This window comes from Dasypus novemcinctus, chromosome 7, assembly GCF_030445035.2.
Source record: "Dasypus novemcinctus isolate mDasNov1 chromosome 7, mDasNov1.1.hap2, whole genome shotgun sequence".
Taxonomy (NCBI): Eukaryota; Metazoa; Chordata; class Mammalia; order Cingulata; family Dasypodidae; genus Dasypus; species Dasypus novemcinctus.
Genome location: NC_080679.1, coordinates 134,436,584 through 134,580,762, shown reverse-complemented (window position 1 = coordinate 134,580,762; position 144,179 = coordinate 134,436,584). Strand labels below are relative to the sequence as shown.

The 144,179-nt window shown below is 39.3% G+C and overlaps 1 protein-coding gene across 5 annotated transcripts; it reads right to left on the bottom strand.

Annotated features, from left to right (window-relative positions):
- Positions 1–26,872: 26,872 nt before the first annotated feature.
- On the bottom strand, positions 26,873–138,222 carry UGGT1 (UDP-glucose glycoprotein glucosyltransferase 1). Of its 5 annotated transcripts, XM_071216499.1 has the most exons (43): positions 137,997–138,215; positions 134,196–134,317; positions 128,626–128,761; positions 125,300–125,367; positions 124,490–124,572; positions 121,463–121,593; positions 116,771–116,883; positions 114,508–114,682; positions 113,339–113,435; positions 111,767–111,845; positions 109,832–109,932; positions 109,009–109,108; positions 107,442–107,502; positions 100,270–100,361; positions 98,909–99,059; positions 96,742–96,861; positions 95,238–95,323; positions 92,261–92,396; positions 88,088–88,219; positions 82,893–83,057; positions 81,353–81,473; positions 79,692–79,790; positions 78,877–78,900; positions 78,283–78,377; positions 75,425–75,631; positions 74,573–74,704; positions 73,708–73,838; positions 62,868–62,963; positions 58,985–59,087; positions 57,752–57,831; positions 56,626–56,815; positions 50,613–50,771; positions 50,002–50,087; positions 48,191–48,275; positions 47,165–47,253; positions 46,605–46,709; positions 45,308–45,392; positions 44,118–44,300; positions 42,927–43,087; positions 41,775–41,889; positions 33,852–33,968; positions 33,192–33,360; positions 26,873–31,383 (listed from the first exon to the last, which is right to left on the bottom strand). In XM_071216499.1, exons 11-43 carry the CDS (start codon positions 109,860–109,862, stop codon positions 31,358–31,360), a joined length of 3,732 nt encoding a protein of 1,243 aa, XP_071072600.1. In that variant the 5' UTR covers positions 109,863–109,932; positions 111,767–111,845; positions 113,339–113,435; positions 114,508–114,682; positions 116,771–116,883; positions 121,463–121,593; positions 124,490–124,572; positions 125,300–125,367; positions 128,626–128,761; positions 134,196–134,317; positions 137,997–138,215; the 3' UTR covers positions 26,873–31,357. The 5 variants fall into 5 exon arrangements, with proteins under 5 accessions (XP_071072600.1, XP_071072599.1, XP_004457861.1 ...); XM_071216498.1 differs by lacking the exon at positions 134,196–134,317; XM_004457804.3 differs by lacking the exon at positions 125,300–125,367 and having other exon boundaries at positions 137,997–138,196.
- Between the last annotated feature and the right edge of the window lie 5,957 nt (positions 138,223–144,179).

The following is a 144,179-nucleotide window of genomic DNA, read 5'->3' as shown; positions in this document are numbered from 1 at the left end:
GCTTTTTGGCCATTTGTATTTCCTCTTTGGAGAAATGCTTATTTAAGTCTTTTGTCCATTTTTAACTGGAGTGCTTGCTCCTTTATTGTCGAGTTGTACAATCTCTCATAGAATGAAAATGAAACCCTTATTGGATATGTGCTTCCCAAATATTTTTCTTCCATTGAGAGGGCTGTCTTTCACCTTCTTTGATGAAGTCCTTTGAATCAAAAAAGTGTTTAAGATAAATCAGGAAGCGGACTTGGCCCAATGGATAGGGCGTCTGCCTACCACATGGGAGGTCCACGGTTCAAACCCCGGGCCTCCTTGACCCGTGTGGAGCTGGCCCACGCGCAGTGCTGATGCGCGCAAGGAGTGCCCTGCCACGCAGGGGTGTCCCCCACATAGGGGAGCCCACACGCAAGGAGTGCGCCCCTTAAGGAGAGCCGCCCAGCACGAAAGAAAGTGCAGCCTGCCCAGGAATGGCACTGCACACACGGAAAGATGACGCAACAAAAAAGAAACACAGAGTCCCGGTGCCACTGATAAGGATAGAAGCGATCACAGAAGAACACAGAGCGAATGGACACAGAGAGCAGACAACCGGGGTGGGGGGCGGCGGTTAGGGGAGAGAAGTAAATAAATAAATCTTTTAAAAAAAAAGATTCTGCCTAAAAAAAAAAAAAGATAAATGGAAGTCCCATTTATCTATGTTTTCTTTCACTGCTCATGCATTTTGTGTAAGGTTTAAGAATACAATACCCATCACCAGTTGTTAGAGATGTTTTCCTGTCTTTTCTTCTAGGAGCTTTAAGGTTCTAGCTTTTCTATTTCAGTCTTTGATCTACTTTTAGTTAGTTTTTGGATAAGGTGTGAGCTAGGGATGCTGCTCTCTTTGGGCATGGCTGCCCAGTTCTCCCGGCACCGTTTGTTCAATACACTGTTCTTACCCAGCTGTGTGGGGTTGATGGGCGTGTCAAGACTCACTTGATCATAGGTGTCAGGGTCTGTTTTGGAACCATCTATTTGGTTCTGTTGGTCTACGTATCCATCTTTATGCCAGTACCGTGCTGTTTTTACCACTTTAGTTAGGTGATATGATTTAAAGTCTGGAAGTGGAAGTCCTCCAACTTTGCTTTTTAAGATGTTTCTGGCCATTTGGGGCTCCTTAGCCTTCCAACCAAATTTGATGATTGTGTTTTCCATTTGTTTAAAAATGCTTGTGGAATTTTTATCAGGATTGCATTGAACCTATGTATCAATTTGGGTAGAATTGACATCTTAATATTTAATCTTCCCATCCATGAGCATGGAATGTTCTTCCAATTATTTAGGTCTTTTTAAAATTTCTTTTAGCAATGAATTGTAGTTTTATGAATACAAGTGCTTTACATCCTTGGTTAAGTTTATTCCTAAATAGTTGATTCTTTTATTTGTATTATAAATGGAATTTTTTCCTGACTTCCGCCTCAGATTGCACATTACTAGTGTATAGAAACACCACTGATTTTTGCATATTGATCTTGTATCCTGACACTCTACTGAAATTGTTATTAGCTCTAGCAGTTTTACTGTAGATTTTTTTTAGGACTTTCTAAGTATAGGATCATATATCATCTGTGAATAGCAAAAGTTTTACTTCCTCTCTTCTGATTTGGATGCCTTTTATTTCTTTTTCTTGTCTGATTGCTCTAGCTAGAAACTCTAACACTATATTGAACAACAGTGGTGACAGGGGACATCCTTGTCTTGTCCCTGATCTCAACAGGAAAGATTTCAGTCTTTCACCATTGAGTACAATTTTAGCTGTGGGGTTTCCATATATGGCCTTTATCATGTTGAGAAAGTTTCTTTCTATTCCTATATTTTGTAGTATTTTTATCAAGAAAGGGTACTGTATTTTGTCAAATGCCTTTTCTACATCAATCCATAGGATCATGTGGGTTTTTCTTTGATTTATTAATGTGGTGTATTACACTGATTGATATTCTTGTGTTGAACCAGCCTTGCATGCCTGGAGTAAACCCACTTGGTCATGATGAATAATTCTTTTAATGTGTTGTTGGATTTGATTAGCAAGTATTTTTTGAGGATTTTTGCATACATATATATTCATTAGAGAAATGGGACTGGCTTTGATATTAGGGTGATATTGGTTTCATGGAATGAGTTTGGTAGCATTCTTTCTTGTTCATTTTTTTGGAAGAGCTTAAGTAAGATTGGTATTAAATCTTCTTTGCTTAGTAGAACTCACCTGTGAAACCATCTGGTCCTCCTGAGCTTTTCATTTTAGGTTGTTGTTTGAGGATTGTTTCAATCTCTTTACTTGTGATAGTTTATTGAGGTCTTCTATTTCTTCTAGGGTCAATGTAGGTTGTTTGTACATTCCTAGGAATTTTTCCATTTCATCTATATTGTTTAGTTTGTTGGTGTACTGTTGTTCATAGCATCCTCTTATGATCTTTTTTATTTTTGTAGGGTCAGTAGAAAATTTCGTGTTTTCATTTTTTTATTTATTTGCATCTTCTCTTTTTTTCTTTGTCAGTCTAGCTAAGGGTTTGTTGAGTTGTTAATCTTGAAGAACCAACTTTTGGTTTTGTTAATTCTGTTATTTTTTATTCTCAATTTCATTTATTTCTGCTCTGATCATTGTTATTTCATTGCTTCTACTTGCTTTGGGAATAGTTTGTTGTTCTTTTTCTAGTTCCTCCAGCTGTGTAGTTAGGTCATTGACTTTAGCTCTTCTTTTTTAATGTAAGCATTGAGGGCTATAAATTTTCCTCTCAGCATTGCCTTTGCTATGCCCCATAGGTTTTAATATGGTGTGTTCTCATATTCATTCATCTCAAGATATTTATTAATTTCTCTTGCAATTTCTTCTGTGACCCACTGATTATTTAAGAGAGTGTTGCGTAATCTCCATATATTCATGAATTTTCCCATTTTCTGCCTCTTGTTGATTTCCAACTTTATTCCATTATGATTAGAGAAAGTGCTTTGTATAATTTCAATCCTGTTGAATTTATTAAGATCTTCTTTGTGACCCAACATATGATCTATCCTGGAGAAAGATCCATGAGCACTTGATATATCCTGCTGTTTTGAGGTGCAGTGTTCTGCATATTTCTATTAGGTTTAGCCCATTTGTCATATTATTCAAGCTCTCATTTCTTCATTGATCCTCTGCCCAGATGTTCTAGCCAATGTTGAGAGTGGTGTATTGAAGTCTCCAGCTATTATTGTAGGGACATCTATTTCTCCTTTAAGCTTAGCCAGTGTTTGCCTCATGTATCTTGGGGCATCCTGGTTAGGTGCATATACATTTATGATTGTTATTTCTTCCTGTTGAAATGCCCCTTTTATTAATATATAGTGTCCTTCCTTGTCTCTAATAACAGTTTTGCTTTTAAAGTCTCTTTCATCCAATATAAATATAGCTACTCCAACTGTTTTTCTGTTTTGGTTTTGGTTACTGCATACATGGAATATGTTTTCCCAGTCTTTTACTTTCAATATATTGCTAACCTTGGGTCTAAGGTGAGTCTCTTTTAGACAGCATATAGACAGCTCATTTTCTTATCCATTCCACCAGTCTGAGTCTTTTGATTGGGAAGTTTAATCTATTAATGTTCAATGTTATTACTGTAAAGGCAGTTCTTATTTCACCTATATTGACCTTTGGGTTTTATCTGTCATATTTTATTTTCACCACTCTTTTTATACTTTTAGTTACTTTTACTGATATAATCTTTATTTCTCAACTCTCTTCAAACCTCTCTCTCCTGTCGTTTCAGTCTGCAGCATTTGCTTTAGTATTTCCCAAAAAGCTGGTCTTTTCATCACAAACTCTCTATTTCTGTTTATCTGTGAATATTCTGAACTTGCCCTCATTTTGAAAGACAATTTTGCCAGATATAAGATTCTTGGTGTGGGGGGTCCAGTGGGTCCTGGGGCCCGGCTCCCCTTCCCTAAGGGAAACTCAGACTGCAGTATGCCGCCACATGCATATCCCAGGACACGAGTTAAAATGTAACAAACCTCACAAAGAAACAATGTACAGATGGTACTGTAGGCTGTAATTTTCTCCAGGCTGTACAGTTCCTTCCTTCAGTAACATCACTACACCCCAATTATGTACTTCATGTGACCCTAGCAGAAACTGTGTTATGAAATGTCTTTGTTCTGAGACCCTCATTTCCCCACCTCTTTGTGGAGCGCTATCTTCATCTTCTGGATCACTGCCATCAGAAAGAAGCTCTCCCGTGCGTAAGTCCCAATAAACGCACCCCATGCCCCACGCTGTACTGAATTTGTCCTTCGGTCATACCGCCCTGACCTGTACCCTCCAGAAGCTGGGTTGCAGCAATTGGTGAGACATCAGGTAGGAGCAGGCATAAGCTCCTAGAAGAGAGAATCCAGGGGGGAAATCCAAGGTTGGCCTATAACATCCATGTGGGGAGGGGTGGCTGCCCTCCAGGATGAGTGGGGACTGCCGAGAGAGTAAGGGGATGCACAGAAAACTCCAGCAGGTATAATGGCTGTTCTATGGTAGGGAGCAGAACAGCTGCACTTAAATAAGAAAAAAAGGGGCCACCAGCTAGTGGCAGCTGTAGCATGGCCCCTGTTAGGAGCCTTGCAGGTAGCTACTGAGGCTGAGCAGTACAGAGGCCTCTGTGCACCGCTTAGAAGGAGAATTAAAGTTAGAAAAGGGCATGCACCTGGCACAGGCAGAGATGAAAGATTCTTTAACTGGTCACCTGAGCTGAGTTGATGGTCAGTTAGAAACCCTGGCTTGTAGATATGCTTGGGCTAGGGGCTGCAGACTGCCTCAAGTCCAGGTCTGGAGGATTTAACTACCTCCAGATGGAACCCTAAGGCATGGGTCCCTATAGATTCCTCCTCAGATGAGGAGAAAGGAAGAATGCAGAAAGGGCTAGTTGTAACAAAGTAGGGCAATGTAGGTCAGGTAATTTAAAATCATAGTTTGTCCTGTATTTCCCAGTTTAAACCTTTTAACAGCCTTAAAATGAGAGTAATTAATCCAATTACCAACTATCAGAATGTAAAGAAAAAGTCCTTGAAAACTATGGAAAGACCTTTTCTAAATTTTGATTAAAACAAATTGAACAATTATATATTCTAGAATCTGGCAGTCAGGATGCTTTTAATGTTATTCACAATTTTAGAATTTTATTTTTAAAAAAGTATTTCTTTCATGAACTATAATTGTTCCAATTTTATTTGGCGTGAGTGTAATCTCATACTAGTAAAATAAAGTAACATTACAATATTAAATCTTTAAGATAATTAAAATTGTTTAAGTTCTTGTTTAATAAAATATAGATCTATCCTAAAGTGAAATGACAAGTTTTCACAGAAAAGAATGTGGAATGTAAGACAAAACTCAAATGGATAAAAGTAAATTTCATTGGTTGCTAATTGCCAAGGGTAAAAGTAACACAGTTATAGGAAGTTTGCAAAAGTATTTTCTAAACTGAAATATTTAAATGGCTAATTCCTAGTAGCCATTATTAATTAGAAACCTAAACTGATATTATTGATAACAAAAAGTAACTTCATACCAGAGAAAACTGTCAGAGACCACCTCAATCTGCATATTAAGATGATGGTAGGGGAAAATAATCTTGATTCTATTGGGAATTTTAGGTTTTCATAAAATAATAAAGTAGGTTTTGCCTAAAATAAAATATCTGTTTATTAGTGTAATCATGGTAAAGGTGTAAAAGTAAAAAGTAAAGTACTAAAAATAGTTAAGTTCATTTAATATGTTATACTCTGCATTGGACATGTTTAGAAAGTGTATAAAAATTAACAGATATACTTCAATATTGTCAAACTCTCTTGTGCATTCAAACGAGACTTCCAGTAGTACCCTGCAAGCTGCCTCACCATTTGAGTTATTGGCTAGGTCAGTCACTATGACACTTAAAACAATAAAAGTATCTACAACATCTCTGGACAGGCTCCTGAAATGTATGTAAACTATGTTGCTGTTTCAGACTCTTGTGGCAGCCAGCAATGGCTCAATAACATTGCCTCCAGCCTGGCTGTGTTTCACAGTGCCGAAACGCGCAGTGCTCCAGGCCAGTAAGACACTGGAGCTTCCCTCCAGGGGCCAAAAGTGCTGGCTGTGTGAAGGACATACCAAGTGGAGCAATAACTACCAGAGTAATGTGAGTAGAACTTAAACACAACTGGCATTAGGGCCTGCTTCCATGAAGAGACGACATGAATAGTATTGCAAACCTGAAGCTAGCTCTATTAACTGCAGCTCAAAAAGGAACTTTTGTATTGATTAGTATTAAGTACTGTATCTATATACTTCATGAATATAATAATCTCTTCTATTTTAGATCATATGCAGAAGAATATTGAACATGTTAACAGTCTTTGTAAACCTAATTCATTTTCTAAGTTTATTTCTTCTAAAATCAGGGCTTCCAGAACAAGATAATAGTCGTATGGGGATTTCATCCAGTTCCAAGCATGGTGCTGGGCCCACCTCCCACCAGCCTCAGTGGAATAGCCAGAGCGTTTCACACCCCCTCAGGCAGGGACTGGACGACGGCCCTTGGCCAGCAGGAAGCAGGTAAAATGACCAGGACCCTTCAGCTCCGCCTCAAGAATAAGGGCGTAGACTCTCTTAGGGGAAGTTGAGGCGGGTCAGTATAGGAAACAGAGAAGGTGGCTGATCAAGCCAAGGCCTGTCAAAGTCCCTGGTCACAAGGCCCAGTTTAAAAGTCCTGGACTCAAAGAAGTCCTGGATAACTCCAAACAGAAAGGCCTCTGATTGGTTCCCTGAAAGCTGACAGGTAAAGGTAAAAAGGCAACCATCAGAACAGCAAACAGCTGAGGCCCTATGTGTGCCTCTGTGAACTCTCCTTATACCTAAACTAGTTTTTAATGACACCATAAAAAACTCAGAAAATCTACAACAAAGCCACTAGAAATAATGGAGATCAGCAAAGTGGCAGGACACAAGATTAATATGCAAAAGCCAATAGTGTTTCTGTACACTACTCATGTGAAACCTGAGGAGGAAACAAGAAAAAAAAATTGCATTTATAATAGCAACTAAAACAATTAAACATTTAGGAATAACCTTAACCAAGGATATAAAGGACCTGTATTCAGGAAACAACAAAACATTGCTAAAAGAAACCAAAGAAGACTTAAATAAATGGATGGATATTCCATGTTCATGGATTGGAAGACTAAATATCATTAATATGTCAATTATACCAAAACTGATACAAAGATTCAACACAATCCCAATAAAAATCCCAACAGCCTTTTTATTTTTTTTACAGAAATTGAAAAGTCAATAATCAAATTTATTTGGAAGGGTAAGGAGCCCTGAAATGCCAAAAATGTCTTTGAAAAGAACAAAGTTGGAGGACTCTCACTTCCTGACTTTAAAATATGTTACTTAGCTATTACTTAGTGGTAAAAACAGAATGGTACTGATATAAGGACAGACGGATTGATCAATGGAACTGAATCAAGAACTCAGAAATTGACCCTCCCATCTACAGTCAAGGGGTTTTTGACAAGGCTTAAGCCCACCCACCTGGGCCAGAACAGTCTATTCAATAAATGGAGCGGGGAGAACTGGATAGCCACAGCCACAAGAAAGAAGACCCCTACTCACACCTTATACAGACATTATCCCAAAATGTGTCAAATACCTAAACTTCAAAACAACAGCCATAAAACTCCTAGGAGAAAATGTAGGAAAACTTCTTCAAGGTCATATGGTAGGAGGTAGTTTCTTAAACCTTACACCCAAAGGGTGAGCAACAAGATAAAAATAGATAAATGGAATCGCCTCAAAATTAAACACTTTTGCACCTCCCAGGACTTTGCTGAAAGGGTGAAAAGGCAGCCGACTCAGTGGGGGAAACTATTTGGCAATCACATATCTGATAAGGTTTAATATCCATGATATATAAGAAGACCATACAACTCAACAATAAAAAGACAAACTATCTGATTAAAAAATGGACAAAAGACTTGAAAAGAAAACTGTCCAAAGAAGAAATACAAATGGCAAAGAAACACATGAAAAAATGTTCAACATCACTAGCGACTAGAGAAATGCAAATCAAAGCTACAATGAGATACCATTTCATGCCTATTAGACTGGCTGCTATTAAGAAGTCAGAAAACTGTAAATGTTGGAGAGAATGTGGAGAAATAGGAACACTTACTGTTGGTGGGAATGTAGAATGGTACAGCCACTGTAGAAGACTGGCAGTTCCTAAGGGAATGGAATATAGACATGCCATGATACCTGGCAATACCATTGCTCAGTATATATCCAGGAGTACTGAGAGCAGTGACATGAATAGACATCTGCACACTGATATTCATAGCAGCATTTTTCACGAGAGCCAAAAGTTAGGAACAACCCAGGTGTCCATAACAGAAAATGGATAAACAAATTGTGGAGTATACACATAATTGGATATTATACAGCAGTAAGAAATGAAGTCATGAAACATGACAATATGGGAAATCAGACTTGGCCCAGTGGTTAGGGCATCCGTCTACCACATGGGAGGTCCGCGGTTCAAACCCCGGGCCTCCTTGACCCTTGTGGAACTGGCCCATGCGCAGTGCTGATGCGCGCAAAGAGTGCTGTGCCACGCAGGGTGTCCCCCACGTAGGGGAGCCCCACGTGCAAGGAATGCGCCCCGTAAGGAGAGCCGCCCAGCACGAAAGAAAGTGCAGCCTGCCCAGGAATGGCACCGCACACACGGAGAGCTGATACAGCAAGATGACGCAACAAAAAGAGACACAGATTCCCGTGCTGCTGACAACAACAAAAGCGGACAAAAAAGACGCAGCAAATAGACACAGAGAACAGACAACTGGGGCGGGGGGAGAGGGGGAAGGGGAGAAAAATAAATAAAATAAATCTTTAAAAAAAAAGAAACATGACAATATGGATGAACCTGGAGGACAATATGTTGAATGAAGCAAGCCAGACACAAAAGGACATATACTTTGATTGCGCTATTACGAACTAAATATATTATGGGAAACATAAATATATTATGTGAAGTATGGGGAAAAAAATATGGAGGGGAAAAACATGTTATTGGAAATCCCCCGTAAAACCCCCTTCCTAGTACTTTATTGTCTATTAATGAAAATGTTGCTTGTATACTGTTGAACCAGCACAATCTGCTTTAAACCATAACTCCTGCAGATTGGACAGCATGGGGACACCTTGCTGGCAGGCAGAATACTATCCATCAACAACTTTAAAGCAAGACCTTCTCATTAAACAATGCTCAGTGTTGTGTGTAGATTCCTGATAATCTCATGTCTCACGAGTTTTAAATCATACACAAGCGCACATAAGTCATATTGATAGATTAGCTGTTAATCCCGTCTACCTGGTTTAGCTCCCTTTCTTGGCCCTGGCAACATGTTTTTATAAGTCTACTAGCTTTTGGTGGAAGACTCTAGTATTCTGTTGTGTGTTGTACTGTTGTGAAAGGTGGACCTAGCGTGTGTCCTGTGGATGATGCAAACGGCTGCTTACGGGTGGACTGTGAGGGTCCAGTAGGTCCTGGGAACTGACTTAGCCCACAGATCACAGCCGCCACATGCCCCAGGACACTAGTTAAAATGTAACAAACCTCACAAAGAAGCAATGTACAAATGGTACTGTAGACTGTAGTTTTCTCCACTGTACATTTCCTTCCTTCAGGAACATCCCCAGACCCCATTTATGTGCTTCACGTGACCCTGGCAGTAACTCTGTTATCAAATGCCTTTGTTCTGAGACCTTCTATATCGCCCCGCATTTTCCCACCTCTTTGGGGAACGCTATCTTCGTCCTCTGGATCGCTGCCACCAGAGAGAATCTCGCTGGTCTGTAAGTCCAATGAATAAAGCTCGTGTCTGACACTGTACTGTGCCCTTTGGTCATGCCACCATCCCACCCCATGCCTTCCAGGAGCCGGGCTGCAACACTTGCCTGGCAGTTTTCTCTAGCAGTATCTTCAATATATCATATGTTGTTGTATATATTGAAACACTGCCTTCTTGTTTCCATGGTTTCTGATGAGAAATCAGCACTTAACCTTATTGGGTATTCCTTATGGGTTAAGCATCATTTTCTCTTGCTGCTCTCAGAATTCTTTGTCTTCGACATTTTTTTTAATATTTATTTTTTATTTATTTCTCTCCCCTTCCACTCCCCACCTCCAGTTGTCTTCTCTCTGTGTCCATTTGCTGTGTGTTCTTCTGTGATCACTTCTATCCTTAGCAGCAGCACCGGGAATCTGTGTTTCTTTTTGTTGCGTCATCTTGCTGTGTCAGCTCTCCGTGTGTGCGGCGCCAGTCCTGGGCAGACTGCACTTTCTTTTCGCGCTGGGCGTCTCTCCTTACGGGGTGCACTCCTTGCGCGTGGGGCTCCCCTATGTGGGGGACACCCCTGCGTGGCACGGCACTCCTCGCGCCCATCAGCACTGCGCATGGGCCAGCTCCACACGGGTCAAGGAGGCCTGGGGTTTGAACCGCAGACCTCCCATGTGGTAGGAAGAAGCCCTGTTTCATTGGGCCAAGTCTGCTTCCCATGTCTTTGACATTTGACACTATGTGTCTCAGAGTTGATGAATTCAGATTTATTCAGATGGGAGTACATTGTGCTTCTTGACACAGATACCTATGTCCATTAATAGGGTTGGGAAATTTTCTACCATTATTTCTTCAAATATTCCTTCTGCCCCTGAATTAGTCAGTCAAGTCAGTCGCAATGCATAGTACCAGAAATCTGTTGGCTTTTTAAAGGGTATTTATTTGGGGTAGAAGTTTACAGTCTCAGGCCCTAAAGAGTCCAAATCAAGGTAATAAGAAGTATTTTCGCACCCAATGTCTGTTGCCATTGTTGAAGAAGATGGTGGCGATGTCTGCGAGGGTTCAGCCTTCCTCTTCCTCTTAAGGCTCTGTGGTCCCAGCTTCTTCTGATCACAGCTGTAGGCGGGCATAGGCCTCATCTCTCAGGGCATCTCAACTGCTCTGTTCTCTTCACGAGGTGTGCTGTAAACCGTCAGGCAAATGTCTCATGTCTCCCCAAGGCCCAGTGTCAAAACAAGGCTCTCTCCTCTGCCCTGTCTTTCACTGTGTATCTACTTCCGTGTTCTTGATGTCTTTCTGTAGCCCACCAAGGGACAGGGACTCAACCCTGCATGTCCTAATGATGTGGTCAAATCAAAGCCCCAATCTTGATTTAATGAAGTAAAAGTGAAACCTCTGAATTCAATACAAAGAGTATCATGCCCAGAGGAAAAGGCCAGTTTACAAATATAATCAATTTATCTTTTTGGAATTCATAAATAATATGAAACTGCCAGAGCCCCTCTTCCCTTCTCTTTCAGGGATGACCATGACACATATGTTTGCAAGTCTCTTGCTGTCAGTAAGTTCCCTGAGACCTTGTTCAATTCTTGCCATTATTTTTTTCGTCTGTTTTTTTGTATGTTTGCTTTTGGAGGCCATGTCTTAAAGCTCTCCCATTCTCTCCTCTGCCTCTTCAGATCTGCTGTTACATGCCTCTAGTGTATTTTTTTAGGAGGTACCAGGGATTGAGTCCAGGTCCTCATACATAGGAAGCAGGCGCTCAGCCACTGGAGCTGCATCTGCTCCCTCAGTGTATTTTTAATTTCATTTATTGTGCTTTTCATTCCCATTTTCCTATATATGCTTTCAATTCTTCTTATGCTCACCCATCATCCTCTTAATATCCTTAATCTCTTTAGCCTTCTCCTTGATGGCTAAAAGGAGCTTTGCTTGGACACCTATGATTAGTTGTCTCAATTCCTGTATGTCATCCTGAGGTTTATCCTTCTTCCATTAACTGAGCCATATCATCCTGTTCTGGGTTGGATTGTAACTTTTTGTTGGTATCTTTGCCTCTAGCTTACTAGATGTATTTATTCTGGGTGCAGTTTCCCTCTAGTTTAAGGCTTTCTTGCCCTTTTTCCCTTGCTGGTTGTGTAGTAGGAGCTGAGGGTGTAGTTGGTGCTGTACGCTGTGGAGGCTGCAGCTGCCTGCGTTGCCCCAGGGACCGATGAAGCTGCTCCCAACTTTTCTCCTCTGCTCGGGTAGGGACAGAGTTGCAGCTGTGTGTAATAATCCAAGTCATGCAAGCCAAGACCATCTATAGTTGCCTGGAGAGACTGATGATGCTTCATGCCCCTTCCTCCCCTGCCGGCAGGGATGGAGCTGCAGGTGTGGGCAACAATCCATGCTGTGCAAGTCCAAGATGATTGCAGTTGTCCAGGTAGACTGACGTAGCACAGGACCCCCTCCTCCCTTGCCAGGAGAAGGGATGGACCCTCTGGAGTGCCCAACATTCTAATCTGTGTGGGCCGAATACACCTGCACTTGCCCTGAGAGGCTAAAGGAGTGCTGTCCCTTCTGCCCATTGGGAGTTGGGGGGATGGAGCCACAGGCACCGAATAGTTCAGTCTCTATAGTCCAGAGGTGCCTCCCATTGTCTGGAGAGGTTGAGGAAACACCAGCCCACTCCTATCTTATTGGGAGGCAGGGATAGAGCCCCAGTGCCTGACTACTCAGTCTGGACTGGCCAAAAGCACCTGCAATTATCTGACAAAGCTTGTGCAGGTCCCACCAATTTCCTCTCTTCCAAAGATGGGGCTGGAGCCTAGGCTAGGGCTGTAATCCAATTGGGGTGGAAAGAAGTCAGTCCTTATTGTGACAGTTTGATATTATTTATGAACTCCAAAAGAGATATAGATTATGTTTGTAAACTGGTCTGTTCCTTTGGGCATGATAACCCTTTGATTGTGTTAGATTCAGTTGAGATGTCTGATTAAATTATGTTAAGGTTAGGGCTTTGATTCAACCACTTCATTAGAATGCGACTCCGTGTTGAGTCCCAGCCCTGTTGGTGAGCTGATAAAACAGACTCTCACACGGAAGCAGACACACGAAGAAGATACTCAGAGGATCCTGCAGCCCCAGGAAGAGATGAGCCTGATAGTCTACAGCTGACCCTGTGAAGAGACCAGAGCAGCTGAGCCCAGAAAGAAATGAGCCCCAGGAGAGAGACGAGCCCTATGCCAGTGTATAGCTGAGACAGAAAGAAACTGGGACCATGGAGCCTTGAGAGGAAAGAGGAAGGCTGAGCCCTCGCTGACATCGCCCGCCATCTTGCATCAAAACATGGCAGCAGACTTTGGGTGAGGAAGTACCTCTTACGGGACCTTGAATTAGACTTATTAGGGCCTGGTAACTGTAAGCTTTTATACTGAATAAGTACCCTTTATAAAAGCCAACAGGCTCCTGGTTCTTTGCATCAGCACCCTTTTGGCTGACTAATACACCTGCCATCGCTGTGATTTTCAGTCAGCTTCACTTCGCCTCCCGCCCGGCGCAGAGTCAAAATGGCAGTTACCGGCCTCTTTCTGACTAGGACAGATTCAAACATTACCTGCTCTTAGAATTATACTTTAGTCAGCCGAATTTACTAATCAGTAGCTGAAGTTGGTGGCCAACCATCTCCCTCCCATTTTTGGAAAATGGAGCTTCCAACCTCAGTCACAGAGCAGCTCCCAAGGCGGCTTTTGCCTCCAGTGGAGGATGGGCACTGGCCCCTGTGGCATGGAGTGCCCTACTCACAAATCTCTGCAGATGAGCAGTCTCCTCCTTCCATTCTTTCAAGGATGTTGCAGGATGCTCTTCTGGTCTCCTGGGCCTCCCAAACAGGTGCTCGAGATAGCTCTGGGTGGTTATTAACTGCCCTGTAGGATGAGCTGACTCTTGGAGCTCCTTCCTCAGCTGCCATCTCGCCCCTCCCCCTCCATTGCTTTTTAATTCTCTATTTCATTTCTCTCTGCTCTCATCTTTATTATTTCCTTCTGCTCACTTTGGGTTTCGTTTTTTCCTTCTCTAGTTCCTCCAGTTTAGAAGTTAAGTTTCTAATTTGATTTTTTTAAATTAATTTTTGATACATATTAATAAAGCATACAATTCATCTGAAGTGTACAACCAATGGTATTTGGTATAATCACACAGCTGTGTATTCATCACTTCAATCATTATCAGAGCATTCTTCATTATTTCATTAATTATAATAAAACAACAAACAAATAAGAGAACTCTTCACTTCTCAATCTATGTTTCCACTACTGTACATAATTGCTATTTCTGGATGTTCTTGCACAGTTATTTATTTATTTAGCAGTTTTACTGACATATATTCACATACCACATGATCTATCCAAAATATGTAATCATCGAGAGAAATCGTGGCTCCCAATGCATTAGGGCAGTCAAGTATGTCAAGCCCTCAACATTGTTGCAAGTATCTCTGAACATGGCCCTTCAAGCAATCGAGAGTGATTGTCACTGTGGGCCCTGAGGGGAGGGGGAAAGAGGTATTGAATAGATGGAATCAGTGTAACTGTGGGGCAATGGAAGTGTTCCATAAGATTAAGCAAGGATGGATATAGGACATGTTAAATTTCACCAAAAATGTATAGGGGCCTATAGGCTAAAATGTAAAGTGTAATGTAAAACATAAGATAACTAAAAATTTAGAAAATTGTATAGTCTAAAATATAAACCACAATGTAAACCCAAGTGTAACCTTGTTTGAAAATTACTGTCTCAATACCTGTACATCAGTTGCAGTAAATATAGTATGAACATGTAAAAAGATTATTGCTGGGGAAGAGACAAAGTGTCTGATGTTGAATATGTGGGAGTACTGTATATTGTATATATGAATTACTGTGGTCTAAAACTTTTTTGAAGACAAGCTTAATAATTAGAAAAAAAAAAAGAAAAGAAAAGGAAAGGACGAAGACCCTGAGGAAGAGATGAAAGAAGTTTCCTTGCCAATGTGCATACAGGGCAACACTTATTGCAGTGAGGGAAGGCAAAACATCAAAAACAAAGCTTTTTCATTTTTTAATTTTTTGATACCCCAATTTATTTTTAATTTTTCTACATTAGTATGTATTATGTTCTAACCTCTAAACCCATCACTACATTTCATTTTACTATTAATGGAACCTGGCAATATATTGGGCTTCATTTTCAGGGAGGTTTTGGACCACAGAGGGGTTCGATGGTGGCGGGGGAGGAATACTGGTGTGGGGTGTTATTGGTGGGGAGCACATGGTTGGGAGGGAGTTCTCCAGGGCATTTGAGTGGGGTGCATAAAAGTGTTTGGGTATTTTCATAGTGGTTACAGTAGGGAACGAAGGCTGGGGCAGTGCTGAGTTCCTGGTGGGGGGAGCTCTGTTGCATTCCCTAATGGAACAGCAACAATCCTCCGAGTGCAACGGGTAAGACCAATAAGGAAGGATGGTCCAACAATGAGCCCTTAATGCTAATGACTATGCTTGTGGGCCTGTGTTCCTGAAATAAGAACTAGGCCTAGAGCTGCAGGGTGCCTAAGAGTTACCTCCTGAGAGCCTCCATGTTGCTCAAATGTGTCCAGTCTCAAAGCCAAACGCAGCATGTAAATGCATTGCCTTCCCCCGAGCGTGGGACATGACTCCCGGGATGAGCCTCTCTGGCACCAAGGGATTACTACCAAGTACCAGCTGATGATGTGGCTGGAGAACGACCTTGAATAAAAGGGTCAACTCAGACCAGCAGAATATCTCAGCCTACATGTAATATCAGGAGTTAAAAATGCTTTTGACCCTGAATAAAAGGGGGAAATGGAAAGGATAAATGAGTTTATATGGCTATGAGTCTTCAAAAAAGAGCCGGGAGGTCATCAGAAGGGTCACCTTTACACACACCTCAGCAGAGTCCCAGAGACAGCTAACATAGATACAACCTGAGATATTGGTTCTTCTGAGGGCTACAGAGAACCACAACTTCTATGGCCATGGCAGATGGAGTTCAGTGCCATGTCAGTTGGCCCTACTTTGGAGTTTGTGTTCCTGAGTGTGATGGAGTTGGACTCAGGTGTGATTTTTGTTCACAAGCCTCTCCTGTCACTTTTACCGGACCTGTGGTTGGTGCTGGGGTTTAGTGTATACTCAGGGGACCTGAATCTCTGGACTCTCCATGTGATAGCCAGGCCCTGAGCCTCAACAGACTTGCAAGTCCTACCCTCTGGTTTATTGGACTTACCCCAGCCAGCTAACAGGGAGGTGAAGAAGGTCAGCCACCACACCAGGGAGCCAAGAGTGCCTACAACCGCAAGCAGGAGAATTGCATCCATCATCCAAGTGGAATCAAAGCACCCTCTTGATACAAAGGTGGAGTGGACATCACCATCCCATGGTCCACAGAATGGAGGAATAGAGTATAGATTAGAGTGGACTTACTGATACTCTATTCTGGAACTAATGTGATTAGTAATGGAAGTAAATGTGGCACTGAGATGGAGAAAGTGGCCATGGTACCTGCCGAGGGTGGGAATGGGAAGAAGAGATGTGATGTAGGGGCATTTTCAGGACTTGGAAGTGTCCTGGGTGGTACTGCAGGGACAGTTACTAGACATCGTATGTCCTCCCATGGCCCACTGGGTGGACTGGGGGAGAATGTAAACTGTAATGTGGACCATTGACCATGTGGTGCAGCAGTGCTCAGAGATGTATTCGCCAAGTGCAATGACCGTCCCATGATGATAGAGGAGGTTGTGGTTATGGGAAGAGTGGGGTGAGGGGGGTGGGGGGGGTATACGGGGACCTCATATTTTTTTAATGTAACATTAAAAATAATTAAAAAGAAAAAGAAAAAAAGAAAAAAAAGAAAAATATATATATAATCAGTCCTTTAGTATAATCACAGTGTTATGAATTCATCACCATACCATTTTTTAGAACCATTTCATTACTTCAAAAAGAAAAACTCCACATCTCTTAGCATGACTTCCCTAGTCCTGCATAATTTCTTTTCTTTTTTTTTTTATTATAAATCTTTTTTTTTTTAAGATTTATTTATTTATTTATTTATTTAATTCCTCCCCCCCCCTCCCCCGGTTGTCTGTTCTCTGTGTCTGTTTGCTGCGTCTTGTTTCTTTGTCTGCTTCTGTTGTCATTAGTGGCACAGGAAGTGTGGGCAACGCCATTCCTGGGCAGGCTGCACTTTCTTTCGTGCTGGGTGGCTCTCCTTACAGGGTGCACTCCTTGCGCGTGGGGCTCCCCTACACGGGGGACACCCCTGCGTGGCAGGGCACTCCTTGCGCGCATCAGCACTGCGCATGGGCCAGCTCCACACGGGTCAAGGAGGCCCGGGGTTTGAACTGTGGACCTCCTATGTGGTAGACTGATGCCCTAACCACTGGGCCAAGTCCGTTTCCTAATTTCTTTTTTTTAATGTAAGTATTTAAAACTATAAATTTCCCTCTCAGCACTGCCTGACTGCATCCCATATGTTTTGGTAAGTTGTGTTTTCATTTTCATCTGCCTCAAGGTATTTCCTAATTTCCCATGTGACTTCCTCTTTAACCCACTGGTTAAAAGTATGTTACTTAATTACAACAAATTTTTGAATTTTCCATTTCTCTCTCTGCTATTAATTTCTAGCTTCATTCCATTGTGGTCAAAGAAGGTAAATTATTTGATTTCAATAGTTTTTAATTTGTTGAGGCTTGCTTTGTGACCTAACATATGCTCTATCCTGGATAATGATCCATGTGCCCTAGAGATGAATGTGTATTCTGCTGCTGTTTTTCTATATATGCCTGTTAGGTTTATTTGTTTTGGACTACTGTTCAAGTCTTCTATTTCCTTACTGACTTCTTTCTAGTTGTTCTATCAATTATAGATAGTAGTGTATTATAATCTCTACTTCTTCCTTCAGATTTGTCAACATTTGTTTATATATTTAGGGGCTCTGGTATTAGGTACATATACATTTATAATTGTTACATCTTCATGTTGAAATATCCCCTTTATCATTATATAATGACCAACTTTGTCCCTTATAACTGTTTTTACTTAAAATCTATTTTATCTGACATTAGTATGGTTATCTCAGCTTTCTTTTGGTTACTACTTGCATGGCATATTTTTTTCCACCCTTCCACTTTCAACCTACTTGTCTTTGAATTTAAGGTGAGTCTCTTGTAGACATCATATAGTTGGGTCATGCTTTTTTTAATCCATTCTGCCAATCTTTGTCTTTTGACTGGAGAGTTTAATCCATTTACATTTAAAGACTTACTGATAAAGGCCTTCTTCTGCCTTTTTGCTCTTCAGTCTTTGAAAGTCTTATACATTTTTTGTCCTTCAGTCTCCCATTAATTCCTACTTTCATATTTATTTGATTTTTTGTATTGTACTATTTTAAGTCCATTCTCATTTCTTTCTGGAAACATTTTTCTTGTATTTCTTTGTGGTTACCATGGGGTTAAAATTTTAACATTCTCTATATATAACAATCATATTTGAGTCTGTACCAACTTGACTTCAATAGTATACACATACACTGTTCCTCCACAATTTTTGTATTTGTTTCAAATTATATCTTTGTACATTCTAAGTTCAAGATCATAGATTTATCATTACTTTTTATGCTTTTGCATTTTAGCACCTATAAGAAGTAAGACGTGGAGTTACACACCAAAAAATAATAATAATAATAATAGTACTGGCATTTATATTTACCCATATGATTACCTTTACCAGAAGTCTTTATTTCTTTATACTGCTTTGAACTACTGTCTAGTATCATTTCCTTTCAGTCTGAAGAACTTTCTTTAGCATTGCTTGTAGGGCAGGTCTAGTGGTAATGAACTCCCTCAGCTTCCATTTATCTGAGAATGTCTTAACTCTCCATTTTTTAAAAGAAAGTCTTGCTGGATATAGTCTTTGTTGGCAATTGTTTTCTTACAGCACTTTAAATATTTCATACCACTGCTGCCTTGCCTCCATGGTTTCTGATGATGGATCAACAATCTTATTGGTGCTCTCATACATAATGCATAGCTCTTCTCTTTCAGCTTTCAGAACTCTTTCCTTGTCCTTTGCATTTGACAGTTTGACTAGTATATGTCAGGACATATTTCTCTTCAAGTTTATCCTATTTGGTGTTCTCAGCTTCTTGGATGTACACATTCACATCTTTGGCTAAGTTTGGGAAGTTCTATTATTATTTCTTTGAAAATTCCTTCTGCCCCTTTCTCTCTTCTCTTTCTGAGACACTTAATAACGTATATATTGGTAAGCTTCATAGTGTCCCACAGGTATTTTAGGCTATTTTCTCTTTTTATATTTTTCTTTCTGCTCAGCCTGGCTCATTTCAGTTGTCTTCAAATTCACTGGTTCCTTCTTCTGCCATCCCCAATTTGCTGTTGAAACCCTCATGGGAATTTATCATGTCAGTTATTGTGGTATTCAACTCCAATAGATCTCTTCAGCTCCTTTTAAAAACATCTGTCTTTTTATTGATATTCTCAAATTGCTCATTCATTTTAACCCTGGTATCTTTTAGTTCTTTTTCTGTATTTTCTTTCATCTCCTTGAGCATACTGAAGATCATTTTTTAAAAGTCTTTGCTTAGCATGTCCATAGTCTGGTCTTCACTGATATTTTCTGGATGTTTAACCTTTTCCTTAATATGAGCCACCATTCCTGTTCCTTTGATTGTCTTGTAATTTTTTGTTGTACACTGTACATTTTAATATTTTAAAATGTTCTTTCTGTGATGTATTCCATGCAATGTCTGTTTCCTGAGTTTGTATCCAGTTAGTAATCACAGAGATTTTCTTGAGTGTCAGGACCTCACAAAACTATGCAAACCTCAGCAAAAATAACCTTGCATAGTCTTTGCAAATTGGCTTTGTATTGACTGGTGCTCTCCATCAGAGTTCAGCCTTCCTATCAAGAAGGTCAGCCCAAGGCATCTGCAAAGTGCAAGGCCCTTCACTGTTTTTTGTAGACCTGTGTTTTTTTCTGGGTTTGTGCTTACTAGTGGCCTTAAGAGTTCCTGTTTACATGAATTGGAATGTCCCCTCTACCTCCTAGGAAACAGACCTTCTCCTCTTACCAGGTGCTCTATAGCATGACTTGAAGCAGATAAGCCTTTGCCGCAGGCTACCAGACTTAACTGTTTCTTACTCTAATTTCCTGTCTCAAGCAGTTTTCGTCTGGAGGGTAAATTCTTGGAGGAGGGGACATGCCAGAGGGGAGTTTCCTAAGTCAGTATTTCCCAGCCAGAACAAGGCCAGGGACCCACAAAGGAGTGCTGCCTCAAAAGTGCTCTGGGGAACGGATGAGGAAGGGGCCTGAAAGGGCACCAGGAGCTTCTCCTATGGCTCCCCAAAGCTGCACTTTCATGACTTAGCATCTGCCCAGAAAATGCAGCCCTTCCACTGTCCTCTGCAGGTCTGAGGAAGCATACATCTTTAATTCTCTTTTGCCATCTTTGCCAGGGGCATGTTGAAACAATGGTCACCCTAGAGCCAGGCCCCCAGCAATCTGAAGTAGTTAATCAAAAGCAGCGATAGAACCATATATTTCTGGTTCTTGTGGAACTAGGTCTGTATGTCCCACCCTGGCATCAGCCACTGCACCAAGGGCCAGGTTTGAGGACCTCACTGCTGCCAGCTGCAGGACTGCAGAGGGATGATGGAAAATACAGTTCTCTGGTACTTACTGTAATTTACCAGCTGCTTCCTCCCATCTTCCCTGGATGCTGCACAGTGTCCTATACTGGGCTCTGGAGTTTCAGAATAATTGATTTTGACAGTTCCTGTCTGTTTAATAGTTGTTCTGGAGGAGGAATTGATTCCTGCAGATTCCCACTCCACCATCTTCCCACCTATTGGTTTTTAATTTAATTCTACTGTGGTCAGGGGATGTATTTGAAATTCTTGAGACATTTCATGGCTCAGCACATCCTTTATCTTGGTGAACATTCCATGTGCACTTGCAAAGAAAAAGTATTCTGCTGTTGATGGGTGTAATGTTCTATATTTGTCAATGAAGTAAAGTTGGTTGAGAATGCTATTCAAATCTTCAGTAACTTTACTGATATTGTGCTTCCTAGTTCTATCAGTTACTGAGAAAATGATGCTAAAATGTCCAATTATGATTATGGATTAGCCTATTTTCCTCTCAATACTATCAATTATAACTCCATATATGTGTGTGTGTATACATATATACACATATATACATACACACACATATATACATATATACTTTTTTTTTTTTTTTTTTTTTTAAGGTACTGGAGCCGGAGATTGAACCCACAGACCTTGTAAGTGGGAAGCTGGCATTCAAACCATTGAACCACATCAGCTCTCCTGAGTTAGATTTTTAATTTGTTTGCTTGCTGTTTGTTTTTGTTTATTTTTAGGAGGCACTGGGAACTGAACTTGGGCCCTCCCATGTGGGAAGCAGGCACTCAACTGAGCCACATCCTCTCCCTACTCCATATATTTTAACTTATGTGATCATATGTAAACTTTAAGCATTCCATTCTACTTCCTCTTTTGGTTTTGAGTATAAATCTGTATTTCTTTTTTTATACATGGTTGCTCTGGGGTTAACAAAATGCTTCCTTAACTTAGTTTATCTTGAATTACTGTCATACCAATTTACATATAATTATGAAACTTACAACTCCCATCCTTTGTTGCTGTAATTTGCTTGTATATATAAATTCCACAATGCATGGGTATTATTTTTGCCTTACGCAATCAACTGTCTTTTTAAGATTTTTTAAAAAGGAGAGATTTTTATTTTTTTATTATTTCTCCCCACCCCCTTGTTTGCACTTGCGGTGTCTGTCTTCCTTGTGTCTTGAGGAAGCACTGGGGAACAAACCTGGGACCTCTGATGTGAAAGGAGGAGCCTAATTGCTTGAGTCACCTCCATTCCATTTTGTTGTGTTTCTCATTGTTTTTCCTGTCTATTGTTGCGTCATCTTGTTGTTATCAGCTTTCCGTGCCAGCTCACTGTTTTCTTAAGGAGGCACTGGGAACTGAACCAGGGACCTCCCATGTGGTAGGCTGGAGCCCAATGCCTTCAGCCACATCTGCTTCCCAGAAAAGACTTTCATTTACCCACATATTACTCTTTCAAGCAGTTTTCATTTCTTTCCATAGATCTGAATTCCTCTCAGGTATATTTCTGTTTTTTATCTTCTACAGTGCGGGTATAGTGTCAATGAATTCTTTCAAATTTCAGTTACTCTAGAGCAGTTTCATTTCACTTTCAGTTTTGAAGAAAAATTTCCCTGCATAAAGAATGTTAGAGAGATTTTTTTTTTCCTTCTAGAACTTTAAGGATATTATTTTAATGTCATCTGGTCTCCATTTTTTCTTGATGAGCAGTCAGTTATTTTTATTGTTGCTCCCTGCAAATCATGTGACTTTTTGTTTTCCTGGCTAGGTTTTGAAGATTTTCTTTTCATTATAATATGTCTAGGTGTGATCTTTCTATTTATCATTTTGTGGGTTCACTGAGGTTACTGGATCCAGGAGTTTTAAATCAAATTTTGAAAAATTTTGGCTAGTATTTCTGCAAATATTTTTAAAGTTTATTTACATGCAGTCCATACCCACACCAAACATATACTTCCCTTTCCCCTTCCCCCCATTCTATGGTAACCTCTAATCTTTTTGTTTTGCAGATTTGCTATTTCCAGACATCTAAGTAGTATCATACAATATTTGTCCTTACTTTGCTTACTTTAGTTCCCTGAGCATGTTTTCAAGTTCTTCCGTGTTGCAGCATGTCTTAGAACTTCATTCTCTCTTATGAACAAAAAATATTCCATTGTTTATGTACCACACTTTTATCCATTCGCATGTTAATGGCCACTTAGGTGGGCTCCTTATCTTAGCTACTATGAATAATGCTGCTGTGAACATTGGTGTAGAAGTATCTGAGACCATTTTTACTTTCTTTGGAAAGCGGAATGGCCAGCTCATATGGCAATTCTGTATTTAACTCTTTGAGGACCTGCTATATTGCTTTCAAGAGTGACTGCACTGTTTCATAATCCCACCAACAATGCACTAGAGTTCCAGTTTTTCCACATCTTCTCCAAAACTTATCTGGTTTAAGAAAAAAAGAAGCTATCCAAGGAGGTGTGAAGTGGTATCTTATTATGGTTTTGATTTGCATTCCCCTAGCGGCTAGTGATGTTGAGTGTCTTTTCATGTATTTATTAGCCATGTGTATATCTTCTTTGGAGAAATGTACATTCAAGTCTTTTGCCCATTTTAAAAATTAGGTTGTATTTTTGTTGTTGCATTATAAAAATTCCTTATATATTATGGGTGTTAAGCCCTTATCTCATTTAAAAAAAAACATATTTCTCTATTAAATGTACTGGATACATATAATTTTTAAAAATCCTACAATATGTTACACAATATATTTGGTTCATAGTGATGCAATCATATGGCATTTGTCCTTTTGTGTCTGTTTGCTTCACTCAACATTATATCCTCCTAGTTCATCCATATTGTCATATGCTTTACAACTTAATTTCTTCTTACAGCTGCATAATATTCTACTGTGTGAATATACCACAGTTTATCCATTTATCTGTTGATGGACACCTGGATTGTTTCCACCTATCTCACATTGGCAACTATTATCTCCCATTCTGTAGGTTGTTTTTCACTTTCTTGGTAATGTCCTTTGAGGTACAAAACCTTTTAATTTTGATGAAGCCAAATCTATTTTTTTTGTTGTTGTTTATGCTTTTGCTGTCATATCCATTACTGTGCCCAGGTCATGAAGATTTGTCCCTGTGTTATCTTCTAAGAGTTTATAGTTTTAGCTCTTATATTTAGGTTGTTAACCCATTTTGTATTAAATTTTTATATGGAATGAAATAGGGATCTAACTTCATTATTTTGCATATGTATAGACAGTTTTCCCAACACCATTTATTGAAGAGACTTTTTTTCCCCATTGTTTGTACCAAGTACCCTTGTTGAAAATCATTGGTCATAGATGGAAAGGTTGATTTCTAGACTTTCAATTCTGTTTCATTGGTTGGTCTAATGTCTATCTTTATGCCAATGCCACTGTTTTGATTACTTTAGCTTTGTAGTACAATTTGAAATTAGAAAGTGTGGGTCTTCCACCTTTGTTCTTTTTTCAAAATTGTTTTGGCTATTCAGGACCTCTTGCAGTTCCATATGAATTTAAGGATTGACTTTTCCATTTCTGCAAAATAGGCTGCTGGAATTTTTATAGGGATTGCATTGAATTTGTAGACCATCTTACCACAATATTAAGCCATCCGGTCCATGAACATGGGATATCTTGACATTTAGGTCTTAACTTCTTTCAGCAGTTACCAGTGTACAAGCTTTTTATATTCTTTGTTAAATTTAATCCTAGATAATTTATTCTTTTAGATGTTGCTGTAAATAGTTTTTCATTTCTTTCCCCGAGTTTTCATTGCTAGACTATAGAAACCAATTTTTTTTTCCTGTTTGCTTGTTTTTTTTAGTGTTGATCTTATACCCTGTCACTCTGCTGAAATCAGTTATTAGCTCTAGTAGTTTTCTTGTGGAGTCCTTTGAGTTTTTCTATATATAAAATTATGTCATCTGCAAATAGTGTTTTACTACTTCCTTTCCAATTTGGATACTTTTTATTTTTGTGCCAAATTGCTCCCCAAATATATATATTTTTTCCTGCCACATTTGCTCTGCTTCTTGTACTCCACTTACACATTATACTGTTTGATATTCTCACAAGTTATTGAGTCTGTGTTCATGTATTTTTCCCATCTTTTTCCTCTCTGTACATCATTTTGTATAGTTTCTATTAACTTGTCTTCAAGTTCACTGGCCCTTTCTCTTGCAGTTTAATCTTTTAGCAAAATACATGAATATTTATTTCAGATATTGAAAAGTTCTAGGAATTTCATTAGTTCTTTTTAAAATTTCATCTCTCTCCTGAAACTCCCTCTTCTCGTCATGCTGCATATCTATTGTTTCCTATAGATTCTTTAACATATTTATAATTATTTTAAAGTTCTTATTCACTAAGAACAGTCTGTAGGTCTATTTGTTTTCTTGGTTATGGGTCACATGTTCTTGCTCTTAATTGTATACTGAACATTCTGAACGATATATTGTTGAGACTCTGGATTCAAGTGTTCCCCCCACCCCATACCCCACCCATTAAAGGTGTTGTTTTGTTCGAGTAGGCAGCTAAGTTAATAGAGAATCACCTTGATTTTTTTTAAGGTTTGATTCTAGGCTTTATTAGGGTGGTCTCTCTTAATTTTGGTTTAGTTTTGACATATGGTCCTAATCCTAAAACAGACTTTCTGCGTTTTAAATGGAAGGACTGAAATATTTGCCAAGCCCCTCTAACTTATTGGGACTTGAACCCCAAACTTCGCACTGCCCCCCTCCCTGCCCCAGCACCAAGCATCTGCTGAAAATCTCCACTCAACTTTTCAAGCTTTCCAGGTGTTTCTTTATACTGGGCCCTTGGAAAGTTGTCCTGTTCATGTACAGCTTAGGGGTCAGCCAGGATTTGAAAGGAACAAATTTTGGGGCCCTGTGACTCCCTTCATTCTGGGATTTCTTTAATTTCCAGTTTCTCAGGCAGCCCTGAACCCTGACTTAGCTCCTCAGCCTTGTAAGATGTGTTTCTCTTCTCTTAATGCTTGAATCTCCTCCAGTTTTTGCCTGTGTTTGGTCACTCTCGGTGGCTTTCAACAGTGTTTAATCATTAGCAGGAAGGCTGGTCCAATACAAGGTTCTCTGCCATTACTGGAAGCCAGCTTGTTATCAGACTTTTAAATGCTATATAAAATAAAATAAATTAAATAAATAAAATAAAATAAAATAAAATCCCACTTATTTTTATTTCTGTACCTGGGTGTTGATTACACAAGTATGTTTACTTTGTGAAACTCTATAGAGCTCAATGTTTGTATACTTTTCTACGTGTGTCATGCTTTAATTAAAAGTTTAGGGAGCAGATATAGCTCAGGTGGTCAACACCTGCTTCCCATGTACAAGGTCCCAGGTTCGATCTCTGGTACCTCATAAAAACAAACCAAATAAGCAAATTAAAACCCAACTCTCATTGGGGAGCAGATGCATCTCAGTGGTTGGGCACCTGCTTTCCATCTATGAGATCCTGGATTCAATCCCTGGTACCTCCTAAAAAAAATTATTGAAAGAAAACACACGTGTTAGCATCCATCTTTAAACACCGCAGGGACTTCCCTGGGACCTTGAGATCAAACCAAACCCCCTCTCCTACCTATGACTCTGGCCACATAAGTTCACCTGCAACTCCCTAAATGAGATACATGCTAGCTTTACCCCTTATGGGGCCACTTCCCTCCTCTTCCTCACATTCTGCCTCCCAGCATAGCTAAGTCCTCCTTACCCCTCGCCTCCTTGTAGTTTGTTCCTGACCATCAAATTCCTCCTCTCCTTCTCCCTAGGTGGCTCGCATTGTGTTGTCAGTGTTCCCCTGCCTGACCGTCACCTCAACCAGAGCACTGACCACACCAGGTGGCAGAGTCCAGCGAGTCCCTGGTGCAGGGACTTTATATCTATCCTAAGAACTAAGAAATATGCAAAATGCACAAGCGCAGGCCACCCAGCACCCGAGGGGAGGCCCGGCTGTCTCACGATGCCTTGTCTGGAGCACCTTCCAACCCCACCTGTTGTTCCTGCTGCTGGTGGGGCTGCCACCTGCCAGGTCCTGCCTGGGGCAGCGCTCGAGGGGCTGGGGACCTTGAAGACACATGGGCTCTCCTGAGACTCTTAAGATTGGCTGCAGCCTAGAACCAACCCCATCACAGGACAAGCCTTCAGGTAAATCCCTCCTTCCTCTGTCAGATGAGGGGGTTGAACTTTGAGCTCTTAATTATTTGCCCTTCCTAAGCACAAAAGGTGAGTGACCAATCAGACAGCTTTACAGAAGAGAGGAAAATGTTTATTGGGTTGAGCAGACCTTATTTTCATTACATTTATCAGGAAGTTCATTCTCAATTCAGTTCAGTCGCAGAAGATCCTGCAGACATTTAAAACCCTAATACTTGTTCCCAAGCAAGGGGCAGCACCTGGACACTAGGTTGCATTTAATGGGACAGGATTACAGTGAGATAGAATATTTATAAAGATCTCTTAAAATACATAGTTTCTTTAAAAATTTGAACATCTTCCTGTTTTGACATTTACATTACCAAGGATTGGAAAATATGGTACTTGATAATCGTTTGCTCTCAAATTACCAACCTCAGGTTAATATATTCTGCTACTTTTTTCTTTATTAAGAAAGAATTGGGGGAGGGCACATAGGTGTAGCTCATGGCTGAGTCCCTGCTTCCCATGCACAAGGTCCCAGGTTCAATCCCCAGTGCCTCAAAAAAAAACAAAGACAGAATTAGGGTATTTTCTGGAAATTAAAAGGGTAACAAGCAAGGCAATACATAAAATACGGATGGGATGAAGGCCTTAGCTCTATACCCCTGCTTATGTCCTACAAAACCTTCCACATTTGGCATCTGCATTGCTAGGTAATGGGGAAAGAGCCACAAGTTGGTCTCTTGCTTGAGAACTCTTTACCACAGAGTTTTAAGCTTTAAGGTCTCGGGATTCGTGGAGCTGCTTGAAGCTGAGTTGACTTTATAAATCGGCAGCACCTAATGACGCTGTGCAGAAGGCAAGCCTCTCTTGAACTCGCTGACCCACTGCCACTTCTGCTTCTCAGGAGGGGAGAGCTGGCCCCTGGCCTCATCCAGGCCAGTGACTAGCCATGTCTGCATTGCACAGAGAGATCACAGCGAGACCAAAGCCCAAACATGAACGAGAAATTTGTATCTCTCAGACACTTTGAAATATCAGTAACTATTAACAAAGTCTAATTTGCTTGATTTCGACCAGATAATTACCAAAGTCCTGAGTAAGATCTTTTCCTCACTGAATCAAGATGAAGAAAGCATGATTTGAATAAAAAGTGTCACCCTACCAAACCAGACACATGGCAAGCTATATTCAACTCCAAGCATCCCCCAAAATGCCCCCAAAAAATCAAGTCTGTAAGAAACTCATTATTAAAACTGCACAACAATGGAATATATATTTAAATAACTACACACAATTCATCCTCCAGTTTTCATTACCAAGAGGAAGTTTCCATCAAGTGGCTTTGCCAATACTTTCACATTTTCATGAAATTTGATATCATAGCACTAACATTTTATTCAGAAAAAATACACTAGCTATTCCCTTATAGCTCGTCTGTTTCTTTTAGTCATCTAGGCCAAGTTAGCCATGGCAATTTTAATAAAAGAACTGCTTTTAAGTACCTAAACTATTTACTCCGGGCAGGGTGAGGAAGAGTGCTTCTATGCTCACCGCTAGGGGCGGGGCCTGGCCTGTTCCAGACAATCGTGTCACTAAGGCACAGGATTTCCTTCTACCCGCTCACCCTGGCCCGTCTCTTCTGAAAATTTCACTACCGCCACTTCCCACCTCTTTCAGGCTTTTATTCAGGGACTCTGAGACCTAGCAACCACACAAAAGTTGATAATTCTGGCACCTCAACAAGGTTCATAAACATGAGGACTTAAGGACATCGGAGTAAAGTTAGCTCCATTCCTGGAAACTGTTTCTTAATTAATACACTTGAAATCTTTGCTCTCCCAAAAACTGAGAACCCAAAATGTATGGGCCAGCACAAAGCCTATGTACTCATTACACATGCAAACATTTGTGGGTTCAATTTGAAATGTGACATTTTGATAGGCAAACCTTTATCAATCATGTGAAAAACTAATATGCCATCACTCTCCATGTGGTGAGTATTCAGTACAATTTTAAGACAAAACACAGCCCGCCCCACTGCCCCATCAGCAGGCTGTGCACACAGGTTTGGATGCCAGTCAAACGCCACTGTTCATAGAACTTAAAAACAGGTTTACACTGTCTCATGTCATTCTGACATGTCCCATTACTTCATATCACTCTGCCATTTATTTAACAGACAATTTTTTTACTACAGCATGAAAGAAAAAATCCATTACATATAAATGATGGCTAAAAACTGAACCCATTGTGAACAGTTTCCATAAGCTTGAACATTCAGTGCAATCAATTCTTGCTTCTTGGAAAGAAATTTGTCTCACCTATATCATCAGTCACAATACGCTTTCTTACAGTAGAGATGTCAGATAAAGCCCACCAAGACCAAATTCCAGTTGATAGCATCATTTCCCAGGGCATCAGGTGTTTACCTGAAAGGTGCCTACGCCACATGAATCAAGAAGGAGTGGTGGGAGAAGGGGCCTGGCCACCTCAGAGCAGCTGGCTCTCACACACTTAGAGCCAGCTACCAGCAAGCCCTGCGCCAAAGCGGGGAGGACCTGGGACACGCAGAGCACAGAGAACACGCGTGCTCCAGGCCATCCTTACGTGGAATATGCACAAGAGACTTGGTAGAAAGACACACCCCAAGGAGGTAAGGATTTCCTACTTTTCCAGTATAGGCAATAAGGTGGGAAAATGCGGTTTTCCTCCTGTTTGTAGGTGGCGGCAGCGGCAGCAGTCTCTCAGGTAGCTTAATTCAATCTGCGGATGAAGCTTGGACCAACGCTCTTCACCTCGCCGATCCCCTCCACGCTGGGGCAGGGGGCTCAGGCGACAGCCTCTGCCGACAGCGGTGACCGAGAGGGACACCTGGGCCTGCGGGGTCTCCAGTCAACTCATCTGTTTCTCTTTTGAGCTTCCCGCCATCTCTGATTTTAAATGGAACTACGAAAGCAAAGTCAAAAGTTCCTTCAGATTAACTGGGAGGCTTCTAAACTAACTCTTGCATGTGAAAATGAGAAAAATAAATTACTTGATATTTGTGATGAGACTTTGATTTTTTTAAAGACTGCAAACCAGTATGTTATCTGGTTTAGAAGAGTAAGGATTTAGCTATCGATTTACACTCTCTCCCCACCTTGTATTTTTAAAAAGCAGGCAAAACATGAAAGAAAAAAAAAAACCGTGCACACTTGCAGACAGGTGAGGTCCCAGGAGCTCTTGCCGCTGTGCCCTGTAGCCCGGGGCCGCTGTGTGGGAAGGACTCCTGAGCTCTGTGTGACTCAGGATGGCAGCTCACAACAGGCTCTGCCCATTCCCCAGGAGAGCCTGGTGCAGATGGGGGCGATTCCGGGCTGTCAGAGTCAGGACGCAGAAGACTGTAGTGGAAACAGCAAGAACTAAAGGGCTACCTTTCTTTGAGATCCAACTCTGTGGAATCAGAACCAATGTGGGCTCTGGAAATTTTTGCAACCCAAAGGAAATTCAAAGCACTTAAATGAAAGAAACATAGAACAGAGTATATAAAAACATGAACTCTAAAGTCACAACCTCGCCTGGTCTTACATCTGGGAGTTATTTTGTGGAGAAGAGTCAAAGCCAGCTCTCCCCTCTGCCTGAGAAGAACCCTATGTGGGAGGAGTGAGTAAACGATCTGTGACTTCCCAGAGGGTCACAGGAGAGCCCTCCACGATAGACAGGGTGCATCTGGTAAAGAAATCACTAACAGACATTTTTTAAGAAAGTGGGGGAAAAGCAAAGCTTTCACAAATACAAAACTCGCTATAAAACTATTACCTCAAGAGTTCACTTGGAGTTGGGGGCTATAGGAATAATATTTTCATTTCAAGTTAACCACGATGGTGCTGATGGTTTATAAAAGAGAGCAGCCCATTTCAGGTCTCCTCCCCCCACCCCCAGAGCTCCCCTGCTAGCAATGTTTTACCTACCTTCACCCCAAAACCCTCCCTCCGTTCATCAAGTCCCCAAGTTAATCTAGCCTCGCCCCCGCGCTGAGCCAACCCTGAAGACACGTGACTGGTTGGTTGGGTTTTGATTAAACAATGAACCTAATATCTGGGAAGAGAACACATGAAAGGGCACAGAGAAGGTGCTGGAGTAGACCTCAAAGTCCCAGGGACCTGTGGACAAGCTGCTGCTGGCTTGAGCCCATGCTGGGTGGCATCTGCACTCTGCTGCCGGGTGAAACTGAGGTAAGGAAGAGCGCGATGGCCTGAGCTGGCCTGGCCCCCTGACAGTGCAGGGGACGTGTGCTCTTGGGGGCGGGCACTGAGGTCCAGGTTTCATTCCATGTGCTGTTGCCACTGGCTCCTCAGGTGAGAAGACAGCTCTGTAGAGTCCCGAAAGATGAGCCGCACGACTTCTTCTGAGGTGCAAATCCAGCAGAGCCTCTACACCACAGATGTGGAGCCCACTGGGGTGCAGAAGTGAAAATCAGACTCTCAAAACAAAAGGTGTGGCACGCCCGCCCAGCGGTTCATCAGCAGTTGTATAGACAGATGAGAAAACACTAGCATTTAATATAAAAACTGTTTTTCAAAAGGTGTAAAATTTCCTATCCTCCAGAGATCATAATTCTTCGTGTTTCTGAGGGCCTATGGAAAAAAGAGGACAATGGCAAGTAAAGCAGAACATCCTCCATTAAATCCTACCATCGTAATCTATTATTTGTGCCCTCACCCCCGATTTGAGCTCTCTCTTAACATTTTTCTGAGTTTGGTTTGGGGTTTTTGTGTTACATTTCGAAACCAAATACTTCAAGTTGACATTTTCATTTTTAAAAACATTGAAACTAAGCAAATCCCCAATCCAACTCAATTGTTTTCGCTAGGGCAATATTTACTTTCAGTAAATATGCACACATTTTTAGTCAGGATGCTTCTTTTTTCCCTTAGTAGCATATAAACATTTTTCCCATTTTTCCTCTCAGTGCAGTTCATTTACCATTCTCTTTTATTGGATGCTTAAATTGTTTTTAATGTTTTTGCTTTATAAATAATGATAAAACACATTTCTTTGTGAAGATAACTTTTCACTCTAAAGGAGGAATTAGTGAAGGTACAAACATTTTAATGGCTGTGATGACTGATATGACTTTTTAGAAAGGGCTGCAAGGTAAAGCCACAACAGTTTTCTCTTCTCCCCCCAAAAATGGCAATATCAATGTTTTTTTTTTCTATAACAGGTATGAAAGATAGGTTATTTTGATGACTATTTCCTTGAATTTGTTTATTACTTGTATTTTCCTCTTATGTTCATATTTTTTGCCCATTTATCAATGGAAATCTTTGAGATTTTACTGGTAAGTTTCAATCAATTATTTTTAAGGTACATATACAACCTTTTAACTGTGAGATTTGATATCATGGTAGTCTTCAGGATGTTTAGGTAAAATCACTCAGGAGCCATGGTCTGTAATTGCTCTTTTAGAATTAGCTTTGAGTTGAACATATCTTAAAAACCAAAGCCACATGAATTAATTAGCCCAGCTTATTAACTTAACAACACAATAGGTCACTTTTGTATTCTAGTTAATTACTCAAGTGGCTGCCATTTGAAATGTAAAGCAGGGAAAACAGTATATGGAAAGTCCTTTCTACTCTTGGCCTAGATTAAACATAAACACTCCACTCCTGGCCCCACCCCAATATGCCTGTTGGAAAGAATACTTTTTTTTCAATCAATACATATTTTGTCTTGATTCTAAATTAGGCCATTCACTAGAAAAACCATGGACTCTCACAAGCTCCCCAAAATAATTTCAGGTCTGGCTTATGTGTCACATAACTCATGAATCTAGGGAAGCGAATGTGGCTCAAGAGGCTGGACTCCCGTCTACCACATGGGAGGTCCAGGGTTCTATCCCCGGGACGTCCTGGTGAAGGTGAGCTGACCCGTGCAGGACTGCTGGCCCAAGAGGAAAGCTGGCGCAGCAAGATGACGCCACAAAGAGAGACAGAGAAGAAACAGTAAGAGACGCAGCAGCCCAGGGAGCTGATGTGGCACAAGCAATTGAGCACCCCTCTCACACCCCAGAAGGTCCTGCGGTTGTTTCCCCGCCTAAAGAGAAGACAAGTAAACACAGCAGAAGGCACAGTGAATGGACACAGAGGGCAGACAATTGGGGGGGGGGGGAGAATAAATAAATAAGTCTTAAAAAAAAACAACTCATGAATCTAAATAACGAAATAATCAAAATTAAAGTAACACCTCTCAAAAAAAAAAAGGTGGGGTGGGATGGGGAAGGAAAATGAAAAAAAAATACAACTGTGGTTGATGTTAGGATGGAAGAATTAGTGAGTAATTTTTCCACTCCTTTTCTTTATTTGTTGTGCTGTTTATGCAATGAAGAGAAAGGAGAAAAGCAAAGAAGTGCTTCTATAAGCCTGAGGTTTATACTCACCTTCTCGGCTGGGCTCTTTGGTCTGCCTCTCTCCGTACAGTGCTCCTGGTTCCTTCTCCTTCTGGAAGCGGGCCTGTAGCTGTTTTATCTCCTGGTCATAGTCCTGCCACTCGGGTACAATCCGCACCGCTGCATCCAGCTTGGGCTCTTTGGTCATTGGATTATTACACTGAGAAAAACAAAATAACAAACATCAGCAGAGTTTAGGAAAGGGTACATTAGGTAGAACTCGAGGGGGATTCTGTTCTTGGGTTACCAGTTCTAATGGACAAAAAGAGCAATACTGAGGAGCCAAATGACACTAGCAGAAGCAATATAAAACTGCATTACTTCTTCTGAGAAGAAGTCCTGGGCAGTTATCAGAAGTCAGGAAAGTAAGAGTCGATCTGGACAATGTACAAGGCACTGGATGACCCGGCAGCTCCAGAGCCCGTTGGCTCCCTTTAAGCAGTAAGAACAGCCACAGGGCAGCGGAGGACTGGCTTCTGTCGCCTCCTCCCAGCAGGACAAAGGAGAACTGCAGAAAGTATTTGTAAGACAGTCTACAACCCCTCGACTATTCAGCTCCGCCGGAAGACCAGGTCAGGATCTGCGTATTAATAATCGTTTAGTCAGACACATACCAGATTAAGATGCAGAAGAGAAGCACAAACAGCTTACCAAGTCGATGGTCTTTGCTCTTTTCTTGGAGGCATCATCACACCATGTCTCACACCAAAGCCATTCCTGGGGGAGTGATTTAATGGGCACCTGGTGGATCATGTTATTGGGCAAATCCTATTTGGTAAAGAAAAAGAAAACCCAAGAATTTCAAGTTCAGGGGGAAATTCAAATAAATGCATAGTAAATCACTGCTGTAAGCTTCTCATTACATGTCATGGGCCAATCACAAATATTTAGAGCTCAAAGGGCCCTTATAAAAAGCCTTAGAGGGAGTGGATACGGCTCAAGCAGTGAGGCGCCTGGTTCCCACATGGGAGGTCCTGGGGTTGGCCCCTGGTACCTCCTAAAAACAAACAACAAGCAAACAAACAAAAAAAACCAACTCAGGGAAGCCGATGTGGCTCAGTGGTTGAGTGCCGGCTTCCCACATATGAGGTCCATCCAGAGTTCAATCTCTGGCCCTGGTAACTCAAAAAAAAAAAAAAGCCTTAGAGAAGCAAAAGAGTGTATTTTTGGTGTTTTTAAAAAAATCTCTAAATTTAGAGGATCCATATAATATTTACCCATAATAAACAACTGAAAAATTTTAGCTTAAAACTCGCAAATATTTTAAAAGGAAAAACAAAAAAACCTCACAAATACCCTACACCTAGACTTCTTTCTCTACCTGACGGCCATTCTAAGAACATTAAGATCCTTAAAGAAAGTAACTGTCAGGAAGCGGATATGGCTCAAGCAGCTGGGTGCCCACCTACTATATGTGAGGTCCCAGGTTTGGTTCCCGGTGCCTCCTAAAGAACACAAGCAAGACAGCAAGCTGACGTGACGGGTTGGCTCAGTGAGCTGATGCAACCAGGTGATGCAATGAAGAAACACAACAAATGGGGAGTGGAAGTAGCTCAAGTAATTGGGTACCTCTCTCCCACACAGGAGGCCCTGGGTTGGGTTCCCGGTGCCTCCTAAAAAAGAAGATGTGCACACAATGAATGGACACAGAGAGCAGATAGTGAGCACAAACAACAGGGGGTGGGGGAGAATAAATACATAGATAAATAAAATAAATCTTAAAAAAAAGTAACTGTCAATCTGCAACTTAAAATACAGTAAAAATATCCTTCAAGAATAAAAGGAAAATAAAGATAGTTTCAGACAACAAAAATTACAATAATGTGTCACTAGTGAACTCACACTAAGGAAAACTCAGGATTATTCTTCAAGCAGAAGAAAAATGACGTTAATTAAATGTCCAGAAATGAAGAGAAGAATGCAGCTTCCCAACAAAAAGGGTAGATCTGTAAGTAAACTAAATCTAAAAAAAATAATGACTATTAAAAATAATAATGGCTTCTGGGGTTTAAAATATGAGACCTAAAATATATGGCACCAAGGCATTTAGGTTGGGATGGGGATAAATGATAGCTAACAGGTTCAAAGGTGGTGCTACTCAAAATGTGGTCTGCAGACTTACAGCTGGGAGTTTGCTAGAAATGCAGATTCTTAAGCCCAACCACCCACCTACTGAATCAGAATCTGTGGGGGTGAAGCTCAGGAATGAATACTTAACTAAGTTCTCCAGGTGATTCTCATAGTTGCTAAAATTTGAGAAGCACTATTTTTAATGTTTTTGCACTGTTTACAGTGGGTAAAATATGCCAATTAATTTTAGACTTGGAAATGTTGGGAATGCATAATGATTATCTCTAGGATAATCATTAAAAGAATTATAAACAAGTGTATAACTTAAGCAGAAAGAGGTTATCTACAAAAAAGTCTAAAACAATGAGCAGACATAGCGAGCAGGCTAAGAGCAGACAGATGAGGGAGCCACCTTGGGGTAAAAAAAAGAGCACAGTAATAAAAAGAAAAGTCTACACCAAACATCATAGTGTTGCTGAAAACTTTTTGTCTGAGCCAAAGATGTCCACTATCTATCAAAACTTCTATTCAACATATGGAAGTCCTAGCAAGTGTAGAAGGCAAGAAAAAGAAAAACTTTAAATGTTAAGACTGGAAAGGAGAAAGCAAAACTATCATTATTTATAGATGATATGATTTTGTACAAAGAAAATCCAAAAAGAATATACATATTATTAGAATTAGGTAGCTGAATATAACAATGAATAAAAATAACTTGCAGTTCTACATATCAATGACACATAGAAATGAAAAAACTTTAAATATAAGGCATCTATGAAGAGAGCTATATACAGTATTGAGAGAAATTAAAGATGACCCAAATATAAAATCCTAGCAAGTATTTTTTTCCCTCCTGAACTTGACAAGCTGATTCCAAAATGTATATGGGAAAAAAAAGGACAAAGAACACTCTTGAAGAATCAGATGGGAGGACTTGATTTACTGGGTATTAAGGCTTCACATAAAGTTACAATAATTTAGATATTGTGGTATTGGTGTGGTGATAATAGGCCAAGGGAATTAATTAGCGTGCCCAGAAACAGACCAACACAGATAATGAATATTCATTTTTGACAAAGATTGCATTAGAGAGCAATAAGTTATTTAGTTTTTTTTAAAAATCATGCTGAAATAAGTGTATATGCATATAAAAAAATGAAAGTTGAACCCTACCTCACACCATATATAAAACAAATTCCAAGTGGGCTATAGACCTAAATGTGAGAGACCAACGATAAAGCTCATATAAAAGAGCACCTTCATCAATTTAGCAGGGGTCAAAAACATTAACTGTGAAGGAAAATACTGACCAATCTATGAATATACCATTAACACAGTCAAGGCAGAAAATTTTGCAACATACATTACTAATAAAAGACTCCTATAGGTATATATAAAGAACTTCTATAAAGAAAAAAAACCCAAACAACCCAAATACTTAACAAGCATTTCACAAGAGTACCTAAGTAGCCATAAATAAAACAAATGGTACTCAACCTCATTATTAATTATGAAAATGCAAATTAAAACATAATGGAGACAGCAGTGGAGGTGGCTCAAGCCATCGGATGCCTCCCTCCCATATGGGAGGTCCTAGGTTCAGTTCCCAGTGCCTCCTACAAAGAAGACAAGAACACAACTCCCGGAAACAGAGAGCAGACAGCAAATACAAATGAGTATGTGTGGGGTAATAACCAAATAAAAATAAATCTTAAAAAAAAAAAAAACCATAATAGGGAGTGACAGCACTGAAAATGGTAGAATGAGAAACTCTTCTTCATAAAACAACCAAAAATTGGCAAAAAGAAATCTTCTACCCAGGGGTATGCTGGAATTCTCTGCATGGATTTTGTGTTATTTTTGCAACTATCCTGTAGGTTTGAATTAAAAAAAAGAAAAAGTTAAGAAACAATCAGGATGGCAGAGTGAGAAACTTCAGTCTGCAACCCCCATAGAAGCTTTGAATAACCAGCAAGAACTGGCAGAAACATCTTTCTCAAAGTTTCAGAAAACAATTAAAGGATTGCAGTAGCAGGGTGAGCACCAAATAAAGAAAGGCTACTAAAAAACAGCAGGATCTTGGGACGCTCTGGCTGGCCTTCCCTGCTGCGCCCAAGCTCATGCTCCTCGCACGGATCCCTGGTCCTGGCTCTCTTGTGCACGTACTGGGAGCAGGTACGCCTGGCCCAAACTCACTGCAGGTGGCCTGAGGGACTGAACCAGGACACTCACCGCATTCTTGCCTGCTCAGACTCGCCATGAGGGTATTCTGGGGCAAGGGATTGTTGGCCATAGGACACAAAGTGCAGTGCCTGGGACCATGGGAAAACTTTTCTGGGGAAGAAGGGATATGTGTACCTTATCAACAGAGGAATTCCTAGGGCCACACAGGCATGTCCAAGAAAAAGATGCCTGCCCAGAAAGGATCAGGGTGGCCTCTACACTTTGGCCTGGAGCTTTTCTCTAAACTCGTATGGATAAACCCTGAAAGAGAGCTCTGCACAAGTCAATCTGCAAAGACTGCGGAATGGTGTTTCATTTTCCTTTTCTTTCATTTTCTCCCCGTACATCCTGGCATTCAAGGAAAACTCTGTCATACCACTATCTGGATATAAGCTTAAGATTAAATTCTAGTGATTACACATTAAAATATCAAAATGTTGAGGTTTCAACAAAAGACTACAAAACACACAAATAAAACAGGAAGTGATGGCCCAGGCAAAGGTGAAGATTAAAGCTTTAGAAACCATCATTTAGGAGGACCAGACATAGGACATTCCAGACAAAGAGTTTTAAAACTTGGTCCTAAATATGCACAAAGAACTAAAGGAAATCAGGAAAATGAGAGATAAACACAAAGAGAATATCAATAGAGAGATGGAAATTATGAAAAAGAAATAAACAGAACTGAAGACCACAGTAACAGAAATCGAAATTTCCTAGCAGGGTTCAACAGCAGAATGAATCAGTGAGCCTGAAGATAAGACAAGTGAAATCATCCAGTCTGAGGAGGAAAAGCAGGAATGAAGAAAAGTGATTAAGATAGGCAGTGTAGGAGTCCCAGAAGGAGAAGAGAGAAGGGGGCAGAAAGAAGAGTCAAAGAAACAGCAGCTGGAAACATCCCCAGCACAACAGAAGACACTAACACACACATCCAAGAGGCTCTACCCTCTAAACAGGAAAGCCCAAATAGACCCGCATTATGACATAGTATAACCAAACTGTCAAATGCAAAAGATAGAGAGCGTTCTGAAAGCTGCAAGAGAGAAGTGACGGATCACGTACACAAGAGCCTCAGTAAGATTAACTGCTGATTTCCCATCAGAAGCCATGGAGGCAAGAAGGCAGCGGAATGACATATTTTAAGTGCTAAAAGCAAAAAATTGCCAACTAGGAATTCTATATCCGGCAAAACTGTCTTTGAAGAGTAAGGAAGGGAGTGAGACGTTCCCAGATAAACCAAAGCTGAGGGAGTTCATCACCAGCAGATGGCCCTACAAGAGCTGCTGAAGAGAATTCTGCAGGTTGAAAGAAATGGACACTAGACAACAGACGGAAGCTGCATGAAGAAACGAACTCTGGTAAGGGTAATAACCTGGGTAAAAATAAATTCCAGTACTATTGTATTTTTGGTTTGCAACTTCACTTTTTACTACCTATAGGACCTAAAAGGCAAATGTAAAAAATGTAATGATAAAGCAGTGCTTCTGGGCTCATAATATCTGTAACTCGAACTACATAAAGGCGGGGGGACGAAGGGTTACAGGAACACAGTTTGTGCGTTCCACTGAAGGTAAGTTGATATCTAAGCAAAAGAGAGTGCTATAGACTTAGGATGTTAAGTTTAAGCTTTGTGGTAACTACAAAGAAAATACTGGTAAATATGCAAACTCACAGAGACAGGAATTAGAATACAGGCTGTCAGGGATGGGGAGCAGGGGGAATGGAGAGCTCATGCATAATGGGTGTAGGTTTTACATTTGGGGAGATGGGGAAGTTTTGGTAATGTAAAGAGGTGAGGGTACCACAACACTGTAAATACAAGAAACTCCAAGAAATGGTATGCTTGGAACTGTTTGAGACTGGAGAGTTTATGTTGTATCTATGTTATATATATACACAATTAAAAAAAAACAAAAACAATGAGCAATTAAAAAGAGAACAATTAAATATAATATGTGATCTTGAATGGGATCTATCAAGGGAGGAAAAGGATCAGAGGGAAAGGCATTACAGAGACATGAAAAAACTGGAATATAGAATGTAAGTTTTTTATCAATGTTAACTTGCTTGAACTTGATCTCTGTACTTAAGATGATTAAATAAGTGAATATCCTTGTTCCTAAGAAATATACATGGCAGTATTAAGTATTCAAGAAACATAATGTATATATACCCTACATGCAAGTGTTCAGAAAATGGACTGATACATAGATGGACAGACAAGTGTACATGGATTGATAGGTAGATGGACAGACAGCATGATAAGGTAAATGTGGCAAAATATTGAAACTGGTGGATCTGAGGTACCTGATGGAATAAGCGTATGTTGAAATTTTCTGCTATGGAGATTGCATTATTTTTGTAACTGATCTCTAAGTTTTAAAATATTTCAAAATAAAAAGTTTTTAAAAAACCAACAACAGAGTTTCAAACTTTTTCAGAACTCTGGAAATAAACCAATGGCTTGCAACAACCTGAGAGCACTTAGTCAAGAAGAATGGTTAAATCTTGGAAAAACCGTTGATCTTTGTGATATCCTAATTTACCCTAGAGTCCCATCTCTACTTTCCAGCTCTGCAGCAGCCCTGAAAAATAACAGTACTGGAGTGGTCAAAACAGGGGTGGATCTCTTTCAAAGTCTTATTATTCCCAGAGAGGAAGTAATTATTTGTCCTGACAGCTGACTCCCTGGAAGACCCCATTCTTGTCATAATAAATTGAGCTCACTTCAACTTGTCCAGTGCTCAAAGCTCTCCTGAGACATCCGTAGAAATCTTAACACCATGGCTACCTGAGGTGATGGATGACATTCCAGGGAAACGACAGACTAACCAAAAATCTTTAAAGGAAAAGCTAAGGAATGAGATGCCCATGAGGGCTTTGGAAAGTTCTTACATATTCCTGAGAGCCTAAGAGGCCACATGGATGCCCAGGGCTTCTGCACATGCTCAAGACCTGAGAAGGCACCAGGCTCCCATCTCGGGCTGACCTCGAGGCTCCCTGCAAGCTATTAGGAGGCTAAGGCAGAGCTGTGCCCTGCCTAGCTGAGCACTGAAGGCCTGCCCCAACATACACACAGGTGCTCAAGGAAATCTCTGTCCAACCATTAACTGACACTAAGCTAACCAAGCAGACGAAAAACAGACTTTACAGAATTAGTTTGGAAAAGTCACTAACCAAACAACAACAACAAACTGTCGGGGAGGGGGAGAATCTGACTTCCAGAGTTGCCACATTACATTATCTGAAATGTCTGGTTTAACAAAAATGAAGAGACATGCAAAGAAACAAGAAAGTATGACCTCTACACAGAAAAAAAAAAAACAATCAATGGAAACTGGCCTAGATGTTGGACTTACTAGATTGAAACAAGATTTTCAACCAGCAATTTTAAAATACATTCAAAAAGCAAAAGGAAATCATGTCTAAAGAACTAAAGTATGAGAACAATGGCACAGATAATATCAATAGAGGCAGAAATTATAAAAGGAACCAAACAGAAAATCTGGAGTTGAAAATTACAATTATGAAATGAAAATTCACTAGAGGGGCTAAACTGGAGATTTGAGCAAACAAATAAGAAAGAAAGAAAGAAAAAAAAATCAGCAGGCAATGATAATGCAGTCAATATTATCCACCCTCAGGAAAAGAAGAAAAAAGAAAGAAGAAAAATGAACAGAGCCTCAGAGGCCTGCGGGACATCATCAAGAGTACCAACATAAGCATAATGAGAGTCCCAGGAAGGAAGGAGAAAGTATTTTGTTCACTTTTCCTTATGTGTGCAAGATAGCGCAATAAAGGTTAAATTTACGGCAGACTTAGAGCAAAATGAAAGTTACTTAAAACATGAGACTATGCCTCTAGAACATTAAACTAAATCTCACTTCTGAAAAATACCTCACTTTACTAAACAGTGATTTAGAATACTAAGCAGCTATCCTTTTTGAACAAAACTCCTGGTTTTTGACACAGAAAAAGGGAAAGAGTAATAGATTCTCAACTGTAAATTCTGAGCTAGTTAGTCCTGCAGCAGAGAACGAGTGAGTGAGATGCACGTGAGTGCAGAATTAAAGGTCAGGCAATGCGCAGAGCAGCGATGCCCTCCTTCGTCGCCCCCCCACCAGCACCAGGCCTGCGCCACTCCACCACGCTTCGGTCTTCTCCTGACGACAGATAAAAATGCCACGCACAAATCCCCTCTCCACGAAGCTCTAAGACACTGTCCAGAGAGAAGAGAATCAAGCAGCACTGACACCGCAACCCTTCGGCGCGGCTACTTACCTGGTCCAGATTCGAAAGGCTGTTCGGATCCTGACTCAGCCCTTGGTACTGCCCCCTCAGCCTGTCGCCAGCAGCTATTTTCCTAAACTTCTTCAGATCCACAACATACAATGCACTGGAAAAGGAACCCAGGTGTTACAACCAGGAACGAGGCAGAAAAACTAACCCCAGGAAAACGGAGTAGAGGAAAGCCGAAATCCTACAGGCAGGCTAGAGGTCGCTGCGTGTACTGCAAAGATGTCTAGGGAGGTCATTTCAAAGCCCATTCCCTGTCACCACTAGCTCACTTTTGTCCAGGCTTATTAGCTGCATTAAAAAAAAAAATTCTGATAAAAGAGAATTTCTAGCAAACACCAGCAAATTAGGTAACAAAAGCTACAGAAAATGACAACCACTAGTCCAGGGTATTCTGATGACATCTTAATGGTTATGGGGGAGAGCAGAAGCGCACTGCACCACAATTCTTTAGGACTAAGTAAATAAAGTATAACACTAAGATCACATACCCCAACATTTGTCTTTGTTATATTCCACGTCCTACTGGACCCCCTACCCTCTAAATCTTCCAAATCACACTTTCCCCAGAGAAGACAGTGTAGTGTTTGTGAGAAGAGCAACCAGCGTATATACTGCTTGACTTGTGAGTTCTACTGCCGGGAATTTATCCTACAGATATAATTGAAATATGCAGAATAACTTGTTTAAATAGACTATTCATTGCAACACTGTTTATCATAGCAAAAGGCTTAAAAAACCCTTAAACACTGGAATAATATACAGCTATAAAAAGGAATAAGGCCCCTCTACATATTGATATAATAAGATCTACAAGAGATATTAAATTTTAAAAAAGCAAGGTGCAAAACAGTGTAAATAGACTATTTTTTGCATAAAAATGGGATATGAAAAAGAATATACAATTGTAGTTGTTTACATAAAAAAAATATCTGGAAGGCTATATAGTAAATTAATCACGGAGGTTACCTGTTATGCCGGTGATAACTGGGTAGAAGAGGGAATGGGTCGGGAAGTTTTTTTTTCACTGTATATATTTTTGCTACTTTTTTTTTGGAACCATATTAATGTATTACCTATTTAAATTTTTAAAAATAAACAAAATTAAAGACCACCACACAACACCATTTTCCACACCTGATATGATACTTTCTCCCAGCTAAATGACTGGCCCAGTACCCTGACTTCCAGAACCTGTAGCCATCCATTTCTCTCCGGCTATCACAGAAAGGAGTGTAACCATAAGGAGCACCGTCCAAGTTGAAATCTCTTAACTCTTTAAGATCTGTTCGTACAATCTGGAGAAAAGAAGATGAAAGTCATTCGTTAAGCAATGTGCAGGTAGCCCCAGTGGAGTCTCCTTAACACCCAGAGCGCCTGAAGCAGCACAGGGAGCGGCTCGGTGGCTCCCAGCACGGCGAGGGGGCACAGGCTCCGCCACTTAGGAGCCAACTGCCCTCACTAACAGGACCGCAGCTCTGTGCTTGGCACACAGTATTCTAAGTGTTCCAAGCACAGAAATAAAACACATGCACATGACTCAGCACCTGTCCTCAGCTTCCACATCTAAATGGGGCTAATGCCTACTGGAGGAGTACACGAGTTGGTGGACGGAGAGACCTGTAACAATGCCTGGCACACAGTACGAGCTTAACAAGGATTAAATGAGGATCTATCAGAAGCAGGAAAGCATGCTTCAGGTGGAGCCAGTTATGATGTGAGTCAGATGAGGCAGGAAATTCCAAAAAGGTGGGTGAAGCCTTTGTCCAAGTGACTTCTTGCAGTCAGAGGATTAACGCAGGCTTCGGCTGGCTAGGGGAGAAGGCTGTAGGGTAGCAGGGGGTTCATGTTTTTCAAGCTTGTAGGTTCTAAAGTCACAATGAGTTCCCTTTAATTAGGCCCACTCCTGATAGCAGGAAGAATATTTGTAGACTTCCAAACCGTCAAGGCTGAGCAGCCATTTGAGCTTCAGTTCTAACGCTCATATACACAACTAACTCCTTTCCTCTGGGCAAAAATTAGAGATGATGGCAAACATTGTTAATCCTCAATTTTCTACTTTAATTTTCATTTTAAGTGAAAATAGATACAAACCGCACATATAATTTCATCACATCTATGTACAAAAGGCATAGAAAAAAGACAAAATGAAAATTTTTAAAGTGATCACATCTGGGTGATACTTTTTCATATTTTCTAAACAATATGAAATAAACATGTTTTATTTCCATAACTGGAAAAATAAAATATATTTCATTTAAAAGGAAAAAAATTTTAGAGGCAATTCCCTTTAGTACAAAGGTTAAAACCTGGCCTTCAAGGACTTACCTGATCAGCATCCACAAACAGGAATTTGTCAACAATGAGCGGGAAAAGTACATCTAGGAAGAGGATCTTGTAACCCCAAATGATGCGCTGCTTTTCAGTCTGTTGATGGAGCCACCGGGGCCATTTGTACTGAACAAGCTCATACTGGAAATTATACTCATTTGCCATGTAAGGTATAAACTCCTGATTTTAGACACAGGGAACAACAAACAATCATTTATTCTTTTAAGAAAACTGACTTCATAATGTATTCAACCATCGTGATTATGGCACAAGTAAAGCACAAAAAACAAAACAGTTATCTAGTAAAATTTTTATGCCCAATGCACTTGGGACAACATAAAAGAATATGTATAAACCATTGTCTTAATCCCAATTTCTTTATGACTTTTGGTCACATGAAATGAAAGAAGGCTTTTAGATAACTAATTTATATCTGCATGTATGCTTTTAAAGGGAAGTGAATTTTAGGCTATTTGTCTAAACTTTCAGTAAAACATTTTTTTGAGCTTGATTATAAGCTTCTCTCAGGGCTAAGTCTTGCCCAAATACTCTGGACAATTTGTTGTCATTAATGAATAAGTTCTTCAGATTCTAAATACAAGTATCTTCAGGGACTCAGAAGTGAATTACTGACCTAGCAGAGATGTTACTGAGTACATTAAAAGTTGTTTAGTAAATTCTATAGCAAAAATAAATAAATAAATAAATAAATGCAGATGACAAAAACTGACTGATACAAAGCAGAAAATTTTCTGGGTATACTTTGTTTTGCACAAATGAAGCAATTCTTACATGCATTGTTTGGTAGTTGCACAGGATAAAACAAGTCATTCTCATCACTGGAAACCAGCCCTGTGCTTTCTCTAAATGAAACCAAGACGTGCATGCATGTTGCAGGGGAGGGGTATTTTATTTCATCAAAATGTTGTTTCTAACAAAAGATACAACTATCCTCCTATCCTATCCACACTTCAAGCAGATCTAATTTTGTGTTTACTTTTATAATGACTGCTCCCACAAAACAGACCAGCCTGGAACAATAATTGACAGAAATATGCACCTGAATCAGGGTATCCTAACAAAAGGAAAATGAAAAACTAGTACAGGATAAAAACTAGTATACTAGTATTAGTATACTGGAAGTATCTCATAAGCAAGAATGCCTTCCTTTTTCCTGAGGAACGAACCTTAAACGTAGGGGACAAATAATTCTTCAAGAACCAGAATTTCACAGGAGTCTTGGTATTCTTCAGTACTGATAGCATCATTATGCTGTCAAGCAAAAGTAAATAATCATCATTTTGCAATGCTTTTCACCCCAAGCAACACAGAAGAGTCAATCAAGAGACGGTTAAACGGTCTCATGACAGAGCTAACCGCTGGTTCACTCAGGCAGAGAGACCCACAGCACCGCAAATGGAAAACTGCCCCTGTTCCTACTGAGGAAGTCACCTCTGAAAGGGGGTGGGGCAGGGTGCGTTTCTCACCTATAAAGACACACCTAACTGGTACGAGGCAAGTTGGTTTGAAATCTGTTACACCTTTAACTAAACTGCTTCATGTACTGCTATATCAATTATTGTACAGATGAATAAAATCGGGGTTGTGGTGACTGACTACCTTACACTCCACAAAAAAACCTGATAAGGCCACAGCAGCATCTGGGGCCTGAATGCCTTCCACAGCCGACGCGGGAGAACCCTGCGGGGTGAGAGCGTGGGCAGAGCTAAGGGAACGGCACGGGTTCCAGGTTCAGGCTCCCTACTTGGAAAGCAAACAAAAAACAACTTTAATTAAATTTGGTTGTTACTAACATCTATTTCAGGTGAGATTATTATTTCTTGGAAACAGGAATGAATAAAATGGCATTTGATGTTTGCCATGTAGTTGTGTAGTGGAGAGTTACAAGTAAAAAGGCCGCTGGCACTTGGGCAAGCGGCTGCCAGCTGCTCCTCCTGGTCACTGGCGCCAGGGCCCTGTGGCTTCTCCTCTGGCCACCACCGTATCACCCCACCCTGGCCCGGGGCCTCTCTGGAGCACACCTTCACTTTCGGGTCTCAGTTTCCTTTGTCTATTAAAATAGAGGTGCGTTTTCTCCATGAGAACTAAGTCTCTCCGGGCTCTAAGACTCCATGCGTCTTTGACAGTGAGGTTCACGGGGCCCTGTTCCACTTCTATTCCTGTGCCAAACACTCCATTTCTGGTCTAAGCAGTGCTGGGCGGTCAAACGTACACACAGTTAGTATCACAGTGCTACTAGAGGTTTCGAGCCTGCGACATCCACCCTGACTTTGTTACACAGGTGGCTTCACAGAGTTAACCTGATCAAAACAAACACCACTACATAGGGTCATCTATTCACCATCTTCGTGTGCTACAAATTCACCGAGATAAAATGGGCAGAATCCCACAAAACCGTTTCTCTCCAAATCAAACTACTAGGACAAATTCAATCACATATATTGAAATAATCACGAGACTAACCGAAGAAATCTTTCATACAGATGACCAGATGCAACGGAGAAAATATTAATTATGTCATCTTTATCTGGTTTTGCTTCCTCAGTCTTCTGTCCTCCTGAAAAACCCCTGTAGTAATAGAGGTGAAAACAAGAACACCTGAAAATCTGGTACAGACCCAGCCCTCTAAGGGAGAGGCAAAGAACGGCTGCTTTCCCATCCCTTCCTTCCCCAGGGGGTGGGACAGACAGAGCAGGCCTCCCCACACAGCCTCCGTACAACTGCACAGCGATGCAGTGTCAGCAGACGGAGTCACTATCGGCCAGCACTCCCTCAAGCAGGGACAAGTGAGCCCAGAGGGGAAGCCTGGAACATGGGGAGCTTCACCAGGAGGAGACGCTAGCCTACTTCAGGCAGTCAAGCAGAAGATACGCTTCAACTCTGAACACACGTGCACGATTCTGCAGCACAAAGCAGAAGCTGAGCGGCCCAGGCAGGGATACAGTATTTGAAAGAAAGAAGGGATGGTTCTTACCGTAACAGTTTTTTCTTATAAATATGACACTTTCGTGATGCTAACTCACCATCTAAAGGAGTCCCAAAATCCAGCTTCATCCTCACTCGCTCCATCACTCAGCAGGTCCTCATTCACCATGTCTGCCTTCTTCTGAACCTGCAAGCACACATGGTAACTCTTACTCACCTGGTACGTCTAAGCACTAGCAAACTGCTTCACTGGACATACTCTGTGAGTATTGTCAACAGCAGGGAATAAACTGAGTAAGAATTAATTAATTCTCCCACAAGCACGGACAATCCAGCCCAGAGTTCAGAAGTATTCGATGGACATATCTTCATTATAATGTTCACAACAGAACCTTATGTGAGGAGACAGCAACCTCTTTTAATTAGACAATACCTGTTTTCAGCTGGCAAAATAGGCAAAGAACCTCAAGTTCAACCGTGTAATGATACAGTGTGAATAGACAGGGGCACAGTTCACCAAGCTGATGCTAGCTGTAGGGAAAGAGTGCAGCCTACAGCTCTCCTGGCAGGCAGGAATCATCCCACGTCATGTCCCTTTTCCAGAATATACTAATGTGAAGACAGGATGAATCTTCTTTGTGGCACAGGACCACTATTATGCTCAGCACGTGTAGTCTGCTATAGATTTTACTATGGGTTGTAACTGTTTATTTATAACACCTTTTACTTGAATTTAAGGCTCTAAGAACATCAAAATTCTGAGATCAGACCATAGGAGTGAGAAGAAATGAAATTGGGCTACCATTTTATTACTGTTGCTGGAATTTTCACTGGCATTTTCCCAATTTTCTGAGAATGAAACAATAAATCATAATGTGAATTGTGGCTATACAAGCAACACAATATCTATGAGAATGTTTTATATAAAATGGGAATTGTATTCCTCACTGAAATTACCCAGGTGTTAAAATCTCTCAGTTAAAGAGAGCCACATATTCATATTTACCAAAAAGACATTTTGTATTTAAAGCAGCATTCCTATAAAAATACTAAAGTAGAATTGCGAAGGTAAATAAGTCTTGGATTCTTAAAAAAGAATGGCTGCCCTTGTATGCCATACTCACTTTCACTTTAATAATTTTGCTCTTGAAGTTGTTGAGTACGACGACAACTTCATCAGCATCAGGAGGAGAATCTGTACCATCATGGCTTAGAGAGGAAAGAGTAAGAAAAAGTAATGTAGATATTCCGAAACATGATTCTCAACATGTAGCAAATGGTCTGAAAACAAGCCCCCATATCTGTCCATCATTTTTATCAGAAAGGAGTTATTTTCTCACAACCAAAGGCCCTTCAAGGACTTGTTGAACTCCCTCTCCTCACACAGGGGACCTGCCCATCAGCCCAGCCAAACTTCCTGCCTGCCTCCTCCATCCAGTCCCGTGCTGTGGAGGAGTGGCTCGCCCAGCAGGGTGTGCCGGGCATCCTGGACAATCGTGGACTTGCATCAGGCCTGGACCCCAGCACGGCACGTCCTTCTGGAATTGGAAATGCTTAATTTCTACCCTTCTATCAGTTGTATCAAAACATGGCTGTTTCACAGTTCTGTAAAGGCATCTAATCCCCGCTTCTGCATGGAGGTACACAAATCAGCCAAGCCTAGGTCCTATCCACAGCCTGGTGCCTCGACTGTGTAAGGAGACCTATAATAAGCTCTACTTGCAGGCAGACGGGGCAGAGGTGGAAGAACTCAAAATAACATTTCTCTAATCACAACAGGAATGCCTAAAATTTCCAAGGTAACCCTATTTAAAGGTGCTGACTGCAGAAAGTCATAATAATATGAATTGATCAGATTTGCTATCATCCAACAGAGAGCAGGGTTCTCAGGCAAAAGTGAAACTCTGGTGTCAGAGAAACCCGAAGCCTGAAACACTCCAGAGATGGGCAATATTCACATGGGAGGCAGAGGAGGAAAGAAGCTCTGGACAGGCGGGAAGAGCGGACAGACCACATCCCAGAGGAGGGTGGAGGGGGGCAGGGAGAGAGAAAATGTGGGGCTGCAACAGACTGTCTTCCTGTGATGGCTAAAGTTCTGAAAAATTTTATTTGGGGAAAACGTTATCTGGAGAAAAACCTTCTACTATTTACAGTGAAGATGTTAATATTATGCATAACTCTTCGATTTCCTGGATAAGAAATATGCACTAGCTCCACACTGCCTTCATGAGTATTAGGTAAGATGCTACAGAGTCAAGATGAGGACATACAAGAAGAGCTTTAAAAATAAACTCTAATGGAAATTATTCTCTAAATAAATCCATACAGTCTTTTCACATTGCTTTAAATTAATTTAAAGTGTGTTAAGCAGAATTTAGAAAACACTTTTTTAAAAAGCAGGAAAATTTTTATCAGTTAAGAGTCACTGATATTAACCATAGGCAAAATCCTGGTACGGGTCATCAGGACGATGTTCTAGGAGTACCTGTGCACCACCACAGTCTGAGAGAGACAAGCCGTGGCACTGAGCTTTATGTCCAACACTTAGGTGTTCTGTTATGTGCAAATCATTCATGGTCTGAAAATAGTCTACCTAGGTTGAAAAGTTTGACGATTCTTTATTTCTTTTCTCCTTTCTTCAAATGCCTCAATTTCTTACCTAGTTTTCATCACAGTGACAGAATGACCAGCACACACAGGGGAATCACTGCAGAGAGGAACCTGACTGTACTTATTAGTATTTATACCTCTTACCATTCAATTATACCCTGATAATCTTTCCATAATTGATTTCCTAGAAAAGCACTGTTTCATCAGACATACAACTGTCAATTACATCCCTATTGCCTAGCTCACTGTCAGTATAGTATTCAATTTGAGTTGACTGGCATTTTGAAATGTTCTAGAAAAATGCACCTGCATCACTTTATCCTACCTGTAGATTCTGTAAATATCTTCAGAGCGTCCCTTTCTAAGTCTGAGAATCCAAGCTCCTGGATTGGCTTTCAATTGAAAATATCCCTAGACAAGAAGAAAAGTCAAATTTTAGTTGTCTTTAAAACATCGAAATGCTGTTTCTGAAGGACAGCTATATCTCTTTCTGTAATGTCAGTCACCTATAGTTTAACAAGATGATTAACAAATCAGTGCTACTCTTAAAAAAACTCCTGCTCATTAGAAACTCTAGCACAACACAGGGCAGCCAGGCCACGAAGCCTGCCCTTCGCTGTGCTCCAGTGGAAATCACCAACGCAAGATGGAAGTCACCTGCAAACCTCCAGGAGAGAAAAAGGCTGTTGGCTCGTGAGCAATCACTTTTTGGAGGCCGACTTGGTTACAGCAGCATGTTTTCACTTCTGAGTTGATGGGTAATTTAATTTTTATCGATGATACAAGTTAAAGTGAACTAAAGTTGTTTAGATTGACCAAATTCAGTCAATTGTGAATTTTAATCTCGCTTTGTGGTTCATGACGCCGACTGCACCATCTGTAAGCTGCCCGAATGAACACGGCTGCAGGGTCACCTCTGACAGGCCGACTACTTACCAGATTGGCCATCACAATGGTGTCAACAATGACCTGGTGGGCAGAGGTCCCCAGCGTAAACTGCAGTCCCCGAGGGGGTTGGCCAGTGGTGACATCATAGCAGTGACCCTCCAGTAGCAGGTACTCCAGCTCATACTCAGCAGCCACTATGCCGTCCACCTGCAGGAGCACAACTCAGTCATTTGAAGAACACTCAGCAGTGAAAAACAAACCACTGATGCCTGCAGCAACATGGATGCATCTCCAATGCATTACACTGTGTGAATGGAGCCAGATAGAAAGGACGACGTACTGTCAGTCACATTTAGAAAAACTCTAGCAAAGGCAAAACCACAGTGACAGGAGGAGGATCACAGGGGAGAGGGTAAGAAAATGCTGACAAAGGGGCACAGAGACCTTTCTGGAGCAATGGAAATGCTGTGTCTTGACAGTGGTGGTTATCCACTGGTGTAGGATGAGAAACACTTGTAAAGCAGTATACTTAGAATGGGTACCTTTTACTGTACGTAAATTATACCTCATAAAGACTAAAAATGAATCACTTGAACACTCCTAAATCAACACGTCTTCACTTACACAACACCTGTTCTGAATTACTTCCCAAGAAAGCTTAAAAAAGACTGATGGCTGGATTTTGTCAACAAGTAAAAAGCAACAGATAAATTTACTGATGACAAAGACACATAAGATATACTCCCTGCCCAACAAGAAGATTTATACACAAAAATAGCACAAAACAGAATGGCAACTGTCCATATAGGCAGACAAAGCAGTACCAGTGTTTCCAGTGCAGACCAAAAACTTCACAATGTGACAACGTAATAAGCGTCATGCTAAAAGTAACACTAGCAACTACCATTTGACTTCCTGTTATATACCAGCCTTTTTCTCTTATCTTCACTACATTAGAAGGGAAGTCTTTAATAGAAGAGGAAAGAGACTGGGCTAGGACAAGTAGCTGGGATGTGCTAGAGATGGGATTTGCATAGAGAATTCCCATGAATGAGGACAAGGACAAACTGTATTTGATGTTCAGTAAATCATACTCTTCATAAGTATAGACACAGAAACCCTAAAAAAATACTAGCAACCCAAATTGAGACATATAAAAAGAGTTAATCACCATGATCCAAGTGAGATTTTTCCAGGGATATAAGAATTGGTTCAACGTACAAGAAAATCAATCACTATAATATGCTCTATTAATAGATAAATGGCAGAAACCACCTGATCCTCACAGGAAATACAGAAAAAGCATTTGACAAATCCAACAATCACCCTTTTATGATAAAAACACTCAAACTCATCAACAGCAGATATAAACAACTCCAAACCTGATACAAGATTGAAAGTTTCCCTCCCTATGATCAGGAACAACAACAACAAAAAGATATCCTCCACCACTCCTATTCAACACTGTACTGAAGGTTCTAATCATGGAAATTAGGCAAGGCAAAGAAATAAGAGGCACCTAGATTGGAAAGTAAGGTGTAAAAATATTTCTATTTGCAGATGGTATGAAGTAATATAGACCTGTATACTATAAACTACACATTATTGAAAAAAATTAAGATCTAAATAAATGGGAGGACATCCCATGTATACTTAATATTGTTAAGACAGAATGACTCCCCAAACTCATCTATAGATTCAAAGCAATCATATCAAAATCCTAGCAACCTTTTCTGCAGATATTGATGAGCTCATCCTAAAATTCATATGAAAATGCAAAGGACCCAGAAGAGTCAAAACAATCTTGAAAAAGAAGAACTATTCAACAATTGGTGCTGGGAAAACTGGCTATCCATATCCAAAAGAAAGAAAGAGGACCCTATCTCGCACCTTATGCAAAAATTAACTCAATATGGATCAATGACGTAACTATAAAATATACACCCATAAAGCTCCTAGAAGAAAAACATCTTCAACACCTGGTGCTAGGTGGTGGATTCTTAAACCTTACACCAAAAGCACAGTCAAAGAAAGAAAATATGAATAAACGGGACTCCTCAAACTTAAATACTTTTGTGATTCAGAGGACTTTGTCAAGAAAGAGAAAAGGTAGCTCACTCAATGGGACAAAATATTTGGAAACCACATATCTGATAAGGGCTGGATTTCCATCCTATAAAAAGAGATCATATAACGCAACAATAAAAGTGCAAACAATCCAATTAAAACATAGAGAAAATAATTAAATAGACATTTCTCCAAAGAGGAAATACAAATGGCCATAAAGCACATGAAAGCATGTTCAATATCACTAGCTATTAGGGAAATGCAAATCAAAACAACAATGAGATAACATCTCACACCACCCAGAATGTCCATTCTTAAAAACACAGAAAGCAATAAATGCTAGAGAGGATGTGGAGAAATAGGAACATTCCTTTCCCTGTTGGTAGGAATGTAAAAATGGTGCCTCTGTGGAATAAAGTTTGGTGGTTCCTCAGGAAGCTAAATATAGAACTGCCACATGATCCAGCAATTCCTCTACTAGGAATATATCCAGAAGAACTGAAAACTGTGACACAGACAGACACCTGCACACCGATGTTCATAGCAGCATTATTCACAATTGCCAGAGATGGAAATAACCCAAGTGTCCATGAATCAGTGAATGGATAAACAAAATGTAGTATATACATACAGATGGAATACTATGCTGAAGTAAAAAGAAATGAAATTGGGACACATATGATACTATGGATGAACCTTAAAGACATTACGCTACGTGAAATAAGCCAGCCACAAAAGGACAAATATTGCATGGTCTTGCTAATACAAACTAAATACGAAGAATAAACGCATGAAGTTAAAACCTAGAGTATAGATTATTAGGAGATAAAAGGAGAGCTGAGAAGGTGTACTGATGCTTAGTGTATGTAGATGTTTTAATTAATTTGACTGTAAACATGTGGGAACGGATAGAGTTGATGGTAACACATTATAGTGAGTAGAACTAACACAGCTTGTTTATAAATGGGATTGCGGCTGAAAAAGTTAGTCTAGGGATGCATATGTCAACTGAAAGAAAGCTGGAGAATAATCTAGGGACTGAATGACACAGTGAAACCAGAGGTGGTTGAGAACTGAGGTTAACAGTACAAATACAAGAATGTCCTTCTATGAACTAGAACAAATGTGCATCACTATTGCAAGGTGGTAATAAAGTAAAGAAGCATGGGGAAAATAAATTAATGTAACCTATGGACTATAGTTAACAGCAATACTGTAATATTCTTGCATCAATGCCAAAGATGTCCTGTGCTAATAATACGTAGGGGGTATATTAGTGAGCCTAAGGGGTGCTGATACAAAATACCAGAAACGGGTTGGTTTTTAGAAAGGGTATTTATTTGGGGTAGGAGCTTACAGATACCAGGCCATAAAGCATAAGTTATTTCCCTCACCAAAGTCTATTTTCACATGCTGGAGCAAGATGGCTGTCGACATCAGAGAGGGTTCAGGCTTCCTGGGTTCCTCTCTTCCAGGGTCTTCCTTCTCTCAGGGTTTAGGGTTCCTCTCTTCCCAGGGCTTGCTTCTTCCTAGGCTCAGAGTTCCTCTCTTCCTGGGGAGGCTTCTCTGTCCTCTATGAGCTTACTTCCTAGGGCTCCAGCCTCAAACTCCAACATCAAAAGCCCTCAACTCTGTCCTCTGCCATGCCTTTTATCAGGGAGTCCTCACCCACCAAGGAGGGGGAACTCAATGCCCTAATGACGTGACCCAATCAAAGCCCTAATCATAACTTACTCATGCCCAGGTACAGACCAGATTACAAACATAATCCAATATCTATTTTGGGAATTCATACCACATCAAAATGCTACAGGGGATATGGAAAAAATATACCAAATATATGCTATAGACCATAATTAGTGGTAAAAACCTGTTATTACCTCATAATCTCTATCAAATGTTCCACAACAATGTAGTATGTTGGTGGAGGGGTATTGTATGAGAATTCCGTATCTGTGTATGATTTTTTGTAAGTTCACAACCTCTCTAATAAAAAATACATTAAAAGAACAAAATCTGAGAACTCGCATTTCCCAGTTTCAAAACTCACCACAACACTACAGTAAACAAGACTATATTTGTGGTACTGGCCCAAGAACAGACACATAGATCACAGAACAGAACTGAGAAATAAACCCTCACATTTATGGCAGACTCATCTTCAACAAAGGTGACAAAACCATTCAATGGAGAAAGAACAGTCGCTTTAACTAATGAAGCCAGGATACAGGAGAGCCACATGAAAAAGAATGAAGATGGGCCCTTACCTCACACCCTCTACTAAAAGTAACTCAAAATGAATCAAAGACTTCAGTTGAAGAGTTAAGGATATGAAACCCTTAGAAGAACACATAAGAGTAAATCTTTGTGACCACGGACTAGATCATGGTTTCTTAGATATGACACCGAAAGGACAAGCTACAAAGAAAAAAACAGTGAAAACTTCATCAAAATGAAAACCTCTTGTGCTTCAAGGGATACTATCAAGAAAGTAAAAAGACAACCTACAGAATGGGAGAAAATATTTGCAAATCATATACCTGATAAGTAACTTGTATCCAGAATAAATAAAGAACTGTTACAACTCAATAATAAAACAAATAACCCAGTAAAAATATGGGCAAAGGATTTGAATGCATCTCTCTCCAAAGATAGACAAATAGTCAATAAACACATGGAAAGAAGCTCAGCATCATTAGCCATTAGGAAAATGTATGGAAGCAGACGTGGCTCAACTGATAGAGCATCCGCCTACCATATGGAGGGTCCAGGGTTCTATACCCAGAGCCTCCTGACTTGTGTGGTGAGCTGGCCCATGCGCAGTGCTGCCGTGCGCAAGGAGTGCTATGCCACGCAGGGATGCCCCTGCATAGGGGAGCCCCACACACAAGGAGTGTGCCCCACAAGGAGAGCCGCCCCACGTGAAAAAAGTGCAGCCCGCCCAGGAGTGGCACCACACACACTGATGCAGCAAGATGATGCAACAAAAAAGAGACACAGTTTCCCAGTGCCGCCTGATAATGCAAGCAGATGCAGAAGAACACACAGCGAATGGACACAGAGAGCAGACTACAGGGAAGAAGGGGAGAGAAATAAATAAATCTTTAAAAAAAAAAAAAGAAAATGCACATCTGACCTACAGTAATATACCACTTCACACCCACCTAGATGACTATCATCAAGTGTGGGCAAGAATGTGGAGAAACTAAAACCCTCATACATTGCCAATAGTGATGTGAAAAGGTGCAGCCACTTTGGAAAATAGTTTGGCAGTTCCAACTATTTCCAACAATAAAAAACATTATGTCCCAAGAGAAGTTAAAACATATATACCAAAACTTACACATGAATATGCATGTGCACGGCAGCATTATTCATAATGGCCAAAAAATAAGAACAACTCAAAGGACTGCTGATGAATGGATAAATCAGGTGTGATATAACCATGCAAGGGAGTGCTATTTGGCAGTAAAAAGGAAGGAAGCACTGACACATGCTATAAGAATGAACCTTGAAAACAATTTGCTAAGTGAAAGAAATCAGTCACAAAAGACCACATATTGGATGATTCCATTTACATGAAATGTCAGAATATGCAGATCCATAAAGACTGAAAATAGATGAGAGGTTGCCAGGAGCTGGGTGGGGAGGGGGAGGGAGGAGGACGGGGCATGACTAGCTAATGGGTATGGGTTTTTTAGAGGGGTAATGAAATGTTCTAACATTAGATAGTAGTGAGGGTTGCAAAACTCTGAGAATATACTAAAAGCCATTGATTTGTGCACTTTAAAGGGTGGACTTAATGATACATGAATTATATCGCAATAAAGGTGTAAATTTTTTTAAAAACACAATTATACCTGAATACCGAAGTCTTTGAAACCTACCTAGACTGTGATTACTGTTCAGTCTGAGACTGCCTGGCTTTTGCACAGCAATACACCTTAAGTAGGTTTTACAAGCATTATATATTTGGAAGCAATGACATTCTTACCTCTTCTAAATAAATATTATCAAGATCATATGGTGTTCTGACAGATTCCACCATCCAACTCTCAGGTGTGTTCAAATTCAGAGTGAAGAGAGGAGACTGTGGCATATCCAAAAATTTTGCTATTGGACCCTTAGCAAAGCTATTGTCTGAAGTAAAAGAAATCTCTGGCTCTAAGACATAACGGTAAAAGCTGAAATTGAAAAAGCAAGCTGTTAGATTGTTCCCAGGCAACCTCAGTCCTTACTTTAGAAGCATTCCTACAGGTGAACACCTGGCTTAAAACAAACTTTTGGAGGGAAATCCTTCCATATTGGGAAAATCCTGTCCAAAACCCTCTTTTGGCCCAATTTTGTCTCCTGTGGTTGTAAAAACAAGAGAAGAGAAAGAGGGCGAGGATAGAGAGGGAAGACAATTCCTTCTTGTACTATTACAAGCAGCTGTTGCTGGGGCAGCAAGCACTTCTTGAGCAGTTCCCCCCTCCATGGGGGTTGTGGGGGGACTCATTTTCTTGTAATATTAAAGTCCTAAATGGTAATTGTGTTCTCAGGCTAGCCCTGAAAACACGATATGTAATCATTTAAACATCTCTCCTATAAAAGAACAATGATGAAAGCTGAGAACCCTTTTTGTTACTTTCAAACAGTTTCAGTCCAATTAGAATTAAACCATCATGAAGTCAGCAATCTCCTATAGTACCAAAATACGCTATATACTATTACTATTAACTGATTTATATTACTTTTCTCATAAATGACCATTCCAGATCTCATGATAGTATATAGCTAAGTCTGCCTTTCCAAGATACATGCAGAGGAACCTCAGCAAGCTTCCGCACATGAATATATATATTCAAACTTGAAATGATTATTTCTTTTTTTAAGCTGAAAAAGTGAAGATAAGTGTCTTTCTGCACCACAAGCATATTTTAACTATGTATGTTTAATAACTATATTGAGAAATTAAAGAAACATAAGATTCTCACGTAAGTTCTTAAAACTTTGGATTACAGCAGAAATTCGGCAACAAATGGTGTTTCCAGACATGATGCCCACCTATAAATCCATTTGATCCTTTAACACTCAATATCAGCATTAACATCCACTGTCATTTTTCTAGTTTATTTTACCTTTTTAAAGGCATGTCAGAAAGTTTTGATTGGCAGTTCATAAATACTCTTAGATTCATGTTTATCAGCTGAGTCAAAACCTAAAACAGCAAACACATGTCAAAACATAAAAATTTTTCCTATGGAGGAAGTGACTGATATTCGAGACAAAACATTTAAATTTTCTCTTCAGAGAAAGACAGAGAACATTACTTAATATCGCAAGATAATATACAAAGATAACTGTCATGAAATCTGAACTGGAGAAGTTACTATAGTATGAAAAGAAATACATATATGCACCCCTCCAAAAAAGATTAGCTGATTATAATACATGGAAATGTTAGCTTAAAAAACAAATTTTCAATTGAAAAGAAAAAAGTTGAAGCATTTCATGTTTTTGCAGACTCTTTTAAATATATCTATTTAAAACTGTAACATCGGGAAGCGGACTTGGCCCAATGGATAGGGCGTCCATCTACCACATGGGAGGTCCATGGTTCAAACCCTGGGCCTCCTTGACCCGTGTGGAGTTGGCCCATGCACAGTGCTGAAAGGTGCAAGGAGTGCAGTGCCACGGAGGGGTGTCCCCCGCGTAGGGGAGCCCCATGCACAAGGAGTGTGCCCGTAAGGAGAGCTGTCCAGAGCGAAAGAAAGTGCAGCCTGCCTAAGAATGGCGCCACACACACAGAGAGCTGACACAACAAGATGATGCAACAAAAAGAAACAGAGATTCCCGGTGCCGCTGATAAGGATAGAAGCAGTCACAGAAGACGACACAGCGAATGGACAGCAGACAACGGGGGGCGGGTGATGGGGGGGTGGGGATAAATTTTAAAAACCCTATAACATCTTATACATGTATAAAAGACATAACAGAAAAATTCATGCTAGTTATAAAAAAGGAAAATGAAAAAGCAGAATTTTTACCTTTTGCCTCGGTTACTAAAATATATTAAATTATATTAAAATACAGCATTCTTAATTCAAAGACATTTTGCTCTATATTCCTATGTTAATAAATTTACTACGTGAGGTAACCAGTCAAGTTTATGCCAACTTTCTAAAGTATTAAGTTGTTTTAGAGCCATTATCAATCTTTCTAGAGACCTCTGCTAGTCCCAAGATGCCCTGCTGCATTTGTCAATACCCTTTTGGCCATAACTAAGGGGGCCAAGCAAGCTCTAGCAGCATTACGGGGCCTGTAACTGCCACATGTGAGTACGATTTTAACAGGCTGGTTTTCGTCCCTACCAAGAGAAGCGGGGCAAGTCTCTGTGCCTCTCTGGTGACAGGGTCCACGACAGCCACAACATCAAAGTACGTCTCCCCTTCTGCTGGCCTCAGTTTTACTGCACTATAGAGACAAAGAAGATGGAACGTTAATGCAGAGGAAACAGGAAACAAAGTTAGCCTTTTTTTTTTTTTTTGCCTAACAAGCTAACAGCCCTCTTAACATTTCAAAAAAACTTAGCTTTAGAACAGCTAAGCTACAATGGTGGGCACCTATGTGATTATGTATACCCCAAGTAAAAACCCTAATGGCTCCTCAAAATGGATTGAAAGATTTGTGTGAAGATTGGAAAAACAGCTTGAATTTGTATGTAACCAAAAACTGCTAAAAACTTCTAACAGTTATAGAACATTGTGCCAATTTTTAATTTCCTGGCAAGAAGGGTATGAGGAGGGAAGGAATAAAGATTTAAAAAAGAATAATAAAAGGGACATAAAACATTACAGAAATCCTACAAAGAAAAAGGGAAAAATAATACGAAGTCTCATCATCCAACCCAACTATTTTGTTGCATGTAAGTCTTTTTTCAGATTTAGATGTCTGTATAAAAATCAGCTGCAACTAAAGAATACCAGCAATTTTACATTAATTTCCTTCTCCCTACCACCACTTAATCAAAAACCTTTTTTTTCAAGTTGTTAGACCCCAAGCATTCTGAATAGGGAATAATATATTACCAAGTGTGTCTGCCATAGTTTATTTAAGCAATTGCCTATTACTGGATATTAAGAAGGCCTTTATCTTCTGGCATTCAGCTTTTTCCAGATTTGGAAAGTTATTTAACGTCAAGTCCTAGAAGTGAGATTACTGGGTCACAGGATATGAAGATTTTTATGGCTAATATGTACTTGCCAATCAAATTTCCTGAGAACTAAACCAATTTACAAGGCCAAGAAATAAATTTCACCACATTTGTCAGCATCAGCCTAATACATATTTTGTCTGATGTTTGCACATGGAAAATGACAGCTGATTAGGTCTTGGTTTGCACTGCCAGGGTTTCTGGGAGCATGAACATTTCCAACATGTTCTCCTGCTGTCTGACCTCTGAGGTCACACTGACTAAGCGACACAGATGAGCAGGGGCCTCTGACACATTTAAAAAAGGAATGAATGTGAAAGGATTTATCTTCACTCAATTTTCCAGAAACATACATTGCTTACATCAATGCTTATCTTGGTTTGCTTTGGACAAATATTTTAATATGGTTTTGATGCTAACCATCATTCTTTTATGCAAGAACATTTACCCTGTGGAATGAAAACAAACAAACAAAACAAAACAGTAGTTAATTAAGGATACTAGGTCACAATAGTTTAGAAATGCAAATTGCCAGGCCTCAACCCACCTTGAATGAATCAGAAGCTGGGGGCAGGTCCAGCAATCTGCAGTTTAACAAGCTCTCCAGGTGATTCTGATGCCTGCTAAAATTTGAGCACCTCTGCCCTAGTATGATTTCAACCTGGGTGCTACTCTAGAATTCTGAAGTAGGAGCTCATTAGGGAAAAGCATTATATAAACTCTCACAAAGAAACCAAGAAAAAGAAGCTCCCACAGTACTTTAGATTTAGCAAGTGAGCTAGGGGATAGACCTGGCATAAAGTTCTGGGTGGAGTTAGATGTGGCATTTCATGTTCTGAGCTAGGCCCAGTGGTCCAGGTGACCCCTAACAGACGAATGCAGAAAGTGTTTCTGTGACGTCCTTTAACCACCCCCATATCTCCACTGCAAAAAAGGGACAAGACAAAAAACAAGAAGAGAATAATGGTGTGGAAATGGGGAATGATATAAACTAACAACACTAAGTTTAAATATATTCACTGTATTGGGAGAGAGAAAACCAGACTGAGGTCAAAAGTGAGAGCACAGGAACAAGATTTGGTAACTACACATATTTTATTGCACTAAGAACAGTACTTCACCAGCTGTCACGCAGCACATGAGACCACCTGGAGAGTCTTTGTTAAAATGTAGAGCCTGATATAGCAGATCTGGGGTAGAACCAGAGACTCTGATACCCTGCTACTGGACCACGGACCAAACGTTTTTTGAGGGCGAGGGTGTACATAACTGATAAGACAGACCTTTTAGTTTCCAGCATAAGTAATAAACTTCCAATTGAAATATAACACCCAATTAATTTACATAATCCCAATAAGAATTCTCCAATTACAGTTAATTCTAATACTTTTTTTAAGGTATTTTAAGGTATTTTAAGGTATTTTAAGGTATTTGAACCCAGTACCCTGTACATGGGAAGGTGTTCAACCACTTATACAACATCTGCTCCCCAATTCTTATTTTATTTTTACCATGATAGAATTTGTAAATAGAGCATTTTAATTATATAAAACAATAGACTCATGGAGAGAGCAGTACCCTGATAGGGAGAGTTCTTCAGAAGCCCAGGACTCGCTCTCTTGGCCATGCAAGGCCAACAAGATGGCAGGTCAATCAGGAAATGTTTCCTGCACTAGGTAACCAGAGAATGAATTACTTCCCAGAAGTACAGAGTTTGAGGTGATAAAACCCCTAGTGCATGTGGGCAAAATCCAGCTGGGATTAGCAAGGAGCCACAAAAGCCTCCACTTGCTGGCAACATAAAAAGAGAGTGCCAGTGCAAAGAGAGAGGGTCTCCATTCCAGGCTGGATTCATCCAACAGTCTGACCACTCAAATTTGATTCCCCCAAGGAATGGCTGTGAGAAAGCACAGTTTTAAGAAACCAAGGTCTAATATACATCGAACAAGTCAAATCAGAATCAAAGAAGGGGAGGGTCCAGGAATCTGAAGGGAAAGCCTCCCAGGTGTTCTGAGGTGTAGTTAAGATGTGTATTTGCCAGGTAAAGCCAGGGCTACACACATCAACTTCTTCCTAAGAACCACTTAGCCTGAATACAACCCAGACTGTGAGATACGCTGCAAGGCAACTTGTCTGGACCCTTCAAAAGCATCAATGCCATAAGACACAAAAAAAGCAGGATACTCTTCTATATGAAAGGAGAATAAAGAAACACAACTAACTGTACATTGTGAGCTGGACCCTCCCTTTCCCCGAAAAAAACAAAAACAAAAAAATAAGAGTTAAAAGAGGTCATTACGGGACACTGGAGAAATTTGAATGTGGACATTGTATTCCTTAATATAACTATATCAAGTTAAATTTCTTTGATATGCTAATAGGCTATGCAGGAGAAAGTTCTAGTAGTTAGGAGATATATGACAAAGAATTCAGGAGCGCGTGTCAATGCCTGCAATGTATTTTCAAACAGTTCAGGAAAAAAAACACAATGTTTATGTATGTTTGTATACATACATATCAATATACATTATCTCTACACATATGCATGTGTTTTCTCCTATACATCCCCACAAACAGCAAAGATAAAGCAAAAGTGGCATGATGTTAACAACTGGAAAATCTAAGTTAAAAATATTTGGGTATTTACTGTCACATCCTTTCAAAGAATCTCTAGGACTGAAATTTTTCAAAATAAAAATTGGAGAAGAAAAAGGCAAGGACTTCTTTATAATGCTAAACTTTGTCTTAAAGATAAAAGAGACAAGTGCTTTATCAACCTCTCTTGATTCCTGAATATCAGAAAATTACAACTGCTCTATTAAAGACTTTAAAGATTGCATTCAGAATTACTTAGGATTTACTTAGAAATAAATGTCAATTTTTATGCAACCGAGAGCTGTATATACATATATATCAGGGCTGAAAACTGCATGCAAAACAAAATGTTCAATTTTGTAAGAACTTATATATAAATTCAAAGGCGCTATTGTAAAGGCACCTTAAAAATGCAATAGTCCAGAACATGCACAAATTTACCATACCTGTGTCTGTCTTCAAAAAACTGGTATTCAATTCTTGCATCTCCTTTCGGCTGAGCTGAGAGGAGAGCATCCACCTTCATGACCAAGTCACTGGCTCTGAAAGACGGGGATAGGGAAAATTCAGCATCTCTCTGACTGAAGGTCTTTCCAATTATTGCTGAACATACTGAACACTGAAAAGATGGTTTGAAGAAAACATAAGACTTTGTGCTGACAGGCATGAGATAAAGCACTGATTTGATAACTGATGAGCTTCATGACCTTGGAGTAGTTACTTACTTTCCCCTTTGTGAATGGAGTTCTAAAACCTACTTTGCAGGGTTCCTGTAAATATTATAACTGCTCAACTAGCTTGGGGCTGGGCTATCAGTTATTTACAACTGCCCCAACTCACTTTTAAATAACTTTATTACTTTTACGATTATTAGAGTAGTAAGTCACTGGAAAACATTCAAAAAGAAAAAGTACACAGGAGAAAACTAAGATTACACACAACACTATTGGCAAGAAATAGACACTGAAAATTTAGTTCATAATTCTTCTCTACTTTTAAATACTTAAAAATAGGATTATACTATTTGGTAAGCTGCTTTTTACCTAACAATATATTATAAATAACTTTTTGCTGGTTAATAAAACAAGTGTACATCAATATTTTTAATGACTGCATAGTACTATATTCATGGATAATCATAACCTTTTTTTTTTAAGATTTATTTCTCTTTATCCCTCCCTCCCCCGCCACCTCGTTGTGTTACACTTGTCTGTGCTCAGTGTCCATTTGCTGTGGGCTCTGTGTCTGCTCGTCTCTTTAGGAGGCACTAGGAACGAAACCTGGGACCTCCCATGTTTGAGCCACCTTAGCTCCCGGTCATAATCTATTAAACCAACAGCTATCCAGTTCCACTATTAAAAACACTGGGGTAAACAACTTAGAAAAGCATTTCTGCTTTCCCCACCCCTACTAAAGTTCACTTCTAACCAAAATACTGAACTGAACCATGACACTGAAAAAAATGCTCTATTTTGAACTGAGGACTAAACCCTGAAATACTCTTATTTTCAAAACATACTTAGGAATACATGTAAACTGGAATCAAGCCTCTACAGGTTCTCACTGAACTCAAACAACGTCATGAAATTACTTCTTTTGTTTCAATTTTTCAACACCAACTCTGAATACATTTCCTGTGATGTGCCACAACATGGTCACAAGTGTTTCAAAGGACCCGTGGTTAGGTGGGCTGGGAGAGCACACAACAAACCATCTCTGGTTGGAAAGAGACAAGTCTTTGGGGCCTGGTCTTACAATTATATAGACCCCAGAGAGCCCACAGGGCTCCCCCAAGCCTCCAGAGAGGAGGTGCAGTCCAAACCTAGGCTGTGGGACAGGGCTGCTGTAAGTCGGCAGCACTCCATGGTCTAAGCAAGAGGAAGAGGTGACACTTAAGAGGCTTGGAGGCAGGAGGGACCTCTTTATCTGCTGTCACAGTATTGGCTGAGATGAAAAAAGATATTCTCTCCTATTACACAAGACTTGGCAAAGTGACTACACTGGGAGCTCTCCAAGTCAACACTTCATTGAGACATGCACGGTGAACTCTGTGACAACTGGCATGAAGAGACAAAGGAAAATAACAGAAGAACACTTGAAATTTATATTCTCCAACCACACATTCATCTGATGTTTAATGGAGAAACTACCTCTACATGACAATGGGTTCGTTACACAGCAGGTGCACGACTCAAATTATTTTCTCCCATTAAAAAAATAACTTAAGATACACTAGTTACATAATTTTATATCAAAATTAAAGTGTTGAATTTCAAAAAAAATAAGATACATTAGTTAATAACAACACTAAAATAATTAATTTAAAAACTAGCAGTAAGACTTCCAGAAAGATGGCGAATTAGAGAGACAGAGGACTCACTTCTCTCCCAGAAAGCTAGAGGATAGGGAGAAACTACCTAAAAAAAATGTTCTAGGGTTGAGAACACCAGAAGAAGGTGGACACCATTGAGAAGAGAGAGGAAAACACAGGAAAACAATCTCAACAGGAAACTGTGAGTAAAAGCTGCAGCTGCTGGGGCCCATCTCCCCACACTCAGAAAAGACAGCTTAGAATTCTCCGGTCAGAGAATTCTCACCAGAGGCCAGTGGCTACTGAAAGAGGGAGCGACAAGGGTCCACTTCCCCAGGAAAGGGGAGAGGGAGGATGAAGAGTAAGGCTGCTTCAATTACTGGCCAACAAATTTGGTTTGCTTTGTCCCTGAACCCCTTCTGGGCTGGGGCTGGGGGTACACACCATGGTTTGCCCTGGGAGCCAGAAGGGTATAAGGGACCCAGTTCTCACAAACACCCTCCCTAGTGACCAGGACTGGTAATCGAGGACAGCGATGAGGCGGGTGGAAGTATTTCCTATCCAAGAAAAGGGAGGGAGCTGCCAGAAAAGGTTGGAGAACAGCCTCTGAGAAAGTCTGATCTGCAAGGCTCTGGATAACTTCCACCGAACACACTCCAACCAGGCTTTGAACTGAGAGGGCTGTGGAAGAGCATCATCAGCTGGTAGACCAAGGAAGCACATGTGAGGAAAGTAAAAGTAAACAAGTAAAAGAGGCTTTTGGACCTTTACCACCTCCACGCAAAGTCTGCAACCCATTATTGGGTCCACGACTCAGATTTCAGCAACTGAACAGGGACAATCCTAAAGACATAAAACAGATGAACCAAACCCCAAAGAAAGGCAGTAGCACACAGCCTCCTGCCACTAACTTTCTATGAAAGAGAGACTGAGCATCTGAGGAAACTTGCCATCATAATCAGATGCCAAGACATAAGGAAAAAATTACAATCCATACTAAGAAAATGAAAGATATGGCCCAAGAAAGGAATATATCAAAGTCACACGAGACAAAGGATTTGAAACAACTATGAGGTTCATACAAATCTCCTAAATCAAATTACATGTTGAAAGAAAATATGGCTAAAGAGATAAATTACATGAAGACAATGAGCAAGCACAAAGAAGACTTTGAAATCCTAAATAGAAAAATTACGAGTTTTGATCTTACACAACAGGTAAAATCAAAAACATATTAGAGGCATACAATAGCAGACCTGAATGAGAGAAGAAAGAATAAGTAATACAGAAGACAGAACAGCTAAAATAAATAAGAGAGAAGAACAGAGAAAGCAAGTAATGAAAAAATATGAACAGGGGCTCAGAGACTTGAATTATAACATGAAGAGCAACAATATATGAGTTACAGGATTTCCAGAAGGAGAAGGGAAGGAAAAAGGGGCAGGGGGAGATATTTGAGGAAATGATAGCTGAAAATCCCCCAACTCTCATGAAAGAAATGAATTTTCATGTACAAGAAAAGCACAGGGTAATCAAATCAGAATAATTCTCAATAGACCTACTCCAAGACACATACTACTCAGAACATCAAAAGTCAAAGATAAAGAGAAAATTCTGAGAGCAGCAAGGGAGAAGCAAACGATCAAATACAAGGGACACCAAGGAAGAGAGTGAGGATTTCTCATCAGAAACCATGGAGGTGAGAAGACAGTGGTATGCTACAATTAGGATACTAAAAGAGAAAAATTGCCAGCCAACAGTTCTTCACCCAGCAAAACTGTCCTTCAAATATGAAGGTGAGTTTGAAATATTCACAAACAGAAACTAAGAGAGTTCATAAAAAAGAATCCTCTTTGCAGGAAATATCAAAGGAAGCCTTAGAGCCCAAAAGAAAAACACAAGAGAGAGAGGCTTAGAATAGAGTGTAGAAGAAAGAATAGCAGAAAGGATAACCAAAAGATGAAAATAAGCTATGACAAATGAAAATCAAAGAATAAAATGGTGGAAGTAAATAATACATTTACAGTAACATCATTGACTGAGTGGATTAAACTCCCCAAACAAAAGATACATGCTGACACCGCTATGGAAGAAAGCCTGGCAGTTCCTCAGGAAGCTAACTATAGAACTGCCATATGATCTAGTAATTTCTCCACTAGGAATGTATCCAGAAGAACTGAAATTGTGACACAAACAGACATCTGTACATTGATATTCATAGCAGCATTATTCACAATTGCCAAAAGATGGAAACAACCCAAGTGTCCATCAACTAGTGAATGGATAAACTAAATGTGCTATATATATATGGATGGAATACTATGCTGCAATAAGAAGAAATGAAATTGTGACACATACAATAATACGGATGAATCTTGAAGACATCATGCTAAGTGAAGTAAGCCAGACACAAAAGGACAAATACTGCATGGTCTCACTAATATGAACTAAATATGAAGAATAAACGTGTGGAGTTAAAACCTAGAGTACAGGTTATTAGGAGATAAGAAGAGGGCTGTGAAGAAGTACTGAGGCTTAAGCAATGTAGAAGTTTTAATTAAGTTGACTGTTGATGTCTGGAAATGGATAGAGCTGATGGTAACACATATTGAGTAGCAGTTGGTTTATAAATGGGATTGTGGCTGAAAAGGGTAGTCTAGGGATGTAAATGTTAACTGAAAGCTAGAGGATAATCTAGGGACTGAATAACACAATGAACCCATAGGTGGATGAGAATTTGGAAAATAGTACAAATGCAAGAATGTCCTATGAACTAGAACAGATGTACGTCATTAACATAGGGTGGTAGGAATGTGACAAAGCATGAGAAAAATATGATTAATGTAATCTATGGATTATAGTTAACAGCAATACTTTAATATTCTTACATCAATGCCAAAGGTGTACAGTGTAATAATAAGGAGTATGGGAAAAATATGCCAAATGAACACTATGTACCATAGTGGTAATAGTCTGATGATAACATTATCATAATCTGTAACAAATGTTGCACAACAGTGTAGTGTGTTAGTGTAGGGGTGTTGTACGGGAATTGTATACATGTGCATGATCATTCTGTAAGTTCATAACTTCTGTAATAAAAATATATTTTAAAAAAATACATAGGCTGACAAAAAGGATAAAAAAACATAAGCCATCCAATCCATATGCTGCCTACAAGAAACCAACCTTAAACCTAGGGATATAAATTGGCTGAAAGTGAAAGGTTGGGAAAAAGATACTCCATGCATACATTAACCAAAAAAGTGCAGGGGTAGCTACACTAATATTGGACAAAACAGACTTTAAAAACAAAAAATGTTGTAAGAGATAAAGAAGGTCATTATATACTAATAAAAGGGACAATCTACCAGGAAGAAATAAGTCAGAAATAGCCATGTACCATAGATATTTGCTCAAAATATATGAGGCAAACTCTGTCAGAACTGAAGGGAGAAATAGAGATCTCTACAATAATCATTGGAGATTTCAACACTCCACTCATGTCATTAGATACAACAACTAGACAGAAGATCAACAAGGAAACAGAGAACTTGAACAACAGGATAAACAAGCAGACCTAACAGACATACACAGAACGATGAATCCCAAATCAATGGGTCATACATTCTTCTCAAGTGCTGATGGATCTTTCTCCAGGATAGACCACATATTAGGTCACAAGGTAACTTTCAACAAATACAAAAAGACTGAAATTATACAAAGCACCTTCTCAGACCATAAAGGAATGAAACTGGAAATCAGATGGATGATAAAGAGGAAAATTCACAAATGTGTGGAGGCTAAACAACACACTCCTAAACAAGCAGTGGGTGAAAGAAGAAACTGTAAGAGAAAATAGTAAATATCTTGAGATGAATGAAAACGAGAACACAACTTATGGTTTATGTTCTAAAAGTTTTTGTGGTGATGAATGTACAACACTGTGATTATACTAAAATCTACTGATTGAACACTTTGGATAGATCATATGGTATGTGAAAATTCCTCAATAAAACAGCTTAATAAATAAATAATTGTGCAAGAAGAGCCAGAAATAGCAGCTATGTACAACAAGGGAAAGAGAGAGATTAAGAGGTGAAGAATTTTCATTTGTCTGCTTTTTTATTATTATTATTGAAATAATAAAAACACTCTAATAATGATTAAAGTTATGAATGCACAACTATGTGATTATACCAAATACCACTGATTGTACACTTTGGATGAACTGTATGTTTTATTAATATGTACCATAAAATTGATTCATTAAAAAAAAAACTTATAGGACACAGTGAAAGCAATGCTGAGAGGGAAAGCCCTAAATGCCTATATTAAAAAAAGAAGAAAGGACTTCTGGGGAGATGGAGGATTAGAGAGGCAGCAGGATCACTTCTATCCCAGAAAAATAGCTAGAGGACAGGCAGAGACTCTTTGGAGGGCTGCTCTGTTGCTCTGGACACCAGGGGAAGGTGAGACACCGCCAAGAAGAGAGAGGGATGAAGGAAAGGAGTCTCAGCTGGCTGCAAAAATTCTGTGAGTAAAGGGCAGCAGTAGTAGCTGTTGACCATCCCCTAACCCTTGGAGCAAACAGCAGTCAGCAGATTGCAGCAGCTGTGGGCTCAAGAAAGGGGAGAGGGAGGGACACACACTACAGAAAATTCAGATTTTGGCTAGCTGCATTGGGCTGTTGCATTGGAGGGGTCGAAGACTTCCAGGCTGGGTGTGGCCCTGACATTGTTTGCACAGGGAGCTAAAGACAATTTGCCTTCTCAAATACCTTCACTACTGCCCTGGCTAGCTGCTGAGGATGTAGGGAGAGGGAGGCCAAGGGAGAACAACTCCTGAGAAAGTTTGTTAGGGAGGCCTGGCCAGCCCTTAAGACATTGCTTCTGCACCACCCACAACAGAGTTAGCCTGAATGCATTCCCCTGTAGCGGGGTCTGAGCAGAGGGCTGCCAAAGAACACCATCTGCTGGCAGAACAGAAAAATGCATGAAATATGGGAAAAATAAAAAACAAAAGAGGAAGGCAGGTGCCTTTACTGCCCACTCTCCAACACCCTTGGAAATTGGCCTCCACCACATGACTCAGTCCTCAGACCTGATTTGAGCAGTTAAAACGGGCAATCTGAAATATCTATAACAAGTTTAATAAAGAAGTAAATAACTGGTAGCATGCAGCTACGTACCAGTAAATCCCTAGGTGAAGAGAAACGGAACATCACAGTAAACTCAGCATCAGAAAATGAATGCCTAGACACCAGCAAAAAATACAAGCCATACTAAGAAAAAGAAGATAACTCAGGCAAAGTCACAAATCAAAGCTCCAGATGAAACAAAGGACTTGAAATAACTAATCAAGGAGGTTCATACAAATTTCCTAAATCAAATCATGGCATCAAAGGACAACATGGTTAAAGAAATAAAAGATATTAAGAAAACACTAGGGGAAGCAGATTTGGCTCAACGAATAGCGTGTCTACCTACCACACGGGAGATCCAGGGTTTAAACCCAGGGCCTCCTGACCCGTGTGGAGCTGGCCCATGCGCAGTGCTGATGCGCGCAAGGAGTGCCGTGCCACGCAGGGGTGTCCCCCGTGTAGGGGAGCCCCAGGTGCAGGGAGTGCGCCCCGTAAGGAGAGCCGCCCAGTGCAAAAAAAGCGCAGCCTGCCCAGGAATGGCACCGCACACACGGAGAGCTGACGCAGCAAGATGATGCAACAAAAAGAGACACAGATTCCTGGTGCCATTGACAAGAATATAAGTGGACACAGAAGAACACACAGTGAATGGACACAGAGAGCAGACAACTGGGGGGAGGGGGTGGGCAAGGAAGGGGAGACAAAACATCTAAAAAATTAAAAAAAAAAAAGACGACACTGGGTGAGCACAAAGAAAATTCTGAAATCTTGGATAGAAAAATAACAGAGCCTATGGGAATGAAAGACACAATAAGTGAGATTAAAAATACAACATAGGCACACAACAGCAAATTTGAAATCATGGAACAAAGAATCAGCAAAGTAGAGAACAGAACAGCTGAAAATGAAGAGAAAGAAAACAGAGAAAAGTATGGGAAAAAATTAGCAAAGTCAGGGAGTTGAATGATAGCACAAAGTATACCAACATACATGTTATGGGAATTCCAGAAGAAGAGAAGGGAAAAGAGGCAGAAACTATTTGAAGAAATAACAGGTAAAAATTTCCCAATTCTCATGAAAGACATGAACATACATGTCCAGGAAGCACAGCGTACTTCAATTAGAATAAATCCTAATAGACCTACCCCAAGACACATAATATTCAGAATGCCAAATATAAAAAGAAAATTTTGAGAGCAGCAAGGGAGAAGGGAAACACCACATACAAGGGACATCCAATAAGACTTTGTGGTAATTTCTCTTCAGAAACCATGGAGGCAAGAAGACAGTGAAATGATGTAAGTAAGGTAATAAAAGAGAAAAACTGCCAGCCAAGAATTCTTCACCCAGCAAAACTGTCCTTCAAACATGACCATGAGTTTATAATATTCACAGATAAAGTGAAACTAAGAGAGTTCGTACACTTCTTAAGAATCTAGCTCTATAGGAAACACTAAAGGGGGTTCTGCAGCCAGAAAAGAGTAGAGAGAGAGGCTTGGAGGAGAGTGTAGAAGTAAAGACTATCAGAAAGAATAAGCAAAAGGGTAAAAAGACAGGCAAAAATAAGACATGACATGAAAGCCAAAGGATAAAAATGCCTTCACAATAATAACATTGACTATGAATGGATTAAACTCAGCTCATAGTGGATCAAAAACTTAAATATAAACGCCAGGACCATAAAACTACTAGAAGAAAATGTAGGGAAATATCTTAAAGATCTTGTGATAAATGGAGGTTTCCTGGACCTTACACTCAAAACACAAGCAACAAAAGAAAAAATAGATAATTGGGACATCTTCAAAATTAAACACCTTCACAACTCAGAGGACTTTGTCCAAAGGGTGAAAAGGCAGTTGACACAATGGGAGAAAATATTTGGAAATCACATCTCCAGTAAGCATTTAATAGCCATAATTTATAAAGAAATACTACAACTCAACAGTAAAATGATAAATGAGTCAATTAAAATCAGGCCAAAGACTGGAACAGACATTTGTCCAAAGAAATAAAAATGGCAAAAAAAAAAAAAAAAAAAGGAAAAAAGGTTCAACATCATTAGCAATTAGGGAAATGCAAATCAAAGCTACAATGAGATATCATTTCACACCTATTAGAATGGCCACTATTAAAATGACAAGTGCTGGAGAGGATGTGGAGAGATAGGAACACTTATTCACTGTTGGTGGGAATGTAGAATGGTACAGTCACTGTGGATGACTTTTGGCAGTTCCTAAGGAAGTTGAATATAGATTTGCCATGTGACCTGGCAATACCACTACTGGGTATATATACATAAGAATTGAGAGCAGTGACATGAAGAGACATCTGTGCACCAATATTCATAGTGGCATTTTTCACAATCACCAAAAGTTGGAGACAACTGAGGTGTCCATCATTGAATGAATGGATAAACAAACTATGGTGTACTCACACAATGGAATATTATGCAGCTATAAGAAGAAATGAAGTTGTAAAGCACATGACAGCATGAATGAATCTGGAGGACATTATGTAAAATGAAGCAAGCCAGACAAAATGACAAATACTCTACAATTGTGCTATTAACTAAATATATTATGTTAACTCATGGAGTTAATAACTAGAATATGGGTCATTGGAAAATAGAATGAGGTTAGAGAATGGAATGCTGAGGATTAATATGTGTAGAATTGGTAAAGGCTGTTTGTAAATCTTTGGGAATGGAATGAAATGGTGAAAGCACATCATACTGTAACTAACAGTGCTATTATGTGGGTATGACATTAGTTGAAAGGGAAGTTCTAAGGTCATGTATATTACTGGAAGGAAAGCTAAAAAATGTAACATGGGACTGTATAGCATTGTGAAACCTCATGTGAAATATAAGTATGGGTAATATTGCATATATAAGACAGTTTTTCTTTGAAACTGAACAAATGTATGTAAACATTACGAGATGTTACTACCATGTAAAGATACAATCAAAGCAAACTATGGACAGTAGTATATAGTAATATATTAATAATCTTTCATTAATGTTAGAAGAAAATATCCTAAGCAAAAGAAATTAGACATAAGGTACCACATATTGCTTGACTCCATCTATACAAAATATAACGATGGAAACAGAGTAGCAGCTATGTATGGCAGGGGAGGCATAGAGAGGTTGGGAGGTGATGAGATTTTTGTCTGCTTTTATTTATAATTATTATTGGAATAATGAAAATGCTTTAATAATGACCGAAGTGATGATTACACAACTCTGAGATTATACCAAATACCACTGATTGTACACTTTGGATGGACTGTATGCTTTATTAATATGTATCAATAAAATTGATTTGACAAAAAAAAAAAACAACTAACAAAAACCAATGCATCACCTTTAGAGAATGCGAGGGAAACAATTTATCATTGTGTACTGGTAAATAAAGGGAAAGAAGCCTTTTATTTGCCTTTTCTTCCTTGTACAAAATTAAACTCAAGAGTATCTAAACAGACAATGAGGGAAAGTATCTCTGTACAAAAGTATTCCAGGATAATAAATAACAGGCCTCTCTACTTTTGTTTATGTCTGGAATTTCCCAAAATAAAAAGTTTGAAAGAAAAAGGGAGAGGTAATTCAGTTCTTTAAATAGCAGTCTATGAAAGAAAATCAGGTTGATTGAACAGAAGCATAAATTAAAACCTGACTCAAAGAGCACTACTAAATTTTAAAGTTGCAAATAAACCACGATGGAACAGGTAGCATATGTGAATAACATATAATCCTAACTTCAACCAATGAGCAAAAGTCCAATTAATAGAGCCTCTATGACATGAACTAATTAACTTCTCAGGCAAAACTTACACATCTTCTTCTACCCGAAGCTGCTGAATATGAGATTTTATTTTCTGTCCTGAAGTTTTTAAGATGATATTTTCCAGGAGGTGGAAATCATCTTGGTTAAAGAGCTCACTATCCTCCAGTGGCCCAATGATCTGTGAAGAAAAGTCCAGGGTAGTTAGTGCTAGAGAAGTACCTGTAGACAGCAAACAATTAAGGAGTTCTACGAGGTCTTCAACTACCTTAACATCCAAATCACTTCGAAGACCCCTGGCATGTACACGTATAAATCAAATAGATTAAGAAATAAAAATAAAATGCAAATCAACTCATATGGTTATTTAAGTATTTTTATATAAAAGCAAACTTGGAAGTAAAAGAAGATTACAGTGAAGTTTTCACTAACTCTCACTGAATATAAATGACAAAGGCAAAATAAAAATGTGATGGTAGGTACTGGTGATTTTGCCCTAAGTGCTAAGAGTTTAAAGTTTTGTGTGCCCCCTGTGGCCTCATTTCTCTGGCATATTCTATAGATGCACAAACTACACAGTAAACCTACAAGGACATGGTCCCACAGGGGTTGAATGCTTTATGGACTAAAGCCTTTATGGTTTACGTTCTGAGAACGACCACACTCTCACCACCTAGTATAATGGCCGGACACAGCGAGAAAGGAGGAAGGTGCCATACCAGAACTTTTACGTCAAAAGGCATATTCTTTTAAAATAAGGGGGGCAGAAAATGATCATCAGCACTTTGTAAGCCCTAATCACCTTTGGGAAAAGAGTAGCTGTTTGAAGAGATTACTAGCTTCAGAGTAGAGTGCTGCAAAGACTGTTCATTGATCTAACTTGAAGTCAAGCTTGTCTCAGGACAAAATCCTCACCCTTCCATTGCTGATCACCGCCCTTTGTCCCTTCTTCAGCTTCAGAACCTCCCTGCAGTACATGGCATGAGACAAAATGAAATCCATTTTGGAAGATTCAAAGACCTCTTTAAAAAGACTGAAATCCATGCCCTAGGAGAGTAATTGTTATTAAGGAAAAGTAATTGTTATTAAGCAAACCATATAATGAATAAATCATAACATGCTCTTTTAGTGGAAAGTAATACTCCTTTTAATGATTGACATTATGGTGTCTCACTTTTCCATTCCCCCTCCCAATTTCCCCCACCTCCCATGTACTTCCTTTTCTTTTACATGATCTGGTCAAAATGGCAAATTATTCTTCATGATACCTTCATTCTGCATTTTTAAATCTTGCTAATTTTGTTTCAAGGGATAGCCTTTTATCTAAGAGAAACTTTTAAGTGAACTCATTGTTTTACAAGAAATTTTAAAACTACAAAAACCACTGTCAAAAGTCAATCAACATAATGAACAAATGTGGACTCCTATAGGAAACACATCAAGAACCTATAAGCTTCTAACTCACAGCTAACTCAAATCTCAGTTGTTTGGTCTACAAACAAATCAAATGTAGTCTGTCTTTTAAAAACTGTACAAAACAAATGGCTTTGTGCTTAAAACATACACAGCCTTATAACAAGCACATCTTGAAACCCAAGAAGTAATTAGACATAATTGTTGTTTCTTGGAAAGAGTCTTCCAAATTAAAAAAACATCCTCTGAGACAGTGGCATCCATGGGTGGCTGTGGTCAGGCACAGGCCAGCCCTGCCCCCACGGGAGTGAACTGCACGGCAAATGACAGAAGCCTCCTAGAGAGCAGACTCACCCCGACCGAGAAGTCTGCGATGCTGGCACCCGCAGCCAGGGCCTCCGCAGTCTCCTCCTTGGCCATTTTGGTGATGAAGTTCTTGGCGGAGCTGGAGGTCTGCGTCTGGAGAGCTGCCCAGATTGCCCTGGAGATCTGCGTGTTCTCATAACTTACGTCTTCACCAGGGTTATTGATCATGCTGATTCTAACATTGTTACTGGACTTCTAGGGACAAAATGGGAAATAAGTGTCAGAGGGCAGGTACTTCTTAATAAGCAGCATTAACATTAGCCAAACTCTGTAAGCAAGAAATAGTAACTCTTATAAAAGTCTTTGGATGCTCTTCTCTACACTCAGAATAAAACTCAAACGCGAGAGCCAGGCATCAAAAGCCCAACATGAATGGGCGGCCAAAGCCTACCTTTCCAACCTCATTTCTTACCTCCTGTAAACAGAGCACACAGTACAGACCACCGAGGTCCTACCCTTCCTCCATGTGCTTTTATTCTTCCAGCACATGTTGCCCCTCATGGTGGAATGCCCACCTGCCTATCTTCACTTCCTAAAGTTCAACCATTCTTCAAAACGCAGTTCAAATCCTTCTTTCTTCACAAGGCCCTTCCAGATTCCTAGTAAGAACTACTCTTTCCCTGGGTAAGAAGGCAAGAATTCATGTGGAAGAAGATATTTTGAACTCCTATAACCAAAAGAGAGCTTGTATCAAGAACATAAGCAGGGAAGCAGACTTCGCCCAGTGGTTAAGGCGTCCGCCTACCACATAGAGGTCCGCGATTCAAACCCCGGGCCTCCTTGACCCGTGTGGAGCTGGCCCATGCGCAGTGCTGATGCGCGCAGTGCCCTGCCACACAGGGGTGTTCCCCGCATAGAGGAGCCCCACGCGCAAGGAGAGCACCCCGTAAGGAGAGCCGCCCAGCGCGACAGAAAGCGCAGCCTGCCCAGGAATGGCACCGCACAGACGGAGAGCTGACACAAGAAGATGCAACAAAAAGATTCCCGGTGCCACTGAGAAGGACAGAAGCGGTCACAGAAGAATGCACAGCGAATAGACACAGAGAGTAGACAACTCGGGGGGAAGGGGAGAGAAATAAATAAATCTTAAAAAAAAAAAAGGAACATAGGCAAAAGACAGTCTTACTTATGTGTTTCAAAGGACATGTACAAGAATATTCATAGCAGCATTCTTCATAATAGCCCCAAACTAGAAACAACTCAATTGTCCATCAAGTAAACAACTTTGTGGTATAGCCATATGATACAATACTACACAATGGAAAAAGAACAAATTACCACTACTAATAACATCATGGATGAATCTTATAAAATGGTGAGCAAAGAACGCAGCACAAAAGAAGACACCAGATTCCATTTAAAGTTCAAATACACACCAACTATTCTACGATGTGAGAAGAGAGGAAATGATTGGGAGCACATGCAGGAGAAGCCTTCGGGAATTTGCTAATTCTTTATTTCTTGACTTGGTGGTGGCTCTGTGTTCGAGTTCTTTTGTGACACTGTGTACCCTGTGGTTTCTGCACTTCTTTTGTGCCATATTTTACTTCAATTAAGATATCATTTAACACATTAACCTCTCCCTCCCTGTGCTTCTCCTCTATCTCCATTTGTGCATTTATCCATTTGAGTTAGAGTGCCTTAAACACAGGTCTGTCTACACCCATGAAAACTGCACCTAATTCACCCTTGAACTGGCAATGGCACCTAATCTGCTGTACTGGACATAAAGGGTGCTCCATATGCCACTGAAATGGAAACCACCTGGATGCGCCCTTATTACAGTACACCTTCCTAGGGGATGGGGCAGAAAGGGGAAACAAGGAAGCTTGTGGCATTTGGATGAAGACCAATCTGAAATAGCTCAGGAAAAAGAATTTTAATGTCACATTCTCCATTGCCTTTCACTCAAGTTCCACTACTGACGTGCAGTAGATTTTCCAGAGCATCTCTGGGTGTATGCCTCTGGGAGCTGAGATCTGCTCTAATGAGAAGACTCCCTGGTAGGCCTGCATGGCACCCCCACGCCTGGTCTCTCTCCCCATAAGCAGCCTGTTTCCCACTGCAATATGCGGCAAGATCCTCCCAGCTTCCCTGCAGCGAGAGCACCAATAGTCATGCAATAACTTACAAGGACCAGCTCATTATTTGTCATGAAGAGAATCTATATTCCCTTAAACAAAGCATAGTGCTGCAGTCTTTGCTTTTCTTTCATACCAGCTGGCAGACCTCTGCAGAAACAACGCTCATTTCCTTCAGGACTTAAGGAATCAGGACCCCTATACCTTCCCACCAGACCAATTTCATCAGGATACAGACCCCAGAGAACAAGTGGAGCCTCAAACAAAAATACGAAAGGGAGAAATGGACGTGGCTCAACCAATTAGGTTCCCATCTACCATACAGAAGGTTCAGGTTCGATGCCCGGGGTCTCCTGGTGAGGGCAAGCTGGCCCCTCACGGAGTGCTGGCCCATGCGGGAATGCGGCCCCGCGCAGGAGAGCTGCTCTGTGTGAGAATGCCACCTTGGGCGGGAAAGCCACCATGCACAAGAGTGCTGGCCGACACAGAGAGCTCGCGCAACAAGATGACACAACAAGAGACAGAGAGGAGAGAAAATATGAAGACATAGCAGAACAGGGAGTTGAGGTGGCACAAGAGAGTAACTGCCTCTCTCCCACTCCGAAAGGTACCAGGAACAGTTCCCTGAGCCCCCTAATGAGAATACAAGCAGACATAGAAGAACACACAGCAAATGGACATGGAGAGCAGACAACGGGGGAACAGCATGGGGGAGAAATAAAATATATTTTTTTAAAAATACGAAAGGAAGTTATAAATACTTGCCTGATGTTTGATAGCATCATACAATAACTGCCTTCCAGAAGGGCTATCAAAATCCCCAACAATCCAAAAAGTAATTGGCCTAATAAAAGAATCATCTGTTGGAAAACAAAAACAACATATTGAGCTAGAGAAAAAAACAACACACATGCTATGTTTCAACATTTACTAAGCCAAATAATTTCTGAAAACCATGCAAAATAAAAGAAAATGACAAGTTCAGTATAGATACAAAGCAAAATTAATGAAACCACTATACAAGAACAAAAGCAGGGTAGCTTTCCATGTGGAAGAATTACAAACTAGGCACATGCAGTAGCTAATTCTAGTACAGTGTGGACATCTGTTAGCAAGTAAAATGAAAAAAAGTCTGAACATGTGAGTAACATGAAAGCTTTAATCATTAATTTGTAACTTGCTGAAATAGAATCTTTGCAAATATTTATGCCAAATTTATCTGCACTGATCTAGCCTACTGTTACCCACAAGTTGCAGAAACATCACAATAAAGTATTAATACATTCTGAATGACAATGATCCCTGAAATCACATAAGATAATGAAAAAAGTAATAGATCATTCTGAAATTTTAAGTTACCATAGACTTCCTTGGAGGACATTCCTGGACGAAAGGTAAAGGGAAAAGAGTAGAAGAAAAGAAAATGTCATTTCTATAATTAAGGCCTATTATAAGAGTCAAAACTTTAAATAATACCTAACATGACCTATTCTTCTTTCTGCTCCTTAAGTTCTATACTTGGGGGCTCAAATAAAGGCAGAAACTCCCACATCACTTATCATGGTTGTTCCAGTTCCCCCTGAGAACTGATTTCTTTGAGGAGTGATGGAGCGATTGCCTGTACTTATAATTGTTTGGGAAACTAGAAATTCCTCTAAAAGAAGAATACATGAAGATAAACGTAGCTACCTTAAATGAAAATCAGTTCTTTAAAAGGGGAATAAGTGTGACCAGATTTGAAAAATTATCTGTTCACAATGGAAAGGGCCATCACTTTATACAATCCACCCTGAATAAAAACACTAAAGATCAGTTTAAAAAATACAAAACTTTCCAGAGCTATTACCCTTTTACCTAACAGTGAAGCAGGCAAGTCAAACCAATTCTCAATCCATTGCCCCATTTAATATCATAAATGTTGCTCCATTTTGTAGACTGAAAGGTTTTTCCTTCTGACTTTACTATTTCATACCAAATTTATAGAAAGAACATCGAAATTTCAGATATATATAAAGAAACTTTAAACACGTCATTTATAGACTTGAAACATTATAAGAAATAATTAACAAAAGAAAATTATGATATCTCTTTCCCAACACACACTGAAGATTGAATTATTGTTCAGTTCCTAAAAAAAAAAATGCTGACTCCCACGTAAGCCTAAAGCAGGTTACCTTTCTTTGTCAAATAGTTCATACTGTTGGCTACAGCAGCAGTCTTGCCTTGGGAATCCAAGACAGTAAACCTAGCAAAATCATCCACAAAGAAGTTATCTGAAAAAGAAAAAAGAAAACAATTAAAACAAATTTCTAGGTAATGTGCTCAATATACTGAAATATAGCTTAAGCTACTGTTAATATTCAGCAGATTACCTGGTTTGACCATACTACAAGCTTTATAAAATGCATGTGTACAAAGTAGATGAACAAGTTCACATGACCCCTCCCACATAAACCACATGTTAAGTCACAAAGTTGATGAACAATTTATATTATCTCACATAATTATTATACATGTACATGTCAGTTTACGGTTTAAATGTAGTCTACTCCCACTTCTATCATCTAACTACTGGACAACAATCTCTTTGAGATCCCTTAACTCCATCTCTCCCTTCCATAATCCAGCCACTGGAATAAGCTCTCCTCTAATCTACTGGGGGGAGGAAGGGTGAAGAGGTTGAATGGGAAAGGAAATATATAAGAAAACTGATCATTTTTCCATGCTTGACAAAATTATGGGTTTTTTTGGTTATTATTATTTTTTTAACCTTAATAGAAACAGAAGGTCATTTTCATTATTTTTAGATATGTACCTTTTCCACTTAGTGCCCAAGGGCACTGCTCTGATGAATCATTTCCTCTCAGATTCCTCTTGCTAAAATTCCAGATCCTTCAAGTCTTCCACTTGATCTGAACTACCCAGCTTCCTATCTACAAAATGGTCTCCAGCCAGGTAGTAGAAACCCGGCTCTAGCAACCTCTCTGACCTTCTGCGCTTGTACACCCTGGCACCAAGGCCCAATACCACACACAGCTTGCTTGCCCATCTGTCCATCTATTCCTATGTCCACCCTTTTACTCATCTATCCTTGTGCTCAACAATGCATACTGCCTGCCAACTAGCCTTTCAGTCAGAACTCTAGAAGGCAAATGCAGAGAGACAGGCAGCAGATCAGTGGTTGTCAGGGGCTGGGGGAAAGCAGAAATGGGGACTGACTGCTAATGAGGGCATGGATTTTAGGGGAGGTGATGATAATGCTGATGGTGATGATGACTGCACGACCTTGTGGACATACTAAAACCACTGAATTTTACACTTTAAAAGGTTGAGCTTTATGGCATATAAACTACCTCAACAGAGCTGTATTTTTTTCAAAGGCATTCTTAGGTTCTCAGAGTAAAATTAGTTAAGATATTAGTCAGTATCATTGCTGACTGATTCTAGAATGAGGATGAAGGAAAGCAAGCCGCTGAACTGCTTCTGACTTGTGAAGACGCCAACAGTGAAAGCCCATTCTTACTGCCCAATGCCTGTTTAGTTTGGTATTGCCATAGCAATGGATATTTTGCAAAGGTCCACCTACCCTGCCCACCTGCCCCAATCATCCATTTTCAAAGCTTTTATCCAGGAAGGATTTCTCTCCCTTTGGAGGAAACTTGTGAATTTGAAAGCTCATATTATGAAGTCTGGGTGCAATGAGTTTAAACATAAAATTTTGTCATGATCTTGGATTATATTCTGAACATTACACTTCAATAGGTACAAAGACTATAAAGAAAAATTTTTTAAAGCAAACAAAAAAACAAAAAGTTATCGCTGCAATGCTCCTTACTAGTTGCTGTTAAATCCAGGTACTCTCGTTCAGCTGTCAAGATCCTAGAATTGATCCGTGGAACAACATTTGGCTGATTCATGATATACTCCACCACATCCTGATCATGCGACAGTTCACCCTACAGTAAGGACAAAAGGGTGAAAGGGTTAAGCTCACTTGATCAATAACAATTCTTAGGAACTAAAAATTTGCTAACTCTGTAATAGCTAATGTGTTGATAACAGCTAAGAACAGAAGTCACCATCTTCTGGGTCCCTATAATGGCCAAGTATGTGCTGGGTACTTTATATACAGTATCTCTAACTCTTTCATAGTACGAGACAGATTTTATTTATTTCTATTTTACAGATGAGAAAGCTGAGGCACAGAAGGTTAAACAACTTAGTCACAGAACTAATGACAAATTAATATGAAATGCAAACCCATTTTATCTGGTCTCCCCTCACACTATTCTTTCTCCTGAGAAAAGGCAACCTCTACAAATTATAAGAGTTAACATAAGTTTAAATCCGCCCTGGTATCTGCTTATGCTTAGCTCCCTAAAGGAGAAAGACAGAGGCCTCCTCTGAAGCAATTAACATACTTAGATAAAAATCACCCCAGGTTTTATCAATCTCAGGCATCCAAGTAACCCTACACCTCCAGAGTCACAGTTTATACTGGGCAAGCAGAACTCATTTACCATTTCTTCCTTTTCATATGCCTTATATTATAGAAATAGTCGTGCTTTGAAGGTAGACTCGGAGGTAAGTATCAATGGCTGTGGTAACTTGCAATTTTTTATACTTAGAATATTTCCTATAAAAGCTTATTTTATAGTGATACTCAAGGGAAAGATAGATGTGAACAAAATATACATATTCAAGTCTGAAAAATTTGAATTAGATACTATGGCGGCTACTTTATTCAAGAGTGCAAACTTAACAGACAAATTTTCAAACTGTAATCTAATAATAAACATATGAACTGGCCACATAACTCAAAAGACTTACCAACATACTACCTGCCTCACCATACATTTAAGTCCATGTATACAACTTTGGTCACTCTTACAAAAGTTCATTTTTTTCCAATTAGAAGCCTATACAGCTCAAGAAGAGCAATTTAGCAACATCTACCCAAATTTAGAAAATACATATCTTTTGATCCAGCTATTCTAAACACACACACACAGTGGTTATTTCTAGAAAGAGAACATGAGTGGCAGGGGACAGGAGTGAATGGGAGAGTGTCTCTTCATTTACACCTCTGCACATTTTTAATTTTATATAATGTGCATATCCTACCTTTTAACAGTGAATTTCATTCAAAATTTAAAGTGTGTATTACCCTTTGGCCCAACAATTCCAGTTACTCATAATTTAAATCAGCTACCTTAAATATAGTGCATGAACTGAAGGAAAACATGATTAAGGAAGAAATGTATGAGAACCATATCTTACCAAATATGTAACATTAATAAAGACAGATACTATGAAACCTACAACCAGTCAACCAAACTGTTCTCTTTAAAAATTGGCCTTGAAATGCCACTCACCAAATACACCGCTCTTTGAAAGAAAGTTGTGGTCTCCAGGATTTTGTGCATTGTGATGGTTTCCAACTCATCAGGATCCAGCTGCTCCTTTTCAAAGGGCATGCCATTGAACAAAACAACAGGCAGGGGACCAACCCCAGTCTGCTCAGAGTAGGCTCTCGCTTCCTGAAAAATGAGGGACCACAATCAGTACATTTTTGTCCTTCATCAGGCAAATGGAACAAAGAATATATTTTTTCCATGTCTGTTCCATCAAGAAAAAAAACAACAATCGCCAGAAACATGGTTGGCAAAATAAAAACCTAGAGCAATTTCTATAAAGCAAAGGTGACATCACAGTTAATACTTGGCAAATTTGAGATTGAATTACTGAGTTTTTATAATACCAATAAACCTTACAAATTAGTGATTATGTGTATTTTAATTTTAAGTAGCCCCGGCTACCAAACTTGAATTACATATATTATAGTCAGCACTGCCCAATAAACTTTCTGTAATGATGGAAATATTCTATCTGTGCTGTCCAATACAGCAGCTAGTAACATATGTGGTTACTGAGCAACTGGAAATTGGCTAGTATAGCTAAAGAAATGAATTTCTAATTCCAGTTACATTTCAATACCCAAATTTATAGCTAGGGGCTACCATAATGGGCAGTAGATCTATAGTCTCCCATAAATTATTAGTGCTCCTGGACAGAAAGCCTGAGATAAAGTAGTTATACCCAAGTCTAAATCAGTAGGGGTCCAAATTATTATTAAGAAATAATACATTAAAGAGCAAAACAAGGTTTATGGGGAAGCCATAACCTCAAACTTTGCTCTGCAATACACTAAACTAAATCATTTTCCTTCTCTAGGACAAAAGCAGTTTCTAGATAGTGAAATGCCAGAGTAACAAATAGCAAATGTATCTGAGAAGAATGATTTTCCTGGATTGTCAACACAGATACTGGTCCTTCAGATTTCAACCACAGACCCAGCACTAACTTTTCAGAGTAGAAAATACATCATTACCCAAGATATAAAGAGAATTAATTTAACTTTATTTTTTTTTAGTATTTATTTATTCCTACCCCCCTTGCTGTTCTATGCTTACTGTCTGCTCTCTGTGTCCATTCACTGTGCATTCTTCTGTGTCTGCTTATCTTCTCTTTAGGCAGCGCCAGGAACCAATCCTGGTACCTCCTGGAGTGGGAGAGAGGTTGAGCTCCTGTGCTACCTCAGCTCCCTTGTCTGCCGTGTCTCTTACTGTCTCTCCTTTAGTCTCTTTTTGTTGCATCACCTTGCTGCACCAGCTCTTCTCTCAGACCAGCTTGCTGGGCGGGCCAGCACTCCATGTGGGCCAGCACCCTGCTCAAACCAGCTTGCCATGTGGGCCAGCTTGCCTTCACCAGGAGGCCCTGGGACTCAAACCCTGCACCTCCTATATGGCAGATGGGAGCCCAACTGCTTGAGCCACATGCGCTTCCCTATTTTACTTTAAGAGTTATTTTAAAAATTCTTTTTAACCTCTTTGTAACTAATATTTTTCTGAAAATAGCAGAATTATCTATAAATGTTTTTAGATAGGGCAAATAGAAAAATGTTTCAATTGGGTAAAGAACACCAGTCATTAGTAACAGACTGCTTAGTTTCTAATCAGATCTAACCACAGTAATAAACAATGGTGAGATTTATCTGATAAGCTGTAATATGGAATAGCTGAAAGGCCTTACAGGTAATTTCAATAATTTCTATCACTGTTTAATAATCTTTAATTTATCCCCCCCAATCCTTACATGCTAATTCTGTTCTTTAAAAATAGAAACTTTATTTTAATATAATTTGAGCTCTGAAAACCATCCCCCTAAAAACAACGAAAAAAAAATCAAAACAAAACCAAAACCTGTATTATAACACTATGTGACATTAACAAATTCATAAAATTGGTTTTCTCTGGCAAGGGAAATGAGTGAAAGTTAGGAGTAGGAAGAAGATGACTGACTATACACCTTCCTTTTTGCTACTTGGAAAATAGCTTGAAAAGACCAAATAACAGGGAAGCGGATATGGCTCAAGCAAATGAGGCCCGGCCTATCACGTGGGAGATCCTGGGTTCGGCTCCTGTTGCCTCCTAGAGAAGACGAGCAAGGCAGTGAGCTGACACAATAATATGATGCAACAAGAGACGACACAAGAAGGAAAACATAATGAGAGATACAACAAAACAGGGAATGGAGGTGACCCAAGCAATTAGGCACCTCCCTCCCAACATGGGAGGTCCCAGGTTCGTTTCCTGGTGTCTCTTAAAAGGAAGATGAGCACACAATGAAAAGACACAGCAAATACAAACAACGAGAAGTTGGGGAGAAATACATAAAATTAAAAAAAAAAAAAAAAAGACCAAAAAGAATGCAGCCCAATTATCAAAGAGTTAAATTTAAAAATGGATTTTTTCTATCAACTGATCATTAAAAATGCTAAATAATTTAACATTAATGACAGCCAAGTCTTTTGTGTGAGCCACCACAACAATGACAAAAGAGATTAATAAGGATGCAAAATTAATAGGCCAAATGCAAAATGTTTCCACGTATAAAACAGAACGTTTACCAAGCATTATTGTTACTGGCTTTGAAAGAGTTAAAATATATACCTTTCAGACTAAGTTCTCTTCAGCTTAAAAGTTCTACTTTAATGGCATTGCCTAGTTTTAGAAATAATTACTACCTTCAGACATAAAAATACTGTACCTTCAGTTGTGTTACAAAAGGCACAGACATTTGCAAGTGCAACGACATTTGCTAAAAGCAATTAGTATTTCTAATAAACCATTTCAAAAGATTCCATTCTCTTAGGCTTCTTATTTTTCTGAGGGGCAAAGCATCTGCCATTTTAAAAATCTTACTTATCATTACATTTTAGTACTTCTGGAGATCTTCTCAACATTCTTGCCTTGACAGTATTTCTATTCAAGTAGCTAGGAAATTAAATGGCTTAAATACAAATTAAATAATCTGCTTATATAGTGAAGAACCTCTAATCACTGCAGATGAGGAAACCGGCTGGGAAACCAATAAGGAACTAGCGTCTGTTCTCCTCCCATTTAATTCTTTAGCACAGTAAAGATTTCGAACCAGAAAACACAACATGTAAAAAAGTACCCTCTTCCCCAATTTGTGTAGTCTACTCAATACTGTCTAAGAAAATATTCTGACATAGTAACCGTTCACAATAAAAGGGGTACCTGTGCTTTTTCTTTAATGGGATGATAAAAAATTAAAGCTAAGCATTTTCCAACTGTGAAACAGAAAATTCCACGAATTCCCTCAAGTCCTTGGTATTACCAAAGTGGCTATCCTTTTTTATTTTCTAATTTCACTTAATTCTTTTTCTATAGGGTACTTTTGCTGTTTCTGTCAATCTGAAAAATCACTGGGTACCCACACAAATATTATTTTATTAAAAAAAAAAAAGTTAACTGAACAGAAGGCTGCTATAATGCAACCAATCTCAGGCTAAAATGAGACAGTCGGAGAGCCAGCTGAAACTTCAGACCCTGACTTGATATACCTTAGACAATGCAGACTGAAAACTAAAGCACAGAATCAAAAACAGGAAAGAGCAAGAAGGCAGGTGCGCTGCCTCCTCTCACGTCCATGAGCTCCAGTATGAACTTACTTTTTACACAAGTGTCGTTACAGCCCCAGTCTTTCAGTTTTGTACTTATTATCAGGTTACAAATAAATATTTCTTTTCAATATTTCACATTTGTGTCTCTAAAAAGGTTAATCCCAGAGTTGTCAGGAGTCGCCTCCTCTAGGAAGCTTTCAAAACTGACCTTGTACCAAGCGGCAGCGCTGCCCCTCTCTCCTCTAGCCTTCCACACACAAGGTGCAATCACTCACACACTCCTCCCTGCACTAAAACCTGACTGCCCTCATGTCTTTGTCTCCCCAGTTCCCCAAGAATAGTCACCACAGCTTATCAAAACATTCTAGTGTCAGGGCTAGCTAGTACAGAGAAGGTACCCAGAACTATTCTATATGTTTAAGATTAAAATTTTAATGTACTTTACATTTCTTTATTCTGTACTCCAAAGCATTTCAGAAATTCCTCTAATTGTTCTTGTGCTTTGTTCTGTTTAGTCCCCTCTAAAACCTAAATTAATTTATAGAAGCAGATCTATTAATCTCCATTTAACCAAATTAACTATTTACCTGGCATTCAGATTAAAGCCTGCTGGACACTTAGGCTGGTTGAGCAGCTTTCTAGAATGCCCACCCACTTCTGCTCCATTTAGTTGAGCACTTGCTTAGCAAAGATCTTATAGTGCCTGTTCCCAAATCAACTGCTTTAAGTGAGATTACATAATTTAAGATTATGTAAATCAGTAAAATATGCATGCAGAAAGAAAAAGTTGTTCTTCCCAAGAAAACAAAGCTGAATGACTGGAAAAACTCAAAAAAGGTGAGAGGCTAAAATCAAGTGATGCTCAGTTGGGTGTGAGTAAGACAAATATAAAAGACTTGGGAGGAAAATTATAAAAATTTAGAAGGATCCTATATTCAGATAAAAGAGAAATTATAAACAAAGATAGCCTAGATCGCCAAAGAGAAACCAAAGGTCTTGCCCTTTACTTAAGAAAGAAAAAAAAAAGTTGGTAAAGAAGGACACATTTATATGTTTAAGTTAAAATGAAATGTTTCAGAACTTCAGCATCCATTTTCAGTAAAAAGGCCTACTTGTTCCTGATTGCAATAAAGGTCCTTTACTGTATTTAAATTCTAACAAAAAACACTATTACTTTTAATTTTAAAATTCTAAAATGTTTCCCTATATCCTTATTAACACACTTCACCATTCTGTTAATTTATAATACATTCTCATTCTTCACCTAAAAAACCTAAATGATACACATTAAACTGTACATCATACACTTCCAATGGATTTTTTCTAGAACAGACTTCATACAAGCACGTCACAGTCTTGTGAAAAATATATTGTCCTTCAATTTAATAGTGGATATGCCAGCTAAAAATCAATGATATCTTCACAAAACTGAGATATAAATACACATTCAAACCCTCAGAAGAGATCTGGTTTCTGAACTTTTCAACCGCCACCACCATCATCAACAACAGGAAAGCAACAGTCAGAAAAAAAGGGAGTAAAAACACACTGCCGTTAAAGGATTAGCAAGAAGCCTTTTACCTTCCGGTTCTGGTCGTAAGCAGAATCAATCCCCAGAATGCTATTCACTTCGACATATGGATATTTCTTCTCCAGGACACTGACCACATGATCAATTTTCACTGTTTCTCCAGTCCTCACCTTGTTATATATCTGACAAAAGAAAAACCAGGTAATCAAATACACTTTTAAATCCAAATTTCAAATTGTTTATTATAAAAGATTTCTCAAGAGTCAAGGAAAACACGGCTATTTTTCTAAAAAAGGTCAAGTGGGGTAAGCAAGTCTCCCTTTTTCATAGACTTCCTTAAGATGCCTTCTCAGGTTAGAAACTAAATCTTAAAATGACCAAAACAGTTCATGGACACATTATGCCCCAAATGCAAAACAGCATCAATTTAAGAAAATGTGAACATGTATAAGCAATCGTGGAAATAAGAACTCATGTCCATGATGTTTGGGGGGTAGAGGTGGGAGTTGCAAAATACTTATGGCATAATCTGTTTTTTAAAAACAGACCCAAGATAAAAATAAAAAAATAAAAACAATTTTTAAAAACCAGACCCAAAACAAAAAAAAAGACATTCTTTCAACACTGGCTATCTTTAACAAGTAGAGAATTAGGGCAAGGAGGGGGAAAGACAGAGATTTTAAATGACTCACTTTAATATTATTTAATGTTATTTGAGTGTTGTTTTTTAAGAATGAGCATATACTATCTTTACAATTAAAAATTAAAAAAAAAAAAAAGAAATGAAAACTAGTATTATCCTTTCCTCAAGGAAACATACACACAGCTCTGGGGGGAAAAAAAAACTTTTAAAAAAAGACTTTAAAACACTTATTATCGGGAAGTGGATGTGGCTCAAGCAATAAGGCCTCCGCCTACCGTATGGGAGGGCCCGGGTTCAATTCCTGGGGCCTCCTTGTGAAAATGAAGAAGAGAAAGTGTGCCTGCACAGTGAGCCAGGGCCGAGTGGGTGTCCACACAGCAAGCCAAGTGCTCACATGGTAAGTCAAGCGCCCACGCAAGTGCCTGCATGGTGAGCCAACTGCCCACGTGGCGAGCCGAGTGCCCGTGCAGTAAGCTGAGCGCCTGCATGGGTGCCCACGGGGCAAGCCGAGTGCCCACGAGTGCCTGCATGGTAAGGCAGTGCCCACATGGCAAGCCGCTGCCTGTGCAGTGACCTGAATGCCCACATGGTGAGCCAACTGCCCACGTGGTGAGCCGAGTGCCCGTGTAGTAAGCTGAGTGCCTGCATGGGTGCCCACGGGGCAAGCCGAGTGCCCACGAGTGCCTGCATGGTAAGGCAGTGCCCACATGGCAAGCCGCTGCCTGTGCAGTGACCTGAATGCCCGCATGGTGAGCCAACTGCCCACGTGGTGAGCCGAGTGCCCGTGTAGTAAGCTGAGTGCCTGCATGGGCGCCCACGGGGCAAGCCGAGTGCCCACGAGTGCCTGCATGGTAAGGCAGTGCCCACATGGCAAACCGCTGCCTGTGCAGTGACCTGAATGCCCACATGGTGAGACAAGTGCCCACACAAGTGAGTCATGAAGCTTAGATGATGACGCAACAAAAGAGAGACAAGGGGAGAATCAAGGTGAAGCGCAGCAGAGACCAGGAGCTGAGGTGGCGCAATTGACAGGGAACCTCTCTCCCCATCAGAGGTCCCCAGGATCAAGTCCTGGTGAATCCTAGAGGACAAAGACAAAAAGAGAAACAGATACAGAAGAGAAGACAAAAAGAGAAATAGATACAGAAGATCACACAGCAAATGGACACAGACAGCAGAAACAGCAAGGCAGGGGAGGGGAAGGGGAAGAAAAAAAATAAATTTTTAAAAACACAATGATCATCAGCATCTTTTTTCAAACCTATTTCATTCTCCACAGCCTTGCTGATAGTTACCTTCACCATCATTTCTCACGGAGATCATGGCAACAGCTCATTTATTAGCATCCCTGCCACTTTCCTTCCCCTTCATGCACAGCATCGGAATGATTTTTTTAAAGTCAAATTTGGCCCGTTCTCTGCTTTCTCTCTGCGCAGCACTACTTAAAGAATGAGCTCCAAGCCCCAGGTGCCAAGCTCACAAAGCCCTCCATGATGAGGCGCCCAGGTGCCCACCTTGCTCTCCCAGTAGTTGCTCAAGCCCTGCTAACAGGGTGGAATCTCTACTTCTGATCTGTCATCACTTGTGACAGTTTGAATTTGGTGAATCCCAAAAAAAGGTTATATTTTTTAATTAATCCATTCCTGACCCTTTGACTGCATTAGGTTCAGTCAGGGGACCCTGATTAGATCACTTCTGATTGGGCTAGGTTAGTGAGGTGCGACTCGGGTTCAGTCCCCGCCCTCTTACTGGAGCCTTAGATAAAGGGAGAGCAAACCTGAGGCTGGGCCCCAGAACAGCTCAAGGCTGAAGAGATGAGCCATATGCCTGATCGCCCACAGCCGAGCTCCTGGGGACGTGCGCTCTGAGAGGAGGCAGGACCTAGGCAGGGACTGGCAGCCATCTTGCCTTACCACGTGGCAGGACGCAAGGATCACCAGTAGCTGACTTTGGTGAGAGGGCATCTGTGATGGTGCCTTGACTTGAACATTTTGTCACAACCTCAGAACTGTAAGCTTTACACCTAATAAATTTCCCATTATAAAAGCCAACCCATTTCTGGTACTTTTTATTGGCAGCCTTTGGCAAACTAAGACACCACTGTTGAGCAGACTCTCATTTTCCCTGCTAGACTCAGGTAGGGCTATTTCCACTCCATGACTATCCCCACAAAAAAGGAGGTCCTCTGCTGCCACAGCTAGTGGGTTTTGCCACAATGTATATGTGTCTGCATGTGCCCCCCAAGTAGATTTGAAGGTGTTTTGAACAGAGTGAAATCTTACTACTCTTTGTATTCTGTGCAGCTAGTACCAGACCTGGCACATGTGGGCTTACATTACTCAAATAAGTGAACAGTTTAACAAACAAAAATCGTCCCTGACTGAACCTGTAAACAATAAACATAACATACATAAAACAGAAAAGCAGTATCATGATTAGGGGTAAAATACAAGGGAACTGAAAGGTATGCTTGGGAGGGATTTGAATGGGGAAATGTGGGTTCTATATACATTTCCACAATTACAAAAAAGAGAGAAACTAAGGATATAATTGCAGTTAAATGCAATACACGGTTCTAGATGGGATCTAAGAATGGAAGGAAAAAAGGCTCAAAAGAACATTCTTGGGATATAAGAAAAAATTGAAATATAGAACTTAAGCTTTATAGTAACATTAAGTTTCTTCAACGTGAAGTGATATTCATGTAAGTGAACATCCTTGGTTCTTAGGAAACATAAGTGGAAGTTTTATGTTTTTAAATGATGTATGCATCCTGTTCTCAAAGTTCAGAAAATAGATGGATGATGGATTGATGGACAGATGGAGAGATAGAATGATATAGCAAAGGTGGCAAAATGTTAAAATTGGTGATTCAGTGTATCTGGGCAGGGGATATTGGAGTTCTCTATATGGGGTTTGTATTTTTGCAACTCTAAGTTTGAAATTATTTCAAAATAAAAAATTTAAATTAAAAAATATGAATAAGGGGTAAGTATAAATTGCTTTAAAGATGGTTTTAAAACAGGTACTACTGATCTGTAAATAAGTAACTTACAAAGCTTATGTTTCAAGTGTAAAAAATAAGAAGATGAGGAAAATTCTTTGAACTTGAGCAAGTAAATGAATTAAATATACAAACAATTCAGGCATTTCAAAGTTTGCCCTTAAAATTGAGAAACCAGAGTTTCTCAGTAAATTTTATGACTTAATATTAAAACTAAATCCTAATCAGAAAAGCAGATGATGGGCTCAAATGAAAAACAATATCACTTTTTTTTAAGCAAGTGAGAAAGAACATCATCACATAGACCAAAATGCATCAACCGTCAATTTCAAACCACCAAAAAGCAAAGACTAAGATACATGAGCAGGGCTCTTAAGGAAGCTTATCTAAACTGAAATCACAGCACTCTATTATGAATGTTATCAATAAAGTAACCGTGACCCCAGGAATTAAAAAAACAGAGTTTGTGTAAAATAACTTACTTTTTCTCTTTATAGAAATACAGAATCCTCTTACCACATATTGCTGTTTAGAGTAAATTAGTTTAAAAATTTGTCACTTTAAACAAAAACATACATGGATCAGAGTCTGGAAGGCATGGTAATCGTCCACTTCTTGGGCAACATAATTATATGCTCTAAGGACAGCCACTCCAGCATCGTGCATCCCATCAACATCTTCAGAGTCATTAACCACAAAGATCAAACCAATCCTTGGGGGTTGGGGGGAAGGGAGAAAAATGAAGAAAAAGAAACTTATTCCAAGAACGCAACCTATTAAAAGAAATGGGATCCTGTATCCCACCTAAATATTGTAGCTGACAGAGGAAAATCACTATCAGTGCAAAGCAAAGTTCACATCCCACTCTAGCGTGGTTCTCAAAGGTATACATCACTTACAAAATAAAAAGTCAGGCTCTCCAAAGTGGCTTAGACTTTTGTATTTTAGTTGTTTCCAATCATAAAAAAGATTCTTTTACTGACATGAAAGTTGTTGCTATAGCCTTAGGTGGATGTTTTGTTCTGCTTTTAAACAAAAATTACTATATAAAGTGCCAGGAGAAATGAGAATTTACAGAAGATAAAAATATACAGAAAAGGGGACATTTTGAGATTCAACACTGGCAATATAAAAACTGTAGGTAAATGAAAAGCAGAAAAAGATTTCCTATTGTTCTTCAGCTAAAAGCTACAACCAAGGTTAAATCTTATTAAATTTTAAAATGTTAAATGTAGGAATAAATCACAGTGAGATGCTATTACACATCTCCAGATTGGCAAAAAAAAAATTTTACTGGCCAATACTAGCCACGTGAGGCTATTGTGCAGCTGAAATATAGCTAGTTCAAAGAGATATGAGCTCTAAGTTTAAAATATTCAATGGATTTTGAATACAAAAAAATTGCAAATTATCTAATAATTTTTCGATTGATTAAAGTTGAGGTGCTATTTGGGATATTAGCTAAAATAAAGTATATTAGTAAAATTAATTTCTCATGTTTCCATTTATTTTCCTAATGTGCACTCTAGAAGATTTTAATAACATAGGCCGCTAGCACTGAGTAAGACACTACTGAGTCCTGATGAGAATATGGAGTAATGGGACTTTCAGACCCTGCTAGTGGGGGTCTAGACTGGTACGACCACTCTGGAAAACAATTTAGCATTATCCTGCATATTCTGTAAGTCCCAGCAATTTCACTCCTAAGTATACAAATAAACTGGAACATGGTGGCTGAGAAGATGTACAAGAATATTCAAAGCAGCATTGCTGATATAAACCAAAACCTGGAAAAATAAGATGTCCAACAGTTGGACAGAAAAAAAGTGGTATATTCATACAATACACTACTCTGCAGCAGTGCAAATGAAAATGAAAACTATGCACAACACAAAAGCCTCTCACAAATGTAAAGGATATTCTCACGACTCTGAAGCGTTGTCTAATTTTTGGTCCTTTTACAAGATGCTTTCCATAAATAACAGTCAATCCTGATTTTCCCAGCAAGATAGAGCTTTTTAGATTGATTACACCAGAGGCTGCGCTTCTTTCTATTTGAGACATTACTCCAACTTTTCTAAACAATCTCTGAATATGTGAATGCAATACAGTAGAATCCCATCAAACTTATTTGAGTTTAACTATATGTGCTCAGATCAAAAAAGGATGGGGGCGGTCGGCAAGAGGTCAGAAAGAGAATCAGAGACAAGGTTTGACCAGGCAAATGGGAGATGGCTGAGTGATCTGCATCCGCTCTTCCTATTGGCCCCAGCTCCTGTGGGCATGTCAGCACATGAAAACACAAGTTAAACATGTGTTCGTGTGTGTGTTTTGGGTTTTGGCACAGCATGGCTTCTAAACACAAATCTAGTAATTTATCTGGGTGTTCAAATGAAGAAACAACTCTGGAGATCATGACACATAAATAAAGCCATATGTCCTTTATAGATGGTTTAAGAGATTTCTCAGGAGGGTGGGGAGGGGACATTTTTTTAAATTTGTTGTTTAATAAATTTTAAAAATGGAGATATAATTCATGCACCATAAAATTCATCCATTTAAAGTATACAATTGAGAAGTTGTTCGTTTATTCAAAACGTTGTGCAATGACTGCTATCATCTGACTCACAGGGCATTTTCATCACCTCCAAAAAGAAACCCTGTACCTTTTCAGTCAGCCCCTACTCCTTCCTCTCCTCAGCCTCCAGCAGCCACTGATCTCCAAATCCAACTTTTCTATAAAACTTTGTCCTTCCCTCCTATCCTTTCTCAGACATGATCTTTTGAATCCCTGAAATCCTACAGTACTTACAAAAAAGTAGCATATAACCTAGCACTTGATCAAATATCTTCTTAGAGTATTTTCAAGCATGCATGGTACTTTTTCCAGGGAGGTGGGAATGTGGCTTATATACTGTCCACAACACAATATATGGGCATGGAACACACAACAGCATTTGTTGGCTGAAAAATTCTTTTCTTCTTTATTTTCATATTTTCTAAAAATTCAAATTTCACCAAGTAAAATTATCAGATTTTATTCAGAATGTACATAAAAATACCTTAACAATTATAGGTAAAACCTTTAAAGAATTGTTTCTTAAAATGAACAGTGGAAACTCAAGTCCCTGGTAGACTTGACAATGCAAGTGAAATAAATGTGTCTATTAATAGCTACAAAACATTATATATACATTTAATTCTTGACTGAAGCTACTGGCAAAATTTCTGTATTTCCAGCCAATGTGGACTAGGTTTTGTGATGTGGACACTCAGGAAAATTCCCTTTTCCTGGGAAGCAAGCTGAGACCACAAACTATTTTCATATGGGCTGTTTATTAATAATTCAATGGTGGTAAGCTTCTATTCATTGAAAAATCAAATATTCTAAACTAAAATATACAAGCTTCACACCAAGCAGAAGATAAAACTGCCATTAACAAGCCCCACTATTAATTATCCTACCATTCAGTAGCTACCAGACTTTCATTTAAGAATGGCAAACAAAACCTCAGCTAAATGAGAAGCATCACCAAATGCACACCGGCGTTACCTCAGGGGGATGTGGTTGCTGAGGAACATCTCGGCTGTGTTCATCAGCTCTGCTGTGCTCTCATGAGCAGGGTCAATTATGAAAACCTGTTGACGGAAAGAACACAGGAAATGACACTCACTCAAATGTCACTGGGTCAAATAGAAACCTGTTAGGTCTTTGGCCTGGAAAGCAAATTTTTCCCAGCTACTGTTACATGACAAAGAGGAGCTACACAAATAGCACTTACCCTCACTTTATGTGCAAACAGTATGACCCTGAAAGGCTGTGGTTTTTCCCCTGGTCTTCATTAATAGCCTGGGAACAGTTTTCTAGATTGCCAAACCTTATCCTTTCACTACACCAAGCAAAAACCAAATTTTATTGACTCTCCCACTTTAGAAAAGGAAGAGTACCTTTCTGTGTATTTATTTTTAAAAGGATCTATGCATAAAGAATTCATTTAGGGAAACGGACTTTGGCCCAGTGGTTAGGGCGTCCATCTACCATATGGGAGGTCCGCGGTTCAAACCCCGGGCCTCCTTGACCCGTGTGGAGCTGGCCATGCGCAGTGCTGATGCGCGCAAGGAGTGCCGTGCCACGCAAGGGTGTCCCCCGCGTGGGGGAGCCCCACGCGCAAGGAGTGCGCCCGTGAGGAAAGCCACCCAGCGTGAAAAGAAAGAGCAGCCTGCCCAGGAATGGCGCCGCCCACACTTCCCATGCCGCTGATGACAACAGAAGCGGACAAAGAAACAAGACGCAGCAAATAGACACCAAGAACAGACAACCAGGGGAGGGGGGGAAATTAAATAAATAAATAAATCTTTAAAAAAAAAAAAAAAAGAATTCATTTAGGACCAAATTTTTATATCACAAAATAATAACTATCACTTATTGAGCACTCATTATGTGCTAAGCAATTTCACATATCCCATTTAATAAAATTCAGACCCAAATTAAATTTTGACTGGGATGAGGAAAAGTGGTTTCATGAATAAAAAGGAAAAAAAATCCTTTTCCCTGCATGTTTTGAGGAAGCCAACCTTGGCACTAATCTACCTCTTTAGTAGCTATAAAGAAGAGAAAGAAATCAGAGGGCAAAAAGAGAACCTGCTCTATCTCTATACAGTGGGAAAATAAATAACAACAAAAACTGACAAAAAGACTTAAGTACTACTTTGAGCTACTAAGGGATTAAGCCACTAAAGAAAGCCAGGAGCACCACAGGTCTTGCCAGTAAAAGGCCAACGCCTCAGGTGATGACACAGCGATGGCTCCACACTAAGGACTTGGGCACAGTGGAGGCTACATGCCACTCTGAGAGCGCACAGCTGCCCCCAAAATAACCAAGACATGCCCAACCCCTTCCAGTTTGAAACTGGACTGGAAAAAAGGTCATATTAGTGAGTTGGGGGTGGGGAGGCAGTAGTAAGGGAGAGCAGTGAACACTCTAGAGATGACCAGAAAGGGAAAGGAGAGGGCAAGGGAGAGCCGACAACTAGAAGACAGGAAAGCTTTTACTTACCATATTATGTAAGTTTTTTCTGATCTGCCTGATAACACCTGGAAAGGTGGGTCGTAGCAACTCCTGTAGATTAGAAGGCCATGCATTGTATCTGCTGTCAACCTCCAGGTTGTTGATCCACTAAGAGGAAAAAAAATGCAATGTGGTGCATACATTTAATATGCTTCAGTAATAACTTCAATTACCTTACAATACTTCATATGGGAAGAGACCATTTTCAAATTTTTGGTAATAGAGAATTTAGGATACAAAGATCAAGTAGAAAAATGAATGACTGAGAGATAATCCACAGGGAAGCAGAGGTAGCTCAGCTGATAGAGGATGTACCTACCATATGGAGGATCCAGGGTTCGATCCCCAGGGCCTCCTGACCTTGTGGTAAGCTGGCCCATGCACAGTGCTACGGCACACAAGGAGTGCTGTGCCCCGCAGGGGAGCCCCCGCATTGGGGTGCCCCAGCGCAAGGAGTGCACCCTGCATGAAAAAAGCGCAGCCTGCCCATGAGTGGTGCTGCACACACGGAGAGCTAACTCAGCAAGATGACACAACAAAAAAGAAAAGAGACACAGTTTCCCAGTGCCACAGGATAATGCAAGAGGATACAGAAGAACACACAGTGAATGGACACAGAGAGCAGACAATGAGGGGGAAGGGTAAAGAAATAAAATAAATCTTTAAAAAAAAAGGAGGGGGGAGAGTATAACTGCTGGGTAAAGCAGATTTAAAAAAAAAAAAAAAAAAGAGACAATCCACAGAACAGAAGATTCGCAACCTACAAAACCAAAGCACTAGCTTCCAGAATGCATATAGACACTAGCATGTCAATAAGAAAATGACAAGCAGTCCCTTAGGAAAATGGGCCAAGAATATTAATATGAAATTTACAAAAGAAACACAAATCGGCAATAAGCACAGAGTACTTCTAGAAGGATACACAAGAAATTGACAATGCTTATTGTCTCTGAAGAGAAAAACTGGATAGCAAGACTTTTCACCACATACCCTTCTATATCACTTAAATTTTAAACTCTGAATGTATAAATTATTTCTTTAAAATAAATAAAATGTGATATTATGAATATAATATGATAAACTACATCTGTAGGTATCAACCTATATAAGTCTTGAAATAAAATGTTAAGTGAAAAAAAAAAAGTTGGTGGAGGACGAAGATAAAAGACAGTTATCCAAATTGCTAAAACATACTAAACAGTATGACATGTTGTTTAAGGACGCATACAGGGGATAAAAGTATAAAATAAGGATAGGGAGAATGCACACCAACTTCAGAGGAGGAATTACCTGCAAGGAGCAAAACTGAACTGGGAAGGGATATAAGAGGGCTTCGACTGAAGCATTTTTTTTTTTCCAAGAAAACAAAATATCTGATACAAAATCATTAGTGTTAAATTTAGTAAATATGATGACAGAGCACATGGCTGTTAATTATGTTAGTCTCTCTACTCTTTATAATAAAAAACACTCTAAACAGAAAATAAAATGGCGTAAGAGTAATCATCAAAACCAGTTATATCACCAAGTTAGAAGCCAAGTAATGATCCTCTACCTCCTACATTACGTCTTTCAATAAAACTGCTCTTAGATAAATGTAGTACAAAATCCATCAACCATGAAAGAAAGCCTGGAATGCCCAGGGTGTGACGGGCACGTTTCTAACATGTATGCAATTTCCACATGACCTCCACAGAGTGCTGTTTCCCACATTCTCTTTTACAGCTGAGGAGACTAAGGTTCAGAGAGATCAAAGAGCAGGTATTAACCTGTACAAACCCTTCAAATATCGAAATATTACATCTTAGTAAAAAAGGTTATTAACTAAAATGTCCTATTTTTAATAGTGAATTACACATCTTGTAACAAAATCACACAAAACTTGTATGCAACTGAAAAAATACAAATTGAACGCTCTTTCCCAGGAGCTGCTGGGCGGAACCTGGGGCTATACTGAAGACCCTGTAACTTAACTTGCTGAAGCATCTCAGGGCCTTCCTCACTATGGCACGTGGTCTCACAGAAGCAGTTGTGTGTCCTTGTTTCACGCCAACAAGAGAGATGGTGGGAAGAGCTCACCTCTCACAAAAGACAAAGAGAAAACCGTACTAAAGCCCCCGGACTGCCCCCTGACCCTGCCGTGGGTGCTACTTACTGAGATGGCTGGGCTCCGGATGTCAACCGCGTAGTCGGCCTCCGACGGCTGGATGTTCAGCTTCAAGACGTTATGCAAAGAAAGGCCTTCGATCCCCAGCCTGTGCAGGCCCTCCATGACCCGAGCTTCATTCCTTAGGACATCAAATAAACTGGGGAAAGAAAACGTCGGCGGTAAAAAAAACTTTAAAAACTGCCCATGCTGTGATCCCTACCATGAACAAAATCTACCCATTCAAATGCAATGCCCTATCAAACTAGTTCAGAAATCCAAAACAGAGCTCTTTCCTTGTTTCACCTTGTCCAAGAATGTGAAACCAAGCAGGGAGAACTTCTGGCTAGGCTCATACTTATTTACACTTACCAAGAGACATTGTGTATTGAAATTACTTCTAAATACATATACATAATTGGAGAATGAAGTAACCCCAAAAAAAGACATTCTATTACATATGTCTAATATATGTTTAAATATTAGTATCAGTACCAATATCGATTTATACAGGCATATACATATGTGACCACAGAAAAAGTCTGGAAGAATTCCCACCAAACTTAGAGGCGGGAGAGGCAGGGGGCAGGTAGAGATGTTGGGGCGGGATTTTTTAGTTGCTTTATTTCTGTGTTATTTAAAACTATTTACAGTAAGTACTCAGTTTGTAGTATCCTGGGAAAAAAACAAAAAAATACATATTTTAAATCAATGGAAACAGATATGGGCAATCTTTAAACCGTCCACATCCAGTTCAGTTAACTCATCTCTAACTCTGTACGCAATGTGTGGACATAAAAACTTAAAAATAATTATTGTGAAAGAGATCTTACTGTGGAAGCTGCTGTTTTTAATATACAGCTATTTTAAGTCCAAGATAAAAATCTGAATTCTATCTAACTGCCCACTCCCCCACCCCAAAAGTCCTGAAGACAACTTAGAGTTATCTAATTCTGAAACATCCTTAATAACAAAAAGGGATATTCAAAAGACATATGTAAGATATGTATGTAAGCTATAGAAGATGTAAGAACACTTTCAGGAATCCTAGAGACAGCACCTTCAAATAAACTGCCTCTTCCTCAAAGCAAAAGAACCTGTTCTTTTCTACATTTTTACAGTTAACAGAAAAACCAGAGCATTAAAATGGCATCCCTAGAAGACATGTTGCCCCTTAAATGCACACAGCACTCTGACAGAAGAGGTAGCATGTCCTGCCCATCAATCAGAAAACGTGTTTCCCCACACGCACTCGCTGGGGGTGGTAAGTCATCAGCTTTACATCATGCTGCCAGGAGGAGAATGACAAAACGAACATGTCACAAAGAACTACACATTGGAAACCTCAGAGAATGAAATATTACTCATACCTGAATATATCTTGTGTATCTAAATCAATATGAAGTCCGTTGATGAAGAGAGCTGAATCTCCAGGCTGCAATCCTAAAGTTCCCTTGAAATACTGAAAGATTTTAAAAATTATTAGGGAGCAGTAAGAGAATGTTTAACAGAAAAGTTTCAGTGTTTCTAGGCTTTTATATGCAAATCATGACATCTGTTTATTTATTATGGGAAACTAAGGCTAGGATTGCTTTCCAGAGCTGCTGCTTAGCATCAAACTGCACTATAAAGAAACTGCCAGTTGAGTGACAAATACCCCTCCTACCCTCATTCTACTGAAACTTACCACAACTCTTTCCTACAATGTCAGGGGATGAAATAAGCCAAGAACGGAGGATCACTTTTTAAAAAGAGAACATAAATATAACAGGACTAATTAAACAACAATTACCTAAATGTAGTTTAAAAATAACAAGGACATGTTTCTTTCTGCCACATAATATATTAGCATATTTTTTTCACTCTCTCTATTTGCTTTCCCAGCAGTACTTCTCTGGATTGCCTGCAAGGAACTGAAGATGGAATTTTCCCTTAACCCTCACACCAAAGAACAGATACAATTGTTCTTTGTCAGTAAAAAAACAAGTCTCTCATGACTAAAGGAATCGACTCCCACCCTTTCATATAAAAGAGAAGGAAGTCAGCTATCTTACTCAGGGTCCACCCTGCAATCCTGCCTTCTGTCCAACTGTGAAGTTAAGCACGCTGCAGAACTTTGCTTAACTTTTCTCACCTGTGCCAGGTAACAGTTGGCAAACACTTGTCACCCTTGCCTTTTCCACTTCTGCCAATCTTCCCTGGTTGTGATGCCAATCAAGGCTGTTACAGCATTCAGTAACACTACATCTCCTAATGAAGTCCAAAACTCTAACCTAAAAGGGCTTCAATGCCTGGATCAAGATGGCAATGGGAGATGCTTGAAGAAGCTTTGAACAACCAGCAAGAACTGATAGAAACATCTTTCTCAAAGCTCCAGAAAACAGATAAAGGACTGCAGTAACAGGGCAAGGATGGAATCAAGAAGGCATCCCAAAAGCAGTAGGATCTGGTGAAGCACTGGCTGGCCCACCCCACCCCCCAACCTCCCCCGCACCAGCTGGGTGTGGACCCAGCCTAGATTCCCAGTACTCTCTGGCCCTGGTTCCAGAAGAAGCTGAGGAACTCTTGTGCACACACTGGGAGCTTGTATATCTGGCCAAATCTATCTGGTGGTAACCTGACCACTGTCCCAGAAACTTGCCCTGCATGTAGAAGGTGGCTCATCAAGCTTTCCTACAAAATGCTGTGGCAGAGCAGTCAAGGGGCAAGGGATTGTTAGCTATAGGACATGGAGTGCAGTACCCAGGACTGTGAGAAAACTGTTTCCTAGGGAAGAGCAGACATTTGTATCACTGTAAATGGGGGATTCCTAAGGCCACATGAGCATGCCCAAAATGAGACAAGAGCAGAAAGGACCAGGGAGGCCCCTATGCCTTGGCCTGGAGCTGTTCTCCAAACTCATCATATGCGTAAGCTCTGAAGAGAGCACTCGCACAGGTCCATCTGCAAAGACTGGGAAAGGTGATTTTTTTTCCCCTTTTTCTTTATCAAAATGTCCAGGTTTCAACAAAAGATTACAAAACAAACAAAGAAATAAGAAGTGATGGTCCAGGCAAAGGTGAAGATTAAAGCATTTGAAACAATCAAGGCAGAAAATCAGACCTGGGAAAATCTAAACTTTAAAAAAATGGTCCTAAATATGCTCAGAATACTAAAGAAAAACATGGACAAAGACCTAAAGAAGTCAGGAAAACGACAGATGAACACAAAGAGAATATCCATAGACAAAGGGAAATTATTAAAAGGAACCAAAGGAACCAAACCGAGCTGAAGACCACAGTAAGGGGAAAAAAATCCCTAGCAGGGTTCAACAGCAGATTGGAGCTGGCAGAATCAGTGAACCTGAAGATAAGACAAGTGAAATCATCCTGTCTGAAGAGCAGAAAAAGGGAAAAATGAAGAACCGTGAACAGAGCCTAAGGAACCTGAGGGACACCATCAAGGGTACCAACAGACACATTGTGAAAGTTCCAGAGCAAGGAGGAAGAGGTATATTCAAAGAAACTATGGCAGAAAACTTCCCAAACTTAACAAAAGATATAAACATACACATCCAAGACACTCGATGAACACACCAAACGGGATGAACCCAAAAAGACCCACACTGCGCTGTGCTTGATAATCAGACTGTCCAATGCCAAAGACAGGGAATTCTTGAAAGTCACAAGAGAAGCAACATGTCACATACAAGGGAGCCCCAATAAGATTACATGTCAGTTTATCATTGGAAACCAAGAGGCAAGAAGGCAGTGGGAACACATATTTAAAGGACTGAAAACAAAAAACTGCCAACCAAGAATTCTGTATCTAGCAAAACTGTCTTTCAAAAATGAAGGAGGAATTAAGACATTCCCAGATAAACAAAAGCTGAAGGATTTTATCATGACTAGACCAGTCCTACAGAAATGCTAAAGGAGATTCTGCTGCTTTAAAGGAAAGAAAACTTGACAATTAGCTGAAGCTACATGAAAAAATTTAGACCTCCAGTAAAGAAAATGACACTGGTAAATATAAATACCATTACTACTGCACTTTTTATTTCTAACTCTGCTTTTTTACTTTCTAGCATCTAAAAGGCAAATGTCTAAGATGTAATGATAAATCAATGGTTTTGGACTTATAATGTACAATTATGTAATTTGTGACATGAATTATACAAAGATGGGGGGAGGGGAGTAAGAACATAGTTTATACATGCCACAGAAGGTATTAAATTGATTATCAAACCATGAGATTATTACAGATTTAGGATGTTAGATTTAAGTCCCATGATAACCACAAAGGAAATATCAGAAAATACGTAAACTCCTAGAGACAGAAAGTAGAGTACAGATTACCATGGGGAGGGGCAGGGACAGTGGAGAATTAATGCAAAATCAGTGTAGGGTTCCTGTTTGGGATGAAAGGAAAGTTCTAGTAATAGATAGTGCTGGCAACACTGTTAATGTGATTAATCCCACTAAATGGTATGCCCGGGAAGAGTTAAGATTTGAGATTTATTTTGTATGTATGTTTGTACAGTTAAAAAAAGAAAGGAAAAAAGGAAGAGAAACTAAAGAGATAATGACAAATAAATGCAATACATGATACTGGATGAATCTAAGAAATGAGAAAAGTCTCATAAGAAAAAAATACAGACTTTAAGCTTTATAACAATATTAAATTTCTTCAATTTGATAGCTGCACTTGAGATTACAAAAGTGAATAGAAACATTCATAGAAAATATACATGGAAGTACAACATGTGCAACCTGCTCTTAAATGGAAGGAAGGAAGGAAAGGCAAAGGTGGGAAAATGTTAAAATTGGTGGATCTGGGTATCTGGGGGTTGGGGTTATGTGTGAGTTCTTTGCATGGAATTTGTATTATTTCTGCAACTCTTTTCTAAGTTTGATATTATTTCAAAATAAAAATAAAAAATAAAAAATAAAAAAAGTCTCACACTTTGGAAGTGGATGTAGCCCAGTGGTTGAGGTCCCAGGTTCAAGCCCCAGTACCTCCTAAAAATAAAAAAAATCTTTAAAAAAGAGCCACACCTCCCTGAACCCTTCAATCTAAGGCTCATCCAGACACTGAGAAGCTTGCTGAGGACAGGTCTGCAAGTGGCCTGGTTTCCACAGCACCCTTCGCCCACTGCTCGGTGATGGTGGGCAGCCCTGGTACACGGTGTGACTGGGTAGCCCCTGCACCCCGAGGCATGCCTGCCTCACCGAGCACTACTCTGACTATACATCGTATCTTCTGTTGCATTATATCCTCCTAGTTGATTCCTCTTTCTCTCCAGGGAAACTGGTGCTGTTATTCACAACTTCCACACCTCGGGGAGCTAATCCTCACAGCACAGAAGGGAAGAAATTAATCAGATACCAGGGTCAGAACTTAATTCCTTAGCAATGCAGGGCTGGGGGAAGGACAGGGACTGCTGAGCTCCACTCACTCCCCAGTAGTTGTGGACCAAGGGAAATAAACCTTACGGTCTAAAACAGCATGGGGAAAACAACACCATGGCAAAGTCATGGCTTATGCCTTCTTGGTCTATCAGGACTAAGTGAGGAGCAAGACAAGTGGATAATGGAGAGTTGCAGCAACTGAGAACTGGAATTTCCCACATGAGAATAAAAGAATTCCAAGTCCACTCATGCACTCCTAGGGCTGAATGTATAGCACCCATTGATTATAAGGAAGACAGGATCTGAGTTGGAAAACATAATTCATATCTATTTTCAGACCTGAATGCTGCTAACAGATGGGTGTACTTTGTGAAAACTGAGCACACAATATAGTTAAGATTTCTGCACTTTCCTTTAATGTATCTGATACTTTCATTTTACATTAGAAAAAATTTAAAATCCAGGAAGTACCAATATAGCCTTCATAATTTACTGTTTTGTCTTCGTTTTAAGCTCCTTGTGGGGAAGGGACTAAAAGTATGGTAATGTTTGATATTGTTATTCTGGGAATGAATGAATGAATGAATAAAACTTTCAATTAAGTTTTTCAATTTAGTAAATATTTGAGAAACACTTGGCTTATTTATTCCTCAGATCTATTTGATTAGTATTTTATACATGAAGATTAAGGATATCTGGGGTGAAGTCAGAGGATTCAGTACAAGCATTTAATTTCTTTCCCTCCTTAAACAGCATTAAAAGGTTAGTAAGGGGACTTTTTAAACCTATAAATCCACAAGGACAAAGTGAACAGGAAAGCAAAAAAAGCAACAAATTTTGGAAACTGGAGAGCAGACAGGTGAATAATAACCATCTCAGCAGTCCTAAGAAAGATGAGTACTAGGCCACTAGCAGGAAACCGACAAGAAACTAAAGTCTGCCTCTGGAGCACCACAAAAGGCTCAGGACCTGGCAGCACCAGGGACACATGGATAAGGGGTGGACATGAGATGAAAACAAGAGCCCAGCTCAAAGTCTATTTAAGATACCAGAGCCCCAGGTCCCCTGCCAGTTCACACAGCCAGTGATTCTACCACCCCACTCAAACGCCACTCCAGAAAATCTGGAGTCTCGTTCTCTGGAAGGAGTGAAACAGAGACTCTGTAGACCATGGGCAGTCAAGAACAATTAAGGACAGGTATTCCACAGTGGAACTACAGGGAAGAGGGGGAAGCTAAAAAACAAAAAGGAAGGAAAAAGAGAGGGGGAAGCTACTAAATGTTCCTCCCTACAGGTCTTCTGCAACTCTTCATGCAGACTTCACCCTCCAGGCAGAAGATGAAAAGGTCCATTTCTGGGGACTCTGACAGCCCAAGAGGAAAGACAAGGACGCTCTCCAATGGGGTTCACCAGGAAACGGCCATACCTGGACACCCTATAAACAAAAGCCTCATCCTTAGAGCTTCCAGCCAACTTTTCAGTTCCTCGCTCTTCAATATGAGCAGCAAATCAAGGATTACAAGACACCTAAGAAAAGTCTCTGACAGTACAGACAAGAGACCAAGACAAACAAAAAGGCAACTTACGAGGAAACAAACTTTGCAGAGAGAAAAAAGCATACATGCACCATTGACATCTGAAGAGAGAAAGAAGAACACCATAAAAGGAAGAACTGGACTACAACAAAATCCCTTGAAAATTACAAATCTGACAATCAAAGGAAAAAACTCAAAAAAGGAAGGGGAAATTCTTCCTGGAAAGTAAGTCAAAAAGACAAAATAATTAAGAAAACAGGAGAGAAAAGACTTTTAAATATTAGAGGTATAGGACAAACTACTCAAGGAAGCACAACATTTAAAATAGAAAGATTTCTAGGAAAAGAGAAAAGAGAAACAAGAGGAAAACATTCAAAACAGAGATACGATTTTCCAGATTTAAAGGACCCACCAATTACCCAACAGTACAGAGGTTCTCAAAAAAAAGGAAGCAATTTTGTTAAACCACAACACAGCAAAATTTCAGATTCCTAGCATGAAAGATAAGAACATAGAAGATTCAAGAAAGAAAAAAAAAAATCTCATACAAAGACTTCAGGGTTACCAATAGCCACAATGGAAGCCAAAATTCCAAGTAGCAACAACGCCTCCACACTTCTAAATGACTTCCCATCTAGAATTCGATACCCAGCCAAGTTATCAACCAAATTATACTTTCAGGGCCTCAAATTTACCTCCAGACAACTGTTCCAATGAAGCCTCAAGATGATGTACTGCACCAAAATGAATGAGTAAGCCAAAAATTAAGAAGACACAGGATCCAGGAAATTGGGGAGCTGACACAGGAGGCTAAAGGAATGTCCCACAAACTCTAATACGGACTGATAGAAACAGAGTACCCAGTTCACATAAGAGCAGAGCAGGGGGTAACAGACTCCCTGACGCATCTGAATATTTTGAGAGATATTCTGATAATTAAAGGAAAGTTTTAGATTGGATTTCTTGTAAATACATAGACAAAGAAGCAAACAGAAACAAATAAGATAATTATTAACTTCAGGAAAGCAAAGAGCTGAACAGAAAAGGAAAGTAGAGTATTCTACATCTTTAGCTATAAACAGTTTTATAGTCATAATAATGTAATATTTATCTACATCCAAAATCACAGCATAAAAATATCAGGAAGACAGAGAGATGAGAAAAGTGCCAATATGGAGTAGTGGTAAGATGTTTGGTGTGAAGTGGTAAAAGAAGTTAAATCTTATCTTCCAAACAGAAGGCCAATATGTAAGACCTAAAACTGAAAAGCAAAGCAATAATTTAAGCATGTTAGAGTCTGGAGATAAATACTGAAAGAATCAGCTAAGAGTTAAAAGTGGATGTCTCTGAGAAAGGGGAAACCGTAGGCATAATACATTAGAGGACTGGAATGCTGTTTTTCTAAACAACCTGGCCAGCACCATTTGACTCTATAAACTATATTCATATTCAACCTCTGATAAAAACTAAAAATATAAAAGACTACAGAAATAAATCAAAACATCACCATGTTTAATAAGAGCAACATTATTACATATCACTGGTATAACTCAAGTTTACTTATCTTTAAAGGTATAATATAAAACAGAAAGGTCAGTGTTTTCCATTGGTTATTACCTTCTGATTCTCTTCCACTTCACTTCTAAGTTCTGAACTCACAGCTGTTTTTGTTATTGCTCTAAGGAAATAAAAATATTATCAGTATTATCAGTGCATGGGTTAACATTTGTTATAAATACCTTCAATCGACCTACAATTAAGTGTTAAACAACACATCGTTCAATAAATTATAAAATATTAACTTGAGAAAACTTAAATATATATATATTTTTTTAAAGATTTATTTATTTATTTAATTCCCCCTCTCCCCCGGTTGTTTGTTCTCTGTGTCTATTTGCTGTGTCTTGTTTCTTTTGTCCGCTTCTGTTGTCATCAGCGGCATGGGAAGTGTGGGCGGCGCCATTCCTGGGCAGGCTGCACTTTCTTTCGCACTGGGCGGCTCTCCTTACTGGGCGCACTCCTTGCACGTGGGGCTCCCCTACGCGGGGGACACCCTTGTGTGGCAGGGCATTCCTTGCACGCATCAGCACTGCACATGGGCCAGCTCCACACGGGTCAAGGAGGCCCGGGGTTTGAACCGCGGACCTCCCATGTGGTAGACGGACGCCCTAACCACTGGGCCAAGTCTGTTTCCCTTAAATATTTATAATCAATAAATATATTTCTCCCCTCTCAGATGTACATATTTTTTCATTATTGCAAGACATAATAAAGAAAAGTGCCAGTAATAGCAGCATTTTAAGCAAGTGCATTTGCTTCCAAGTTCTTAGTTTAATATAGGAAACCCTATTTCTGTGAATGATCTCTAGTGCACACAGGCTAAATGACAATTTTAAATAAACTAGGCAACATCCTATTCAAGTTCTTATGGTGGAGGTAGAATTCTCCATGGATATAAGCATAGTAGACTAAAGGAGAATTTACCATATGATTTACATAGCCTATCAAGGAATTATTTTCCAAGACTAATAAGTAACCAAACAAATTTACATAAAAACAGCTCACATTAGAAATCAAAACACTTTATTCAGTGACTCAAGAAAAAGGCCGGCAACCATTTAAGTATAAAAACTTGGCTTTTAAAACAATTTTGCATTCAACTTATGAGATACAGGAAAACATAAAATTGGAAACGTCAGGAAACCTGTATTCAGAATCTTATTCTGTCACTATGAACAAATTACTAAGCCTCTATGACTCGTAGTTTCATCCTCAAGATTAAATAAGAAGATATTTATGAAAGCCTTCATGAAGGAAAACACTGGGGTCCATGTCAGACTCTAGATTAATTACACTGACACATGGTATATTTTCTTAAAAACTCATCCAGTCCTGAAAGGGAGGTATTATTATCCCCATTATACTGCTGAAGAAAGTGAGGTAAAGAGAGGTCATTTATTTGCAAAGGTCACACAGGAGCAAGGGCAGTTTCACAAACCTAAATGCATCATTCTCTTAGGGCTCTGCCTTCTCAGTACTCAGTTGTGGTAGTGGCAGCAGTAACACAGAACTTCAATTGCCTAAGCATTTTCAGATTTTCGTTTCCTCATTCTACATGTAAAGACGAAGATAAGGGGGTATTATATTAAGGAGAAGAACACCTCAGAGCCTTACTCTGTATTACCTAGCTTTAGTAGGAAAATTCTGACTAAGATCCTTCATAACCACCAAAGCCAAACCAACGGGAGCAGCCAAGATTCGGGCAGCAGTTTGGAAACTTAGATCTGCAACAAAGTCAAACAGAAATTAGTTTTACTCTAATGCATGAGAGGAAGGAAAACAACACACACACATTAACTTCCCACTACTTCCTTGGTAATTAAGAATACCTTAGAATACAACTATTAGAGAGGGTGACCTTGGTTTAATACCAGTTTTTATTCACTGTGTTGATCCTTAATGTTTATTGTAGCAGCTCTTTGATGTACCTGCTTAAAACACCAGGCACAAACTAACACTTTCAGCCCAGGCTAAATTAAGCTCAGTTTCTTTTCCCTCTTCTAAGTTTACACAAAATACGGCATTAAGACTTTTAGTAAAACAATGTTGGAAGAAAAAAAAAAACCTGGATAAATCATTCTTCGAATCAGAAATGCACAAATACACATCTGCCATATACATGCCTTTCACATTCTACGAAAATACATTTTAATAAAGGTATACATACAGGAACATCCTGACTAAAACAAAGATGCCTCTAATATTATCAGCTTATGTAAATGGTCACACACACAAAGGTCTGGCATTGTTTATATGTACCTTTATCTGTCTACAAAAGAACCCCCCTTCCTTTCTTCTATGATTAATCGTAATTAATCACTCTACATTTAAAACCTGTGATAACCCTCAGAATCATGTGAGTACACATAGTTAAATGCAATTCTTCATTTCTTTAAGACCACAAAATTAAGCCACCAGGAGGCCAATAATTTCTCTGCCTTTATTACCTTGCAACTGCCAGACTTTTAAAGGTGCCATTTCATTGGTGCTCTCGATGAGATGCTTCCTGAGTTCTTTCAACTGTTCTTGCAGGTCAGGGTGCAGGTCTCTGAAAGAAACATAAAATCAAGACCTTTTCATGTGTCTTTCCTTCTGCAGAGCACACTTAGATAGAAGTCGGCTCTAACTTTATCTTTAAGTTTATCTTAACCCTAGGAAAAATGTTTCAATATAAGAAAAAAGTTAAAGTATAAAAAAACCATAAAATTTATAGATTAAAAAATGAATCACTGAAATAATAAATCCCTATGGTGGGGAGTGGAAATGGGACTGAGAGTGGAGAACAAAGTAGTGTAGTGTTTTACTGCCTCTTTGGTTTAAGTAAAAGAAGTCTTCACACAAGTATGAGAGCGACAATCAATTCTGGGTAGTGGGTACATGGGTATAAGTCACATTATTCTCTACACTTTAATGAAGCTTTTCAATTTCTCACAATGAAATTAGAAAATATACTGTTATAATCCTAAAATGGATTTCTTTCAGTGTACATACTCAAAAATCCTTTAGTTACATTAGTGTCAATTCAGGCTAACCAAGGTTCCTGGGTTTGGTTTGGTTTTGATTTATCTTGAAATACAGCATACTCCATTTAAATCTAGAAAAACAGTTTATCAGAGGCAGAGATATGTCTTTGCAGATCAAGACAGACAGATGACTGGTAGGTTAGTTCAGTGCTTCTAAATACCAGAAACTTAAAATTTCTTAAATGGCAACATGAAGAAAGTAAAATACTTCACCTTCACACAAACTCATTTCCCATCAGTTACTACAAAACCTGTCTGCATGATAAATATATCCAAAAATGGTCCAGTTACTTTGGACAGCTAAATAACAATTTTCAATGTCCTAACAGGGTAAACACCTTCAGTATTCTGCATATCTTTATGTTACAAACGCATAAAATTACAATCCTATCCAAAAAAAATTAAATTAAATTAAAAAACACGGATATGAAAAGAGATTCTGGAAACCAGGGCCAAATAAAAATGAAACCTGATTACATACCAATGAAGCCCAAACTGATGTCAATCAAAAAGAAATAACTACACAAGATGAACTCAAAATGCCCACAATCAACCAGTATGGACTAAATCATCTCTGGTAGGCTTAGTCTGGGTAAGTAATTTCACTCTGCTAAACACTAAGGCTAAAGAATAAGAAACACAACCTAGCAATCTTTCTGTATAATTCTTTCCTTTCAAAAAAGAAAATAAAGAACACTGTCGATATCCTGATTAGAATTTCCAGATAACTCAGAATTCAAGGCTCTGAAAACTTATCAACCCATGACGAAATAAATGCAAATTTTGAAATAGCCGCTAAAAAGCATTTCTGATATAAAATTCTAAGATGCTTTCATAAAGTGGTTATGGAATTATACTTCTCAAAAAAAATTCTTTGTCCTTTTTTGCATAAAGCAAATTCTAATAAAATGTACTTCAATTTAACACATACAAAATCTGCTATGCCTCCTCTGCATTTTTTCAGATTAGGGTTAGCAAAAGTAAAGAGCCATGGCCTCTCTAATTCAAAATACATTTGATCTTCTTAGGGAAAAAATTAAGTGAAACAATTCAATTTCTCCAATTATATCAATCAAAAAACGGCATGTAGCTTTGTGACATCAACAAAGAAACCCAGAAAAGGACACACTTTAAGCCATAGGCAGGCAGCAATAATACTGTCTGAGATATTATGCTTCAAAATGACAAGAAATCATGAACTGAACCATAAATTAAGTGGTAATCTCTTCCTTTTAGGTTAATATAGTCTTGTTAGATCTGTAAGTCAGACAGTGATGAGAAAGTTGAACCTTACAGAGCAAGGAAACCTAAAGGTTTCAAGAGAAGAAGGGTGCTTCCCCAAACAAAGAGAATATACACCTTAATTTTCCAAAGAGGAATCCTTGAACTTCATCGATAGGATCATTTTCACCAATCACTGTGGTATTCACCTCAGTCCCTATAAAAGCAAAGCAAATACATATGTAGTCACTCAGATTAGAAATAAAAAGGTAACTTAAAAACTTTTTTTAAATCCATGGAACTGTTCTATGAACTAGAACAAATGTATGTCACGGTTACAAGGTGGTAAAAATATGATGATACATGGGAAAAATACAATTAACGTAACTTATGGATTATAGCTAACAGCAATATTGTAACATTCTTGCATCAACGTCAAAGAAGGTAATGTAGCCACGTTAAGGGTCAATAATAGCAGGGCATGGGATTTTTTCTTCTGACTAAGGAAAACATTCAAAAATTTACTACGGCAATGACTACACAGCACTGATGAAAATGAGATCCACTGAGTTTACAATTTGGATAGAATATACAAGGCTTGGGAACCCATGTGGTGGATGATGCACTGTGGTTAACATTACAAATATGAGAACCTTCCCTCATGAACTATAACAAATGTACAATCTAATACATGGCGTTAATAACAGGGGGTGCATGCAAAAAATGTATCAAAAGTAATATATTTATCATAGTTAATGGTAACAGTTTGATCCTGTTCTTTCATAACCTGTAATAAATGCTAAGCAACAATGTAAGGTGTTAGTGGAGGGGTGATGTGGAAATACTGCACATTATGCATGACTGTTTTATAAGCTCACAACTTCTCTAATAAAAAATATATACATATTAAAAAGTCCATGGAACTCCACAGTGAACCCTAAGTTAAACCATGGACTACAATTAATAGTACAATTACAATAATGTGCTTTCATCAATTGTAAAAAATGCTCCACACCAATGTAAGGTGTTAATAATAGGGTAGTACATGGGAATGCTGTCTTTTATACATGATTGTTTCATAAACTCACAATTTATCTAATAAAGAAAAAAACACAAATAATAAAAATAGAAAAGGTAATTAAAATCATAAAGCTTGAATATTAAAAAATTAAAATACCAGAAATTAAAAATAATTTAAAATGTTAAGTAATCCAATTAACATTTTGCAGTTCTTTAAGCAAACAGAACAAATGTACTTAATATTTCCTATTTTCCTGGAAAAATAAGAATTTACTTTATTCTTAAACTTTGGAAAATTTTACTTGTTAAAAATTTCAGAATTAGTGGCTTTAAAAATGATGAACAGTGGATTTTTTACTGTCAAAATTCCAAAGAATTTGCCCACAATAATGACTGCAAATCATGGATTGAACTTTTCTGTGCCGGAATCTGTGCTAAATTCATTATATATTCATCTTATTTATTCCTCACAAAAACTTTAAGAAGCACATATCATAACCTGCATTTTACAGAGGAAAAAAATCAGACCTACAAAATTCCCTTAAGGTCACCCAACTGAGATGTAAGAGAACAGGATTCAAACACAGGACAACTACTCTCCTAAATCTATTCTTTTTCATTATGGAAACAAATCCCTCTGCAACATGTTTAAAGCAAAGAAAACACATTGGTCTTATTTTACAAATTCACCTTTCACCTGAGTATCATCCTTGGCCTTGTACTCAGTGCTCTTAATGGCCAATTCCACACCATAGCCGGAGAGGTAAACAGGCTCTTTCCTGGGATTCTGCAAGTAGAGCAAGCATTCCACCATCATTATCCAGCTCTTTAAAATGGCAACATGTACACGGATGCCACCATTTTAATAATACATCTAGAAGCCAGCATCTAGGATTACAGACTCAAAACAGTAAATGTGTGGCCAGGACAACTCACCAAAAGAATGTTTTAAGTCCAAAACCTGGCAAAATACCAACAGTAACAAAGGACTTACCTACCACCTAAATAGTAATTCTATTTTCTTAAAAAAATCAATTTAAAGTTTATATGTTTCTCTCTATATAAAATTCTAGCTATGGGAATAAAGTCTTTACCCCACGTAGTCTGCCACAGCTGTGGGAACAGGAATTCTAAGATAGGGGGCAAAATAAGATGGACAAACAGTTGAAAGGGACAAGTTCCCAAGCCATGTGAAGAAATGAAAAGAGAAAAAGAAGTTTCAGAACCTACAGAGGAGAGATTGAAAACTGGAGAGGTTTTCATAAGTGCTTTGATGGGCCTAGTGTCAAACTGAACTTTGAGATATCCAATTCTGCTGGTACAAATTTTTATTTTAATTTCTAAATTTTACTTGCATATTTACTAAGCTCTTTACAACAAAGAAACACTAACGGCTAAAAATCTTTATGTGCAAATAGTTTGAATGCTAAATGGTATACATGGTCCAAAATGCTTTATTTTAAACCTATTCTGCCTGATTTCACCTTCTTAGAAATCCTCTCCCCTCCAACAAATGGAAAGGTGTTAAAAAAAGGAACAATGAATAAGCTGAATTTAAGAATCAGTTCCAGCTTGATGACCATATTAAATTTTAAAAATATTGCTTATATGGTTCATTTTGAAATAAAATGTTAATTTTATTAAACTACTCTTAGCATAATTGTTTTACAATTATTCAGGAAGACAAGCAAAGCACCTCCAATGTGCAAATAATATATTCAGTGAAAGTACTGTTACTTCTCAAAAAGTAGTTCAAATAATTAAATTATTTCTTAAATGGGGAAATTATTAGTTTATGTCCTAAGGTCATGCTATGCAAATTAATTTTCAAAACAATTATAAAATAAGTTAATACTTACAGATATATAATGCCTGAAGACATAATTGATTTTGCCTGAATTGCTTTTTGATATAAGTTGGCGGTGGAAATCAGAAAATTCTTTAGAGCCAATCTCAGAGTAGAAAATCACCAGTGGGCTTTCAGGACTGGTAGAGGGATATCTGTGATCTCCTTTGAATAACAGTGGTTTGGGTCTAAAAATAAATATTGAAACCTTAAAATGTTACACTTAAAATTTTTTTAAATAATTTAAAACTGCAAAATGTAAACCACAGATATGATAATTTAAGTAAAGTTTGTAAGTATCTTAATGTAAGTAGTGCTAGTCAAAGTTTTCAGTTATTTACAATAACTGTCAGGTATAAGTCTAATTTGGCAATGATTAAAAATAAAGCATATTACATAAATACTAAGTATAAAATGAGGACTCAGATTAATAATTGTTACCAATTACTAGAGAGGGGAAAAGAAGTACACATCCAATTCTCACAGTATTAAAGCTTTCGTATATTATTCTATTACATAAATAGAACATAAGTATCCTTTACCTGAAAAGAACATATGTATAAATCATGTGAAAAGCAGAAGATGACTTTAAGTGTATTCTTTACCAATTACAGTAAGTCTCCCTTCCTCTACCATTTTTACTAATATGGCTGTCCTGGTATTTAAAATTTAAGTTTTCCTTATAAACTGTAAAAACTTATGGAGCAGATGAAGCTCAGTGATTGAGTACCTGCTTCCCATGTATGAAGTCCTGGGTTCAATTCCTGGTACTTCCGGAAAATAAATAAATAAAAATAAATTAAAAATTAAAAATTTCTCAAAGGGAGATTGAGAGGTAAAGAATTTTCTTGTTTGTTTCTTGTTTATTATTATTATTAAAATGAAAATGCTCTAATAACGATTGACGTGATGAATGCACAACTGTGTGATTATATAATACCATTATTGTACACTTTGGATGAATTGTATGCTTTATTAGTATGTATCAATAAAACTGATTTGTTAAAAAAAAAAAACAGACATTTCTCAAAGGATGGCATCAATAAACTAATGGAGCTTAATGCATAAACTTTATGATCTACCAGTCTCTCTTACAATAAACTGTTCAAGAGATAGTAAAGACATATGAATAAGGATATCTGTTCACTCTAGCCTTGTTGCAATAAAAAATAAATAAATTTTTAAAAAGGAAAAAACTTTTAAAACAGTAACCAAAGAAAAAAGTATGGGCCACTTTTACACAGGTCATTATGGAAGTGTAAAAATAATGAAGTACACCCACATGTACTACATGGAAAGATACCTCCTTTAAAAATAAGCTTTCTACGGGTATAAATTGGTAACCATTGGAAAAAATCTAAAAGGAATATGAGAAACCATTAACAGTAGTTACCACATCGCAAAATGGACACAATCTTCCTTTTTCTAATGAACTTCTACATTACTGTTGTAACAAATTAAGCCAAGTGTAAATTTTTTTAAAGAATTAAAGAGCAATCAATTTTGCTGCCCCCAGAGAGCGCCACTTTACCATGCAGAATTGTGAAATGCTCGTGCCTCGACCCTCAGTCAGCTGCAGTGTGCACTGAGTGTTTCTGGCTGTCCCCCTGACAAGAAGCACTGACGGCATTTGTGGACAGAGTCCACGTGCTGGGCAGATAGTCTTGCTAAGAAGCACTACATGACCCCAAATGCCACCAACACTTTTGATACAGCACAGCAATGCTGCAGAGAGCCCTGCTAATTACAACAGCATTAGAGGAAGTGGCAAAAGTGGTATCTACAGTATTTGTCTAAGGTAAGAAGCCCACCCTAAAAGCAAAAAGGCAAGCCCACTAATTAGCAATTTAATATTCAAATTAAGCATGCAATTATCTTTTAAATAGTGACCTTTATCTGAAATTAGTAATACCCTGAGATACCATCACTATCTCAAGACACTGGTTTTAATACACACAGTACTGTTTACTAAATTGATGACCAAGTCTGCATTATCTTGCAGAGCCAGCCATTACTAAGTAATAACAGTGTGATTAAGCACTCTCATCATCTCCGTTTTAAATTAAATAAGAGAAGAAAGGTTGAATAATTTGCCCAACTTCATAATAATATTTTAAGTGATGGAGCTAGGATTCAAATCTAGTCAGTCTGGTTCCAAACTCCATATTCTTACTATACTTACAGAATATGAAACAGAAGTAAAATGAGAAGGTGCACCGTATATAAAAGAACGTGTAATGAAATGCTTGATATTTCTTTAAAGAAACACACTCTACCTTTCAGACGCTGTTAGTACAAGTGTCTCAAGGGTATCAAAATCACAAGTCTTCTTCCCATGCACTGAAAAAAACGAATTACACCCTTCTGGTGGAGGTTCATCAGCTGCTATCTGTCATGTAGGATAAAACACATTTTTAAAATAATTCCTAACAATAAAATGATGCCAATAAGAGCAAAAATTAACATCTACTGAATACTCATTATGTCCCAGACAAGTAAAAGCTTTACAGCTCAGTGCTTTACTTACATTACTTATTTGGTTCCCCCCAATACTCCCGCAGGAGGTAGGTGCTATATTATTTCCCAAAGAACATTAACATTTCCTCTCAGAAGATAACTAAAGATATCCAGGGAATACAGAACGCAACTTTATTAAAAACTAGTCTTACAAACACCAGTTTTAAGTGCCAAAATTTAACTACACTGTCCTGACTAAATTTAACTATGCTATCCTAATTTAACATAGTTACAATTTAATGTGAAGTTCCTCACCGAAATAAGAATTACAAAGGCTCTTAAAAAATTACTGTACCCCCAAAAATGAAATGTACAAAAAATATATATATATTATATATATTAATTATATTATATATATATATATATATATATATATAAGGAGCACAGTCAGACATTCAAGGGAAAGGCAGAAGGAAATGCGAGTTTATGTTTAAAATGAAATGCACTAACAGCAAAGCATAAGTCAATCTGCAACTTGAACGAAAAGCACCTTGCAAAGTGTGAGTATAATGAAATGGGAAAAGGAAAGTATATAATAACAAGCATTGGTATCTGCACTGGCATCATTTATACAAAATGTACTAATATTAAAGTGTCCTTTTGTACAGATGTAAAATCAATGAAACCATGTCAGAAATGTATACCAAGATGACAGATCAAAAATGTAAACCACTATTTCAAAATTGTTAAAAAGTTTTAAGATAATGATGCAAGCCATGAAGAAAAACCTAATTCAAGAATTAGTAGAACTCAGAAATAAGGTGACATAACTCAAGAAAGAATTAGAAATAAAAGAAAAATAATTTTAGGAATGATGGGTAAACTGGGAGGAACACAAGAATAAATAAATGCAAATAATGCCTTAAGAAAAGTAGATGAAAAGGAAATAAACTTTAAAAAATAAAAATAACAGAAAGGAGAGATAAAATGGATTCAAGAAAAATGACAGAGGAGCAGATGTAGCTCAAGTGGTTGAGTGCCTGCCTCCCATGTACAAGGTCCCGGGTTCAATCCCTCAGCCTCCTAAAAAGAAAACAAATGAAAAAACAAACTCTCATTGGGAAGCAGATGTAGCTCAGTGGTTGAGCACCTGCTTCCCATGTACGAGGTCCTGGGTTCAATGCCTGGTACCTCCTTAAAAAAAGAAAAAAGGACAAAATTTGAAGCTAGGCAAAGAAGATTCAACATATACATGACATGAATCCCTGAAGCAGAGAAACAAAATAGGACAGAAAAAATTACAATTTAAGGAAAAATTATTTGAAACTCTACATTAAAAGAACATATTATCCTGAGAATATTGAGCCAGAGCAATCACCACTTAGTTTTTTCCAGTAAAATTATCACTTTAAAGAAAAATATCCTTTGGGTATCTAGCCAAAACCAACAGGTGACTTTTAAGGAAAGAAAATTCGATTCTCATCACACTTTCTGTAGGAAGGCTTTATGCCAAAATAAAATGGAGTAGCATGCTTAAGATAGTCAATGAAAGAAAATACAAATCAAGAATTTCATATCCAGACATTCAAGCCTGAAGAGTAAAGAGAATAACAGGCAAAAACTGAGGAAATCTTATTTCCATGAGCCTTCTTGAGGAAACTACCAGTGAGCAAGAGTCAGAGGCCCAAATGACTAAAGACATTTGAAAAAAGGACTGGTGGTGAGCATTAAAGATATAATTATTCATAGCTGTAAGACTAAGGGTTAAAGGTTAAAGCAGCTATGCTCTGACTACAGAGAATAGTCTCACTTATAACAAGGTGAGGGGTGGAGAGCAACAGGCCAAAAGAAAAGTTTTTAACTGTTTTCAGTAAATACAACTGGTGACAAAAGTATGACTATTGTTATTAAAACAACTCTGTCTATACCACAGGATAAAACAAATCACAAGAAAGGCTAATTCTATCATCCCTTGTATCCCTGAGAACTGGGATTTTCTGTATGGAAGAAGAAAAGAGAGTTGTAACAAAGTAGTCCTGAATCTAAATAATAGCATGAACTCAGAAAGTATTTTATCTTTAAATATAAATATGTATATGTAGTTATTTCCGATCTCAGCACACCTTGAAGACCTAGGAACAACGAACAACCCAAAAGCAACAAATAACCCTAGTGCTTAGATTATATTTTTGAAATACCATTCCCAACCACACCAAAACCATTTTTAAGACCCTCTTAGAGAAAACACTGATTCCAAATCTAGGACCAGAGATGTATAAGATGGGTCTGAAATCTCATATCATACCAGAGAGCAAGGAAGCAAAGACTAGTAGAGTTGCACCAAAAGAACACAGGATTCATACCTACTAGAATGGCTACTATAAAAAAATTTAATAATAAAAAAATAACAACAATAATAAGTGTTGGAGAAGATATGGAGAAATAGGAACACTCCTTCATTGTTGGTGGGAACGTAAAATGGTGCAGGCGCTATAGAAGACAGTGTGGCAGTTCCTCAGAAAGTTAAATATAGAATTACCATAAGACCTGGCAATCACACTTTTAGGCATGAATTGAAAGCAGGAACTTGAACAGACATTTGCACGCTGATGTTCACAGAGAAATTATTCACAATTTTCCAAGTGTCCCATAGCAGATGAAAAAATAAAATATATTTATTTATAATAAAACATTATTCAGTCATAAAAAGGAATGAAGTCTTCATACACGTGACATGGATGGACCTTGAAGACACCCTCTTGAGTCAAATAGGCCAGGCACAGAAAAGACAAAGAGTGTTTGATTTCACTGATATGAAATAATTGGCATAAGCAGTCATAATGTTAGAAACTAGAACACAAGTTATCAGGGGACAGGGTAGGGGAAGGGCATACGGAGTTAATGCCTAATTTGTACAGTTTCTGTATGGGACAAAGGAAAAGTTTTGGTAATGGATGGTGGTGATGGTAGCACAATTTTGTGAACGCAATCAACACCACTGAATTGTATATATGTTACCAGAATAAAAATTTAACAAACTGCAGATCTGTATGACAGAGAGTAAACCCAATGTAAACTATGGACTACAGTCAATAGGATAAGAATAGTAATATTCTTTCAATTGTAATAAAGATACCACACAAATGCAAAGGGTTAACAATAGGGAAAATTGTGCGTGTGAGTGGGGGTATATGGGGACTCTGTACTTTCTGCATGATTTTTCTGTAAACCTACAACTCCTATAAGAAAGAAGGGAGAGAGGATGGGAAGGAAGGGAATTCAAGAGTCAGTGTGAAAAGGGCCCCACTCGTCAAAGATGAAACAATTTGTGCCTCAGGAAGAAAAGAACTACAATGGATCAAAACTCATCAAACGCATTTAAATTTTAAGTTCAAGATACCAAAAAAAAACAATAAACAAAAGAACTCAGTGGTCAAAGAAAAGGATGCTAGTGAATAAAACTCATTTCAAAATCTGGTAAATGAAAGGAAAGACATCGAGCATGGATTCTGCTCCCCTATGCAAGCAGTAGCAGTGAACAAGGCCAAATGAGGGCTATGTGCCTCTTAATATCCATGTTCCTATAACAAATGAAAAAGAAATGACCAAAGGAGAAGATCCTCATTTCACAACCCTCAGTGAATTAAGAGATTAAGCATGGAGAAGTAATGGCTGCTAAATCATAAAAAGAAACGAAATATTGGGTGCTTCCTGATGAAGAACAGTTCACTACCTATAGACTTTATAGACTTGATCAAGGGATGAAACTCAATTATGATCAAGCCTCTGAATCTAGGTGCAATTTGCAGGAAACAGAGGACAAAGGATTATGTTAACTGCCTCATGAGTATGTGATCAACAAAACATAAGACTGTGTTTTCAATAGGAAAAGGGATGGAGGAAGAATCTGTAAATTAAAAGAAATTACCCAAATTATCAAATTTTTTAAAATTGGGCAAGATTAAACTCTGTGTAAAGAAATGCAGGAAACTGAGGGGATATTTTTGGGACTTAGAGTTGTCCTAAATGATACTGCAGGGTCAGATGCTGGACATTATATATCCTGCCATAACCCAGTGAATGTACAGGGGGAGAGTGTGAATTTTCAGATTCATCAAATACGAACTCTCACAGTAGAGAAAAATGGTGAAAAAGAAAAAGGAAATGCAGGAAGTGATTCCAACAGAATTGTGGAGAAAGTCTTTAAGGAGAGCAAAAGGTGGGTGTGACAGCCAGGGCACGTGGAGGGCTCCCAGGAGGCCTGGCTAAGTGTCATTTCTTAACCTGAGCAAAAGTTATAATTCAATATACTACATATCTGTTACATATTTTATTTTATAATAATAATGGTTTTTAAGTTAACATTTATTTTATATCAAATCATAAATCCTAGAAAATTTCAGGTAAAAAAGTTAGCTCTGTATAATATAGGACAGGACAACTGCTGTCTAGCCAATCATCATGCCATACAATCATTGCAAAATACTGTCATCTATAGGCACTGAACTCACCTGCTGGAAGGCTTGAATTGTAGCTGAGTAGGAACGAAGAGACAGACAAAATTTCAACAAATTCTGCTGTAGAGGTGACAGAAACTGAAATGCAGCTTCCAATATTTTGTGATAATAGGAATAATCAGTATCTGTCAAGAAAAAATGAATGGAAAAAACTGTTTATGATTAGAAATATCCAAATTAAAATCATAATGTATAAAGCTGTATGTTACAAAAGGTACAGGACTACAAATATTGCCAATATACTATATTGAACTTCAAGGTGAACTATTTGTTGGTTAATTGCTTAAAATTCCCGTGAGTATACAGTATATCTGGCCTCTTCCTCTCTTCCCTTTGTTCACACGAATCCCTCTCCCTGAGTTGCTATTTCCCACTGGCGAACGCCTACTCCCTCCTCAAGAAGCAGTGTAACTACCTACTCCAAGTTGTCGCTCCTTCTCCAACTCCATGCCTCACTGGACTAAGTGTGTCTTCTCTGTTCTCGAAACACTCACCTCTTCCACTCATCTTAACACATCCGGCACTAAATTTTTATTCACTATCACTCTCCCCCAACCAGCCTTTGTATCCCCACAGGCAGAGACTAGAACTTACTTACCTACCTTTATATCATCAATGCCTTGCCCATACTATAAACCCAAATAACACAACTAAGCAGGACAAGGGAGCACACAGGTATTAAAGGATCAGAAGAATTTAAAGTTTTGGAAGAGGCACTTAGCAAAATGTTCCCATGAGATGATTTGAAAGAAAAAAAATATATACACTAACATGAAAAGATCCCCAAGTTATAATGTTAAATGAAAATCGCAAGGTACAAAACAATGTATATAGTAGGCTATGTTTTTCACTGCAAGAAGAAATAGTAAGAATATATGTATTTGTTCATTTAAAAAATTAAAAGTTAAACAAGAAATTAATTTAAATGGTTATGAAAAGCAGGGAAAAACAGAAGGAACTGGGGTGGGGAGGGAACAAGATTTCTCTGTGTATTGCCACTTACATAGCTTTGAATTCTGAATCACATTCTGAATTTATTCCAAAAGATTACATTTTAAATTTTAAGGAAAAAAAATTAGCATTTTTAAAAGCAGAATATAAAAAGATCCAAACTGCACTGGTATTTTCTAAATAAAAGGGAGACAAGAAAGAAATATCTCAAAATGTTGCCACACTGTTAATGGTGTTTCACTGGGTGGCAGGGTTAGGAATAATATCTCAAATAAGTACAATGTTTAACATACTTTCATGAACATTTTCAAGAATATAAATACTCACATAACTTTAACAAATAATACATATCATTTAATATTGAAAAATATTTAAATGGCAGACTTCAAATTTCATTAGAAAACTTACTTTGATAAATTTGTTCTATAAAGTCTTAAGCTGAAAATAAAATGCTCTTTTGATAATTTAAACAAATCCAGCTGGCATTACATAACTAAAACCTAGAGATGATTGTTCAAAATCTTAATGTACTTACATCACAAAAAAAATTCAGACTGGGCTTTCTAAATAGGTATTATCTGATAAAAACTGAAGTTAAAAATCAGTTCAGTTAAATATTAACATCAGTCACACAAACACTGAACATTTCCGTATTCAATACGGGCTCATTCACTTTAGGTTGCGTAAAATAAGGTTTTGGCTAGTGTATGCCAATAGAAAATGTTTGCAAAAGGGCATTAGAGGGAAGCAGACTTGGCCCAATGGATAGGGCATCCGCCTACCACATGGGAGAAATATCTCCTTGACCCGTGTGGAGCTGGCCCATGCGCAGTGCTGATGCGCGCGAGGAGTGCCCTGCCACGCAGGGGTGTCCCCGCATAGGGGAGCCCCACGCGCAGGGAGTGCGCCCTGTAAGGAGAGCCGCCCAGCGCAAGAGAAAAGTGCAGCCTGCCCAGGAATGGCGCCGCACATACAGAAAGCAAGATGACGCAACAAAAAAGAAAACACAGATTCCTGGTGCCCCTGATAAGGATAGATGCGATCACAGAAGAACACACAGCGAATGGACACAGAGAGCAGACAATTGAGGGTGGAATAAATGAAAAATTAATTAATTAATTTTTTTGAAAAAAAAGGGCATCAGAAACTGTAACAGGATGAAATAGTACATCATATTTTGATACATTTAAGTTGTAGGTGGCTGCCAGAGAAAATGGGAAAACATTCTGGACAGCAGTAATTTATCAATATAGCTAATTTAACTGATAATAGATCAGCTGTAATTAGTTTGTAACAAAAGAGTGAATGAAACCAGCTACTTATTAATTGATTTAAAATGAAAGTTTACTTCCACGAAGTCATTTACCACTTTAAAAAAAGAACACAAAAGAGCAAAAACATAAGGAAAATATATTTAAGGTAGTATATATAGCAAAAGTTATAACCTGCTTCAAAAGTAATTATTTGGGGGAAGCAGATTTGGCTCAACTGATAAGCATCCTCCTACTATACAGGAGGTCCAGGGTTCAAACCCAGGGTCTCCTGACCCATGTGGCAAGCTCGCCCATGAGCAGTGCTGATGCACACAAGGAGTGCCGTGCCACACAGGGGTGTTCCCCGCGTAGGGGAGCCCCACATGCAAACAGTGTGCTCCACAAGGAGAGCTGCTCCACGTGAAAAAAGTGCAGCCTGCCCAGAAGTGGCGCCACACACACGGAAAGCTGACACAGCAAGATGACGCAACAAAAAGAGACACAGATTCCCGGTGCCAGTGACGAGAATGCAAGCAGACACAGAAGAACACACAGCAAATGGACACACAGAGCAGATGGGGTGGGGGTGGGGCAGAAGTAAATTTTTAAAATTTAAAAATCTTTTTTAAAAAAAGCCTTATCTTTAAAAAAATTTTTCATTTAAAAATACTTATTTGGATTTTGTCAGATCTCTTGGCTACCATGACAATGCTAGGCATTTAAGATGACAATGTTTTCCCTTAACTGCCATGCCACACACTACCCCAAAAACCATTTTTTTCTAAAGATACCAAAGAAACATTTGCTTCAATTTTACCGTGATGATCTGATGATCCAATATTTTGACTGGCTTCTACAAAATTCCAAAATTTCTCTTGACTGTCTTCTGCTAAAAACTCACTGGCAGAAAAGGGAGAAATGTCAGAAACAAAAAAACTTAATAAAATCTTTTAAGATTTTTACTAAAGAAAGTAAAATTTCCAAATGTCCATAGTGGGCTTTTAATTTATTATAAGTACATTACATATAAACATGTCATATATAAATAGGTATCTTTAAGATATGCAAGTCTTAATAGTTAATTAGCTATTAACAACTTATTAACTGAACAGCTTAATAGTTAGTTTTAAGAAACATAGAATAAAAAAAATGTCACAACAGGGAAGTCCCAATATAAAGGAAGCTTATGAAACCCAATTAATAAAAATGTTGCCTGGGAGTCAAAGCAGAACAAGGAACTGATAATTCTATTACTAGTTCTGCTCACTTAATTTCTGAAAGATCTTAGAAAGGTCAAAAATGTCTTGCCGAACATCATGCCACAGGAAAACATGAAGCCTGGAAAATTTCTGAGTGACTCAAGACAGTATGTTGTGATCTGTTTTAATTTAATTAAGTTTTAGAATTTAATGCCATCTTTTTATTACTTGACTTTACACCACTGACCTAAAATAATTGCCACCCTAAATTTCTCTTCGTTCAAGAGCCTAAAATCCCTACAAGAAAATACATGTACTAATTGAATGATTAAAGTGAACTGGTTATCTTTTCCTCTAAGCCATTATACTAATGCAGTAGTGATCTTTCACTGTCTTAAAGCAAACTACAGATCTGAATCTCAGCTTACCTAGCCAAAGGAAGACATTCCCATTACTTGTCAACACTGGGGTGTACAACTCTCACTCTACTCCACAGCTAGACACAGAAATATGGGAAAAATAAGAAACATTTCCTGGTAATGCACAACTTCTCTCAAAAATAGGTTTCTGAAAATAACCAGTACCATAATGTATTAAATTATTTTGTGCCTCAAGCATGGTATTTTTCTAGGCTTTCTAATAACTGATATAGATACTGTACCAACCTTTTCATAGTTCATAGTCTAAGAAAATAGGCAGTCAGGCAGATACGTTAAGATAAGCAAATTTACACTATTTCGTGAATTAAAGCAGCAGTCACAGATAAGTTAGAGGGCAGGGGAAGGACCAGGGACCCACAGACGGTGCAGTGCTAAGAAGAACAAGGACTCACGGGGGCTAAGACTCTCCTAAATAAAGGCCACACGCACAGAAGTACATGTTTTTCATATAATTACAAGAACACACCTTGAAACATTTTTTATAATCCCACTGCATAAATAAAACTTAAAAGGTTGAAGCTTGCAACAGTCTTAACAAAATTATTAGATCCACTGAATCTATTCAAGGGAGAGGAGAATACAAGGTATTGTTAAAAGGAAACCTTACATTTCTTTAAGTTTTTCTGTTTTTTTGTTTTTTAGCATCTTGTACCTATCCCATTAAGTAAAACCCTACCGTTTTACAGATAAGATTATATGATGTCTAGAATTTGCTTTAAAATACTCTAGGGGGTAGGGGAGGTATTGGACTTGAGTTATCACTAAAACTGGATAATGGGTACAGGGAGAGTGCATTATACCATTCTCTCTACTTATGAGCATTTTTAATGGCATAATAAAAGGTTTTAATCTATGGCGGGGGGAGGGGGGGACCCACAATCCAGAACAGCCTGAATGCCTATCAAAAAGTATAAATCTGGTAATAAATCTGTTTCCTTAGATTTCCAACATTATTACAGGAGATGAGAATTAGCTTTCCTTCTACATAGAACTAGAAGGGAAAGGGAAATTAATATTTAAAGATGGTCTAGTATGTGGCAGGCATTATGTTCAGCATATTTACCCACATCCTCACAACAACCCTGAGTTATGACCATTTTTCAAACAAAGAAAGCACAATTCCAAGAGTTTATTAACTTTCTTTTGGGTACAGAGTTAGTAAATGAAAAAAGGAAGAATATGATTTCAAAGTCTATAGGATTTACCCCTAAATCATGCAGCATTCTTGGGTGATTATAATTTCTAACAGTCAATAAATGACTGTTGATTTCAATTTGAATAAAACATATTTACACAATATTTTTGCTAATACTATAGCTGATCAAAACATATTCAGGCTTTACTTTCATTAGATAAAAACATCAATTCATGGACAACCACAAGGCTATACAACCCCTGCGTAAACATCAGGCCTGATCTAAAAATAAACGCAGGGATATTTTTAGTCCCTAGGGGCTGGCCACAAGAAAGGCCAAAGATCCAGGGTCTCTGCCTGGATCACTGTGTGGAGAAAGATTCTGACCCTTCATTTTGATCTAGAAGGTCAGAGGGCCGCAATCCTTTATCAGGTTCGCCATGGACTTGGAAAGGAAGAATGGCAGCTGCAACTAGCTCTGGAGGTGAAAATGGAGTGGTTTCTGAGTTGCCTAAGGTCCATTACCTTGGAGAGCAACACAAGAGGCCCACAAATAGCGAACCAAAGGGCAAATGACTTGAGATACCAAGAAAAGAAGGGAAGATGTTTATTATCAAGAAGCTGGTGAAGGAAACAATATTCTCTGTCTACTCAGTCATTAAAAAAAACAAGAAAAGGTGAGAAATTGAAGGTTGACAAGTTTAGCATACTTTTTCAAAAGCCCATAGTTATCTGCCATAAGGATCTTATAAGACAGAGCACATAAGCCAAGAAATTTGTTGATATAAACAAAAAGTAAGAGTAATGGCATGTAATCCCGTTAAAAATGTTAAGCAGAATATCAAAAATTAACTCCTAGAGTTAACTGAACAGAATTATTTAAGAAGTGACAATATCTCAATAACTTAGATTTACACCAAGCGAAACATCCAAAATATGATTAGCAAGAACAAAGAAATGTTATTAGAGTCCTGGCTCAAACAGTCTGGGACCTCAAATGACCTTCAGGCACTTCACCCTTACGACTAACCAATTCTGATAACTGAAGAGCTCACACCATTTATCAAATTAGGCACCATGGCATCATTATGTATTACATTCAGTGGGTTTTTTGTTTGTTTGTTTTTTGGCCATTTTATTGCTCAGAAAAGGAAGACACAGAGAAATGAAGGAAGAATGTTTGTTAGGCAGAAAGTCTGCTGTGGGGCTCCTGCGAAGTCAAGACCTGAGCAATCAAGACCAGAAGTGCTCTTAGCAACACATGTGAGGCTCTTGCCAGAGGAGATGCAGCTGTTCATACGTACGATAAAAATAAAACTCTTCATTCGTATTTTCCAGGGATTAAAGGAAAATCGCAAAGGCAACTGAGGTAACCTAGCACAAATATTCTAGTAACCTACTGGTCTCGCACTACCTAGTAAGGCACTTACCACGTGCTTGCTGCTCAACCTACCTACATTTATTCTATGGGAAGATTCTTTCCTGGCTCTATAAAGGGAAGTAAGTTTCTATCTATAAATATATAAAAACTGGTTGCAGAAAGAGGTAACTAGAATTTTGGAATATAAAATTTCCCAAGAAATCATTACTATATTGTATTACATCGATTTTAAAACACTGTCCATTTTAAGATATACCGTTGTCTTATGAACCACTAAGAATGAAAAATACCACCAATTTTAATTTGATTAAAAAATACATCCTGATTTTGTGAATGTTTAACCACAGAATATGAACATCCTAGAACAGACTGAATGTGGTCATTTCCTCAGCTTCCGCCCTGACTTTCCCTCACTTGTCAAGCTCTCTTCTCTTCCTTCTAATAAACATCTCTTTAAAATCCTCTTCAAATAAGTAGAAAATTTCCTTTATGTATAATTCTCTCTTCCCTTATTACCATTAATACTTTACCTGAAAGATAACATCATAATTTAGCCAATTCCATATATTTGTTTAAAGAGTGAACATCTCCAGGAACTAACACGTTCCAGATCTACTGAAAGGCAGACTCTGTGTTACAGTCTGCCTTTGTAAAGCACACAGCACAGTGCCACACTGGAAGATGCTCTTCATAAGAGCTTTTGACGACAATCTCATTCCCTAAAAAGCTCCTGAGTAGTCACTGGCAGAGCCCACACTTTTATTCACACATGTGAAAGAAACAAAAATGTCTGCTTACCTGGCTTCTAACAACAATGGGGTGGAAAACCATTTTGTTGTAAGAGAGGTTGTAATGGCTTTTGAATCTGCCTTTACTGAGGAGAGTAGCCACAATCCAGTGAGTACAATCAGAAGTCCCATTTTATAGTAAACCCCTACAAAGGAAAAAGGAAAAAAAAATTTGCTATAAGGAAATGAAATGTAACTTCTGAAACATAAGGGCATCTAACATCTAAATTGTTCAACAATATTTGCTGACTGACTGACACATAATTAAGGGCAGGTGGTTCACTTCCTTTCATAGAAGTCTATGACACAGAAGCAGAAAAGTCTGTTGGTGGCAGAGCAGGTTGTACACGACCACACTTTATAACGGTGAGAGGAAATAAGACAGAGATAGATGAAAATGTAAATGATGGATCTGAAACAGAAACTCAAAGACAGGTTCTCGAATGAAGAAATATAAGAACTCAGCAGGTCCTCAGAATGACCAACTGCATCCAGGAAACGGAGCCACTGGGGACAGAAGGAAGCGTGGCCACAGGACTCCGGGTCTCCTGGATTCTACACTGTAGCCTTTCCACAGCACTCTGCAAGTCTTAATGCACCGTGTCCGGACACTCTCAGAGATGATCAGATTTTTCATCCCAAAAGAGTTTGCCTAACAGGACCCTGATGAGAATTCCCAAGGGGCTATAAAACATTTAGGGCCACAAATGTCGACATCAAGTTCAGCACCTGTAAATGAGGCCCATGAACTCACTTAGAGTCCCTGCCTCACAGGTCCAGGAACTTCAGCCTCAGAAACATTCTCTGATTGACAGAACAAACATGGCTAATGAAAAGAGAAAACCTTTTAAGAGGCAGGGGACATGTGACCAAGTTCCTGAGTTTGCTACTTACCATAAGCATGTTCCCTAACTGCTGACTCCTGGTGTTTGAGAGACTGTAACACAGGAGTAACAAGAACCATTTGAACCACTTTCAAGGATACAATTCAGTGGTCTCAATTAGATTTACAGTGTTATGCTGCCATCACCACTACCCATTAACAAAACTTTTCAAAGACCCCAAACAGAAACTCTGTACCTTTTACACAGTAATTCCCCATTCCTCCCTCGCCCTGCACCTGGAAACCTTAATGTCTCTATAAATTCGTATATCCTAGGTTATCCCGTATCCACGAGATCATGTGAATTTGTCTTTTTGTGTTTGACTTATTTCACTCAACACATCTTCAAGCTTCATCCATGTTGTAGCATGCATCAGAACTTTGATCCTTTTTATAGCTGAATAATTACAATTGTTCTAATAAAACATTTTATCTTAAGGAAAAAAAACATCTTTTGTATTAGAGACTACTATATCATCCTTACTATGTGGCCTCAAAAATATGCCAGGGAAACATATCTTCTACAGCTAGAGCAAACAATCTTTTTAATCCTCCCGAAAGTTACTAGGTTTCTAAACTGAAGACAGGACATAAGGCACATGTTCGAGTGGTACTATGATCCAGATATGGTTGTGGTTTCACTGAAGGGGCTTAGCTGCAGAACGAAAACTGGACAGACACAGAACGGTGAGGAGACCGGGAACGTGCAAGAGGCCCTGGGGACACACTGGCCCTGGTGTGCAAGTGCTGTGGGCTGAGCCTTGGTGCTGGGTGCTGTCCCCACAAGACCTCACCTAACCCTGGCTGCCTACACAGGCCACAGCTCCTGGAGGGCAGAGCCAGGGCAGCTTTGCTCACCAGCGTGAAAAGTACAGTGCCTGGCCCATAGCAGGGACCCCACAAGGATGATGAACGCACCCAGGGGCCTTATCACCCCCCTTTAAAATAAGATAATGGAAGCTCAGAGAAGCTACGTAACTTGCCCAACTAATAAATGACAATGCTTGGAACCCAAAGCTGGCTGTTTTTAAAATTCTACATTACCACTCTATAGCCCCAGAACCCTCTAGTCTTAGAAAGGGACCAATTCTAATGGTGCAGATGCAGGGTGAGCAAAGTACTTTATTGTGAAAACCAATGCAAGTCCAAGGATTTTCTATGAGCAGAGTCCTCGGGACTCAAGTGGGTGAGTGGGGAACTTAAAGTGGGTTTAAGTTTTTACTTAAAACCAAGGGTACAGCTCTGAAGCCCAGGCCAAAAGAAACCTACCAACTGACCTCACAGAATCCACACTCAGCTTAGTTTAGGAGAGCAGGGATTTTTGTCTGGCACAAGGGAGGCACTCAGTAAATACAGGCTGAATGAAGTAATGAATGGAAAGAAAGATTGTGGCACTAAGATCAAAGATTTAACAAATAGCCTAGGACTAACAGAAGAGTAAAAATGAAAACCCTTAGAGAGTTGATTTACACTTTAAACTTTCCAAACTAATGAAGTATTATGAATCTACACATCTATAAATTACCCAGAGAGCCCCTCGCACTGTCAAAGGAAAAAGAAAAGAACAAGGAAAAAAAAAAGTTCTTGAGGCAAAGTAAAGAACCACTGGGGACAAGAAAAGAGGAAAGCAATAAACTAAAGACGAGCTTTCCCACGCTGACCCCACATTCTTGATTCTATAGGTTTCCTGTGATTCCACAGGAAATGGCTGTCCAGAGAACCGCAGATAAGAACCTTACAGCAGGAGTCTTTTGTTTGAGGATGCCTTCATTTTACAGTGGAATCCTCTATCACTAAGACTCTCTTGGTCCTTAAAAGTTGCTTATAAAGATGAATGAGGGGGAAACAGATGTGGCTGGACCAAGTGGGCTCCGTCTACCACATAGGAGGTCCAGGGTTCGGTGCCCAGGGCCTCCTGGTAAGGGCGAGCTGGCCCACAAGGAGTGCCAGCCCATGCGGGAATGCCACCCTGCAAAGGAGTGCCGCCCTGTGTGGGAATGCTGTCCCGCACAAGAAAGCCACCCTGCGCAGGAGTGCCAGCTGACGCGGAGAACTGGTGCAGCAAGATGATGCAAAAAGAGACAGAGGAGAGAAAATAAAAAGACATATGGGAAGCGGATTTGGCCCAGTGGTTAGGGCATCCATCTACCACATGGGAGGTCCACGGTTCAAACCCCGGGCCTCCTTGACCCATGTGGAGCTGGCCCATGGGCAGTGCTGATGCACGCAAGGAGTGTCCTGCCACATAGGGGTGTCCCCTGTGTAGGGGAGCCCCAAGCGCAAGAAGGGCACCCCGTAAGGAGAGCTGCCCAGCATGAAAGAAAGTGCAGCCTGCTCAGGAATGGCGCTGCACACACGGCGAGTTGAAGCAGCAAGGTGATGCAACAAAAAGAAACACAGATTCCTGTGCCACTGACAACAGCAAAAGCGGACAAAGAAGAACACACAGCAAATGGACACAAAGAACAGACAACTGGGGTGGGGGCAGGTAGGGGAAGGGGAGAGAAATAAATAAATAAATAAATCTTTAAAAAAAAGAAGAAGAAGAAGAAGACATAGTAGAACAGGGAGCAGAGGTGGTGCAAGAGAGTAATCGCCTGTCTTCCAATCTGGAAGGTCCCAAGATCAGTTTCTGAAGCCGCCTAATGAGAATACAAGCAGACACAGAAGAACACACAGCAAATGGACATAGAGAGCAGAAACAGGGGCAAGGGGGGAGAAGTAAATAAAATAAATCTTTGGGAAAAAAAAGGTGAATGAGGAAATCAGATGTGACTCAAGCAGTTAGACACCTGCCTACCACATGGGAGGTCCTGGGTTCGGTTCCCAGTGCCTCCTAAAGAAGAAAAGCAAGACAGCAAGCTGATGCAACAAGATGGTGCAATGAGGAGACACAACGAGAAACACAATGAGAGACACAACAAGCTGGGAGCAGAGGTGGTTCAAGTGATTGGGTGCCTCCCTCCCACATGAAAGGCCCCAGGTTCAGTTCCCAGTGCCTCCTAAAAAGAAGATGAGCAGATATAGAGAGCACACATCAAACAGACACAGAGAGCAGACATGAGCGCAAACATGGCAGTGGGAGGAATAAATAAATAAATAAATCTTTTTTTTAAAAAAAGATGAAGAGTCTGAGATATAACGGCAGTCAGAATCTACAAAGTGACATCGTGTGATCACAGGCATTAACACTTTGAGCATAACAGATAAATAGAAAACAATCTTTAACAAGCTCTAGAACAAACTATATTATCAACTCTGTAAAATCCTCATCATAACCCCACGTCCTTATCTTTAAATTAAAGACACTATCTAAAATAAAATACAAGGAATATTGATTAAAAAAACAATGCTACTGGGGAACAAATGTGGCTCAAGCTGTTGAGCATCTGCTTCCCACATGAGAGGTCCTGGGTTCAGTTCTCGCTGCCTCCTAAAAACAAAAACACAAACAATAAACAAATGAAAAGGGAAGTGGAACTTGGCCCAATGGATAGGGCGTCCGCCTACCATGTGGGAGGTCCGCGGTTCAAACCCAGGGCCTCCTTGACCCATGTGGAGCTGGCCCATGCGCAGTGCTGATGCACGCATGTAGTGCCGTGCCACACAGGGCTGTCCCCTGCGTAGGGGAGCCCCACATGCAAGGAGTACACCCCATAAGGAGAGCCGCCCAGCGCAAAAGAAAGTGCAGCCTGTCTAGGAATGGTGCTGCACACACGGAGAGCTGACACAACAAGATGACGCGACAAAAGGAAACAGATTCCCGGTGCCCCTGATAAGGATAGAAGCAGTCACAGAAGAACATACAGCAAATGGACACAGAGAGCAGACAACTGGGGGTGGGGGTGAAGGGGAGAGAAATAAATGAAAAATAAATCTTTTTAAAAAAATGAAAAAACCAACTTAGGGGAGCCAATGTGTGTTGAGCGTCAGCTTCCCATATATGAGGTTCTGGGTTCAATCCCCAGTCCCAGTACCTAAAAAAAAAAATAGTTATAATAATAATAATGCTACTGCAAATACTTTTCTCTTTTTGGAAAATAAAAGTTCTAAATCATCACCAATGTTTCTTCTGTTTTTGAACTGTCAGTAACAGCTAACAAAAAAAACAAACTTGTAACCTGAGTTTATAAATGGCCATCTGAGTTTCAACATACAAATATAATGACAATAGCAAGAAAAAATATTAGCAAGCATCCTTCCTGAATACTAATGAACTCAAGTAACGTAAGTTAATATAAATTTATGCCTATAAACTGTTTTCTGTGAACCACATAAATTTCACCTAAAAGTAGCTACTGTGCATCTAATATGAAAATGATTAGCATGAAAATGATCACAGGTAACTGCAGAAAAATTCTAATACAATTTCCTCCATAGTGCAATTTATTTCCTTCAAGTAAAAGTGCATTCAAGACCCTGCCCCATCCAAGATGGGCTCTGCCCCTACTGAAGCTTTGAACAACCAGCAAGAACTGGCAAAAAACAACTTTTTCAAAGCTCCCAGAAACAATGAAAGGACTGCACTGAATGAAGAAAAAGCAATAGGATCTCCTGGTCCCCTGGCTGGCCCCTCTCCACTCCTCACTGGTGCAGAGCCAGCCTGCTCCCACTGCGGATCCCTGCTCCTGGTTCCTGAGAAGGCAGAGTAACTCTCGAGCACATACAGGAAGAGTACGAAAGAGTACGTCACTCACAGCTCCCTGGTGGCCTGAGGGCGCTTGTTGTCCAGAATTGCCCAGCGTGAAAAGGTGAGCTCAAGGGGTTGCTGGCTGTAGCTCGAGGAGTGCAGTGCCCCGGGTTGCAAGAAAACTGTTCCCTAGGTAAGAGGGGACATTTTTATCTATGTAAACAGGGGGATTCCTAAGCGGGACACACACACACACACACACACACACACACACACACACACACGAGCATTTCTAAGAAAGGACCAGGGAGGTCCCTATGCTTTGGCCTGGAGCTATTCTCTAAACTCATTGTGCAGATAAGCTCTGAAGGAGAGCACTAGCACAGGGCAATCTGCAAAGACTGGGAAAGGTGTTTTGGTGTTTTATTTCGTTTTTCTTTTTTTTCCTTTGTTTTTAACTCTTGGCAGTTAAGGAGTCATAATACTAGGTAGATATAAGCTTAAGGAACAGACATCAAAGAGCCTAAATTCCAGTAACAATAAGTAAAATATCAAAATGTCCAGGTTTTACAAAAGTTTACAAAACACACAAAAAACAGGAAGTGAAGGAATGGCCCAGGCAAAGAAGATTAAAGCACTAAAAACCACCAATGAGGTTGACATGAACAAGATTTGATACATACAAGATAAATGCTCTAAATAAATGGTCCTAAATATGCTCAAAGAGCTAAAGGAAAACATGGACAAAGAACTAAAGGAGATCAGGAAAATAACAGGTGTCAATAGACAGATGGAAATTATGAAAATGAACCAAACAGAGCTGAAGGCCACGGTAACAGAAATATAAAATTCCCTAGAGGGATTCAACAGCAGATTGGAGCTGGCAGAAGAATCAATCAGTGAACCTTACGATGAAACAAGTGATATCATTCAGTCTGTGAAACAGAAAGAAGGAAGGAAAATAAACAGAGCCTGAGGGACCTGTGGGACACCGTGGACTGTACCAATATTTGCACTGTGGGAGTCCCAGGAGGAGAAGGAAGAAAGAAACAGAGAGAATATCCAAAGAAATAATGGCTGAAAATTTCCCCAATTTAACAAAAGACAGGAATACACACTTCAAATCACTTGACAAACTCCAAATAGGATACACCCAAACAGTCTCACACCATGCCACGTTATAATCAAGTTGCCAAAGATAGAGAGAGATTTCTGAACGCCTGGAGTGAGAAGCGACATGTCACATACAGGGAAGCCTCAATAAAGAGTACGTGCAGATTATTCATCTTCTCACTGAAAGCCATGGAAGCAAGAAAGCAGTGGGATGGCATATTTAAAGTGTTGAAAGCAAAAAATTGCCAACCAAGAATTCTTATCTGGCAAACCTGTCTTTTAAAAATGAGGGGGACCTTAAAACATTGCCAGATAAACAAAAGCTGAGGAAGTTTATCACTACTAAACTAGTGCTACAAGCAATGTTTATGAGAGTTGCTACATAAAGAAATAAAGATCTCCAGTGAGGATAATAATATGAGCAAAAATATGAATGCCAAGACTATAGGATTTCTGGTTTGTAACTCTACTTTTTACTTCCCACAGAATCAAAAAAGCAAATGTATAGAATTTAAATGATAAATCGGTGGTTTTGGACTCATAATGAATAAACGTAATTTATAACAATAACTACATAAAGGTGGGAGGATGGAAAGGTATAGAAATATAGTTTGTGTACACTATTGAAGTTAAATTGAAGGTATCAAAACAAACAAAATTGCTACAGACTTAGGACGTAAAAGTTAAGTCCCATGCTAACTAGAAAGAAAGTATCAGGGAAGCAGATTTGGCCCAATTGTTAGGGCATCCGTCTACCACATGGGAGGTCCAAGGTTCAAACTCAGGGCTTCCTGACCCGTGTGGAGATGGCCCATGTGCAGTGCTGATGTGCACAAGGAGTGCCGTGCCACGCAGGGGTGTCCCCCAGGTAGGGGAGCCCCACGCAAGGAGTGTGCACCATAAGGAGAGCTGCCCAGGGTGAAAAAAGTGCAGCCTGCCCAGGAGTGGCGCCGCACACACGGAGAGCTGACACAGCAAGATGATGCAACAAAAGGAAACACAGATTCCCGGTGCCACTGACAAGAATACAAAGCAGACACAGAACACACAGCAAATGGACACAGAGAGCCGACAACTGTGGGGGGGGTGGGAGGCAGAGAAGGGGAGAGAAATAAATCTTTAAAAAAATAAATTAAAAGAAAGTATCAGAGAATATGCAAACACGTAGAGACAAATTAGAGAACCAATTGTAAGGGGTGGAGTAGGACAGGGGTAATGGGGAGTTAACACATAATGGTAGCAGTTCTCTTTGGAGAAATGGGAAAGTTTTAGTAATGGAAGTGGTTATGGTACAACAATATTGTGAATGTGATTAACCCCACTGAATGTATTCTTGGAAGTGGTTGCGATGGGAAAGTATATGGTGCCACAATTTTTTTTAAAAAAAAGCAACTTAAGAGACAATGACAATTAAAGACAACACATAATCTTGGAAGGGCTCCAGCAAAGGAGGGGGAAATGCTCAAAGGGATATTTACTGGGCCATATGAAAAAAACAGGATATATATCATAAGCTTTACATCGATTTTAAATTTCTTGAACTTGATGAGTGTATTAAGGTGGTTAAATAAATGAAAATCCTTGTTTTTAGGAAATGTACAGCAGAATTAAATGCTCAAGGAGCATAATGTATACAACCTAGACTCAAATGTTCAGAAAATAGATTTATGAATAGATAAGACAGAGAAACAGATCCACGCATGTGTGCACTGATAGGTAAAATCATATGGCAAATGTTGCAAAATGTTAAAATTGGTGGATCTGCATATCTAGGGGTGTAAGGGTGTGGTGGCATTCTCTGTATGGAATTTGTATTGTTTTTGTAACTCTCCTGCAAGTTTGAAGGTATTGAAAATAAAAAGCTTAAAAAAAGAAAAAGGTGCCATGCTACTATGCAAAGCAATGTTTACTTCCTTTAATAAAAATAAGCTTCAGGTAAATTAATCAAAAGCCAGCCAAAAAGAAAGGCTACAATCATCACAAATCCAGTGATATTGTTAAATAACTCTTAGAAAAACCTTGTCAAACACCTGGAAAGGTATTTCCAGGAAAGACAGCTCTTTATATTAAAATCGGCTGTAACTGCCTGCTTCCAAACTACAACTACAGTTAGTGCAGCATAATAAGGGATAAGATCCCAGGACTTCAAATGAACAAAATATGTTCGTTGTGTAATCTGGCAAGAAATGCACACCTATCTAGAGATTTTGGCCCAGGAACAAGAAGAGTTCATATCCATAATTATTGGACAGGCATGCAGATCCTGTTCCTTTGGCAGGTTCTCAAACTAAAAGTGAAACCGGATCATCCAATTTCCAGCCGACAGACCCTAGTATTAAATGAAAACGGCAACCGATATGCACCATCCGGATTCATTTTAGGGAAAAAGAAATCTACGAAATGACCAAGACGTTCTCCAACCAAAGCCCTGTAAACTGCTGCTTCTCAACCTATCTGGGGTCAGGCTTGGTCTGGGTCTAAACTGGTGTGAGCGCACTGCCCTCCCACTGCGCTTTCAAAGCTCCTCAAGGGTAGGGCGAGCCCGCGGTAGAGAGCCCGCTGCCACCCCTGCGGAAGCAATACACTGCGCGGTAACCCGCCGAGAGATAACTCGCGACATTCGCGAGGCGGCGGACTGGGACACCAGCGGGAACACTGAGGCAAGGCAGAAGCGGAGGCTCTAGGCAACCCCGGTCCCTGGCGCCCCAGATCCTCTCCCGGTCCACAAGGCCTCCCCACGCGACCCCCTCGGTACCTGTCACTGGCCGCGCAGCCGCGGCACACTCGCCTCTCGCGGCCCCCTTCCTGCCCACGCCCCGGCCGCGCTTCACCGACGGCGCCTGCGACGACTGCGGGGCGGGGCGGCAGGGCCGAGGCTGCGCCAGTGAGCGGCCGACACGCGCCTTTCCCGCGGCTCCCCTCACCAGCCGGCCTGGCAAAGCAGCGGCCCGGCTGCCGGCCACCCCTTACTTCCGCTTCCTGGAGGCGAGGGCTGGAGGACTTCCGGCCACCGAGTCGCAGCTGAGGAGCCCAGAGCGCCGCGCGGCTGCCATCTTCTCTGCGAGGAGGCCCAGCTTCCGTCTGTCCCACTTCCTCGGGATGTTGGGGTTCCCGCTAGTCCTCACGAGCCTGAGAAGCTCCAAAAAATTAGGAGATGGTGACTCCAGATAATGGCTTCTACTTTTTTTTGCCATTTAGGCTTCTAGGGCGTTCCATAGTCTATTCTTAAGCCCTTCTGTTAAATGCATGGCTGCACAATAAAGGGCAAATTGTCTTCCTGTTTTCCGAGCAACTTCGACTTTGTCCTAAATCTAACGCTTGTTAGCTTCCGTGCCAGGGAAGATTTTTCTAAATTCATAAGCCGACTTAGCTTATCTTCTTTGGTCAGTAATCATGTATTCTACAGAGCTGATTTTGTCCTTTGAATTATTTTTTTAGCAAATACGAACCACTGTTGAAAACTCTTTTTACAACGTATAACTGGGCAGATCATTTAGCCACGCGTAACTGAATAATTCTGGAGGATATGTTTTTAACTATTAAGTCAAAGTCACCTAAAAAAACAAAAACACATAAAAAGTACACAAAAAAAAAACCTGACAATTTTGAATGACTTTTCGTTATATGACGAACAGTCCTTTCCCTGAGAAGGCCAGCTCAACAATTAAAAACACTTCTCTTAACTTGATTGCTGTATGGCTGTATTGTACTTAAGAGTTTTAATAGCTGACTGGGTTTTCTATCCCTTTCTGAAACAAAAGGAGTCAGAAGAATTTTCAGGAATGAAAAGGAGAATTTTAAAATTAATATCTTGAGGGAGCTTTTGTATTAGTAGCTCTCCGTGGTTTCTGCTCCTCTTTAAAGCACTTCAGATGAGGCTTCCTGGAGAAAGGAATTTGCCATGCTACAGTTATTTTTTTTACTCTTTTTTGTCTGATGTTGGTCTTCTGCCATGTAAGACATGATAAACACCATAGTTTATTTAATTGTATGATACACTACTAAGTCATAGGGTAAAGCGTTTAAGAAAGTTGGGTTTCTCTTTTCCACATCTTTGAAAATTAAGTCCTTTCTTATTTGGATAAAAGCAGATTTTTTCATTAGCTTTTTGTTTTGAAATAATTATAAATTCACAAGAAGTTGCAAAGACAGTACAGAGCTCATGTGCATTCTTCACAGTCCCCCCCTCATGACTATATCTTAACAATCTCAAAAACCAGAATTTTAGTTTTATGGTTTGAAATTTTACATCCAAATCTATTATCCATTTTGAGCTCATCTTTGTATACGATGTGAAATTTAAGTCAACTTTTGTTTTTCTTTTTGCACTATTTTTCAGCATCATTTGTTGATAAGACTTTTTTTCTCCATTGAATTTCTTACATGCGTTTGTCAAAAATCATGACTGTGCGTGAGGAGGAGTATATTTTCAAGTTCTGCTCCATTAATCTTTCAGTCTATTCCTCTGCCAATAAAAACAGATTGTTTTTAATTACCAGAAATCATTTACTTTCAGATCTTTCCCAGTACTTTTGATAAGGTATAATATTTCCCTCATAGCAGGATCCACAAACCTGTCCATGCTGCCATTTAACACACTTCTACTAGCAATGGTTGGTTCTTTTCTCTACAGCAGATTTCTCTCCTGACCTCTCCTAAGGGCACGGGTTGGGAGTGCTACAAGACCCAAGAATGAACTGGTACAGTGTCAGAACATGAGCTTTATTGGGACTTAACAGGAGAGAATCTCCCTGGTGGCAGCAGTCGAGAAATAGAAGACAGCGCTCACAAAGAGGCGGGAAACTGAGGGGCAATACATAGGGCCTCAGAGCAAAGACGTTTCATGACAGAGTTTCTGCTAGGGTCACATGAAGACACGCCAGTGGAGTCGGGTGATACTGGAGGGAGTGTAGAGTCTGGAGAAAAGTACAGTCTGTGATACTATCTCTGCCTTATTACCCTACGAGGAGATTTAGTACATTTTAACTTATGTCCCAGGACATGCTGGCAGCTGCGAGACTGGACCCCCACACCTCTGTTAGAAAGTGTACTTACCGTCAGTTGTTCACTGGAAAGATTGCATCCTTTCGGCAGAATATTAGTTTACTTTAAGCCGGATTTAGGTGGTTGCTGAGAAAGAAAACAAGTCATAGATTAGGAAGCTGAACATCATAATAAATTTCTCTTTGACAGTTGTGCAGCTGAGAAAGAAAAAAACCATACAGTGTTAAAGATGGAAAGAACCTTAGAAATAACAATCCTTTAATCTCACTGTAAAGTAAGAAAAAAAGATGCAGGTTTAAAAAAAAATAATTCATAGACTTTATTTTTTAGGTAGTTTTAAATTTACAGGTAAACTGAGCAGATTTCTCCATATAGGTGCACCACACCTGTAACCTGGGGAACACAGTCAAACCTTTTCTTTTTTTCATTTCCCTCCACCCCCCAAGCACCCCTCACTGTGTGCTCTCTGTGTCCATTTGCTGTGCATTCTTCTGTGTCTGCTTGTCTTCTCTTTAGGCAACATGGGGCACTGATCCTGGGACCTTCCAGAGTGGGAGAGAAAACTCAGTCTCTTGAACCCACCCGAGTTCCCTGAGCTGTTAAAGCCTCTTATTGTCTCTCCTCTGTGTCTTGTTTTGTTGCATCATCTTGCCGCGCCCGCTTGCCATGCAGGCCAGCACTCTGCTGGGGCCAGCTCACCTCACAGGCCAGCTTGCCTTCACTTGAGCCACATCCGCTTCCCTCACCTACTGTTAACATCTTAAACATTAGTATAGCATGTTTGTTGCAATTGATGACCCAATTTTGATACATTATTATAAAATATGTAAAATATAACTTACACTAAGGGTTGCTCTTTGTGTTGTACAGTTCTTTGGATTTAGGCAAATGCATGTCATGGACCCACAAGTTTCATAAAGAACAGTTTCACCAACCTAACAGTCACCTGTGTCTCACCTAATCATTCCTTACCACACTAACCCGTGGCAACCACTGATTTGTACTGATTTTTACATGGCAAGACTTTGTTTACTTTATAAGAAACTCCCAAACCGTCTTCCAGTGGATCTATTGACCACCATTAGTAAGTGAGCACTCCTTATGCTCCACGTCCAAATGCTAAAGCATTTGCTATTGTCGGGTTTTGGGTTTTTAATTTAGCAATTCTAATAGGTGTATCGTGGTATCTCACTGTCATTTTAATTCCCTAATGATATATGAAGGTTAGCAACTTTTCATATTTGCCATCTGTATATTTTCTTTGGTGAAGAATCTGTTCAGATCTTTGGCCCATTTTGTAATTGGATTGTTTGTTTTCCTATTGAGCTTTTAGAGGTCTTTGTATAATTTGGATACAAATCATTTTTCAGATGTACTTTGCAAATCCAGTTTGTGGCTTCTATTAACAGTTTTTTGAATAGCGGGCACTTTTTTAAACAAATCAACTTTATTGACATATGTTAATAAAGCATTCAATTCATCTATAGTGTACATCAAAGGTATTTGGTATAATCGCATAGTTATGCATTCATCACTTTAGTCATTATTAGAGCATTTTCATTATTTTTATGAAAATAATAATAAACAGCAGACAAACTAACAAACAAGAAAATTATTCCCCTACCAATCTGTCTTGCCTCTACTGTATTAGCTGGTATTTGTGGTTATTCTTGCACATTTATTTACTTATTTAATAAGCAGTTTTTGAGATACATTCACACATCATATGATCTATCCAAAATGTATAATTATTGGCTTTTAGTATAATCACAATGTTATGCATTTATCACCACAAAAAAATTTAGAACAATTTTATTACTCTAAAAAGAAAAACTCCACACCCCTTACCAGTCGCCTCTCAATCCCTCTATCCCTCCCTAGCCCTACATAAACACTAATATAATTTCATCATTATAAATTGATTTATAATTATATTTTATATATATGGAATCATATAATACATAGTATTTTGTGTCTGGGTTCTTTCACTTGGCATAATGGATTTTTTTTAATCATATTAACATTCTATAATATTATACATTTGTTTAGATTCAAAGAAAAACAGTCTTATAAATGTCATTTACCTATATTCATATTTCACATGCTGTTTTACTGTGTTATAACAGTCCCATGTTACATTTTTTAGCTTTCCTTTTAGTAATACACATGAATTTAGGTTTTCACTTTAAACATCTATGGAAGCGGATTTGGCTCAATGGACAGAGCATCCACCTACCATGTAGGAGGTCTAGGGTTCAAACCCAGGACCTCCTGACCCGTGTGGTGAGCTGCCCACATGCAGCGCTAATGCACACAAGTTGTGCCATACCATGCAGGGTTGTCCCCCACATAGGGGAACCCCACGTGCAAGGAGTGTGCCCCTTAAGGAGAGCCGCCCCAAGCAAAACAAGTGCAGCCTGCCCAGGAGTGGTGCCGCACACACAGAGAGCTGACACAGCAAGAGACGCAACAAAAAGCGACACAGATTCCTGGTGCCACTGACAAGAATGCAAGCAGACAAAGGAGAATACACAGCAAATACACACAGAGAGCAGACAGTGGGGTGCGGGGGAGGGAGAAACATAAATAAAAATCTATTTTTAAAAATGTGAATTATCGTCCTTAAAAAAAAAAAAGCCATTATTGTACCCACGTAATAGTACTGCTAGTTACAAACATTATATTGTGCTTTCAACTTTTTTTATTCATTTCCAAAGATTAACACATATCCATTTTACCAATTCTGCACAAGTCAACCCTCAGCTTTGCATTCTCTAACCTCATTCTGTCTTCTAGTGACCCATATTAGAGTTACAAACTCCGTGAGGTTACACAATAAATTTAGTTCATAGTAGCGCAATCATAGAATATTTGTTCCTTTGTGCATGGCTTGCTTCACTCATCGTTAATGTCCTCCAGGCTCATCCATGTTGTCTTGTGCTTCATGACTTCATTTCTTCTTACAGCTGCATAATATTCCATCATGGGAATACACTACAGTTTGTTTATCCCTTCATCAGTTGACGGACACCTGGGTTGCTTTCATCATTTGGCGATCATGAATAACGCCTCTATGAACACTGGTGTGCAGATGTCTCTCGTGTCACTGCTCTCAGTTCTTCTGGGTACATGCCCAGGGGTGGTATTACCAAGTAACATGGCAAATCTATATTCTAATTCCTGAGCAACAGCTAAACAGTCCTCCATAGTGGCTGTACCATTCTACATTCCCATCAACGGTGAATAAGTGTTCCTATCTCTCTACATCCTCTCCAACACTTGTAGTTCTCTTTTTAATAGTAGCCATTCTAATAGGTGTAAAATGATGTCTCGTTATAGTTTTTATTTGCATTTCCCTAATCACTAAGGATGTTGATCATTTTTTCTTTTTTTTTTTTTTTTTGGCATTTCTATTTTTTCTTTGGACAAATGTCTATTCAAGTTTTTGGATCATTTTTTAATTGGGATGTTTGTCTTTTTATTGTTGAGTTGTAACATCTGTTTATATATCATGGATATTAAACCCTTAATCAGATACATGATTTCCAAATATTTTCTCACATTGAGTCAGCTGCCTTTTCACCCTTTTGACAAAGTCCTTTGAGGAGCAAAAGTGTTTAATTTTGAATAGGTCCTATTTATCTATTTTTTCTGTTGTTGCATGTGTTTTGGGAGTAGTAAGGGCCAAGAAATCACCATCTACCACAAGATCTTGAAGATATTTCCCTACATTTTCTTCTAGTAGTTTTGATGTGGGCTGTGGGTGGAAGGCTCTTTGTCTCTTCAGAGATAACCTAAGCTGTCTGTGACTTGTGGGTGTGGGATGGTAAGAGGCTACAGTCCTGCCCTTGGTGACCATGGCAAGGACTCCAGTCCCAGGAAACAGTTTAACCATGCAAGGTCTATAAACTTTAGGTATTCAGAGGAAATGCAA

What these genes read in the sequence shown, in the direction of transcription:
- UGGT1 (XM_004457806.5), bottom strand. Translation starts at nt 128,747, where the DNA reads ATGGGACTTCTGATTGTACTCACTGGATTGTGGCTACTCTCCTCAGTA. An exon ending in GTACTAACAGCGTCTGAAAG is followed by an intron (nt 114,683 to 116,770) that starts GTAGAGTGTGTT and finishes ATTTATTTTTAG; the next exon opens with ACCCAAACCACTGTTATTCA. An exon ending in TTTTTTGAAGACAGACACAG is followed by an intron (nt 59,088 to 62,867) that starts GTATGGTAAATT and finishes TTGTCTCTATAG; the next exon opens with TGCAGTAAAACTGAGGCCAG.